This window comes from Pongo abelii, chromosome 1, assembly GCF_028885655.2.
Source record: "Pongo abelii isolate AG06213 chromosome 1, NHGRI_mPonAbe1-v2.0_pri, whole genome shotgun sequence".
In the NCBI taxonomy this organism is placed as follows: Eukaryota; Metazoa; Chordata; class Mammalia; order Primates; family Hominidae; genus Pongo; species Pongo abelii.
Genome location: NC_071985.2, coordinates 128,349,323 through 128,493,501, shown reverse-complemented (window position 1 = coordinate 128,493,501; position 144,179 = coordinate 128,349,323).

Below are 144,179 nucleotides of genomic sequence, written 5' to 3'. Positions count from 1 at the left end.
AGGGCTCACCACATCCACCAGGAATTCAGGCATCCATCAGATAATAGTCCAACAGTCGTCCTACTGTCTCTCTAAAATGATAATTGGTTGTAGCCAGCACCAGGTAGAGGCAGTTTCCTGATGGTCTGGCAGTTGTTACACTAAAATGATAATTGGCCACAGCTGGCACCAGGGAGCGGCAATTTCCCGATAGATAAAAACACTTGAAATTGGTGATTGACAACCTCCAATAAAAACTCAGGAATTAGGCCAGTGGGCTGGTGATGCTCATTAAGAGACAAAATGGCAGACTATGACCTTCTGGGAGCATTCTACCGGAAAAGGGAAGAAAGTCTCAGGTGAGCTTACATACAACTTCTTAAACACACTGCAGTCTCACCTGCCAAGCACAAGGAGGGCACTTCACATGCGGGCAGCTCACCCTAAGGGAAGAACGAAGGGAAAGGGGGCAAGATGCCGGAAGTGGACCAGTATATAAGGTCCTTGGTTCAAGATTAAATGGGGCATTTAATTTCGAGGGTACCCACTTGGGTGTCTTCCAAGCGTACCTTCCTTTCTTTCCTGCTGTAAAGTTTTTTAATAAACTTCCACACTTGTTCTTAAACTTGCCTTAGTCTCTTTTTCTGCCTTATGCCCCTCATGCCAACTGTTTCTTGTAAAGAGGCAAGAATTGAGGTTGCTGGACACCTGTACAGATTCGCCACTGGTAACTCAGATATTAGCTGCCCCTGACAGTATTGTTATTGAAATATACAATAAAAGGTATCTTATGGGAATGAAGAAATTGTTTTATAACACGAGTTTTTCCATGAATAAAACTTGTGAAACATGAGAAACATTTTGTTTGTAGGCAGTGGTGAGTGAACAAAAGCAGGTTGAAACTGAAGAGGATCCAACCTATTAAAAACAAACAAACAAAAAAACAAAAACATACTGGGCGATATTCCCCTTTATGTAGCTTTCTTCCTGAGGGCCCAGTTCAGTCTGCAAGCAATGGGTAGCTAGAACTCAAGTAAAGCACAATACTTTTGACCGAAATCAAAGATTAGCATTGGGGTTGTCTGGTGGGCTAGAAATTGAAGGATAAGGAATGATGCAAGGAGGAAACCAAAGAGATAGAGAGCACCAGCATCTGCGTGTAAATTCATCTTAAATGCTTTAGTAACCCTGGGCTACACATGAATGTGGAAGACTGAGGAAACTGATGGAAAAAAATATTTGGAAAGCAGAAAATCCTTAGAAGAAATTTCGGTTCTCTCCATCAAAGGAGGCAGTTTGGAATTTGAGTTCTCTGATTAAAATACCTTGGTTAAAATATTGGGCTTTCCCCAAACTGACACAATCAAAAGTTAAAAGTGATCATTCATTAATGTAATTGATTATAATATCTTCAGAAAGATATATTATAACCTAGAATTTTAAAGCATTTTATTCACAATATGTAATATGTAATAAAATTATTTAAAATAAAAGACACTAAATTTTCATATGTAAAAGAAAAGCAATCGAAAGATACATAGCTATATCTGACTCAGATATTGAAATAGCAGATAAAGAACTTTAAGGTGGCTAAATTAATTATGTTCAAGGCTAAAATTAAAAGATGGACACATTAAGGAAACCAATGGAGAATCTTGGAATAAAACTGGGATCTACTAAAACAAACAAACAAAAATAAATAGAATTTCTACAATTTAAGAGTACACAGTCTGAAATGAAAAATATACTTAGTGTGCTTTATAGAATACTAGAGATGACAGAATACAGGGACAGTGAACTTGAAGAGATCAAATAACTTCTGGGAAAATATCAAGTGGTCTAACATCTGTATAATTCCAGTCCCAGAAAGACAAAATAGAAAGAATAGGAAACAATAATAATATATATATATACACAGATGAGGAAGGAAGACTAAAAATGTGCCCAATTCAGCCTGGCCAACATGGCGAAATCCTGTCTCTCTTAAAAACACAAAAATTAGCCAGGCATGGTGAAGGGTGCCTGTAATCCCAGCTATTCAGGAGGCTGAGGCAGGAGAATCACTTGAACCTGGAAGGCGGAGGTTGCAGTGAGCTGAGATTACACCACTGCACTCCAGCCTGGGTGACAGAGTGGGACTCCGTCTCAAAAAGAAAAAATAAAAAAGAAACCCAATTTAGTGAAAAGCATGGCTTTATAAGGCCAAGAAGCTTGGCAAATCCTGAATAAATAGAAAGAAAACCACACATAGGCATATCATAGTCTAGATGTTTACAGATGAAGAGAAAAACCTTGAAGGATATCAGGAAAACAGAATATATTTAAACTTGGGAACAATGACACAAATGACAGTGGATGATTTCAATGAAAGTCATAAGACAGTAAATCTTTAAAGTGTTGAAAAATAAACAAACAAACCAGTTTCAACCTAATTCCTAACATCCAGCAAAACTATCTTTCAAAAAATAAAGGTTGAATAGAGACATTTTCAGGTAAGTTATAGTTGAAAGAATTCAGGACCAGGAAATCTGTCCCTAAAGAAAGACAAAAATAGTTTTGTTTTGTTTTGTTTTGTTTTGTTTTTTTCTTTTTATTCGGAGACAGTCTCACTCTGCTGCCCAGGCTGCAGTGCAGTGCCACGATCTCAGCTCACTGCAACCTCTGCCTCCCGGTTTCAAGCAATTCTCATGCCTCAGCCTCCCAAGTAGCTGGGACTACATCCGACTAATTGTCTGTATTTTAGTAGAGATGAAGCTTCATTATGTTTCCCAGGATGGTCTCAAACTCCTGAGCTCAGGCAATCCACCCGCCTCGGCCTCTCAAAGTGCCGGGATTATGGGTGTGAGCCACAATGCCTGGCCTAAAAATATGTTTTTTAAACAGAAAGGACATGGCCATGAAGGTAATTTTCAGGAACAAAGAAAGGAGTAAAAAGTACCAAAAAAGGAAAATGTATTAGTAAATACTTTTACATGATTTTAAAACAAGAGAACTGACAATTTAAAACAAAAATTAGGGCTGGCCGCTGTGGCTTATGCCTGCAATCCCAGCACATTGGGAGGCCCAGGCAGGCCAATGGCTCGATCTGAAGAGTTTGGAACCAGCCTGGGCAACATGGTGAAACTATGTATTTTTCTATAGAAAAATACAAAAATTAGTTGAGTGCAGTGGTACGCTCCTGTAGTCCCAGCTACTTGGGAGGCAGAGGCAGGAGAATCACTTGACCCCAGGAGGCAGAGGTTGCAGTGAGCAGAGAACGTGAAACTGCACTCCAGCCTGTGCGACCAGAGTGAAGCATTGACCTTAAAAAAAAAAAAAAATTGTATTGTATTGTTGATCTTTTATTATTTGCAAATATGAAATATGTCATAATAATAGCGTAAAATGCTGGGTTAATAGAAATATACTGCCATAAGGTTATTATATTTTAATTAAAAAGAGAAAATATTTATAAAAATACTATACAAGATGAGTGGATATTTTAATCCTTAGAAGAACTATAAAAGATTATAAAAAGATTTACTGGAAAATTACTAGAGCACTTACAATGAAATGATAAAAATATTTAATTCATTCGTAATTCTGCTTATCAAAAGTCATTGTTATTAAAGTGAAAATGCAATTCAAAAGCTGAGAAAAATATTTATAATACATAATGACAATTTTTATTCTCATTTTTACCACTTGGATCTAAAATATATAAAGCTCTCAAACAAATAAATTATAAAGAGACTGACACTTTCTTAAAAGTTCAGTCTATACTTACCTCGTGAACTAGCAATTCCACTCCTAAGTACCTAGTCAAGAGAAATGAAAGCATATGGCTACAAAATGTCTGGCACAATAATGTTTATAATACCTTTATTCATAATAGTTAGACATTTAAAAATAACTCAAATTTCATCATAAGAAGATAATAAACAATTGTGGCACATTCAGTCAATAGAGTATTATTACAAAAAATAGTGCTAATGCTACAACAATATGAATAAATTGAAAAGATATGATGAGCAAAAAAAGATAGTCACAGAAGAGTTTATACTATTTGACTCCATTTATTTGAAGTTCAAGAAAAGGCAAAAGAAATCTTAGTGATGGAATTTGAGAAGTGGTTGCCTACTGGGAATGTGAATTAACTGTAATGGGACTAATATAGGGTGATGTAAAAATTATCCCTTTTGATAATGATTTTGGCTACAAAGGGCTGTATATTTACTTAGACTTATCAATTAATGAAATTCAAATTTATGATTTTACTATTTGCAAGTATTGCCTAGATCAAAAAATTAAATAAATGATGCAATTTTGTTTGACTCCTTGAGGTTCTATATAAAGCATTTTTTTTCTTGCTAATATTCCTGTTGGGTCAAACAATTTTTAAAGTTACTTTTTATCAACCTAAAAGTAAATAGTCTCATAAATATTTATTTCATTATTATTGCTTTTATTTATTATTTATAAAATGTCAGTAATGAATGTGATCGTCTACAAATAAAGTTTACACATCTAAGACTTTACAATTCAAATATAAGAGATACTGACACTAAGAAATGCCATGTTGCTAATGTGAGCAAACATAAGATTAGTTTATGTCTGTTTTATTGCTTCTGTGTCTTTTGTATTTCTCCCTATTTTTTTTCTATTATATTTGGAAAAGACATTACAGGAACTCCTATTTAAAGAGCTTTATAAAAAACTTCACGGATGACTTAAGAGATCATATGCTCCTGAAACCTGGGGGCTTTCATCATGGGTAGCTATTCAAGTCTATTTCAGTAGATAACTGAAATATGGATTTAAGTTGAGGAAGTCTTTGTATTAAATACACTAAAAGATAGATAGGGAATGCATTGTAACATTTGGTCTTGTATTTCTTTAGAAAGTCTATGTGTGTTTATCTGTAGATTTATCTACATTTTAATGTATACATGTATATATATTTAGATATATGTGTGTCTCACACACATATACATATACTTATATACAGTCTGACACTGTATCCATGGGTTCCACATCTGTAGATTCAACCAACTTTGTATCGAAAATATTTGGGAAAAGGGCAGAGCAGGATGGTGGAATAGAAGCATACATTGTTTCTCTCCCCTGCTGGAACACGAAATCTTAACAATTATCTGCACACAGAAAAGCACCATCACAAGAACCAAAAATCAGGTAAACAATCACAGTACCTATTTTTAACTTCATTTCTCTGAATGAGGAATTGAGGAGAGCAGGAGAGACAGTCTGGATGGTGATGCCACCCCTCCCCCATCCCCCAGCAGTGACACGGAGAGACAATCTGGGCATTTCGGGGAGGGAGGGTGCAGTGACTGAAGGACTTTATATTGAACTCAGTCCTGCCCTGTCACAGCTGAGAATAAAGTCATATTGATCTCGGCTGTCACTCGAGTATGGAGGGAGCATTTGTGTGTGCTCTAACTAGAGGGGACTTGCCCATCCCAGTGGTCACCGTGGGTTGAAATGCAGTTTGGTCCTAGGTAAACATGAAAAGCAGTCTAGAACACAAGGACTGCAATTCCTCGCCAACTCCTACTGCTAGGGTGGACCTAGAGCCAGTAGATTACAGTGGTACATGACTTAAGGACTAGCAGCTGACCCGCTAAGGTAGTTTGTACCATGCCTCCCCCAACCCCAAGCAGTGCAGCTTGCAGAAACAAAAGTGACACTTTCCTTCTGCTTCAGGAGAGAAGAGTGAAGATTAAAGATGACTTTGTCTTGCATCTTGGATACCAGCTCAGCTACAGTAGGATAGGGCACCAGGCAGAGTCATGAGTCCTCCATTCCAGGCCCTAGCTTCTCAACAACATTTCTAGGCACACTCTGGGCCAAAAGGGAACCAGCTGCCTTGAAGGGAAGGAAACAGACCTGGCATAATTCATCACTTTCTGACTAAAGGGCCCAAGCCAGCAGCAATACCCAGGTATTATGCCATGAGTCTAGGGCTCTGAGATGTGTGGCTTCAGGAGTGACCCAGCACATTTCCATCTGTGGTGGCAATGATGAAAGATTCCCTTGGTTTAAGGGAAAAGTAAAAGGGATTTTGTCTTGCACCTTAGGTACCAGCTTGGCCACAATGAGGTATAGAAGCAAACAGGATCTTGGTGGTCCCTGAGTCCAGGCCTAGGCTCTTGGAGAGCACTTCTGGATCTGTCGTACACCCAAAGGGGAGCAGCCTCCCCTGAACTGAGTCCCAGGCCTGGCAGCATTCACCACAAGCTGAAAAAAGAACCTTTGGGCTTTAAGTGAACATCGGTGGTGACCTGGCAGAACCCTCCAAGGACTGGTGGTGGTGGAGGCCACAGGAAGAGGACCCTCTGCTTGTGGAAAAGAGAGAAAAAAGCAGGAAAAATTTTGTATTGTCATTTGAGTGCCAGCTTAGCCGCAGTGGAATAGGACATCAGGTAAACTGCTAAGGTTTTTGACGCCAATCGCTGGATCCCAGAAAACATCTCTGGACATGCCTGGGGCCTGGGTAAACTCACCACCCTGGAGGGAAAGGTCTTGGGCAGGACTCCTTACCATGCCAGCTTCTGTTCTGACCTAGTTGCAGTCCCAGTGGTGATGGCCACAGAGGTGCTTGCGTCAACACACCCCCAGTTCCAGGTGGCTCAGCACGCACACACACACATACACACACACACACACACTTCATTTGTTTAGGAGAAAGTAAGGGAAAAGAACAAGAGTGCCGGCCTGGTAATCCAAAGAATTCTTCTGAATGTCGTACAAAACCACCAAGTAATACCTCTAGAGCTTGCAAAAACCACAGTGTTATTGGACTTTAGGCCCAAGTCCCTTTGAATACCTGGAAAGTTATTCTAAGAAATACAGGCATAAACAAGCCAAGACTGTGAAGACTACAACAAACATCTAACTCTTCAATGCCTAGACACAAACAAATATCTACAAGCATCAACACCATCCAGGAAAAGACCTTACCAAATGACCTAAATAAGGCACCTGCAACCAATCCCGGAGAAACAGAGATAGGTGAACATTCAGACACAGAATTTTATATAGCTGTTTTGAGGAAACTAAAAAAAAAATTAAGATACACAGAAAAGGCATGAAGAATTCTATCAGAAAAAATTTATCAAAGAGATTAAAATAATGTTAAAGAATCAAGCAGAAATCCTAGAGCTTAAAAATGCAATTGACATGCTGAAAAATGTATGAGTCTCTTAATAGCAGAATTGATCAAGCAGAAGAAAGAATTAATGAGCTTGAAGACAGGCTATCTGAAAATACAATTAGAAGAGACAAAAGCAAAACGAATTTTTTAAAAAAAGCATACCTACAGGATCTAGAAAATAGCCCTTTCAAAAGGGCAAATCTAAGAGTTGACCTTAAAGAGAAGGTAGAGAAAGATGGGAGAAAAAGGCTTATTCAAAGGGATAATATCAGAGAACTTTCAAAGCCTAGAGGAAGATATCATTGTTGAAGTACAAGAAGTTTATAGAACACAAAGCAGATTTAAACCAAATAAGACTATTTTAAGGCATTTAATAATTAAACTCTCAATGGTCAATGAAGAAATCCTAAGAGCAGCAAGAAGAAAGAAACAAACAGCATGCAACAGATCTCCAATACATTTGGAAGCAGCCTTTTCAGTTAAAATCTAAAAGGCCAGAATATAGTGGCATGACATATTTAAAGAAACTAATGGAAAAAACCTTTTACCCTAGGGTAGTAAATCACTTGAAAATATCATTTAAATGTGAAGGAGAAATAAAGACTTTACCAGACAAACAAAAGCTGAAGGATTTCATCAACATGAGACCTGTGCTATATAAAATGCTAAAGGGAGTTCTTTAATCTGAAAGAAAATAATGTTAATGAGCAAAAATAAATTATCTAAAAGTAAAAAGCTCACTGGTAATAGTCAGCACACACAAAAAAACAGTAGTATAATATTGTGATTGTGGTTCATAAACTGCTCTTGTCTTAAGTAGAAAGACTAAATGATGAACCAATCAAAAATAATAACTATGACAACTTTCCAAGATTTAGACTGTACAATAACACATAAAGAGAAGCAAAAAATTTATAAAGGTCGGGGGATGAAATTAAAGTGAAATTTTATTAGTTTGCCTTTTGCATGTCTATTTATGCAATCAGTGTTAAGTTATCCTCAGTTTGAAATAATGAGTTATATAACAGTATTTATAAACCTTATGGTAACTTCAAATTGGAAGAACATACAACTGACACAAAAAAGCATACAACCGATACAAATTAAAGCTTACCAACAGAGAAAAGCACCTTCTCTAAAAGGAAGACAAGAAGAAAGAAAAGAAGGAAGAGGAGACTATAAAACAACCAGAAAACAAATAACAAAATGTCAGGAGTAAATCCCTATTTATCCAATTACGTTGGATTTAAATGGACTCAAGTATTCAGTCGAAAGACATACAGTGACTGAATGGATGAAAAGAAACAAGACCGAATAATCTGTTGCCTACAAGAAACATGCTTCACTTATGAAGATACTGTATTAGTCTGTCCTTGCATTGCTATGAAGAACTATCTGAGACTGAAAGAAAGGAAGTTTAACTTACTTACAGTTCTATTGGCTGTAAGGAAGGGCTGGGGAGGCTTTAGAAACTTACAATCATGACAGACGGTGAAGAGGAAGCAGGCACAAATTATATGGCCTGAGAAGGAGAAGAGGAAGGTGAAAGAGAAAGTGCAGTACACTTTTATACAACTAAATCTGGTAAGAACTCACTGTCATGAGAACAGCAAATGGAAAATCCTTCCCCATGATCCAATCACTTCCCACTAGGCCGCTCCCCCAGCATTGGGGAATACAATTCCACATGAGCTTTGGACGGGGGGCACAAATCCAAATCATATCAGAAACATATAAACTGAAAATTAAAAGATACTCTATGCCAGTGAAAAGCAAAAAAGAGAAAAAGTTTAGCTATATTTAGATCAGATAAAATTAATTTTAAGACAAAAAGTGTAAGAAGAGACGAAGAAGCTTATTATATAATGAAAAGGGGGTCAATTCAGCAAGAGGATATATTCATTGTAAATGAATATGCACCCAACACTGGAGCACCCAGATATAGAAAGCAAATATTATCAGAGCTGTTAAACAGAGAGATAGCCTTCAATACAATAATAGCTGGAAACTTCGACACCCCCCTTTCAGCCTTAGACAGATCTTCCAGACCAGAAAAAAAAAAAAAAAAAAAAGAACAAGGAAGCATTAGACTTAATCTGTACTCTAGAACAAATGAACCTAATAGTTATTTACATAACATTTCACCCAAAGGCTGCAGAATACACATTATTATCCTCAGTACACAGATTATTCTTAAGGATAGACTGTATGTTAGGTCACAAAACAAATCTTATGAAATAATATCAATTATCTTCTCTGACCATAATGGAATACAACTAAAAATTAATAAGAAGAGGCATTTTGGAAACTCAACAAATGTGTAGAACTTAAACAATATGCTCCTTGAATGACCAGTGTGTCAGTAAAGAAATTAAGAAAATTGAAAAATTTTTTGAACAAATGATAATGGAAACATATCACATGAAAACCTATGGAATATGGTGAAAGCAGTATTAACAGGAAAATTTATAGATGTAAGTGCTTATATAAAAATTCACATAAGTAACCTAATGATGTATCGGAAACTACTAGAAAAGCAAAAGCAAACCAAACCCAAAATTATGAGAAGAAAAGAAATAATACAGATTAGAGCAGAAATAAATGAAATTAAAAAGAAGAAAACAATAAAAACAATTAATATAACAAAAAAGTTGTTTTTTTGAAAAGAAAAACAAAAGTGATAAACCTTTTGCCAGACTAAGAAAAAAGAGAAAGGACCCAAATAAATAAAATCAGAAATGAAAAAGGAGACATTACAACTGATAGGGTGAAAATTCAAAGGATATATGACTACTATGAAAAAGTGTAAGCCAATAAATTGGAAAATCTATGATAAATTTTTAGACACATAAAACTGATCAAGATTGAACCAGGAAAACTGAAAACCTAAACAGACCAATAACAACTAATAAGATCAAGGCCATAATAAAAACTCTCCCAGTAAAGGAAATCCCACAATCAGATGGTTTCACTGCTGAATTCTACTAAATATTTAAGAACTAATATCAATCATACTAAAGCTGTACCAAAAAAAAAAAAAAATAGAGGAAGAGGGAATACTTCCAACTCATTTAACTTGGCCAGTAGTACCCTGATATAAAAAAAGAACAAAGACACATCAAAAAAAAAAATACAGGCCAATGTCACTAATAAGTACTAGTGCAGAAATCCTTAATGAAATACTAACAAACCTTATTCAAGAATACCTTAAAGAAATTCATCATGATCAAGTGGGACTTGTCCTAGTGATGCAAGGATGGTTCAATATATGCAAATCAATGACATATTACTGGAAGTTCTAGCTAGAGTAATCAGGCAAAAGAAATAAACAAAAGGACATCCAAATTGGAAAGAAGAAGTCAAATTACCCTTGTCTGCAGATGATATGATTGTGTATTTGGAAAAACCTAAAGTTCTCCCCAAAAGCTGTTAAAACTGATAAAGAAATTCAGTAAATTTGTGGGATACAAAATACATGCAAAAATCAGTAGCATTTGTATATAATGACAGTGAACCATCTGAAAAAACAAAAAACAAAAAATAATCTCATTTAAAATAGCCACAAATAAAATTAAATACCTAGGAAATAACCAAAAAAGTGAAAGATTCCTGCAATGACATCTGTAAAATGCTGATGAAAAAAATTGAAGGACACACAAAAAATAGAAAGATATTCTATGTTCATGGTTTGGAACAATCAATATTATTAAAACATTCATAGTATCCAAAGCAATCTACAGATTTAATGCAATCCCTATCAAAATACCAGTGATATTCTTAACGGAAATAGAAAAAAATTCTAAAATTTATGAGAAATTACAACTACCCAGAATAGCCAAAGCTATTCTGAGCAAAATGTTGAAAACTAGAGGAATCTGTTACCTGATTTCAAATTATACTACAGAGCTATAATAACCAAAAGTGCACAAACAGAATTTAAACAGATGCCTAAACCAATGGAACAAAATTGAGAACTCAGAAATAAATCCATACACTCACAGTGAACACATTATCCACAAAGGTGACAAGAACATATACTGGGGAATCAACAGCCTCCTCAATAAATGTGCCGAGAAAACTGAATATCGATATGCAGAAGAATGAAACTAGATCCCTATCTCTCACCATATACAAAAACCAAATGAAAATAGATTGAAGACTTAAATCTTAAAGCTAAGACCTCAAACTATAAAACTACTGAAAGAAAACATTAGGAAACCTCTCCAGGACATTGTTCTGGGCAAAGATTTCTTGAGTATTACCCTACAAGCCCAGGTAACCAAAGAAAAAATAGACAAATGGGATCACATCAAGTTAAAAGCTTTCCACACAACAAGGGAAACAATCAATAAAGAGAAGAGCCAGCCCACAGAATGGGAGAAAATATTTGCAAACTCCACAGAATGGGAGAAAATATGAAGCATTAATAACCATAATATATAAGAAGCTCAAACAATTCTATAGGAAAAACGTTTAATAATCTGGTTAAAAAGTGGGCAGAAGATTTGAATAGACATTTCTCAAAAGGATAAATACAAGTGACATACATGCATATGAGAAGCTCCTAACATCATTCATCATCAGAGAAATGCAAATCAAAAGTACAATGACATGTCATCTTATCCCAGTTAAAATCACTTTTATTCAAATGTCAGGCAAAAACAAATATTGGGGAAGTTGTGGAGAAAGGAGAACCCTTGTGCCCTGTTGATGGGAATGTAAATTAATACAACCACAGCGGGGAAAAGTTTGGAGGTAAAAATAGAGCTACCATACTATCCAGAAATCCCACTGCTGGTTATCTACCCAATGAAAGGCAATCAATGTATCAAAGAGATATCTATACTTTCAAGTTTGTTGCAACACTATTCACAATAGCCAATATTTGAAAGCAACCTAAGTGTCCATTCATAGGGGAATGAGTAAAGAAAATGTGGCACATATACCCAATTTAGCCATAAAAAAGAATGGAATTCTGTCACTTGCAAATCATGGATGGAACTGGAGGTCATTAATTTAAGTAAAATAACCCAGGAACAGAAAGACAAACATTGTCTGTTCTCTTTTATTTGTGGGATCTGAAAATAAAAACTATTGAAATCATGGAGATGGAGTGTAGTAGAATGATTATCAGAAGCTGGGAAAGGTAGTGGGAAAATAGGAGACAGATGGAGATGGTTAATGTGTACCAAAAATGGTTTGAAAGAATGAATTAGATAGCACAATAGGGGTACTACAGTCAATAATAATTTAATTGTACGTTTAAAAATAACTTAAAAAATTGAATTATTCATAGCACAAAAGATAAATGCTCTAAGGGATGAATACCCAATTTTCAATGTCATGATTATTATGCATTATATGCATTCCTGTACCAAAATGTCTCATGCACCTCATAAAGTACCTATTATATACTAACAAAAATTAAAAATTAAAATTAAAAATTAAAATTAAAAATTAAAAAGAAATTATTAAAAGTGGATGGTTGTGTCTGTACTGAACATGTGCAAACTTTTTTCTTGTTATTCCCTAAGCAATACAGCATAACAAGTATTTTCATAACATTTACATTGCATTAGATATTATAAGTAACACAGAGATAATTTAAAGCATACAGGAGGATGTGCATATGTTATATGCAAATACTGCACCATTTTCTATAACAGAGTTGAGCAGTTGTGCATTTTGGTACCTGTGCAGGGTCCAGGAACCAATCCCCCATGCAGAAAGTGGGATAACTACATTCATAGGTTTAATTCAACACTGTCTTAATTAATATTTTGTTAGGTATATTCCATCTCTGCAGTTTTAACTTTGAGTGAATTTGAATTTGTAAATTTACTTAATATTTGCAAAGTAAAAATTCTTTAAATCTTTTTTCTCAGTTTTTCTATTTATAAAATAGATATAGTAGTAGCAGATAATCATCTTATAATGTTGGCATTTATAAATTGCTAGAAGAGGGTCTGACATATTACTCTATACAAACTTTCTATTTTCTTCAAATAATTAAATTTACCTTTTTTCAAAAATACTTATTTTTTTCAATTAATCTTGTGTGTGTGAACAGTTTCTATGTTTTCTCACTGTTTGCTGTCTCAATTCTTAAAATAAAGTCTTTGTAAATCAAATTTATGTTTATAGCTACAGGAGTTATTCAATCCCTATCTAACTATAAACTTAAAAATAAACAGTAGATCAAAAAAGATCTGCTTTTTCTCGTAGTTTGTTCTTAATTCAAGAAGGAATGTTTTCTCTTTCTGTTATAACTTCAGGATAAGAAAGAATAGGATGAGAAATCATAACTGAAAGCTTCAATAATTTATCATGTAAATTATTAAAAAACAAGTGTTTTAGTCAACATATATTTATAGAGGATTAGATCTAAGTTAGACACTGATGGAGGTGCATAAAATAAGTACAAGAGCTTATTTCTTTTCCTTTTCGTTTATTTAATTATCTTGATCTCACTTATTTTTACAAAGAGATAAAACAGCCTCTGGAAAATTTAGTCCAAAAGACATATTCTATAAATCATAAAGCCTCCTCTGCAGGACCAGGCTCTTTGATTACTTGAGTCTCTAAGCTAGTTCTGACATCAAAGCTGGTTTACATTATATTTGAACACCTTGAGGCTGGATAATTCTCTTCATGATTTACATAATTGTAAGCATGGTCATCATCGTAATTATTCCTAATGAGGATAACTTTTTATTTTCCTTTTGTCTCTCTACTAATAATAGCATTTTGTGCAAGTTTTTACTTACTCTACCTACAAATACTTTTAAAGTATCCTCAGGCACTGATCTGGGCATTAGGGATACATGGATGAAAGACATGGTGTCTTCCTTTACAAACTTCACATTTCTGGGGAGTAGCAGATAGTAGAGAGGCAAACAAATACAGTGTAATATGCACTAATAAAAATGTACGCACCAAGTGCTATGGGGATACATAGCAAGTTCACATGAAACCTCCTGGGAGATTAAATAAGGTATAATTCAAGAAATATTTATTGAGGTTTTTTTTTTTCACACACAGGGTAAGTAAGTGAGTTGATTATTGGAAAACATATAACTTTGTCAGATGAAGAGGCACAATTGACATTGAATAGAAAAGAAACACTATGTGCTGCAGTCAAGAGAATGTAATTTATGCTTTGCAAATTGTGTGCAAATCATTTAGTATGTCTAAAACAATATCAGCAGGTTAAAATAGAAAGATAGAGGCCATAAAGTAAAATGTCTTAAATGTCATTCTACAGAGTTTAGAAAGACAAATGGAGACTGATTGTAATCAAGGCGTGACAAGATCAGTAGAAAGTCTCCTCTGGAAAATAATTTGTGGTTATCTGAGGCAAGTTAGACTACAAGTGGAATGATCCCCAGTATTATAGATAGTAAATTTTTAGTTATTAGGTTAAAAAAGAGAAAGTAGTGGGGAGATATGAGGAGAATTCAGAAGGTAAAATTGACAAAGGTTTGTGATTAATTGAAAGCGTGAGATCAGATAGAGGCAACAATTTTCTGACATAAGTGACTGCCACATAGAATCTCCATTTACCAATATAAGACACTAACAAGGAGGAGCGTATATGGAGATAACATGGTGATTTCGTTTAGTTTATTTATTTGGCAGAAATGTATTGAGCCTTTACTATGACAGAAACCCTATCCTTTAAGAGGATACTTTCTAATGGGAGACAAAGGCAATGTAGAAATTGTGTGTGTGTGGCAGGGGGGCAGGGGGTGGTTAACGGTAATAAGTGCAATAGCTACAGTTAGGATTTTAGGGCGCAAAAGAATGTGAAATAGAATGTCATTTTATGTGATGCAGCCAGGAGACCTCATTAAAAAACACAATATTTGAGGAAAAACCCAAGATAGCTAAAGGAATAAGTTTGAGGCTATTTGAGATGGAAGTGGGAGGCAAAGCTCTAGGTTAAGGGAGCAGCCATTTAGAGGCCCTGCCATGAGAACATGCCCAGCATGTTTGCGGATTATCAAGGAAGCTACTATGACTGCAGCCAAGTGAGCAAGACATACAGTAGCAGCAAAAGAGAATGTTTGAGAGGGTGGAGTTAATGGATCACCTAGTATTTTGTGGACCAACATAAAGATGTTGGCTTTTGAATGAGATGAGATGCCATCAGAATTTTGAATAGAAGAATGATATAATTTTTTAAAAAATATTGTTGGGAAGCAAAAGGGCACATGGTAGAAGCAAAGAGATAAATTTTTAGACATTTACAATCATTTACTCAAGAGATTATTGTAGTTTGGGCTATACTGATAGAAGTAAAGATAATAGGAAGTTGCTAGTTGTTGAAACGATTTCAAAACCACAGGCAAAATAATTTGAAATGTGAAGTAAAGAAAGAGATAACATATGTGGGTAAAATTTTGCTTGAAGATTTAGAAAAATGGAATATCTATCAACTGAGTTGGGTAAAACTGTAAAAGGAGTCTTCTGCATAGAGTTGAGTTGTGAAGAGTCAGTTTTGAACAAGCTAATTTTTAGATACTCTCAAGACATCTAAGTGATGATGTAAAGGGGAGGCAACTACATATGTCAGTTAAGAGTCCACTGAATGTACCTGACTTGAATAAATTGTGGAGACACCAATATACCGAACATATTCAAATCCATGAGACTCAGTGAGTTCACTTAGAAGTAGGCACAAAGAGAAGAGGTTCAAGAACTAAGCTTTATGTAACTATAATGTTGTTAAGTCTGGAAAATGAGGAAAAACAGGAAAGGATCTGAGGAATAGTTATGAGGGTAGAAGAAGAAACAGTAGTGTGTGATGTCCTGAAAATCAAAGGAAGAAAGTGATTTAGAGAGAAGGGAGTAAGTGAGTAAAATACTGACAGTAACTAATGTAAGATGAGACTGAACATTGACCAGTTTTAGTTATGTGGCATTTGATATGCCTTAAATTTCAGCGAACCATTAGTCTGTATTCCAGAAGAAAATTCTGTATGTATACATATTTAGGAAGTATCAGCGGCATTTGAAGCCACTTGTTGATAAAATCTTCCAATTAAAAATAGCTAATCATGGCTGGGCGTGGTAGCTCACACCTGGAATCCTAGCACTTTGGTAAGCTGAGGGGGGGGTGGATCCTTTGAGGTCAGGAGTTGGAGACCAGCCTGACCAACATGGTGAAACCTTGTCTCTACCAAAAATACAAAAGTATTAGCTGAGTGTGATGGCATATGCCTGTAATCCCAGCTACGTGGGAGGCTGAGTCAGGAGAATTGCTTGAACCTGGGAGGCAGAGGTTGCTGTGAGCAGTGATTGTGCCACTGCACTCCAGCCTGGGCATCAGAGTAAGACTCCATCTCAAACAAACAAACAAACAAAAAAAGTAGCTAATCATGGTGTGAAACCAAGAAAATGAATAAATTGAGTTGATGCAGGAAGAAGGCCAGAGAGTCAAGTAGAAAATATAATGGAATTGTTCTTTTAAGATTTTTTTTAATTTGTTTTTCTTGAGTTTTTTTTCCCTCATTTTTCACAATTGGACTTGCAATGTTCAGTACTTTTATTTTTATTTTCAATGACCTAACTTTGTATTTTATAATTCAAGCCTTTTTAAATTTTTTTTCTATTCATTAACTTCTATTTGTTTATTCACTAATGAATTCCTTTATTAACTTTGGTCTTATACGTTGTCACATATGTAATTTATTCTTATTTTACTTTTTTTTATTTGATGATTTCTGGTTACAGTGCATGGTTACCAGCTAGTATATCTAGAATCTGGGTCCTGAGTCTAAATTAAATGTGTACTCAAGAAGTAAAAGACACTTGAAACCCTAATTGTTGGCCAAGATATATTTATCCGCTTATATTCTATATATATAACAATTAGATATTTTTCACAATTTAATTATTGAATCATATATTCAAACAATTTTGACTACCTGTCATAAATATGGCAAAAATACATTACCTTTTCCTTTGAAGATCATACTGTTTAGTGGAGAAGACTGATTTATAGCAAGGAAAACATGATGCATGGGTCCCTAGTAGGAATTTTGACAAGATGTTACAAAATGGTGAATTAATACTTTGCATAAAGAGTAGCATTTGTCCTTGAGAAAAGGGGTTGAGTATTTTGGCACAGGCACGGAGAATTTTGAGGTAAAAACAAATTCAATGAGGCTGGTGTAAACGGTGAATGCAAGTAGGAAAGATGGGTGATGAAGTTATATCTTAGTGAAAAGTGATTCATTTGACAAATGCGGATCTGGCAGGAAAAAGAAATGCAAGGGAGGTGAAAGCACTTACAGAGAGCACGACTTTCTTAAAATAAGGGGTGCAGCACTGAATATATTGTATATTTTTGACTCCTGAAGAACTTAGCACAATTATGTATTCAAGATTTAGTAGCTGTTACAGTTCTCACACCCTAGGAAATCACAGTGATAATAAAACCATTATGATTAAGGAAGGCTTCTACACATTGGAAAAGTTAGTAATATGCAAAGCTAAAGTAGGGAAAATATATCAGGGTCTTGACAGACCAGGCTGCTTCTAAAGTCTAAACTTTTTCATAATTAACTGGGATTTTCTTCTTCCCTAAAACAAGTCTCAGTGTCTCAAAATCTCTCTCTCTCTCAAGCTCTCTCCATGGATTTCACTGACAAAGCCTCATATTTGTGGTCTGAGATCTCATTTTCAGTTCTTTCAACCTCATCATTGTGATGACATTCCTTTTGGTAATTAAACAATAGTTCCTTTTCCTAAAATTTAGAATTCTCTGTGCTGGAAAATTCTGACTAGTTTTTTTTTTTCTTATGAGCAAAAGAAAAACAAATATATTAGTTACTTTCCCAGATGATTGAAAATTAATTTATGACATATTAATAAATTCAGCAAGAGGATCTCAAATTATTTCCATTATTAAAATCAGCAACTTGCTATGGGCCTTTACTGATTTCACATAACACCAATCACTATATTTATCACTGAGTTAACATTCAGTCATGTGCGTTAGGGCATCCATTGTAAATATTCTTAAAATATCAAGAAACTTACATGAAATTGTGTATAAATATTGATAAATATTGCAAAAGAAATATGTATATTTTCATGAAAATCGCAAAAAAAATTTACATAAAGGCACTTTTCTCTCCTTGAATTTAAGGAGAGTCCTTTACCTATTAAAATTCAGACTCCCCTTATCATAGGTTTTTACTGTGAAATGAAAAATATTTATTTAAATGCATATTTATTGAGTGTTTCCCCTACTCTGTGCAAAATATTTGGCTGACTATGTTTGGAATTATTAATTGTACTATTCCTATTCTGAAGAAATGTGTTGCCTAGAGGAATAGTTAGATATTTTAAAACGTATATTGGAATACTCCTTAAATTCAAGGATTGGGTGAAGTCCATGAGTAGATATAACCGTAAAATGAGACATAGAAAATGAATGAGGCCTCATTTTGTACTAGACACTGGGCTGGGCATTCCAGATTGAATGAGGTGTATTTCCTGCAGAGTTGTGTGTACGTGAGAAGGGATTATAGAGAAATGTGTCAATAAATGTATGGTTGGAGACATCAGTAGAGATTTCAGAAAGGGTTTGCTATTTAACATTTTCTAAAAGAAAAGTAAGGATTATATTTTCCATATAAATAGTAGTACTTATAAAGAATAGTGGCATTGGTGTGACTTTGATTATTTAAAATAGTAAGTTTTATGATTTACTTTTTTGGATACTTCTGTTTCTTTATCCTGGATATACTTAAATGAGTCATTTGATCTTGAAGGGCTTTAAGTTTTCAATCTGTAAATTTGAGATCTAAACAAGGAAATAGCTAAATTCTTTTTCATCTTTACAGTTTGATTACACCTTTGAATTTTTTCTATGTGCTACCTACTGCTAGGTGACCTTAATGTCCTATTTTAAGGATTGATTTCCATTGAAAATATGATTATTCAGTTTGGCTCATAAATTAAAGATATCATAACCCTAAGCTCTTTTTATCTTTTTTTTTTACCATCAACCAAAATTTAATTCACTGTTATAGAAGTAAATTTAGGTGGTAACAAAATAAGTAATCTTCTGATAATCCCACATATTTTGTGTTAATTTTTTTCTGTGATCTCAATAGTATTAACATTTCCTAAAGAAGGAAAAACAGTCAAGATTTTTTTCTGCCACCAATCCACTCTGCAATGTTGCAGAATGCTTTCAGAAGGTAGGGTTTTATTTCATTCTTCTCTCCAAGCTTACCAATCCTTTCACCAAACATCTGAGAGCTCCATCAATGGTTTATTTTTCCTCTGTACCATTGATCACTTATCCATTGGTATCTTATAAGCACTTGCTATCCAGTAGCTAGAATCTACTCTAACAGCAGAGCAGCAAAAGGCCCAAAATATAGCAAGAAGTAGTCTGAAAGGTAATGTAACACATTTCCTGTTATAATCTAAGACAGGGTTTCTCAAACTGAGTATTGTTGATATTTAGACTAGAAAATGGAGACTATTATCCATTTGTCTCTGTTGTAGAAGACTGCGTTGTTCATTGCAGAATGTTTGAAAGTATCCCTGGCTTCTACCCACTAGGTGCCAGTAGCACCACCACCTTTTTTTGTCAAAATAAAAAATGTATCAAGGCATTGCGACATGTTCCCTATGGTTCAAAGCATTGCCAGAAAAAATGCAGACTATCCCCTCAATTTGAATTTCAGAAAAGCAACACATATGAGTGTGTGTGTACACATTTATAATCCCAAATATTGTATGGGTCAGTTATACTAAATAAATTGTTCATTAGAAATTAAAATTTAACAAGGTCTTCTATATTTCTATGTTAAACCTGGCAATTCTACTTGAATTGCAGGCATGGAGCACAGTTTCTCTAAATTGAGCACTACTAATTTAGGATCATTTTAGAAGGTAAAATAAAACGTTTTAGGTATAATTTTGACATAGTCAGGCGTTAAAGAATTTAGCTAAATGGATTATTGTTACCATCAATATAGTTATTTTGGTAAGTTCAAACATCTGTAACAGTGGAAAATAAAGCAAAATATACCACTTAGTTTCATTATGTGGATTCAATTCCTGAGTAATTTAGTACTTTGATAGCTGGGAAGACAAGTGGCTCCACTGACTTCTGTTTTCTGCAGCACTCATTAGGCTACAGGCAGGCTTTCTTCAGACATAAAAATGATGGATGAAATTCAGAACCTGATAGTTATTCTCATGATAGCACAGACATCAGGAATATGTGTTTGCCCTCTGAATGAAGCCTACACCCTCTGCCATGAGAACCCCCAAGTGCATAGACATTGAACCATTTAATCTGCTCTGAGACTACGTCGCCTAATCCTGTAGTTGATATAATCATTTTCAGACACTCACAGGTCTCCAGACGACACAGCTAAGGAAGATAAAAAGACAAGGTGAACTTGTGTTTGCCCTCTCATTAAATTTTGCAAGCTGCTATGTTTAAGTTTCTGTTTTATGGACCACTTAGGCAACTATTAACCTTTAAAAATACATTAGCATTTTTATTTCAGACTTTTCAGAAGACACAGACTAAAATAGAAATAAAGGATAATGGGAAGTTCTGACTTACAAATTGGTATTAAAAATGTTCAAAATATGTTTTCTTTCTAACATATTAAAGGAATATTCCAAATAATTCATGTATTCCAGGTTTCTTTTAAAACTGCTTGTGTCTGTTGTTGATACAAATTATAGTATAATGGTAATAATCACAATGAAGTATCTTGAAAGAGAATGTTAGAGAAGAATTACTGATGATAATTACTCATAAATTGAAAGATTATGAAGACTTAAATGAGCAGAGAGAGACTTATTTAAGAGCAGTAAAATTGAATCTACTTGCCTTATAAGTTCATAATTAAATATAATTTTATTAGAGCATCTAAAATTTTATTTTCAAGTTTGCATTGGCTAGAAATTATATTCTATATCATGGATACATTTTGCATGTAATCATTGCAAAAATATAAAATACTATGTATTTTTGTTTTAATATCATTTAACAAGTGATAAAAATGTTCTTGCTTTTGTGCTAACATAAATGAGAAAATATATTTTTACTGTTCATCTTAGAACATTTTACAACATTTTTTGAAAATATGTTATTCTTTTTTGCAGTTTAATATTTAATAAAACTAGATTAAATAATGATTTGTATTATAACAGTTATTCATTTATACATTGCCAAAGCAACCCTTTTTTGCCTATTAATGTCTGGCTAAACTGTTCTGATGTTGTTTCTTAATTCATTAAACATGAAACTAGGTTTTAAAGACTAAATTATATAAACTTAAGACAGAAGTCTAAAAATGGTAAAAGAAAATTCCTTTCTTGAAAAACAACAAATTAATATGATGTTATTCAAATATCTAGCAATTAAAGAATCATAAGAAAAACAGAATAGCATATTGGACGTAACAGTTTAAAATTGATTGCAAATAAATGTCAAACTTACTTTTAAATAAAAAATATTTATTATCACCTCATTTCTACCAATAATTTCAAAAGTTTAATGGTACTATTTCATTAGAATTTACTGTAAACTCAGTTTTCCAACAAAAGCCTTTGTAAAGGTAAGAAAAAATAGAAATGAAAATTTCTCTCACCATTAATACTGTGAATACTACCTGGAGGGTCCCCGATCAGACATTTCAATATCAAACTTAAGAACTGATGTGGAGCCTTTGATTATATTTAGTTTATATACAGGATCTGAATATTCACACACGTAGCACACTATAGCAACCTCTTGTAAAAAATGTGAAGAAAATGCAACAGTGTATATTCTATTAAAAAGTAAATTGGCTGGGTGTGGTGGCTTAGGCGTGTGAGTTTGGGACCAGCCTAGGCGACAAAGTGAGACCCCGTCTCTACAAAAATATTAAAAAATTAGCCAGGTGTGGTGGCATGCGCCTGTGGTCCCAGCTACACAGGAATTTGAGGCAGGAGAATCACTTGAGCCCAAGAGTTTGAGGCTGCAATTGAGCCAAGATTGCACCATTGCACTCCAGCCTGGGTGACAGAGCGAGACTCTGTCTCAAAAAATAAAGGAAATTGACTTTGACTGTGAAGAACAGCCATTTTCAACCTTTTCTTAAAACCTCTTCAGGGAATATTGGAATATTATTTTTGTCAGGCAAAAATAATCCAGAGCTTGAGCATTGCTGTAGAACATGTTATCTGTTCAACACTTAGCAGAGCACACATGCGTTGTCATCAATATTTAAGAGCTGGACCAGTGGTTTTTGATGGATGCTGTAACAGAAGATCTATGAAGCAGATGGTGGTTTGCACCTGTCCCTGAAGTCAGAAACTGGAAAAAGTTGCAGGTATTTCAATTTTCTCAACATTTTGCACAAATGCATTAATATTTTGAGTATTAATAGATCTAAAGCTGTAGGAAGGCATCATGCTTTACAGTGATATGTAGAGAATACTGCTCTTACACTGCTCTTTATCTTAAAATGTTTTGGTATAATGTGAATATTTTCCTCCAAGCATTTTGTGTATTTTGACAGTTATTAAAGGAGAATATAAAATAATAGATTTTGGTCTAAGCTAAGAACAATGGAAAGTTGCTTTGTTTTGCCTTAGAGGAGTTTTCAGTTTATCCTCTTCTTGAGAAACTATGTGTTGCTGTTACTAAATAAACATCTCAATAAATGTTTTATTTCCTCAAATGATGTGTCTGGATTATTTTAGCAATCAAAAACAATTGTAGAATCTTTGGGATTGAGGTGCTTGAGAACCAGGAGTCTGGGTGGAGGCAGTTCCTGGATTGGCTAATTCAGCAGCTGAACAGTGTCATCAAAACTTGGATGCCTTCTGCCTTTCATTACCATTCTGACCAAGTGAGTCTGATGTCTCTCCTTATGGCTCCAAAGTGACCACAAAGTTTCCAGGTGGTGGATGACAAGAGGCTGAAATATATCTTTTTTTTTTCCTTTTTTGTAAGAGGAAGGTTTCGCCTGCCCCCATTCACTTGCCCTCATGGCCATAGCAATGTGTATTATCTGTAAAGCAATTACTTTTCAAAGGGAATAAAGCTCCTACGATTGGCTCAGACCATGAAGATATTCCCTTGAAATACAAATAACCTCCCCTTGATGAATGGCTGCTCAGACAAAGGGGAACAACTTCCAGGTTCTGGATGAAGTTGGTGGGGTAGGAGTGTGTAGGGAGTTTGGAAGATAGCTGTTCAGTGGGCAACAGACTGTCACATGTTGTTTTACAGACCCAAGTATTTCCTCTAATTTTCAGGCTGATCAAATTTCAGATCTGAAGAGCACCCTTTTCTGTGGCAGGAATTAGTTTTGCTTTTAAAGTCTCTGTAAGGCCAGGCAATGTGGTTCACACCTGTAATCCCAGGACTTTGAGAGATTTGAGATGGGAGGGTCGCTTGAGCCCTGGAGTTCCAGAACAGCCTGGGCATCATAGTGAGACCTCCCCTCTGTACAAAAAATATAAAAATTAGCCCAGTGTGGTGGCACATGCCTGTAGTCCCAGCTACTTGGGAGATTGAGGCAGGAGAATCGCTTGAACCCAGGAGGCAGAGGTTGCAGTGAGCCGAGATCATGCCACTGCATTCCAACCTGGGCTACAGAGCCAGACCCTGTATCAAAAAAAAAAAAAAAAAATTAATTTAGATGAGAATCATGTGTGCTAAAGAAAATTTAAAAATAAAAACTAACTCTCTTCACATGTGTGAAGTTATCTAATAGTTTTCAGCTTTGTATATTTTAATTTTTATACAATTTTTTTGTCCCAATCTATGAAGGGTTTTAAAAGATTGTGCAGGTGATGATGGCTTCTGAGGAGACTTTAAAAGTTCCTTTAAATTTGTGATAAAATATGTATTTATTGGCAATCTTTGTCATTGTCATGTTTTTAATTAAATTTTTTAATTAAAAAAGTCCTAATTGAAACAAAAATAAGGAAGAGTTAAAGGTATGTGACATGAATGTTATTCTTAAGGACACATTTTAGTTTGATGACCATTTACTTTATTTTTGGATATTAAGTGTCTGTCTATTAAACTTTGGACACTAAGATGGTAATTCATGGATTTCAAAAGTTTCATAGAGATTTTAAAATTCAGCATTAAGAATATAAACCAGGCTAAGTAGTATTCAATGGGACATATGTCTCCAAAGAGTAGATAAAGACAATGTTGTGTATATATGTTGTGGGCATTTGGGCTGGTTCCACATTTTCGCAATTGCGAATTGTGCTGCTATAAACATTCATGTGCGATATCTTTTTCGTATAAGGACTTCTTTTTCCTCTGGGGAGATACTCGGTAGTGGGATTTCTGGATCAAATGGTAGATACACTTTTAGTTCTTCAAGGAATCTCCACACTGTTTTTCATAGTGGTTGTACTAGTTTACATTGCCACCAGCAGGGTAAAAGTGTTCCCTTTTCACCACATCATGCCAACATCTATTATTTTCTGATTTCTTGGTTATGTCTATTCTTGTAGGAGTAAGGTGGTATCACACTGTGGTTTTGATTTGCATTTCCATGATCATTAGAGATGCTGAGCATTTTTTTCCTATGTTTGTCGGTTGTTTGTATATCTTTTTTGAGAATTGTCTAGTCATGTCCTTAGTCCACTTTTTGATGAGATTTTTTTTTTCTTGATGATATGTTTGAGTTCCCTGTAGATTCTGGATATTAGCCATTTGTCAGGTGAAGATTTTCTCCAATTCTGTGGTTTGTTTGTTTACTCTGCTGATTGTATCTATTGCTATGCAGAAGCTTTTTAGCTTAATTGAGTCCCACTTATGTATCTTTGTTTTAGTTGCATTTGCTTTTGGGTTCTTGGTCATGAAATCTTCGCCTAATTCAATGTCTAAAGTTTTTATGGTTTCAGTTCTTAGATTTAAGACTTTGATACATCTTAAGTTGATTTTCATTTAAGGTGAAAGTTGAGGATTCAGTTTCATTCTTTTACATGTGGCTTGCCAGTTACCCTAGCACCATTTGTTGAATAGGGTTTTTTTCTCCCCACTTTATGTTTTGGTTTGCTTTGTAAATGCTCAGTTTGCTTTAAGCATTTGGATTTATTTCTGTTCTCTATTCTGTTCCATTGGTCTATGTACCTATTTTTATACCAGTACCATACTGTTTCGGTGACTATGGCCTTATAGTATAGTTTGAAGTTGGGTAATGTGATGCCTCCAGATTTGTTCCTTTTGCTTAGTCTTGCTTTGGCTATGTGGGTTCCTTTTCGGTTTCATACGAGTTTTAGGATTTTTTTTTATTTAGTTATGTGAAGAATGATGGTGGTATTTTGACGGGAATTGCAATTGAATTTGTAGATTGCTTTTGGCAGTATGGTCATTTTCACAATATTGATTCTACCCATCTTTGAGTGTAAGATGTGTTTCCATTTGTTTGTGTCATCTGTTTCTTTCAGTGGTGTTTTGTATTTTTCCTGGTAGAGGTCTTTCACCTCCTTGGTTAGGCACTACCATAAAAAGGAATAAAATAGTGGCGTTTGCAGCATCCTGGATAGAATTGGAGACTATTTTTCTAAGTGAAGTAACTCCGGAATGGAAAACTAAACATAATATATTTTCACTCATAAGTAGGAGATAAGCTATAAGGATGGAAAGGCATAAGAATGATACAATGGTTTTGAGGGACTTGAGGGAAAGGGTGGGTTGGAGGTGAGGAATAAGAGACTACACATTGGGTACAGTGTACACTGCTCAGGTGATGGGTGCACCAAAATCTCAGAAATTGCCACTAAATAACTTATTCATGTAACCAAACACCACCTGTTTCTCAAAACCTATTGAAATAAAAAAAAAAATGCTACAAACACCATTTAGTTGCTGTCAACAAGAAATTCACTTGTTTTTAAAAAAATCCAGGGACATGTGTGGTAGCTCACACCTGTAATCCCAGCGCTTTGGGCAGCTCATGAAGAGGATGGCTTGAGCCCAGGAGTTTGAGACTGCAGTGAGCATATATATATATATATATATATATATATATATATATATATATATGCGCACACACAGGCTAATTGCAATTGCAAATGTACACAGGCTAACTGCACATGTAGCTGGAATTAAATCTGTTGTATTGTGTGCCCTCCTTACCCACCACTTTCATGCAGGTTATAATGAGCATCAAGCACAACTTCAAATTTGTATATAAAATTTCTATACATGTCTGATTGCCTGCAATGAACATGATCTATTCTATGTGCTTAAGATACAAAGATGACTAAAACAGGATCCCTGCAGCCTGAAAGGTTCACATGAGAGAGACAAAATTTGAAATCTTTCTTTTCTTTCTTTCTATGTGTTTGGAGCTGATAAGCAAAGAATGAAAAAGGAGACAGAGAAAGGAAAAAAGGACTAACAAAGGGTAATTAATTGCATGCTTGTGGTTACGTATTGTTTTCATAAGCAATAAATAAAAGACCCATGATCTTTTTCTCTTCAATCAATTTTGCCATTAGGAAACTTGTTGGCAAAACTTGAGACATTGTCCAACTCACGGTTAAAGCAAGAGGAGATGAGTAAGGGATAACTTCCAAAACATATGTAGTTGATCCTTGAGCAACAAAGGTTTGAACTGTGCAGGCCCAGTTATTTGCAGAATTTTTCAGCCAAATGCAGATCAAAAATACAGTATTTGCAGGATTCAACATCCATATATTTGGAGGGCCAGCCTTTCATGACTGCATATACCAAGGGACAAGTAGAGTGTACCTCACCTTGACCATCTTTCTTTGCACCGTACCCGAGCTAAATAGTTGCAAGAGATGAATTGAAACATGGTTTAAACCACTCCAGGCTTAAGTTTCAAATGAAACTGTGGTGCCTTGGGCAATAATTAATGAAGTTTGGAGATTTACAGAATAAATGGAAAAAAACAAGGTAGAAAAGTATGGTCATGATGTTTTGGATCAACATGTGAAACACTCTCTTTCTTAAACCAAAACCAGAAGAATGAATTAGTTAAATTATGTAATTTAACTTAGGGGACTAATAACAAATTCTAGCTGTGATATTATTATTTTATACTCTGTACCTATAGATATTAACAATTTGTCTCATTATTTTACTTAGTTTAGATGATATCTGGAAATCTGCTTTGCTGCAACTGAAGAGTACTAAATTTAATTTATGTATTTTTTTCTAAAAAGTTCATACAATACCAACTTACTAAATGAGTCCAAAAGGCAGATAAAATAACTACCTGCCTGTTTATATTTAGCCAAAATTCAGCTCTTTTAAATTTAGAAAATCTTTCACAAAAATTGGAAAATTTATTTTTTAATATTTTAAATTTCTGATTTTATTTCCTCAGTGTTTTTCTTAGTGTGCTTATTGCTGCCACATTAGAAAGAAAGGCTAGAACAGGGTATTTTTTAATGAGATAAAACATTTTATCCATGGAGACTTTTAAACCTTGAACACATAAACACTGAAAATTCATCATTGTTTAGTTTTGGGACAAACCATTCAATATGGTTTAATTAGCTTTCAAAGTTTCCAGTACAAAATATAGTGGTAGCAGAAAGAAATTGTTTAAAGGAAAAGTACAGACTGTGCTAAAATGCAAAGCCTAATCTTCAAGAAATGCTTTATTCTAAACACAACATAGTATTGTCTTCATATGGCCTTTGTCTCATCTTGATTTAAAAATGTGTTTCTTTCATTTTCCATAGAATATAAACAGCTTTAGAAATTTGGTTAACTTTGAAAGTTGTAGCCAACAGTGCTTTTTCTGCAAGAGTTCAAATTTGTTATTTAAAGGAAAAGAGAGCTCATAAAAGTTTCTTTATCACTCATCAAAATCTTTGATGTGGTGTTTATTCACAAGTTATTGAAAATAGGGTATAAGGATGTGAATCTCAAATGAAAAAACAGTGCTATCAAGAGGACTGTTGGTCATCTCCACATTGGATCTAAGGTGATGTCCATCTCTAAATATCTATGTTGAAAGGGGCAAATAACATTTGGATGGGAGCTTTGATTAAGAAAAAAATGAAACAGGTGCTTGAAGAGTATTTGAAATATGCTTTAGAAAATCATAGGTTTTGCTTTGTAGATTTGTATGAGACTATCTATCTGATTCTCTTGCATTGTTCCTAAGTTTATGAAGAGACAAACATGCCAAAAAACCCAGATGGACTGGGGAACTTTGTGGCCATAAGAATATTAGGTAGCCAGGTGAATGGGACAGGTTAATACAGGAACACCCTTCAACTAAGATCTGTAGTAATTGAAAACTCAATTATTTAATTCACTTCTGAAAAATGTTTTTGTGACTATTATGACTTAAGCTTGTCCTCAAGCTATATAACTGTCCTCTGAGACACAGAAAAACTGTATTCCCCTTCTTCCCCTATTCCCTATTAGTTTAGTTATATATCTCAGCAGTCATACTGTCATATTATAAATTACACATTTTAATATTTCAGTAAAAATTTGACATGTTGCACAATTTGAAAGCCTCTGCACTAGCACTATTCAGTCCTGATTTTTTAAAGTCTGATAAATGTTACTATATATTGGTGAAATTATACTGCAGTGGGCTTACTCCCTTCCATATCAAGTTGTCTATGATCATGACTAAGAAAATTATTGTGTGAATTTTCTATATTGACTTCACTTATATCTACTTCAAATCTAGGATAAAATCTTACTATCTCATTGGAAGAATATTTCATCTCATCTAAAACACAAGGGACAAAAGATACTCTATTACAACTGGGAAGCAGAAAGTTAAAGCTTCTTCAGTATCATCTCCTGAATTAAAACAGAAAAATAGCTTCAATAATTTGGCATTTTTCACTATTTTTAAAGCAAAATAAGGTCGTGATGCTAGAAAATTACATTTGAAAGTCTATTTACATAGCATATGCTAAGCATATATTTTGAGTTATATGAATTTACTTTATTTAGAATTCCTGTTTGGGAATTATTATTAGACTATCAGAGTGTTCAGTTACTTTTGCCTACCTTGCTAATTGATGGGTCCTATAAATATTGAACCACGTGAATTGTACTGATTATAGACTCTGTGCTCAGAATTTTTACTCTTAATGAAGTGATGAGGATCATAAATTTTGGACCACAAATTGTCCAGGAAGACAAAGTTTAGAATATTTATCAACAATCACATCTTTTAATTTATTTTCTTGTTTTATGAAATGAAATGTGGTTTCTGTATGACTTTAAATGTGATCAATACAGAGAGTTTGTTAGTTTGGCCTTCTTTGTTTTTGTAAGCACTAATATTTTGAAAGATGAATAGTACTTGATGCTTCATTTACTTTGATTGTTTTTAATCTCAAGATACTTTGGAAAATTTATTGTGCTATAAAGCCTGAGTTAGCTACAGCTTTCCTATTCTGATCCAAATAAGCAACAATCATCAAAACTTCTGTAATTCGGAAACACGGTGTCATGGTTATAGCAACAAAACCATTTCTGATGAAACTAATTATTGATTATCCCTAGGGCTTCTGAGATCAAGTATACCTCAGTATAGTTAATTATGCCCTCAGCCCTGCAGTTTTTGCAATGGCAGGTTCAATTTACTTAGTAAAAGTATTGCTTTGTAAGATTTGCACATGAGTCAATTAGACAGTCATTAATTAGGTGGCCATGGGAAATGTGGTGTTACCCAGTTGGGAAATGGTCTACTCCAATGACTAATGTATATTAATGCCAGCATTAATGACCTTTGAGTCCTTCCCCATGTATCTATGGGAAAACAAATTAAAGAACCATTCAAGGAAACATAGATTTTGCTGAACTGCTATATTTTCCAGGAGAAAGATTAAAATTGCTCATTAAGTGTACTAAAACCACAAGTTTTCAGAGTAACATAAACAGATATCTTTAACTGAATAAAACTAAATTCTAGAAATGCCATAATAAATTTTCATAGTGTTGTATTTTAAATATTTTTAGAGCAAGTTTTTTTTTTTGCTAATAACCTTAAAATCATTAAAAACAGAATGATAGCATTTCCCAGTTTTAAACAAATTATATAAATAGTATTAAGGAGCTTGCCGAAATAAAACATCTAACTTCTTATGGGTTAATTGAAAAATTAGAGAATGTTTACTTTTCTTCTTGCAGCAAATAATAATTAAACTAACAGAATTATGCCATGTCCTTATTTATGAAATTATCCCAAGTTGCTAATACACTTTGTTGAGTAAATTGTAATCTCTATATTACCACTATTAATTTAAATTAGCGTGGAAGTAGCATTACCTCATTTTCAAGAAAAATCTATGTATTTAGTAAGTTTAATACAAATAATTTTTTCAAGAAAAACCTCTGTATTAGTAAATCTATGTATTTAGTTTTGATTATGTGGTTTGGATAAAAGAATCATATAAAAAAAGATTTAGAAGAAAACACATCTAGATAAAAATTTGGCAGCCCAAAATACAGTAAAAATTGACTTAAAAAAATCCACCCTGTGTGTCTTGCAATCTGTGTTAGTCCCTTCTTACATTGGTATAAAAAATACCGGAGACTGGGTAATTTATAAAGAAAAGATATTTAATTGACTCACTGTTCTGCAGACTGTACAGGAGGTGTAATGCTAGCATCTGTTTAACTTCTGGGGAGGCCTCAGGAAACTTACAACCATGGTGGAAGACAAAGCAGGAGCAGACACATCACACGGCCAGAATGGAAGCAAAAGAATGAAGTGGGGAGGTGCTACACACTTTTAAACTACCAGCTTTCACGAGAACTCACTCACTATTGCAAGAACAGTCCCAAAGGGATGGTGCTAAACAGTTTATGAGAAATAACCCCCATGATCCAATCAACTTCCAGCAGGCCCCACTTCCTTCAACATTGGGGATTACATTTCAATGTGAGATTTGGGCAGGGACACACATCAGGATCCTTATTCCTATTTCTTTGTGGGACGTAAAAGAAATAATTTTCATATATGTGATCCAGCAATCTTATATAAATCTAATATATGTTATGCCCTCACATGGGTAAAAAAAATAGAAAATTTAGAGCACAATACATGATTGAGTAAGTATTAATGTCCCATGAATATACATTTATGCTGAACGGACAGAGAATCGAGACACAATCTCCCTGCATAAAGCAAGGTCTACCTAATTGGTCTGGAAGATTGTTCCTAACATCGTTCATAATTTCTTTAAGATTTTATTTTTTCCTCATAGATTCCAATCTATCAGATTTATAGCAACTCTGGTAAATTTTGCAGCAATGTTTCCTGAAGTATGCTCTATTGAATGCTAGTTCCAAGAATAAGCGATGGAAGAAAATGATGTAGTCAAATAAGTCTGATACTATTACTGTAAAATAATCAAACAAATTTATGTACAGAAGGGCTTATTCAGTCCTATGCAGATGTGTATTCAGAATAATCAACAAGGAGATATGTTGGATAGTCTATCACAAAATGATTTGGTCCTGTAACTTTTTGTATTTATCATGTACATTTCTTTATAAAAGTGTTCCAGGGAAGATATTTTGAAGACAACATGAGGTTAATTTTGAAGGCCTATTTTAACTGAATGCATAGAACTCAGCTCATGACATTAACCCATGTCTCTAGAATCTCTAAAAGTTTAAATTGTGGGTAATTTATAGAATGTTTGTTACATAGTAAATATTAAAAACAAAGCATATTGTGAGTTTTGAAATGTAATAGTAAAATGAACTTTTGTGAATTCACCAGTCAGATTTAGAATGCAAATACTGCCAATATACTATATCTAACAGTATGCTCCATCCTTATCGTATTCCCTGCTTAATCCTGGAGATGAATCTCCTGACTCTAATGCCACTTTTTTCTTTTCAAATTATTTTTTACTATACATGCAAATAAATTCTCAGATGATATATTATTTTCATTGTTTTTTTTTTGCTTTACTAAAAATATATGTGGACATTTAAGACATAATCCTTGATCATTATTTTTAAGATATATAAATGTTTCTGTTGTGTATCTATAATTTATTCCTTTTCCTTGTTATATAGATTCCATTGTGAGAATAATTATTCTTATTTATCAATCTTCATATCTTCAAATCTTGAGCTATCCACATCTCTTTTAAGACTATTAAAGGCAGGATTATGTTTAATTACTTTATATTTCTTACTGTTTATAAATGGCTTTATTGAGAGTACAATATCAGATGGAATAACAAATATATCCTTCCTGAAGGATCCTATAATTTTGTAGACAATACTGTCATGCTGATAATTGGCATGATATAATGGAATTTCTTTCTTACCTGCAGTACCATGATGGAAGAGTGATTTATTCTAATTTAAGAAAAAATAAATAACAACATGGCAGGTGAGCTCAATCTTAAAGAGAAGTTGCATTATACCAGATGGAAAAGGAAGAAGTAAAAAGATGATAGGAAGAAATGCAATTAGTTCTGTAGAGCGGATAGCTAGACAAATTGTGAAAGATAAATTGGAGTGGAGATAACTCAAAAGGAAATTGTACTCATGAGAGAAAGCATATGTAAAACAACATTGAAGCCTTTAAAGCACTATAGAAACTAATTTTTGTTGTGATTTTAATATAAAATAATTTTACTAATCTTTAAATTTAAGTTTATCTTAGTCCAGTGTTTCAGCCTTGGCACTATCAACAATTTGGGTCTGACTTTTTTTTTTTTTTTGCAGGGGGGCGGCGTACAAAAACCTATCTTGTTGATTATTCTGTTTTACAGAATGCTTTGCCTCTATCCACTGTATACCAGAAGCACCCTTTTTCCTCAGTTGTGATAAGCAAATGTATCCACATCTTGCTAAATATATACCATTCTTGGAAAGACATAATTGCCTCAGTTGATAACTGAGAAATATTTGAGCATAGCCTTGAAGGAAGGATAGAACTGACCAATTCATATACGTAAATAGAGGGGTATTCCAGACAGAGCCAAAACCAAAGCCAGCACAATCTAGAGCTAAAGTGTACCTGACATATACTTGAGTCATTCAGGCCTGTGAGACAGCAAGGGTGTGAAGAGGATAGTAGTTAAGACCACTGATGTCATGAGCGAAAACCACATAGAGCGTTCAGGTCATTGCAGTGACTGGCTTTTACTCTGTAAGCAAGGAAATGCATTTGGAAGTTTTGAACAGAACAATGTGATGAGCTGACATATTTTAATAGAAATTTAGCGATTGCTGTATCGAGAATACTATGGGATAGAAAAGAGTAACAACATGGATATAAAAACTTGTGGTAGTCTAGGCGAGAGCTGTTGATGAATCAAGCCTAGGTAGTAGCAGGGGAATAAATAAGGGATAGTTAAATTCTGAATAGATTTTTATCATTCAGAAACTATCATTCCATTTTACACTTTAATTAGCTGACTGGTTATACGTTTTAAATTATTTTTAATAATTTCAGTAGAGATTACAATATACATCTTTAGTTTATTAAAGTCTGCTATTAATTAGCAGTGTTGTCACTTCTCAGACTTAGAACAAGGACTTAGAACTATTTAATTCCATATATTACCTCTTATTATTTGTCTAATGTATTTATGTATTTTATTTTACATATATTTTAAACTTTCATAACATTATTATTGTTTTAATCAATGTTCTTTTTTTTTTTTTGGACGCAGTTTCACTCTGTCTCCCAGGCTGCAGTGCAGTAGCATGATCTTGGTGCACTGCAACCTCCACTGCTGGGGTTCAAGCCGTTCTTGAGCCTCAGCCTCCTGAGTAGCTGGGATTACAGATGCCTGACACCACGCCCAGTGAATTTTTGTATTATCAGTAGAAACAGGGTTTTGCCATATTGGCCAAGCTGATCTCGAACTCCTGACCTTAAATGATCTGCCCACCTCAGCCTCTCAAACTGTTGGGATACAGGCGTGAGCCACCGCGTCCGAGCAATGTTACTTATTTGTGTCTTCTTTCCAGTACTCTTCCTCCTTTCCTGCATTGCCATATTTTCACCTGGGATAATATTCCTTTTGTTTAAGAATTCCCTTAGATATTTCTATTAAGTCTGTTGTCAAAATAGCCTTTTGGGTTTTATAAATCTACAAATATCTTTACATAGTTACCACTTTTGAGGAATAATTTTCAAGAAATTTAGAATCTAAGTTGGCAGGTATTTTCTTTCAGTACTCACTCTACTTTCTTTTGATTTCCATTGTTTCTATTAAACAGCCTCTAGTTTTACTCTTCTTATTAAACAGTATTATTCCTTGATTTTTCTTCGGCTGCTTTTAATTTTTAACTTTGTCGTTTTTAGCAGTTTTACTGATATATCCAGGAGTGGAAATCTCTTTATATCCATTTCTTGTTTTTATAGAGCTTTCTTAATTTGTAGTTTTATCTTTTTATGAAGTTTTGTCATTTGTGACAATTCCTAGTTTCTTTTCTAATGTTGCTCCTGCCTTTCTCTTATCCTATTCAAAGACTGAAATTACACATACATATGTTACAACATTTGCCCTTATCCCACATATTACTTGTTTCTCATACTTCTTTTTCTTACTGTGTTTCACATTACATATTTATACTGAACTAAAGACCAGTTGACAAATGCTAAATTTTACTGTGTCATATGTATGGATACATCTATTTTTTTTAGTTGCTTACTGCAATTATTGTATTTTTTGTTCCAGAATATTGCATTTTATTTTTCAGTACAGTTTTTATTCTCTGGCGAGTTTCTCTATCCTGTCATCTACTTTATTGAAGACAAAGTCACAATCATAAACATTTTAAACTCTAATTGTGATAATTCAAATACTCGAATCACCTGAAAACCTATTCGATTCATTTGGATTTTGTCATTTGTTTCTGTTTTTGGTTGGTTCATTGTCATTTTTCTTCTGTGTGTTTGTATGTGTATGTTTCATGACTGGGAAGTTTTTACTACATGCCAGACATTGTGGTGGAAAAATTTAAATTTAACATAATGTTATCTTCCTCCAGAAATAACATAATTTTTGTTGATTTGTTTCTGTTATGCAGTTGGAGAAGAGCAGATCATCTTCATCCAGTCAGGATTTAATATGACTGGAGACTGAATTTCAGACATCCGGGGATTTGTCTGTTTTCATTGTGACTTTCCTCTTAGAGTACTTTAGGATTCTCAGATAAAAATCAGTGGTGTTTCCAAATGTCTCTTATTGGTAGGCCTTAAACACATTTTTGCTTCCTTTCCTTAAACTGATGAAATTCCCCCAAATTCTGAACTGCTGTTTTCTGTTTGTTTCCTCAGCCCCTTGAAAGAGATGTAGACCTAAGCCATCCATGTGGATGGAGGACTAATATTCCAGGTAAAGCCAAAGCCAGTGCCAAGACAGTAAAGCTAAAGTGTGCCTGGATTCTATCTAACTATGTTTTGTACCCAATAAACAATCCCTCTTTACTACCCACTTTCCACTACACTTCCCCCCTTCTGGTAACCACCATTTTATTTACTACCTCCATGAGATCAAGTGTTTTAGCTCCCATATATGAATGAATACTTGCAAAATTTATCTTTCTGTGCTTTTTATTTATTCATTCATTTATTTATTTTTTATTATACTTTAAGTTCTAGGGTACATGTGCACAATGTGCAGGTTTGTTACCTATGTATATATGTGCCATGTTGGTGTTCTGCACCTATTAACTCATCATTTACATTAGGTATTTCTCCTAATGCTATCCCTCCCCGCTCCTCCCATCCCATGATAGGCCTCGGTGTGTGATGTTCCCCACCCTGTGTCCAAGTGTTCTCATTGTTCAGTCCCCACCTATGAGTGAGAACATGTGGTGTTTGGTTTTCTGTCCTTATGATAGTTTGCTCAGAATGATGGTTTCCAGCTTCATCCATGTCCCTACAAAAGATATGAACTCATCATTTTTTATGGCTGTGTAGTATTCCATGGTGTATATGTGACACATTTTCTTAATCCAGTCTATCATTGATGGATATTTGGGTTGGTTCCAAGTCTTTGCTATTGTGAATAGTGCTGCAGTAAACACATGTGTGCATGTGTCTTTTTAGTAGCATGATTTATAATCCTTCGGATATATACCCAGTAATGGGATCGCTGGGTCCAATGGTATTTCTAGTTCTAGATCCTTGAGGAATCACCACACTGTCTCCCACAATGGTTGAACTAGTTTACACCTTCACCAACAGTGTAAAAGTGTTCCTATTTCTCCACATCTTCTCCAGCATCTGTTGTTTCCTGACTTTTTAATGATCACCATTCTAACTGATTTGAGATTGTATCTCATTGTGGTTTTGATTTGCATTTCTCTGATGGCCAGTGATGATGAGCATTTTTCTCATGTGTCTGTTGGCTGCATAAATGTCTTCTTTTGAGAAGTTTCTGTTCATATCCTTTGCCCACTTCTTGATTTTTTTTTAATTTTTTCTTGTAAATTTGATTAAGTTCATTGTAGATTCTGGATATTAGCCCTTTGTCAGATGGGTAGGTTGCAAAAATTTTCTCCCATTCTGTAGGTTGCCTGTTCACTCTGATGGTAGTTTCTTTTGCTGTGCAGAAGCTCTTTAGTTAATTAGATCCCATTTGTCAATTTTGGCTTTTGTTGCCATTGCTTTTGGTGTTTTAGACATGAAGTCCTTGCCCATGTCTATGTCCTGAATGGAATTGCTTAGGTTTTCTTCTAGGTTTTTTTACGGTTTTAGGTCTAACATTTAAGTCTTTAATCCATCTTGAATTAATTTTTGTATAAGGTGTAAGGAAGGGATCCAGTTTCAGCTTTCTACACATGGCTAGCCAGTTTTCCCAGCACCATTTATTAAATAGGGAATCCTTTCCCTATTGCTTGTTTTTGTCAGGTTTGTCAAAGATCAGATGGTTGTAGATGTGTGGTATTATTTCTGAGGGCTCTATTCTGTTCCATTGGTCTATATCTCTGTTTTGGTACCAGTATCATGCTGTTTTGGTTACTGTAGCCTTGCAGTATAGTTTGAAGTCAGGTAGTGTGATGCCTCCAGCTTTGTTCTTTTGGCTGAGGATTGTCTTGGCAATGCAGGCTCTTTTTTGGTTCCATATGAACTTTAAAGTAGTTTTTTCCAATTCTGTGAAGAAAGTCATTGGTAGCTTGATGGGGATGGCATTGAATCTATAAATTATCTTGGGCAGTATGGCCATTTTCACGATGTTAATTCTTCCTATCCATGAGCATGGAATGTTCTTCCATTTGTTTGTGTCCTCTTTTATTTCATTGAGCAGTGGTTTGTAGGTCTCCTTGAAGAGGTCCTTCACATCCCTCGTAAGTTGGATTCCTAGGTATTTCATTATTTTGGAAGCAATTGTGAAGGGGAGTTCACTCATGATATGGCTCTCTGTTTGTCTGTTATTGGTGTATAGGAATGCTTTTGATTTTTGAACATTGATTTTGTACCCTGAGAGTTTGCTGAATTTGTTTATCAGCTTAAGGAGTTTTTGGGCTGAGAGGATGGGATTTTCTAAATATACAATCATGTCATCTGCAAACAGTGACAATTTGACTTCCTGTTTTCCTAATTGAATGCCCTTTATTTCTTTCTCCTGCCTGATTGCTGTGGCCAGAACTTCCAACACTATGTTGAATAGGAGTGGTGAGAGAGGGCATCCCTGTCTTGTGCCAGTTTTCGAAGGGAATTCTTCCAGTTTTTTTTTCCCATTCAGTATGATGTTGGCTGTGGATTTTTCATAAATAGCTCTTATTATTTTGGGATATGCCCCACCAATACGTAGTTTATTGAGAATTTTTAGCACGAAGGCTGTTGAATTTTGTCAAAGGCCTTCTCTGCATCTATTGAGATAATCATGTGGTTTTTGTCTTTGGTTTTGTTTATATGCTGGATTACATTTATTGATTTGCGTATGTTGAACCAGCCTTGCATCCCAGGGATGAAGCCAGCTTGATTGTGGTGGATAAGCTTTTTGATGTGCTATTGGATTCAGTTTGCCAGTATTTTATTGAGGATTTTCACACTGATGTTCTTCAGGGATATTGGTCTAAAATTCTTTTCTTTTGCTGTGTCTCTGCCAGGGTTTGATATCAGAATGATATTGTCCTCATAAAATGAGTTAGGGAGGATTCCCTCTTTTTCTATTGATTAAAATAGTTTCAGAGGGAATGGTACCAGCTCCTCTTTGTACCTCTGGTAGAATTTGGCTGTGAATCTGTCTGGTCCTGGGCTTTTCTTGGTTGGTAGGCTATTAATTATTGCCTCAATTTCAGAGCCTGTTATTGGTCTATTCAGAGATTCAACTTCTTCCTGGTTTAGTCTCAGGAGGGTGTATGTGTCCAGGAATTTATCCATTTCTTCTAGATTTTCTGTTTTATTTGCATAGAGGTGTTTATAGTATCTCCTGTTGGTAGTTTGTATTTCTGTGGGATCGGTGGTGATATCCCCTTTATCATTTTTTATTGTGTCTATTTGATTCTTCCCTCTTTTCTTCTTTATTAGTGTTGCTAGTGGTCTATCAATTTTGTTGATCTTTTCAAAAAACCAGCTCCTGGATTCGTTAATTTTTTGAAGGTTTTTTTGTGTCTCTATTTCCTTCAGTTCTGCTCTGATCTTAGTTGTTTCTTGCCTTCTGCTAGATTTTGAAGGTGTTTGCTCTTGTTTCTCTAGTTCTTTTAAATATTATGTTAGGGTGTTGATTTTAGATCTTTCCTGCTTTCTCTTGTGGGAATTTAGTGCTATAAATTTCCCTCTACACACTGCTTTGAATGTGTCCCAGAGTTTCTGGTACATTGTGTCTTTGTTCTCTTTGGTTTCAAAGAACATCTTTATTTCTGCCTTTATTTCGTTATGTACCCAGTAGTCATTCCGGAGCAGGTTGTTCAGTTTCCATGTAGTTGTGCAGTTTTGAGTAAGTTTCTTACTCTTGAGTTCCGATTTGATTACATTGTGATCTGAGAGACAGTTTGTTATAATTGATGTTCTTTTACATTTGCTGAGGAGTGCTTTACTTCCAACTATGTTGTCAATTTTGGAATAAGTGCAATGTGGTGCTGAGGAGAATGTATGTTCTGTTGATTTGGAGTGGAGAATTCTGTGGATGTCTATTAGGTCTGCTTGGTGCAGAGCTGAGTTCAAGTCCTGGATATCTTTGTTAACTTTCTATCTCGTTGATCTGTCTAATGTTGACAGTGGGGTGTTAAAGTCTCCCATTATTATTGTGTGGGAGTTTAAGTCTCTTTGTAGGTCTCTAAGGACTTGCTTTATGAATCTGTGTGCTCCTGTATTGGGTGCATATATATTTAGCGTAGTTAGCTCTTCTTGTTGAATTGATCCCTTTACCATTATGTAATGGCCTTCTTTGTCTCTTTTGGTCTTTGTTGGTTTAAAGTCTGTTTTATCAGAGACTAGGATTGCCAGCCTTGCTTTTTTGTTTTGTTTTGTTTTGCATTTGGTTGGTAGATCTTCCTCCATCCCTTTATTTTGAGCCTATGTGTGTTTCTGCGTGTGAGATGGGTTTCCTGAATACAGAACACTGATGAGTCTTGACTCTTTATCCAATTTGCCAGTCTACGTCTTTTAATTGGGGCATTTAGCCCTTTTACATTTATGGTTAATATTGTTATGTGTGAATTTGATCCTGCCATTATGATGTTAGCTGGTTATTTTGCGCGTTAGTTGATGCAGTTCCTTCCTAGCATCGATAGTCTTTACAATTTGGCATATTTTTGCAGTGGCTTGTACCGGTTGTTCCTTTCCATGTTTAGTGCTTCCTTCAGGAACTCTTGTAAGGCAGGCCTGGTGGTGACAAAATGTCTCAGCATTTTCTTTTCTGGAAAGGATTTTGTTTCTCCTCCACTTACGAAGCTTAGTTTGGCTGGATATGAAATTCTGGGTTGAAAATTCTTTTCTGTAAGAATGTTGAATATTGGCCCCCACTCTCTTCTGGCTTGTAGAGTTTCTGCTGAGAGATCAGCTGTTAGTCTGATAAGCTTCCCTTTGTGGTTAACCCGACCTTTCTCTCTGGCTGTCCTTAACATTTTTTCCTTCATTTCAACCTTGGTGAATCTGACAATTATGTGTCTTGGGGTTGCTCTTCTCAAGGAGTATCTTTGTGGTGTTCTCTGTATGTCCTGAATTTGAATGTTTGCCTGTCTTGCTAGGTTGGGGAAGTTTTCTTGAATAATATCCTGAAGAGTGTTGTCCAACTTGGTTCCATTTTCCCCGTCACTTTCAAGTACACCAATCAAACGTAGATTTGGTCTTTTCACATAATCCCATATTTCTTGGAGGCCTTGTTCATTTCTTTTTACCCCTTTTTCTCTAAACTTCTCTTCTCACTTCATTTCATTCATTTGATTTTTCAATCACTGATACCCTTTCTTCCAGTTGATCGAATCGGCTACTGAAGCTTGTGCCTGCATCACATAGTTCTTGTGCCATGGTTTTCAGCTCCATCAGGTCATTTAAGGTATTCTCAACACTGTTTATTCTAGTTAGCCATTTTGCTAATCTTTTTTCAAGGTTTTTAGCTTCCTTGCGATGGGTTCAAACATCCTCCTTTAGCTCGGAGAAGTTTGTTATTACCAATCTTCTGAAGCCTACTTCTGTCAACTCATCAAAGTCATTCTCTGTCCAGCTTTGTTCCACTGCTGTTGGGGAGCTGCCATCCTTTGGAGGAGAAGAGACGCTCAGATTTTTAGAATTTTCAGTTTTCTGCTCTGTTTTCTCCCCATCTTTGTGGTTTTATCTACCTTTGGTCTTTGATGATGGTGACCTACAGATGGGGTTTTGGTGTGGATGTTCTTTTTGTTGATGTTGATGCTATTTCTTTCTGTTTGTTAGTTTTCCTTCTAACAGTCAGGACCTTCAGCTGCAGGGCTGTTGCAGTTTGCTGGAGGTCCACTCCAGACCCTGTTTGCCTTGGTATCACCAGCGGAGGCTACAGAACAGCAAATATTGCAGAACAGAAAATGTTGCTGCCTGATCCTTCCTCTGGAAACTTTGTCTCAGAGGGGCACCCAGCTGTATGAGGTGTCAGTCAGCCCCTATGGCGAGTTGCCTCCCAGTTAGGTTACTTGGTGGTCAGGGATCCACTTGAGGAGGCAGTCTGTCCATTCTCAGATCTCAAACTCCATGCTGGGAGAACCACTGCTCTATTCAAAGCTGGCAGACAGGGATGTTTAAGTCTGTAGAACTTTCTGCTGCCTTTTGTTTGGCCATGCCCTGCCCCCAGAGGTGGAGTCTATAGAGGCAGGCAGGCCTCCTTGAGCTGCAGTGGGCTCTACCCAGTTTGAGCTTCCCAGCCACTATGTTTACCTAGTCAAGCCTCAGCAATGGCGGACACCCCTCCCCCAGCCTTGCTGCCTCGAGGTTAGATCTCCGACTGCTGTGCTAGCAGTGAGCAAGGCTCCTTGGGCATGGGACCCACCAAGCCAGAGGCAGGATATAATCTCCTGGTGTGCCATTTACTAAGACTGTTGGAAAAGTGCAGTATTACGGTGGAAGTGTCCCAATTTTCCAGGTACCGTCTGTCACGGCTTCCCTTGGCTAAGAAAGGGAATTCCCTGACCCCTTGCACTTCCCAGGTGAGGTGATGCCCCACCCTGCTTCAGCTCACATTCCGTGGGCTTCATCCACTGTCCAACCAGTCCCAGTGGGATGAACCCAGTACCTCAGTTGGAAATGCAGAAATCACATGTCTTCTGCGTCGCTCACACTGGGAGCTGTAGACTGGAGCTGTTCCTACTCAGCCATCTTGGAACCGCCCTGGACTGTCTTATTTCATTTAATGTAATGTCCTCCATTTCCATCTGGCAAATGACAGGATTTTATTCTTTTTTATGGCTAGATAATATTTCATTATATATAAACACATAACACATTTTCTTTATCCATTAATTCACTGATGAACACTTAGGTTGATTTTATATCTTGGCTATTGTGAATAGTGATACAGTAAACATGACAGTGCAGATACCTCTCCAATATCCTAATTTTCTTTCTTTTGGATATATGATTAGTGGAATTGCCTGATCCTAAGGTAGTTCTATTCCTAATTTTTTGAGGGACAGCAATACTGTTTTCCATAGTCGCTATACCAATTAGCATTTGCAACAAAAATGTCTGAGTGTTCCTCTTTTTTTGCATTCTCACCATTATTTATTAGTTTCTGTCCTTTTGATTGTAGCCATTTTAACTGGGGTGGAGTGATAATGTCAATATGGTTTTGAATTGCGTTTCCCAGATGATTAATGATGGTGAGGATATTTTCATATGCCCATTGGCCATTTGTATGTCATCTTTTGAGAAATGTCTATTCAGATGTTTTGCTCATCAATATTTAATTAGAATTTAGATAGATAGGCAGATAGATGATAGATAGATAGATTGCTGTTGAGTTTCCTATTGTTATTCATCTCTTGTCAGTTGAATACTTTGCAAATATTATCTACTATTCTGGGTTTTATAGATGTCCTCTTTTCTTGTTTGATTGTTTCCTTTGCTATGCAGAAGCTGTTTAGTGTGATGTGATTCCATTTGTCCATTTTAATTTGTTTTCCCATGCTTTTGAGGTCTTACTCAAGAAATCTTTCTCAAACGAATGTCTTAAAGCACTTCCCTAATGTTCGTTTCTAGTATTTTCAAAGGTTTTACATCTTAAATTTAAGACTTTAATCCACTTTGATTTGATTTTTGTATATGAGTCTGGTGATCTAGATGGTAAAATTGGGCAATTGTGGTTATCAATAATTTATTATAAATTTCAAAATAAGTAGAAGAGTAGATATGGAATATTCCCAAGACAACAAAATAATCATTATTGTGAATATCCCAAGTACCCAAATTTGATAATTACATAGTGTATGCTTGTATGAAAATATCACATGCACCTCAAAGATATGTACAACTATTATGTATCTGTTAAATTAAAAACAGAAAATTAAAGTATGCATGATTTGTACATGTGTCAGTCAGGACTATAAGGCAAGAAAATGTAAAAAAGAATAGTAGATAAGACAATTATGGCAATGAGTGAAGATCACCTAGGAATCACAAATTGACTTTTTATGTTTACAAACTTGCATATTCCTCAAGATAAATAATGCAATATATTGTTTCCTTTTTGGGGGGATCTTAGCTTCTCTCTCAGATTCCAGCTGACTTAGTTTGCTCTGATGCTTACTTGTGTATGTTTGTTTGTGTGTACATTCTGTTTTTTTAATTATGTTTTTAGTTGTTATTATAGGAAGCCATCATCTATTAAGTTGTTGTTATTGGAAAGGTTATTTTATGATATAAGCTACTTTTTCATAGCTGGGAGAAGCCAGTTTGGGGAATATTTATAATGTAAATCCAACAAGGCTTGATATTGGTTTGGAGATAGAGTGTCAGAAAGTAAAGGAATCAAAGATCATTTTAAGACTTTTGGCCTCAGCCACTTAAAGAATGGATTTATGATTAAGTGAGATGGGGGAAAACAGCAGATGCTGAAAGTTTTGAGAAGAGAATTTATTATATAAATTCCAAATCAATATTGGGAAATGGAAAAGAGGCATAAATAGAAGAGTCATTAACCTATACAAATATTTTAAAACATGTGGCTAGTCAAAGATCAGATGGGTGTAGATGTGTGGCATTATTTCTGAGGCCTCAGTTCTGTTCCATTGTCCTATATGTCTATTTTGGTACCAGTACCATGATGTTTTGGTTACTGTAGCCTTGTAGCATAGTTTGAAGTCAGGTAGCATGATGACTCCAGCTTTGTTCTTTTCGATAAGGATTGTCTTGGCTATATGGGCTCTTTTTGGTTCCATATGAAATTTAAAGTAGTTTTTTTCTATTTCTGTGAAGAAAGTTAATGTTAGCTTGATGGGGATAGCATTTAATCTACAAATTACTTTGGGCAGTATGGCCATTTTTGTGATATTGATTCTTCCTATCCGTGAGCATGGAATGTTTTTCCATTTGTTTGTGTCCTCTCTTATTTCCTTGTTCAGTGGTTTGTAGTTCTCCTTGAAGAGGTCCTTCACATCTCTTGTAAGTTGTATTCCTAGGTGTTTTATTCTCTTTGTACCAATTGTGAATGGGAGTTAACTCATGATAAATACAAGCAATGGGAAAAGGATTCCCTATTTAATAAATGGTGTTGGGAAAACTGGCTAGCCATATGTAGAAAACTGAAACTGGACCCCTTCCTTACACTTTATACAAAAATTAACTCAAGATCAATTAAAAACTTAAACGTAAGACCTAAAACCATAAAAACTCTGGAAGAAAACCTCACAATATCATTCAGGACATAGGCATGGGTAAAGTCTTCACAACTGAAACACCAAAAGCAATAGCAACAAAAGTCAAAATTGACAAATGGGATATAATTAAACTAAAGAGCTTCTGCACAGCAAAAGTAACTATCATCAGAGTGAACAGGCAACCTACAGAATGGGAGAAAATTTTTTGCAATCTAGCCATCTGACAAAGGGCTGATATCCAGAATCTACAAGGAACTTAAACAAATTTACAAGAAAAAAACAATCCAACAAAAAGTGGGCAGAGGGTATGAATAGATACTTCTCAAAAGAAGACATTTATGTTGCCAAAAAACTTATGAAAAAAGCTCATCATCACTGGTTATTAGAGAAATGCAAATCAAAACCACAATGAGATACCATCTCACAACAGTTAGAATGGTGATCATTAAAACGTCAGGAAACAACAGAGGCTGAAGAGGATATGGAGAAATAGGAACGTTCTTACACTGTTGGTGGGAGTGTAAATTAGTTCAATCATTGTGGAAGATGGTGTGGCAATTCCTCAAGGATCTAGAATCAGAAATACCATTTGACCCAGCAATCCCATTACTGGGTATATACCCACAGGATTATAAATCATTCTACTATAAAGACACATGCACATGTATGTTTATTGCAGCAGTATTCACAATAGCAAAAGCTTGGAATCAACCCAAATACCCATCAGTGATAGACTGGATAAAGAAAATGTAGCTCATATACACCATGGAATACTATGCAGCCATTAAAAAGGATGAGTCCATGTGCTTTGCAGGGACATGGATGAAACTGGAAACCACTATTCTCAGCTAACTAACACAGGAACAGAAAACCAAGTACCACATATTCTCACTCATAAGTGGGAATTGAACAATGAGAACACATGGACATAGGGAAGGGAACATCTCACACTGGGGCCTGTCATGGGGTGGCAGCTGGGGGAGGGATAGCATTAGGAGAAATACCTAATGCAGATGATGGGTTGATGGGTGCAGAAAACCACCATGGCACGTATATATCTATGTAACAAACCTGCACGTTCTGCACATGTATCTCAGAACTTAAAGTATAATAAATAAATAAATAAATAAATAAAACATGTGGCCAGAACAGATCACAAATGATGTAAGTATAAATAGGGAAGGGAAGAGGAACACAGGCTGAATTCTGGGGCACCCCAATATTTATAGGTTAAGGAGTAAAGATCATGAGAATGAGCACCAAAATGAGGAGAAGATAAATAGAATGTGTTGTCTAAGACACCAAATGTGAAAATATTTCAAGAAGAAGAGAATGAACAGGATTAAGGATTAATGAGCAGAATTAAGTGCTCTTTCTAGGTAACAATGATGAAAACTTTGTCATTGATTTAGAAACAAAGAATATTGATGACCTTGACAAAAGCAGTTTCAAGGGGAAAAAAACTTTATTTGAAGAGGGTTTTAGAAAGAAAAGACAAATTATTTGGAGACAATAAATATAGATGATCTGCTAGGAATTTTGCCTCAAAAAGAAACGAAAGTAATCTAAGCTATGAAAAACAAATACAGATGGACTAGAAATAAAAATAATGGTAAAGTCGTATGTGGGCCAAAGGGGAACAGTTTGCTTTTTAAATAGGAGAAATAAAAACATGTATTGAAGCTAATAGTAGTGTAGGAAAAAAATAATGTTAGACAAGAGAGAACTGCTGAAATAATTCCTTATGGAGCTTTTTACATACATAATGTTTACTTATTTAATACTCAAATGAGGTCTTAGTATCATTATTATTTTCTAATTAATAATGATATTATTTATTATTACTATTACTATATGGGAAAAGAGAACTTTTAGTAATTTATTCAAATTCTGCAGGTTCATCTGGAAACTACATTTGAGCTTTGAGAGCCCAGCCTGCCTCCGGAGTCCACCATTTTAAACACCAAGTCCACATTGAGCTCACTTTCACTCTTGTTTACATTTATTCCTGTCATAATTCCTGGAGGTTTTATGGCCACTTAATTAGTGCCTCCATGATCTTTTATTTTCTTGACCTCCTTTTCTGTAATGATCTTTTTCTAAACAACATTTTAGTGACTTACTCCAATGGTCATGATCTAGACATCAATATTCTCAATCACTCTCCAGTCCATAATCTTATATTCAAGCTTTCTAGCCTCTGACAACCCCTCTTATCTCTCCAGCTCTCATTCTTAGAACTTTAACTACCACAATTATCTGATATAAAAGCGACTTACTCTTATGTTCTTAACCAACCATTTTTTTAAACTCTGTCAATCTTCATGTTCTTCCTTCCCTCACTCCCCATCTTAGATTCAATGGTCCACTATTTCAATTATTCCCACACATGCAACCTCTATTTCCTTACATTTTTCAACTCAGTAAGAAAAATCACATCCATGATTAAATCCAGCTTTACAACCTTTCATTTGCACCCTCATACCTATGTATGGCTATAGAAAAAATGCAACCATAAAGATTAACCACACTTTAAATTACTGAAACTTAAACTTAAGTGGAATCTCAAGTTAGTCCAGTAATACTGTTACAGTTTTCTATGACATTTTCCCCTTCATTCTCTGAGACAACCATTTCTTACTTTGCTTTTCCCCTCAAATATTAAGCATGCCATTCTTTCTCCTCATTTTTAGTTAATGATCTAATTTCCTATTTCACTGGGAAAAGTAACAGAAATCAAATAAAAACTTCCACACTTTCCTACCAACAATTATTTCCTGTTTGTTTCTGTACTCATGCAATCCACAATCCCTTATTTTCCAACTAATGGATTACACATGCCTTGAAATACAAAGGACTCTATTTGTGCACTGAATTCCAGCACTTCTAGTCTTTCCAAGAATATTCCTATAGAATTGTCACTGTAATATCTCTATATCATCAGGGTTATATTTTCTCTCTCTTGTGTCTCATTTATCCTCACCATTATTCAAGTAATATGATATTCCTTATCTTAAAAATTATCTCAACTCACACACTCCAGCAACTATCGTTCAATGTGTTATGTCCTTTCTTCTTTATAACAAAATACCTTGAAAGAGCCCTCTACATTCATTGTCTATATTTCTCCTCCTATTCTTTCCTAAATGCTTTCTATCCTTCAACATTTCATCAGAAGTTTTTTTGAGAAGATCAGTAATAACTTGGATATTGTGAAATTCAAAGATTAATTCTCAGTGTCTGTGTTATTTGGCCTATCTGGAAAGCAGGTCTCAACTTTTTGAAGTCCATTTTTTACCTGGCCTTTGGAATCTCATTCTGTCTTCATTATCCTCCACCTTCACTGATTAGTGTTAGTGCTTTCAGTTTCTTTTGCTGGCTCTTCATTTCTAATCAAATGGTCTGGTCTTACTATTCAACCTTCTTCTCTTCTATTCTCTCATTTAAATCACTGCATACACTTAGGTGTAGGGAGCAGAATACTTCATTTAAACTCCTTCATGGAATGCCAATGACACTGTTGAACTTGCTACTCGTGATGGCTGACTCAGCACAGTGCCACTATAATCTTGGTAGGTCTTTTGTCCACAGCCTGACTGGATATGACGCTTTCTTCCTTTGGGTAGAAGTTGCATTTCCCATGGTTCCCAATGACTTCTTTGAAAAAGATTTTAATTGACAACAAGGAACTTTTTTAAGAATGCAAAGAAGACAATAAGTTAATTTCCTCTCTGTCTACATTTTATTTTACTAAACTATGAAAATGGATATAGGAAAGAAATGTAAATTGGGAAGGTGAATTGAAGGCACTACTTAAGTTTCTTAATTATGGAATTTTTCTTTGAAGGTGCAGAAGCATGAGCTTTCTGATTGCACTTTTTTGAAGGGAGGATGATATGTGTATAGTCTATGAGGGATTGTGAAATAGCTTTGAGTAAATCTTCTAGGGGTGTTATAATTTTTATACCTCATTGCTCACAGTGGTTGGTGCAATAGTTTATTTTTTATGGCATTGCATTTATGGTGGCCCAGAATAAAATTTTCAAACTTATCTTTTCTCCTAGTGGATTTTTTCTTTATAGCTTAGATTCTTAAATACAACGCTCAACATTACAGTCATTTACCATGCTTTTTTTTCTGACATATGAAAAGTCTGGTATTGTAATCATATTTAACAGTTATGTTTTCAGTTATTAACATGCTCCTTATTTAACCATGTATAATGTAACAAATGGTTGGATGAAATTTGTGTGGTTTTAATATGTAGCTGTTTTCTTAACAATGTATTTACCTTTTTATTTTGACTATGTCTTTACCTGGTTTTATAATAGGTACAGCTGAACAAGCATGCCCGAATGAACACACATACCAATTGATGAAAAACCTTTTCACAGCACACATGCCTGAACTATGCTTGTTTCAGTTAGATAGACTTGGCTATTCATGCAACAGGTCACTGTGCAATTTAGAAGCAATTAAAAGGTAACGAATGTGCTGAACTGAACACTCTGCCTAGAAGGTTTTTTCTGTGTATACTGAGAAAGTAGATTTGTGTGTCTCTATTGTCCCCTGCAGTAATATTTTCAGCAAAATTTCAAATGTCAAGCGTCTACAGACACTTGCCTAAAATAAGTCAAGGGCAATCTTGATTTTTTTCTGCAATGATTATTACACAGAGAGTTGCAAATATTTCATTGGTGCAATAGCATGAATCATCCTACAAATAGTTATTGGGCATAAGCTAATGTAAAAGTCAAATTTCCATTGTGCATATATATATATTTTTGTTCTTAGAAATGTTAGGACATTTATTCATTTACTGAGAAAACTTATCAACTTTGCCTGTTAGAAAGTGTATCTTTGGACACATTAATTTTCACACAGTGATGAATACAGAGTAATATTTTTCTTGCTTTTGATGAAATAAAAACAGTATAATGCAATGCTTGAGAGCATTAACATTAATGATCTTGACAGAAATTAATTTATATACCAAGTGTTTTAACCTCCCCAAATTGAATTTCTTCATATGAAAGATAGAGACAATAATATTTATAACTCATAGGGGTGTTAGAAGATTAAAGGAGAAGTTAATAAGTTACACACCTTGTTCCTGATAACTTTTATTGTTCCTTTGGTGTTATTATTTTCATCTGGAAATAAGTGGCAGCTGGGCGTGTTGTTGTTGTTGTTGTTTTTGACGGAGTCTCCCTCTGTGGCCAGGCTGGAGTGCGGTGGTGCCATCTCGGCTCACTGCAACCTCCGCCTCCCGGGTTCAAGCGATTCCCTTGCCTCAGACTCCCGAGTAGCTGGGACTATAGGCGCGCGCCACCAATTAGTAGAGGTGGGGTTTCACCATGTTGGCCAGGATGGTCTCAATCTCCTGACCTCGTGATCTGCCCGCCTCGGGCTGCCTTTCTCTTTTAATATTACATGCTGCACACCTCCTGCTGTGCATATTATTTCATCAGAAAAGGTACTATCCAATTGTCATAGATATACTTTTGAATGCAATTGGTCAGTGAGTTAATTTCCCCATACCTCACCTGCTCATCTATTTTGTAATGTACAAATCTTCAAAATTATTCTACGAATTCCTGTATAATATGGTTTGGGAAGAAGACATCTTCACCAGGGTGCTTAGTCAAAATACAGATCCTTATCCAACTAAATCTGAAAAATTCTGAAGTTTATTCCTGCTTTAGAATGTCACAAAATGAAGTAGCATAAAAAATATTTGAAAAGTCCAGAAGTAAAGAAAGCTTTTTTTACACTTTATTAAACTTTTTGATAACTAGAAATGAGCTGGTTTGGGGATTATTGACCTAGATTGAATCATCGAAGTGTGCTTAACTTCTCTTGTCCTCAACATCAAATATTACTTAGCTGATGTCCTTTACTGAAATCCCCAGAATTATGTATCTCTAAATTAAGATATTATATTTCTTAAGAATATTAGTTAAAATGCAAATATTTACTTGAAATATTTCCTTTAGTAAGCATTTTTATTGTTATTATTTTTTAGAAAGCAGCAAAGCCATTAAATATTAACACATTTGGTTTCTGAACATGGAAATCTGGGATTTATATACAATTTTTTTCTATCAACACTGTATTCCATCAACCTCCACATTTTATTGATTGCAACTCAGAAATGTCTAGTGGTGCTCTGGAGTTGGTTAGTATGAGCTCAGGAGAGCTGACTGTGCACATCTCTTCCCAGTTCTGCATTCAGTGATAAAACATCGGCAGTTTGAAATTGGCCGTGGTAGGAGCGTTCATATACCACAGATCTAGCAAATGGTACACATCAGGTACTGTTTGTTTTGAACTAGTTGTGAAATATTTACCAGCATATCACTATAAATACCTTTGCACGTTGATCCCCTTTATATTCTTCTAGCTCAGTGTTAGTTCTGGCCACCTGATTTCTTACCTGGAATATTGCAACTTGGACCTCATCACTTAAGTATATTCTCTACATAAGTGTCATATGTTGCTTCACAAGAATGTAATAAATGAATGAATAAATAAATACATAAATAAAACATGTCTTAATATTTTTATATTCTGTTTAAAGTCCTCAATCTCCCTGTTGTCTACAGATAGTATGTAACTTGCTTTATAGGTCTTTAGAAGACCCTTTATATTCTGTTAATTCATTCGTTTCCAGTTTTGTAATTTTCTTTATTGACTTTGAAATTCTCATCATTCCTGAAATGGCCTTGCTTGCTTTACATATTTCTCCAACAGCAGGAATTTTATTTTTCTAAAGGCTTGAAATATCACTTTTCTGTGAAATATTTTCTAAATAGCCTGATTGCCTTAGTTAAAATCGCCTTTCTGTCTCTACAAATTTATATATAAATTTTAACTCTCATATAAGATTGATTACACTGAATTGGACTTACCTATTAATATAACTGCCCTTTACACTAGTTTCTGGGTTTATTGGCATCTTGATAGGTGTTTGCTTTTAAATTGATGATTTCAAAAACAAGCTGAGGGTAGTAAACTGAAGACGCAGAGAGGAAGTGCAGAGGACAAACCTGAGGGCGCTCTCTACAGTTTCATCCAGTACTCTTTACACCACATGATGAAACACAGAAAATGTGGACCATCAAACATTCCTTCATAAAATAAGCAATCTCATTTAAAAGCATAGGCATTTAAACATAGTTTATGAGAGATTGTGAAGTGAGAGTTATTAATGCAGAACCAAATTACTTTAGAGCAGGCAAAACAGTGGATGCTTACAATGGATTCTTCCACTCATCTGTCATTTGAAAAACTCATATTTTCAAGAGGAGAAGGGAAAGTGGGCTGGAGGGAAAATTAGGAATGGATTTCTCTTTTTAATCCAGAATTAATCCCATTGTATGGCTAAGATGTATATTATAGCACACGGATATTGATTCATAACCCCATTTAATGTGATATGACACACATGTTTTTAAAAGCCATTTATTTAAGCTGCTTCCACAAGCTGCCTGAAATCCTACTAAGAAAGAGAGCTCTAAAGAAATATGTCTTACTTGTTGTTAAGGGCTTACAAATACAGATATCTCAAAGTAATCCTGCCTTTACAACAAACGTTATCTATAATGCAATGTTATGCTAAGTAGTGATAACCTTTTTTACCTTCAATTCTACAGAAGATATATTAAAAGAAATGCAGTATACCTGTGTCTGTGATACTTTTGACTAAATACAAAATTGTGTATGAAGAGAAGAAAGATCATTATCTACAGTTATGCTCATTCATCCACTAAATGTTTACTTGACACTCTTGTTAAGCCTGATAATGTTTCAGGCCCTTAGGATAAAATGGTGACTATAAAGAGACAGAATTCTTACTCTCTCTGGGAGACAGATATTAAATAATAATGATAAAGATGCACTAGGAGGAAAATAAGGATTCTTTGAAGGCAAAAATAGACTTAGGTGTTATAGGCCTGAAACTATTGTATTAATTATTTGACAGCAGTTTTAAGAAAAAAAAATACAAAGTACAGATACAAATAAAACCCAAGGTAAAGGAAATTAGAAGGCGTGCCAGGAAGTGAGGGATCTCAAATCTTACATTTCATCCACATCACTATCCACTGCTGTTTGAGTGTTTCTTTGAGGCCCTCCATATCGGATTCAACCAACCAGATAGAAAATACAATTGACCCTTGAAAAGCACAGGTTTGAAGTGGACAGATTCACTTATACTTTGATTTTCTTCCACCTCTGCCACCCCTGAGACAGCAAGACAAACTCCTCTTCTTCCTTCTTCTCCTTAGCCTACTGAACCTGAGACATGATGAGGATGAAGACCTTTATGATAAACCAATTCCATCTAATGAATAGTAAATGTATTTTCCCTTCCTCATGATTTTATTAATAACATTTTCCAGCTTTCTTTATTGTAAGAATATCATATTTAATACATATAACATACAAAATGTGTGTTAATTCACTGCTTATTTTATTAGTAAACCTTTCAGACAACAGTAAGATATTTCTAGTTATGTTTTGGGGGAGATAAAAGTTGTATGCAATTTGTGACTGGGCCCCTAAGTCCTGCCTTGTTCAAGGGTCAATTGTCTTCTGAAAATACAGTAATAATAATATTAATAATACAATACAAATTACACAAATTTTAAAATATAGGATAGCAACTATTTACATATCTTTTGCATTGCATTATGTATTATAAGCAATATAGAATTTATTTAAAGTATATGGGAGAATGTGTGTAGGTTATTATACAAATACTATGCCATTTTATATTAGGAACTTGAGTGTCCACATTTTAGGATATGTAGGGGTTGGAGAAGAGATGTACAGGAAGCAAACCCATGTGGATACCAAGGGACAACTGTATGTAACAAAGCAATTTGAATTAGAGAGTATCACCGTATGGTAACAGGGACAGTATCAGGAAAAGTATCCCTGAGAAGGTGACTCATGATCTGAAACCAAAGACATATATTATGTTTAGTAGTTAAGTAGTTAGCCTGAAAGAGAGAAAAGGGTTGAACATTCTAGAACATGCAGCTTAGGCAAAGGCACTATGATATTTGAGACCATGGTGTTTTCTGATAACTAATTATTGGACAATTTGACCAGGCCAGAGAGAGTAAAGGAATGGTACTGCCCAGGGAGCTGGAATACAGACAGTGGTCGAAACAGGGCATCCTAAATTATGGCATCATTTCTAACTCTTCACCCTACTCTTAATAACGTTTGTTTAAAATATAACTGGTTTAGGCATAAGCAGGCAAGGTGGTTCATGCTTGTAATTCCAGCACTTTGGGAGGCCAAGGCAAGAAGATTTGTTGAGCCCAGGAGTTTGAGACCAGCCTGGGCAGCATAGGGAGACCCTGTCTCTACAAAAGAATTTAAAAATTAGCAGGTTGTGGTGGCACCCGTCTGTATTCCCAGCTATTCCCTGCTGTATTCCCAGCTGTATTCCCAGCTGTATTCCCAGCTGTATTCCCAGCTATTCAGGGGGCTGAGGTGGGAGGATCACTTAAGCCTTAGAGGTCCAGGCTGTAGTGAGCCATGTTCCCGCCTATGCACTCCACCCTGGGCAAAAAAAGAAGAAAAAAAGTGGTTTAAGTCTCTACTTCTCTGTGTCCCTTTCTTTAATCCCCAGGTATGTAGACGTTTTGAATTGCATTTTTTCTTTTTATTGAGACTCAGTTTTTTGCTCTGTCACCCAGGCTGGAGTGCAGTGGCGCTATCTCAGCTCACTGAAACCTCTGCCTCTTGGGTTCAAGTGTTTCCCCTGCCTTAGCTCCCCTGCTTCCCCCACCACTCCGGCCTTGAGTAACTGGGATTACAGGCGCCTGCCACCATGCCTGAATATTGAATTGCATTTTTCTTTTTTATTGTTTCATTCCTATTTTCATTTAAGTGATTATGTGTGTGTGTGTATGTGTGTGTGTGCACCCTTTGTACAAATTTGGCTTGTACTGTTTGAAGAATATTTTATCTTGATATCAGTGGTTTTGATGCTTATATTTTCTGATCATTTTCTGACTTAGTAAAGTGTCATTTATTTTCATTCTGTATATTTCAGAAAAATGAACTTCACCTTCCTTGACAGAACAAAGCATTATGACTTATCCATTTAATTCCCTAACTACTACTGTTTGAAAAAATAGGCATCGATTTAGTCTCTCCCTATAGTAGTGAATTTAAAGTTAAATGATTTTATTTTCATGTATCCAGGAAATATCCTCTAACTGTAATAGTTACCAGGACTATTTAAACTGCACAGTTTTTTTTAACTTAACTCTTAAATATGAGCTTTTCTTTTTTCTTTCTTTTTTTTTTTTTTTTTTTTTTTTGCTTTATTATTATTATCTTTTTAACTCCCAGGCTGGAGTGCAGTGGCATGATCTTGGCTTACTGCAACCTACGCCTCCCAGGCTCAAGCCATCCTCCCACCTCAGCCTCTCAAGTAGCTGGGATTACAGGTGTGTGCCACCACGCCTGGCTAATTTTTCTATTTATGGTAGAGACAGGGCTTTGCCATGTTGCCCAGGTTTGTCTGGAACTGCTAGACTCAAGCGATACACCCACCTTGGCCTCCCAAAGTGCTGGGATTACAGATGTGAGTCACCACACCCTGCCCTAATATGAGAATTCATAGCTTCCAAACACTAAAAGGGTTTTGAAGAGGTTCAATAAAACTAATCCATTCATTCATTTACTATTAGTGAAAAGTTACACATTTTCTTTTTACTATATTATATTGAATTGAATACATATACTCTAAAAATTATTGTGTTGTATGCCAGTAATTTGTTTAATTGCTTGCAATTATAATTTTAAGATTTCACTAAATGCAAAAGGCAACCATATTTCAGAGATGTTAGAATGTGAAAATAATATAGCATACAGTAGATGTAATAGTATACTATTGGTTTCTGGGATATAAAAAACAATGCCTTACATTTTTGATACATGCATAGCAACATCCTAGATTCAATTTGAGCCAGTAATTGTCCTCAAAGCCAGAGATTAAAATGAAGAGATTTAAAATAAACAAAAAATGCAAATTTATTTAAAACCCCTTTTTAAAAAAGCTAACAAATTTATGTACTCTATATGTATATGACTAATAACTAAATACAGCAGAATCAACAGCAAAAACTGAAGAGGTAAAGGACATTTGGTGGGAATGGTCAGGGAAAGTATAAGACAGATCTTAGAAATTATATCAAATATTCACATCCAGAAGGAGATGGCCCAACACTGAATGAAAACTGGTATGAAACTAATAGAGTACAGGTAGAGTAGTAGGCAGAATAAAGATATGATTGGGCTAGAGATGGAGATGGGGAGCAGGTCCCTAGGGAGCATGGACATGGTAAATTAAGAAACTACCACTTATTAAAGAGAAGGTCCATCCTTTGAAAGTGGTGAGAGTATCCCTTACTGTCCCTTCAGTGGTCAATCATGAACAACTCAGACAATTTCCAGGCCCTGAGTAGAAGCTATCATTAGTTGTATTCTGTCCTGAGAGAATCAGAGGTGGCTTGGCCACACAGAAGCACCATTTGCAAAGAACCTGTTCCTTATTTTAGCTACACAAAGAGCCCATTTGATAGCCAAGAGATGGCACAAACTGCACTGTTCCTTTACTCACTTCTCAGGACTTGCCATTGCTTAATAGGAAGATCCATCTTAAATATAAGTGACAAAAAAGCCTAAGGAATATTTCAATCAAATATACTGTTGTAATATCCAGAGGAAAAGGGGGGATAACTAAGTAAAGGCAGTAAAATATCTCTGACGATGACAAATTCACCTAAGAAAAAGGTGACATAGGAAATTTATGAGCCAAATATACGCCACTTTTTATTATCTTAACATTTCAATAAAAAATAAAGAAAATCAGAAAACAGGAAGAAATTCCACAAGCATACAGCAAAATATGGCCAGATAACACAGATAACATAAGACTGTGGCCAAATGTTGAACCTGGTAGAACTGGTTAAATTTTGAAACAAATAGAAGAAAATACAAAGTAATTGAAAAGTAAAGGCTAAGCTACAAAGAACAAAATGAAAAATAGGTGTTAAAAATGTGCAAAAAGAATGTAAACTTTATAATAAAAATTATGATCAGAATGAATCACAAAGAGATACAAACAAATTTTTAAAGCAATAGCTAGGTAAGACTTCAGAGAAGTGGCAACATATTCATATTAAAATCCCTGCAAAAGATAACCAAAAGTAAATGTTCAAAAATAAAATTCAAAAAGCACTTTATAAAATAATAGAGAATATCACTGTACATGCTTTAAAAATAAAATGCATTGCATTCCAGGAAAAATTAACCCAGAATGAAAATATTTTAGTAAACTGGTTGGATTATAAATTAAAAAGAAAAAAAAAATTCTTTGGCAGTCTAAGTAAAAGATCAGTTTACTTTAAGGAGAATAACTCCTCATTTTGGTTGTCCTGGGCCTTTGCTGATTTATGCTTTGAGTGTTGTGCAAATTTTTTCTTATTTTTTTTCTCTCAAAAGAGTTTCCCCTTGGAAATAAATTGTAAAATCACATTTCTCACAACTTCTAATGTCTGTAGAGAGTAGAAATCTAATTCTAAGACGTCATTAAAAGAGTGGGCCAAGTGTTTTATATTCAGTAAAGCTCTTCTAGTATGAAGCTTACAAACACCTCATTTTGAAGTTCCAGGAAGTCAGAGAATATATTTATTATAATGACTTCCTGATTGGTTTCCAAGATTATGATCAGCAACATGTGACCTGCAAGCTAATTCAGGTCTCTTTTCTATTTTTGTAAATAGTTTTATTGGAACATACATTTACATATTGTCTATGGTTTCCTTTGCAATACAACACCAGAGTTAAATACTTACCTCAGACATTATATAGTTGTTAAAATCTAAAAGATTTACTATCTAACCGTTACCAAAAAAAATTTTCCAGCTGCTACAGAATAGGACAACTATTCTACAGTATTCTATACTGATAGCTTCACACTAGCATTCGGGAATCCTTGAAGTGAGTTGAAAGTAATCTTTTAAAATATTATGTTAATCAAATAATTGTATTATTCATAATCTTGAATAATGAAAATGTTAACTACCAAGCCATACAAAAATTATACTTTATTAGCTTGTAAGGCTGTGCACAATATAGTAATATTTTCTCTTTTTAATTTGGTATACTTAAACTCATTTAATTGTATTAAAACATTGAAATGCATATTTTACCACAATCTGATACAATGGAAGATTCCTTAAAGTTAAGCCTCTTTCCAAAGGTTATCGATTGGCTGAACAGCTGCTGTTAAATGATGAAAAGCAATTTTTGTTTGCACTCCCACCAATTGCGAGACCAAAAATAAAGCTTCAAAAATCAAAATCAAAATAAAGCAAAACAAAAATAAAGCTTCAGCAGCAGCAGCATTATCACCTGCTAGCTCAGGAGTAGAAAATAGGTTTTAATAAATATCTCCCATCTAAGCTACTTTATGCTAGGACCAGCCTGCTGAATCAGCTTCAAGAATACATGTTTTATATAACCCTTAAGTTTTATGTTTCAGCAATAGTGTATGCATAGTAACTTAACTTTCCAAAATAAATATCTTGAGCATAACAAAGTGCTACATTTTCTTATTATTTTTCTTTTATGTTTATGATATAACTACATAAAACTAAGGTAGCACCTCTGTATTAGTCTGTTCTCATACTGCTAATAAATACATACCTGAGACTGGGTAATTTATAAAGTAAAGAGGTTTAATGGATTCACAGTTCCACATGGCTGGAGAGGCCTCACAATCATGGTGGAAGGTGAAGGAGAATCAAAGGAATGTCTTACATGCTGGCAGGCAAGACAGCATGTGCAGGAATACTCTTCTTTATAAAACCATCAGAGCTCATGAAACTTATTCACTATCATAAGAACGGCATGGGAAAATATCTGTCCTAATGATTCAATTACCTCACAACAGGTTCCTCCCACAACATGTGGAGATTATGGGAGCTACAATTCAAGATGAGATTTGGGTAAGAAGACAGCCAAACCATATCAACCTCCTATTCAAAACTGAGTCAGCATTTTAAAGTAGTCTTCTACATTTGATTGTAATACAGGGAACACAGAAAGTGTCAGTTATCAAGCCTTGGAATAACAAACTTTGAGCTATCAGATGAGAGGCAAAGAGAACCAAAGTTTTTAATTTAATAAGATAATTTTAAACTTCTTCAAAAAATTAGAATTTCTAGATAAAATCTAGAAAAATTCTTTTTCCCTAATTCCCATCAATATGAGCTTTATTTTTTCTTTATGGTGGCCTTTGTTTTTAATAAACATATATGTGGCTACTTGTATCTTGGAATTATTATTCAACTTGTAAGTGTTTTATATATAAAACATTAAGAGTATATTTCTATTAGTTTTTGAGTCTATCTTACAAAAAATTATACTATTCTGTTTGGAAATGTAAACCTTAAATAATTATTTAAGTTAATTAAATTTTGTTATATATTAAACTACATTAAATAGTTAAGGACATATATTGTTTGTCTAAAAATTAAATTTTCCAAAATATGACTTCTTTAAATTGGATATATTAAATTATAAATGTGAAAAATACTTTTCTTTAAATTTTCAATATTGTTTCATACATAAATTAGAAATTAAAAAGATAAATTAAAGTTAAGAAACTAATCAATTAGATATTCTAACATGCCAAATTATTTTTTTAAATCATCCTCAGTTAAAATAAATATGTAACATGAATGTCCTCCTTAGAATATCTCCATAGTTAACATCTCCTTGACAGCACAGTCCAACTCTTTTGAGTTCATGTGAAACACTTACCTAATATTTTGTGTGTAATAGCCACATTTCATAGAATATAACTCTCTCAAGATAACATCTTAAGCCAGATCAGAAAAAAATATATAATTCCATTTCCAAATCTCAATATGAGTTGTATAACAAAATAAATGTTACATACAAATGTAACTTGTAGAAATTGGAATCACGTGCCTTGAAAAACAGCTTTCAAGTATCAATAGATATCCTCTCAGCTGTTGAGCTGACAATATTAACTTACTACTAACCACAATGTTAGCACTAATGACAATATAGCTAACTACAATATTAGCACTTTGATTATCAAGAAGCAATATTTTCAGTGATCAACAAAATTTTCCCCATTTTATCCTACTATGACAGTTTATTATTTATACCTACGTATGTCCTGTGGTTTAATCAAGTTTTAAGAAATTTTCAGACAGCATTGGGTTAATAGGCAATACACTACAATAGGGTCTTATTAAAAATAATAGGGCATACATTCTCAGTTATTCTTTTTATGTAGGACATGGGATTTCAGGAACAGATCATTTGAGTTTAAATGAAAGAGCCTGTGTTCATTTCTTTCATCATTTATACCTAATTACAAGCATTCTCATGGTGAAGGCATTTTTTTCATAAGAATAATATTATACTTTCCAAGATAATTGGGTTTTCCATGCTAAGCAAATTTGAATTTATTTTCACAGTTGATTGAGGTTGCTTATTAAAAAAAAATTGGTCAAAGAATGAATTCTAGAGACACAAGGGTAATTATAACATTCAGCCCCTTTAAAAGGCTGTAAATGAGGTTGGCAGCACAGTCCAAGTCTCTAGAGTTCAAGTGACGTCCTTACCTAATTCCTGGGTAACTTCCTTCAAATTCATGTTCTGTATTAACCTGAGAAAACTGTTATTGTTAACTAATAAGAAAGACATAGTACTGAAGCTGTTTTATCAAATTATAGACAGATAGAAATTTGTTTAAAGTAAAATGAGTAAGAATGGAGTATCATACAGTTACATGGAGGATCTGAACCACTTTGACAGAGAAAAGCCCTCAATTTCTAGACCATGTTTAGAGCTTCAGAAAAGGAGTTTCTAAACCCAATACTCTATAGCTAGCTTACTTTGTAATTTCTTAATGAGTATACTTCTCAGCCAAGGTCTGATGTGCTACGTTTTCACACAGCCCAGTCACGCATCGCACCTACCAAAATACTGCTTTGTTTAGATTTTACCCGAACTCCACCCTTCCCCTTAACACTATGAGGTGATATCTTTATTTGTGAAGTAGAAGACATTCTAGATTAATGCCAAAGAGTTTTAGAAGATGAAATTCTGTGATATCTTTACTGATTACTTCACCACTTGATTGAGCTCAACTATATTTAAATTTGATTATGTTCTGCATTTTTTACATGTTTTTTTGAAAACACTACAGTGTTTACCAATATTTAAATTACACTCAATTGAATTATTCATATTCGCTAAGTTAATTGGTTTTAGAATAAAATATATTTATGGTCATTCTAAGAGTTCTCTGTAATGAATTTAACAAATTATTGTAGCAAAGGTCATTTAACGTATATTGAACATATGGAAGGCACAGCTTCATATATTTCACCTACATTTAAAAGAGTGATTATTTTCAACAAATAAATAAATTTTAATTTGTGAATATAGATGCAATCTGATGAAAAATTAAGATGAAGTTCTTTGAATAATTTTAATGTTGTTCTTTGAAATAACAAAGTAATAGTAAGTTTAAGAATTAAAGAAAAGAACACATTTAAATCCAAATTACTATTAAATCATGGAACTTACCTATAGCAGAAAAACTGGCACACAGATATACAGCATTCTCGTTAATTAATTCATTTATTTACTCTGAATAACTCACAGCTAAGTTTTAATTCTTAACATAAATATTTTCAGAAAAACTAGCCCTTTTTTGTCTTGCATATTGCAAAGAACTAGTAAGATTATTGCAATAATAAATTATAATTTATGTTCAATTTTATTTACTGTAATCATCAATTATTTAGTTTTAAAGTGACTTTTTATTAAAAAATAATATTACTACCTCATAATGATTAGAAAATCATAAACAGAGTATGGCTTATATTGTTTTCAATACAGAAATACTATTACTATGAAAATTACTAAAATATGAGATAAAATTGTCATCAATACATATGTTACATAACATTGAGAGATACCTGAATGGCTGTGATTTTTATGCTGTTATGGACATTGCAATGTCCAAAAGCCTTAATCTGTTATAGTCACAAGAGTTGACCTGGTACTGCTTCTGTCACAGGTTGACTCAAGTAGAAGAGTCTGGTCTGCCAGCTCTTTTGCTTGTTCGAATTGGAACATATCAGAGGATGAATGGTGAATTCTTCATCCATCAAATGTGTCTCTCCATCCCTGTATATATAACTGTGAGTGTGCATTTTAATGTATTCTCTACAGTGTACTGTAAACTGTAGACATATTTTATAACATGCTAGGAGCCTAGAAGGGAATATAGTTGCTGAAGTGAGAATTTTTTGTGGAAAATTATGCTTAGTTCTCTGTATTACCATTTCCATCAACCTTAGGGAAAGAAGTAAATTGTATTTAAGCCTCTTGAGTCATTCAGTATTAATCTTACAACAACATGATCCTCCTAAGAGAGAAAGGAACACACAGCTTATAAAACAAAAGCCTTTGTCTCTCTTTCCTTTAAATTTATGCTCAAAGCATTTTTATTAAAAGTAGAAAAATATTAATAGGCATCATTGTAAAAATATCATGTTATGCCAAATGCCTGAACTTCTATTCAGATTATTTTGTGGAACGTGACTCATTTTTTTTCTAAGATTTCAACTTGATTCTTCTTTCAAAATACGTCTGTACAAGACAAAGTTGTTATTCAAACACGTAGCTTTGTAAGGGTCATCATTTCCTTTTTCAGTTGAATCTCAATTATCATGCAGCTCTCAGAGAGGACTGTGTCTAGCACATTACTTTCCTAGAACAAGACAATCTTATAATATCACCACTTAACCATCAGTTAGATCTGTAAGAGAGTCTGATAGGGCATTAATGGCTTTAGACATTTTACTTAGATACTTTGTATGTACAAGAACTTTAAAATTTTTTCTAGTAGAAATTAACTTAGAAAATCATAGAAGATTTTTATATCTGAACACATTTTTAAAAAATATTAAGACACGGTAAGAAAATGATGTGACTGAAATTTCTATTCTTGGTTAATGTTTTGAATTGCACATGCCTAACCTGTTTCATTTAGAATTTCCATAAAAATTATATCCTCATGCAGTGTGCTTAGAATAATTCATTTAGTGCAGTTAGTGGTAACTCTGAAAAAAATGAAGACGACTAAAATTTAAATAGGAATAATGGAAGCTTCAAGGTGAATGAATGCATTTATGAGCTGGGAGGTTGTTATGCCCCAACTCCATGGGAAAATAAGCTTCTGTGCTAGAGATTCTCCCAGATCTTATTCCACATAACTCTCCATCTGGCTATGTGACAGATGACAATATGTGACACAGTAGTGGACCTGGAAAAGAAAATATATGATATTTTAAAAATTTTGTTAAAAAGAAAATATTAAAATGTTAGTGCTATTAAGAAAAGAAGGAGATTGGCATAAAGAATTATAAATTTGTGGATCCCTGCATATGCTTTCCTACATGTATATAAACAGTTACTAACTTCTTAGAAGTGCCACTGAAAAATGTTTGCTTGAAGTGACATCAGCAACATGGCACATGATAAGTTGCAGCCGTCATCCCCTTGAGGAAACACTAATGAAACAATCTCAGAATACCTGTATGTGAACTCCAGAATCCATTTTAAAAGTTACAACACTTCAGACAAGCACAAAACCAAGAAAAATGACTTTGAAAATGCATGTAAAGAACAGTTTAATTTTATTTATGTTAGTGCCTCTTTTAAGCTGACATAGCTTAGCACCTACTGGGATCCAGGCTTGGGATTTCTCTCTTGGGAGAAAGAGTGAGGGCAGCATGCCTCTTATATCCCTCAGCATTTCAGGGCATTATCCACCAGTTCTACTTTTGTCTCACCTCACTCAGAACACTGAGGCCAGCAGCATATGATAAACACCATGGGGCAGCTAAGAATGAAGGGAAGAGTCAGTGACCCTCAGCAGCCTGCACAGTGCTGCAGGATTGAGAGAAGGTGTACAACTCTAAGACTTCTATTTTAAGAAGAAGGGAGAAAACTGTAGCTTGGATTTAGCCTTTCAGCATTCTGGTACACCTTCCTAAGGAAAAGGGGAAGGGGGATGAATCTGCTTGATTGAAAGAAGGTACACAATCCTGAGAGTTCTCCTTCAGGAGGAAGAAAGAGAAGTAGAGCTTGTGCCCAGTGTCTCATAATTTTGGCACACTTTCACAAAGTAAATGAAATGGAGTTTTATGGTGGTTCACATAGCTCTGCATGATTGGAAAAAAGGCACACAACCCAGACATTTTCCTCCAGGAACAAGGCAAAGCAATGGAATGTATATGCAGTACCCAAGCCTATCAGTGCACTGCATTTGGGTAAAGATGAGGGCAGCATGGCTCTCTGATATTGGGAAAAGCCATATGACTATGAAACTTCTCTCCCATGAGGGAGAGAGAGAAGTGGAACAGAAAGCTTATCTAAAGAAATAACATTCAAAACATCATAAAAATGGGTACCAAGATTATTGAAGCTTTATTTTTTTTGAAACAGGGTCTTGCTGTGTTGCCCAGGCTGGAGTACAGTCACACAGTCACAACTCATTGCAGTCTTCACCTGCCAGGCTCAAGTGCTCCTCCCACCTTAGCCTTCTGAGTAGCTAGAGTCACAGGCACACACCCCAACACTTAGCTAATTTTTCTATTTTTTGTAGGATGGGATTTTACCATGTTGCCCAGGATGGTCTCAAACTCCTGGGCTCAAGTGATCTCCTGCCTCAGCCTCCCAAAGTGCTGAGATTACAGGTGTGAAGCACTGCACCTGGCCTTTTGAAGATTTAAAGACCCAGATAAGAACCTAATGAAATCCACATGGAGACCTATTATATCAAATTGTCAAAAGTCAAAAATGAAAAAGATAATTTTGAAAACAGCAAGAGAAAAATGACTTATACTGTAGAAGAGAGCCTCTCTAAGGTAATCAGTAGATGTATCAGCAGAAACCTTGTAGACCAGAAGAGAGTTGAATGATGTAGTCGAAGCACTAAATGAAAACATCTGCCAACCAAGATATTATATTTGGCAAAACTGTCCCTCAAAAATGAAGGAGAGAGAAAAACTTTCCAAGATAAACAACAGCTAAAAGAGCTCATCAACACTAGATCTGCTTTACAAGAAATGCCGAAGTGAATTATTCAATTAAAAATGAAGGACAACTAACAGCAAGTCAAAACATTTCAAAGTATAAAACTCATTAGTAAAGGTAAATTTATCAACAAATACAGAATAATGTAATACAGTAATGGTGGTATGTAAATCACTTAAAAATTTTTAGAATAAAATTTATAAAACAAAAAATTTGGGAATAACTATAAATACAAACATTTTCTAATGGATTCACTAATTAAATGATGCAAATTGTGACGTCAATAACATGAAGCATGTGTTGGGGGAGACGTAATAGTGTAGAGTTTTCATAAGCAATTGAAGTCGTCAGCTTAAAATAAACCATCATAATTATAAGATGTTTAATATATGCCTCTTGATAACCACAAGAAAAAGAATACAAAATACAAATAAACAAACAAAAAGAGACAGAAATCAAAGAATACTATTACAAAAAAAAAATCTAAGAAACATAAAGACAGACAGGAGAAGAGGGGGAAAGAATTTCAAAAAAGACAAAAAAAATTAAAAATGGCAATGGTAAGTCATTTATACCAGACAAAACAGATTTTAAGCCAAAAATAGTCACAAGGGACAAAGAAAGGCATTATATAATGATAAAAAGTTAATTCATTAGGAAGCTATAACAATTGTAAATACATATGTACCAAACATCAGAGCATCTAAATAAGCAAATATTCACAGAATTAAAGAGAGAAATATACAACAATACAAAAATGGTAAGAGACATCAATAACCCACTTTCACAAATAGAACATCCAGACAGAAAATTAATAGGGAAACAATGAACAACCTAATAGACCAAATAGACCCAAAAGACATATAAAGAATATTTCACCCGAAGCAGAATATGCATTCTTCTGAAGTGCATTGGAACATTCTCCAATATAGATCACATGATAAAACAAGTCATAAAAAATTTTAAGATTGAAATAATACCACATATTATTTCCAATGAAAAATGTATGAAATTAGAAATCAATAATGAGAAGAAAATTGAAAATCTTATATATGGGGAAATTAAACAATACAACCCTAAACAACCAATTGATCAAAGAAGTGACAAAGAAAGTCAGAAAATGTTTTGAAACAAATGAAATTACAACACATCAAAATGTATGAGATACAACAAAAGCCTACTAAGAAGGATGTTTACAGCAATAACACAAACATTTTTAAAATGACTTCACATAAAGGCCGGGCGTTGTGGCTCATGCCTATAATCTCAACACTTTTGGGGGCCAAGGTAGTTGAATCACCTGAAGTCGGGAGTTTGAGACCAGCCTGGCCAACATGGCGAAACCCCGTCTCTACTAAAATACAAAAAATAGCTAAGTGTGGTGGCAGGCGCCTGTAATCCCCGCTGAGGAGGCTGAGGCATGAGAATCGCTTGAACCTGGGAGGAGGAGGTTGCAGTGAGCAAGATCGCACCACTGCACTCCAGCTTGGGCGACAAGGTGAGACTCTGTCTTGAAAAAAAAATGACTCCACATAAACAACCTAACTTTACACCTCAAGCCAGGAAAAGAAGAGAAACTAAACTCAAAGCAGAATAAAGAAGATAATAAAGATCAGAACACAAATACATGAAATAGAGACTACAAAAACAATAGGGGAAAAAAGAATGAAACCAAGAGTTTGTTTTTTTGGAAAGATATACAAAATGAACAAAACTTCAGCTGCACACACACACACAAAAATGGGAAAACGCACATAAGTAAATAAGTTCAGAAATGGAAGAGTAGAAATTATAACTGATGCCACAGAAATGCAAAGGATCATAAGAGACTACTCTGAACAATTTATACCAAGAAATTGAATAATCTAGAATAAATGGATACATTTATAGATACATACAACATATCAAGACTGAATCATGAAGAAGTAGATAAATTTGAAGGGATCAATAATGACTAACTGATTAAATCAGCTTTCAAAAACTTCTCAACAAATGAAAGCCCAAGACTAGACGACTTCACTAGTGAATTGTTTGAAGCATTTAAATAATTAACAACAATGCTTCTCAAATCCTTCCAAAAATTTAAGAGAATACTTTTAAATTCATTTTATAAGGCCAGCATTATTCTGATACTATAGCCAGAAAAAGACATTACAATAAAAATTATAGTCTAATATCCCTGATCAACATAGATGCAAAACAACCCCATCAAAATATTAGCAAACCAAATTCAACAGCACATTAAAAATATTATTCACCATGATGAGTGGCATTTATCCCTGGGATGCAAAGATGGCTCAATACATGCAAATCAATAAATGCAATACATCATATTAACAGAATCTACATTTATATAGCATGATCATCTGAGGAGCTGTGAAAAATGCACATGACAAAATCCAATATTAATTTATGATAAAATTTCTCAACAAATTAAGTATAGAAGGAATGCACCTCAACATAATAAAGGTAATATATGACAAACCCTCTGCCAATATCTTCTTCAATGGTGAAAATTTCAAAGCTTTTCCTCTTAGAGCAGTGAAATTCTAGCCAGAGCAACTAGTCGAGAAAAATAAATAAAAGAAATCCAAATCAGAAGGAAATAAATAAAATCATTTCTGTTTATAGATGACATATTCTATATGTAGAAAACTTTGAAGACACCATAAAACCTTGTTAGTAGTGAAAAAAATCAGTAAAGTTATACTATACAAAATCAAGATATAAAAATTAAGTGTTTTTATACACCAACAATAAATCATCCAAAAAGGCAATTAAAAAAAAATCATTTAAAACTTAAAAAAGGAATAAATTAAAACAAGGACATGAAAGACTTATACACTGAAAACTACAAAGCCAAACCAAAGCATTGATAAAGTATGTATAAAAAGAAATAAAAGAAAACAAAAATAAATGAAAAGACACAGTGTGTTCATGGATTAGAAGACAATATTGTTAAAATATTACCAAGTTGATCTACAGATTCAATGCTATCTCCATAAAATGCCAATGAGATTTTTTAACAGAAATTAAAACAAAACCATTTTTAAATTGATGTGGAGCCACAAAGAAAAAAGAACAAAGCAGAAGGCATCACATTTTCTGATTTCAAAATGTATTACCAAGTTACAGAAAATACTCAGCATGTACCAGCTTAAAGAAGATGTGTACGCCAATGCAACATAATAAAAGTCCCAGAAATAAAACCATGCATATAAAGTCACCTAATTTCCAACAAAGCCGCCAAGAATACAGAATAGAAAATGGATAATGTCTTCAACAAATAGTTTTTGGAAAACTCTATATCAGCATGCAAAGCCATAAAACTGGACCTCCGTATTAAACCATACACAATATTAACTAAAAATAGATTAAAGACTTAAATGTAAGAATTTAAACTGTAAAATTCCTAGCAGAAGGATAAAAACCCCTAGTTGAAAAGAAGGAAACAACTTATTGACATTAGTTGAAGCAATGAATTTTGGATATGACCTCAGAAGCAGTTAACCAAAGCAAAAATGTGCAAGTGTAACTACATCAAACTACAAAGCTTCTCAGCAGCAAAATAAATGATAAACAGAATGAAAAGGAAACCTTTGGAATGGGAGAAAATATTCGCAAACCATATACCTCATAAGGGGTTAATTTCCAAAACATAAAAGAAACTCTTACAACTCAACACCACGACACCCTCCCCCCCCAAAAAAAAATTGGCAAAAGACTTGAACAGCTATATCAAAGAAGACATACAAATGGCTACCAGATATATGAAGTGATACTCAATATCATTAATTATGAAAGAAAGTCAAATCAAAACTACAATGAGATATCTCCTCACACCTGTTCACAATGGTTATTATCAAAAATCAAACAAAATAAAATAAATCAAGTGTTGTCAAGGATGTGGAGAAATTGAAACTCTTGTACACTGTTGGTGGGAATGTAAAATGGCACAACGGATATATAGAACAGTACTGAGGTTCTTCGAAAAATTGAAAATAGAGGCCAGGCACAGAGGCTCATGCTTGTAATACCAGCACTTTGAGAGGCCAAGGCACGTGGATTACAAGGTCAGGAGATCGAAGCTGTCCTGGCTAACACGGTGAAACCCCGTCTCTACTAAAAATACAAAAAATTAGCCAGGCGTGGCGGCACGTGCCTGTAGTCCCAGCTACTCGGGAGGCTGAGGTAGGAGAATTGCTTGAACCTGGGAGGCAGAGGTTGCAGTGAGCCGAGATCGCACCACTGCACTCCAGCATGGGCGACAGAGCGAGACTCCATTTAAAAAAAAAAATACGTATATATAGAACTATCATATAATCCAGTAATTTCACATATGGATATATATCCAAAATAATTGAAAAATAACTGAAATTAGTATTTCAAAGATATATCTGTATTTCCTCGTTTATTGCAACGTTATTCACAATATCAAAGAAATGGAAGTAACCCAAATTTCCTTTAACAGATGAACAGATAAGAAAATGTGGTATAGAGAGACAAGAAATTATTGCTCAATCTCAAGAAGGGAAGAAATCCTGTCATATGCACAAAATGGATGAACATAAAGGACATTTTGTAACACAAAATAAGCCTATCACAGAAGAACAAATAGTGCATGAGTCCAGTTATCTGAGGTATATAAAATAGCTAAACTCTTAGAAGTATAACATATAATGGTGGTTGTCGGGGGCTGACAGTAAGGGAAATGGGGGGTTATTCAATGGATTTGAAGTTTTAGTTATGAAAGGTAAGTTCTAGAGGTCTGCTTTACAACATAGTGTCTAAAGTTATATTATATATTGTGCACTTCAAAATTTAAGAAGGTAGATCTCAAGTTAAGTGTTCTCAACACAGAAGATAAACAAAAAGGCACAAGGAAGTTTGAGAGGTGTTGGATATGCCTTTTACCTCAATTGTAATGACAGTGCCATTGATATTTATATATGTCCAAATTTAGCAAATTTCATATATTAAATGCACGCAGTTCTTTGTAAGCCAATTATACCTCAATTCAGTGGCTACAAATAAATAATAGATAAAAAAGAAAGTGGAGCATGGTTTCATTCAAAATATTAATACTGACAGTTTCCCAAAGCAACAACTGTATTACACATCTTACTGTTTCTCTTCCTTTATCATCATCTATAAATTATTTCATATCCCAAAGCTGATTTTTGATTCAGCTCACAAATCATTTCCTAGAAGACCCTGACCATACCATATGCATATTACGGGAAAAAAAATTAATATATACTGGTGGCTTCTGCCAACAATTACTATGCTAGGTGTTTTATATACATTTTCCTGTAGAAATGTTACAACCTTCTAGCCATCCTATGAAGTTGTTTGTATCTATTCTTTGTTTACAATGAGTCAACAGAGTCACTGGTGGTTTAAGTGACTAGTCCATGATTTTGTTTAGTAACTGATCTAAATCATAAAAATATGTCTAATTTCAGAGGTACGCTCTTTATATTGTTCTCAGTGCTGAGCACATACTAAGATGATGGAGACATTGTACACATATGTCCAAAACAAGCCTTTTCTTTTTCAGTTAATCTGTGCATTATGTAGAGTAAATGAGTAAATAAATTAACGGCAATTCTGTACATAATGAGAATATTCTTTTCTTTTTCAATTGATCTTTACAGGTATCTGTTTTTGTTAATTCCCAGTGTCTTTCTAACTCTGGGATGCTACCTGGCCCTTTACAGGCACTTTTCTTGCAAGATGAAATCTTGCTAGGCAACTGTGTTTCCCATAGTTTTGGATTGTTAAATGCCTGAGTTCATAAAGTTCACTTAAATCTCCCACTTCTACATTGCCCCATTGGTTGAGTTATTCTATTACTTATTGTATTTAGACTGGCCTTTGCTTGGGTAATTTCTGAAACAGATCATTTATCTTTAACCCCAAGAACTTCAGAAAAATTCTCCTTTTTGTTTATATAAACACATCTGTGAAGACTACAGATTTCTCTGAGTTGTCTGCTCCTAATTATCATTGCGTTTCCATGTTACTAACTACCAAGCTTTGGTTGTAAATGGTTCATGCTATCATTATTGTTTATTCTGCATAGTCTTTTTGGCATTTCAACAATTGAAAACCCTTTAATTTGGGGATAGTTTGACATCATTGTTTGAAATCCTGCTGTATCATTTAACTTGTTAAAACAGTGAAAGTATCTTTGACATCTTTTTTTGCTTTAATTGAATGGTTCAAAATATCATGGCACAATAAGTTTTACTATTTTACTGACCATTGTCTGAATATCTAACTTACGTGTTATGTGTTATCTTAACTTTGATCAAAATAAGTTAATAGGTACTGAAAGCTAACAAAATTGGATGCAAACAAAGACTATTTTTAAAGCTAAACATTCCTGCCAGAGAATGGAAAAACAAAGGGACTCTCATAAAATATAGGTGAATCATTTCTTGAACATGCATCTCAGTCCTCACTGTATACTTGTATGCCTTTACTATGGTGGCTTATTTCATTTAATGAAAAAGAATTAAGGCCCATGGGCTTTGAGCTCACTGAGTTTATATTGAAGACAGAGAGATACACAGTAGACAGAGAAATTACACATTCGTGTGTGTGCGTGTGTGTGTGTTCAGTTATATTTGTGATGATTATTGTGAAGTTAAATAAAAATAAGCTAGAGAGTTTCTGATAGTTAATGATAATGCCTAATAATAGTCTAGCTACTCTTTAGATAGATGATATAACTAATTTGTCATATCACAAATTGCTATAATTACTTTTCATAGAACCTTGAGGAAAGTTTGTTAGAGATGGCATTGTTACTAAGACTATTGGTAAAAACATAAACATAAATTTCAACAAGAGCAAAAACAAGGTCACTAATATTTTTTCAATAATTTTCTCTAGTTCTATAACTTACTGCAAACATAATAAAAGACATCTTAGCAATACGAATGGGTATTTCAACTTGCTAAACTAGCATATGAATTCCACCTCTGCAGCTGAAAGATGGAAGAATAATCTGTTATGAAAGCTAAAATTCATTCATTAACTTTTAAGATTTATGCCTAGATAATTGTGGAAAATATTTTAATAACACAAAATTAGAGGTTCATTTTTTGAACTTATTTAAGGACTGAATATATCAAAAAATAATCACCGTTGATTTTCCTTTCCAAGAAATTGAACACTCTAAAAGTCATATCTATTATTCTTATCATTTTGAGGGCTATCACTGTTTGGATCTAATTCAACATTCTTTTTTTGTTGGTTTGTTTGTTTGCTATGGTGTCAGGCACTGTGCTCATGGTAGCAACACATGACTCCTGTCCTTTTTGAGTTCAGTGGAAGACAATATGTAAGCTAATAATTATAACATGATGTGAAAAACAATAATAGAAATGCCTGTAACCTGCTGCTTCCTTTCTCATCTGCTTCCAAAATCATATAAAATTTATTACAGAAGCAGAACTTTCTGATGATTACTTTTAATGGCATATTCATTACAAATGGAATCTACATCCTAGAAAAATTATGGTCTTCTGAATTCTGTTACTCAATAACAGAAAACCTCCAAATCAATCATAACCAAGTCACACTCTTTCTATCCCTTATGAGCCTTTCAGTTCCCATGCTTATGAGGCAACAGTGGCACAATTTCAATCCCCCATTGTGTTCCGGAATGTAACAAATACATAGAAAATAGGAACAGTGTGTTAGTAGTTTTAAGCATTGACAGTGATCTGGGAAAAACTTGTATGTCCACTTGTATAAAATCTGAAATGCATTATATTGTATTAACATGTTGATATAAATGTGTATTATATTGGGCATGATGAAATCACCCAAAGGTGTTTATACTCTCATAACAAAACCAGGGACATAGCAGATGCTAATTACATTCTCCTGGAAGAAAATGTCATTTCTTTCTGCATTGATTTAACTGGATCTTGTCCTGACACCATGCCTTCTAAAATGGTTGTATACACACACACACAAACACACACACACACGCAACATATACAAAGAGAGAGAGAGAAATTGATTCCTACAGAATCTTTGAACAGAATAAAATTATATGGTTGGAGAAAATAAACTCCTACCTCATAATTTGTTTTCTATTTTGTAATAGATCATGCTATTTTCTCCCATGGCAAAAATAAAATCTCCAGAGGAGATTTATATATAATAAAGGAATTTTATGCCTTATTCAAGAAGTCATAACAACCTTTTACTAACATATCTAATTTTCTGTTCTGCGTCCTGAGTTTAAATACATTTTTTAACTCAAATAATGTTTGTTCAACAACTCTTTCTTTGATTCTTTCATGAAAATAAGATGTTTACTTATGGGACTCTACAGTGAGCAGATAACCAAAACCACAAAAAAAACTGAATAATAAATTGACCTATGGAATTGAATAGAGCACTAGTTATTTTACTGTGGATATAACTGCATAATAAAAGTAAAATGCCAGGGAGGCTTTGGAGAACAACTTTGTTATTGAACATAGGAGAGAAAATTCAAGCTTAGTAGTTGAGAATTATTTTCAGAGCTGCAGATAGCCACCATGCAGCAATGTCAGTCATTTTTATTATGTTTACACATTCCTTTAAAGATTTCCCTGAAGCCTCATTAATTATTTCTATGACCAATATTTAATTCATTTTTATACTTAATAATATTTTGTATTTATTGATTTGATTTTGCCTTAAAATTGTATATATATATACATATAAACACAAGATAATATAAATATGCATCTACACATATATGTCAGATTTCTGACTTCTATTTTGTTGGTTTTATTTTCCTTCTTGGAGAACAGACTTAATCAGGGTTAGCAGACATTTGGTGTTTCATCAAAGGATGTTTATGTGCTTTTTCTCTTTTGACAGAGATGAACTCTTATCTTCTTCATCCAGAGTTCCGTGTACACTGCACAAAAGAGGTGAGAAGCTGAATGTTGTCATTGCTGTGTATCTCTGCCTTTGTATTTTGTCACTTTTACAATCATGTTATCAAATCAATATAATCTTATCAAAATGTATTGCTAGTTTGATCATAGCTATAGATAAATTGGCACTGTGTACCACCAGATAGCAAGTGTTATTTATTCTTGAATAATGAAGATTATAGTATATGTCTGTCTAATGTTCTTTATAAGTCTGCAGATTTGATGTGTTTATATAAAGGAATTAGTGAAGAAGACTATGTTCTCCAAAGTTAAAAAGAAATATTTTATGCCCTGAGTATATGAAGGCTGTTTCTTGGCTTCCCATAATTCATAATAAAACCTTGTTATACTTACTACTGTAAATAAAAAGTAATTCATTTCCTTAAAGTCACTAATTATGTTAACAGTAAGTATAGCCTAAAATACCTGGTTCACTATTATATGGTTGTTTTCTAAGCCAAATCAATTTTTTGCGAAATATTTATTTTATAATAAGATTTTATACTGTTTGATTTTAGGTAAGAGGTTAAAAAACACAATCACAAGAAAGAAATCATACCTGTCCCTGTAATTTTTTTCATTTTGATATTTTTAATTCTATATGTTATTGATATCTATAATGTATACACACAAATTTTTTCTACCTTAAAAGCATCAAACTATACAAATGTTCTAAAAATTGCTTGTGTGATTAATAATATATACACTTTTATGTCAATAAATATTTTTTACATTATTTTAAAAGCAAAAGAAACATTCTCCAAAGACATGGGCTATATTAGTTTCTTCCTTCTGTGGTGTTTCTCTTTGCCTTTATTCCTTCCTTCCTTCCTCCTCCTTTTCTTCCTTCTGCTCACCTTCTTCCCTTCCTTTCTTTCTTTTTTTCTATTTTATTTATTTATAAAAACGTGAACATAATATAAATATCAAAAGAAAAACAGAGGAAAACTTAAAAACCTCTGTTTCACATCCCTTTTCCTTAGCCCCACCTGTGGGAACCACTCTTCCAACTTACTGCAAATCCTTATAGAGATATTATTAGCATTTACATATATTTATGTATATTAAAGACAATTGCACTTATTTGGGTAGAATAGTATATGAATTAACAGCATGGACTCTAGAACAAGACTGACATTAATATCCCATTTTCAACAATGGACAGATCATCTAGGCATAAAATATATGAGGAAATAATGGAATCAAATAGTACTTCAGACAAAATAGACCAAAAGTGCAACTTTCCATTCAACAGCAGCAGAATACACATTCTTTTCTTGTGCACAGAGAACATTGTCCAGGATTGACCACCTAGTACAGTACAAAATTAGTCTTAACAAAATTAAAAAAAAAAAAAACCCTGAAGTTATATCAACTGTTGTTTTCAAACACAATGGCATGAAACTGGAAATCAATCACAAGAGGATCTCTGGAAACTGTACAAATATATGGAAAGTAAATCCTTGAAAGACAAATGGATCAATTTAGAAATTAAAATTCCTTTGTAAATAATCTTCTAAAGACAAATGTAAATCACATCACAACATACAAACACCCACAGGATACAGTCAAAGCAGTAGTCAGAAGGAAATAAACACCTACGCCAAAAAAGAAGAAAGATCTCAAACAACCTAATGTTGCACCTCAATAAATTAAAAGAACAGGAACAAGATAAACAAAAAATAATATAAGGAAACAAACAATGAAGACCAAAGCAGAAATAAATCAAATGGAGCCCCTCTCCAAAAATAATAAGACAATAGCACTAGAATAAGACAAAAATGCCCACTTTCACCACTTCTATTCAACATAGTACTGGAAGTTCTAGCCAGAGCAATCAGACAAAAGAAAGAAAGAAATAACACCCACATTGGAAAAGAGGAAGCCAAATTGTTGCTGTTCATTGATGATATGATTGTATACCTAGAAAACCCTAAATTGATCCAAAAAGCTCCTAGACCTGGAAAATGAATTCAGTAAAATCTCAGTATACAAATCAATGTACACAAATAAATCAGTGGCACTGCTATACAACAAAAAGGACTAAGCTGAGAATCAAATCAAGTACTCAATGACATTTACAACAGCTGCAGAATATAAATAAGTAAATAATTTTCAGAAAAGCAAATTCTGAGAGATTTTTGTCACCACCAGGCCTGCCCTAAAAGAACTCCTGAAGGAAGCACTAAACATAGAAAGGAACAACCGGTTAGACGCCCACACAATAATAATGGGAGACTTTAACACCCCACTGTCCCTATATCAACGAGACAGAAAGTTAACAAGGATATCCAGGAACTGAACTCAGCTCTGCACCAAGCAGACCTAATAGAAATCTACAGAACTCTCCACCCCAAATTAGCAGAATATACATTCTTTTCAGCACCACACCACACCTATGCTGAAATCGACCACATAGTTGGAAGTAAAGCACTCCTCAGCAAATGGAAAAGAACAGAAATTATAACAAACTGTCTCTCAGACCACAATGCAATCAAACTAGAACTCAGATTAAGAAACTCACTCAAAACCGCTCAAATACATGGAAACTGAGCAACCTGCTCCTGAATGACTTCTAGGTATATAACGAAATGAAGGCAGAAATAAATGTTCTTTGAAACCAATGAGAACAAAGATGCAATATACCAGAATCTCTGGGACACATTCAAAGCAGTGTGTAGAGGGAAATTTATAGCACTAAATGCCCACAAGAGAAAGCAGGAAAGATCTAAAATTGACACCCTAACATCACAATTAAAAGAACTAGAAAAGCAAGAGCAAACACATTCAAAAGCTAGCAGAAGGCAAGAAATAACTAAAATCAGAGCAGAACTGAAGGAAATAGAAGCACAAAAAAACCTTCAAAAAAAATCAATGAATCCAGGAGCTGGTGTTTTGAAAAGATCAACAAAATTGATAGACCACTAGCAAGACTAATAAAGAAGAAAAGAGAGAAGAATCAAATAGACACAATAAAAAATGATAAAGGGGATATCACCACCAATCCCACAGAAATACAAACTACCATCAGAGAATACTATAAACACCTCTATGCAAATAAACTAGAAAATCTAGGAGAAATGGATAAATTCCTCGACACATATACCCTCCCGAGACTAAACCAGAAAGAAGATGAATCTCTGAACAGACCAATAACAGGCTCTGAAATTGAGGCAATAATTAATAGCCTATGAACCAAAAAAAGTCCAGGACCAGATGGATTCACAGCCGAATTCTACCAGAGGTACAAGGAGGAGCTGGTACCATTCCTTCGGAAACTATTCCAATCAATAGAAAAAGAGGGAATCCTCCCTAACACATTTTATGAGGCCAGCATTGTCCAGATACCAGAGCCTGGCAAAGACACAACAAAAAAAGAGAATTTTAGACCAATATCCCTGATGAACATTGATGCAAAAATCCTCAATAAAATACTGGCAAACAGAATCCAGCAACACATCAAAAAGCTTATCCACCATGATCAAGGGGGCTTCATCTCTGGGATGCAAGGCTGGTTCAACATATGCCAATCAATAAACATAATCCATCATATAAACAGAACCAATGACAAAAACCACATGATTATCTCAATAGATGCAGAAAAGACCTTTGACAAAATTCAACAACCTTCACGCTAAAAACTCTCAATAAATTAGGTATTGATGGGACGTATCTCAAAATAATAAGAGCTATCTCTGGCAAAACCACAGTCAATATCATACTGAATGGGAAAAACTGCAAGCATTCCCTTTGAAAACTGGCACAAGACAGGGATGCCCTCTCTCACAATTCCTATTCAACATAGTGTTGGAAGTTCTGGCCAGGGCAATTAGGCAGGAGAAGGAAATAAAGGGCATTCAGTTAGGAAAAGAGGAAGTCAAATTGTTCCTGTTTGCAGATGACATGATTGTATATCTAGAAAACCCCATAGTCTCAGCCCAAAATCTCCTTAAGCTGATAAGCAACTTCAGCAAAGTCTCAGGATACAAAATCAATATGCAAAAATCACAAGCATTCTTATACACCAATAACAGGCAAACAAAGAGCCAAATCATGAATGAACTCCCATTCACAATTGCTTCAAAAAGAATAAAATACCTGGGAATCCAATTACAAGGGACGTGAAAGACCTCTTCAAGGAGTACTACAAACCACTGCTCAATGAAATAAAAGAGGATACAAAGAAATGAAAGAACATTCCATGCTCATGGGTAGGAAGAATCAATATCATGAAAATGGCCGTACTGCCCAAGGTAATTTATAGATTCAATGACATCCCTATCAAGCTACCAATGACTTTCTTCACAGAATTGGAAAAAACTACTTTAAAGTTCATGTGGAACCAAAAAAGAGCCCACATTGCCAAGTCAATCCTTACCCAAAAGAACAAAGCTGGAGACATCACACTACCTGACTTCAAACTATACTACAAGGTTACAGTAACCAAAACAGCATGGTACTGGTACCAAAATAGAGATATAGAAAAATGGAACAGAACAGAGCCCTCAGAAATAAGCTGCATATCTACAACTATCTGATCTTTGACAAACCTGACAAAAACAAGCAATGGGGAAAGGATTCCCTATTTAATAAATGTTGCTGGCAAAACTGGTTAGCCATATGTAGAAAGCTGAAATGATCCCTTCCTTACATCTTATACAAAAATTAATTCAAGATGAATTAAAGACTTAATAGACCTAAAACCATAAAAACCCTGGAAGAAAACCTAGGCAATACCGTTCAGGACATAGGCATGGAGAAGGACTTCATGTCTAAAATACCAAAAGCAATGGCAACAAAAGCCAAAATTGACAAATGGGATCTCATTAAACTAAAGAGCTTCTGCACAGCAAAAGAAACTACCATCAGAGTGAACAGGCAACCTACAGAATGGGAGAAAATTTTTGCAATCTACTCATCTGACAAAGGGCTAATATCCAGAATCTACAATGAACTCAAACAAATTTACAAGAAAAAAAACAAACAACCCCATCAACAAGTGGGCAAAGATATGAACAGACACTTCTCAAAAGAAGACATTTATGCAGCCAAAAGACCCATGAAAAAATGCTCATCATCACTGGACATCAGAGAAATGCAAATCAAAACCACAATGAGATACCATCTCACACCAGTTAGAATGGCCATCATTAAAAAGTCAGGAAACAACAGGTGCTGGAGAGGATGTGGAGAAATAGGAACACTTTTACACTGTTGGTGGGACTGTAAACTAGTTCAATCATTGTGGAAGTCAGTGTGGTGATTCCTCAGGGATCTGGAACTAGAAATACCATTTGAGCCAGCCATCCCATCACTGGGTATATACCCAAAGGATTATAAAACATGCTTCTATAAAGACACATGCACACGTATGTTTATTGTGGCACTATTCACAATGGCAAAGACTTGGAACCAACCCAAATGTCCAACAATGATAGACCGGGTTAAGAAAATGTGGCACATATACACCATGGACTACTATGCAGCCATCAAAAATGATGAGTTCATGTCCTTTGTAGGGACAAGGATGAAGTTGGAAACTATCATTCTCAGCAAACTATTGCAAGGACAAAAACACCGCATGTTCTCACTCATAGGTGGGAATTGAACAATGAGAACACATGGACACAGGAAGGGGAACATCACACCCTGGGGCCTGTTGTGGGGTGCGGGGAGGGGGGAGAGATAGCATTAGGAGATATACCTAATGTTAAATGAAGAGTTAATGAGTGCAGCACACCAACATGGCACATGTATACATATGTAATAAACCTGCACGTAGTGCACATGTACCCTAAAACTTAAAGTATAATAATAAATAAATAAATAAATAAGTAAATAAAAATACTTATGAATATACTTGCCCAAGGATGTGAAATATCTCTACATGAAAAACTACAAAACACTGTTGAAGGAAATCATAGATGATACAAACAAATGGAAACACATCCCATGCTTATGGATGTGTAGAATCAATATTGTGAAAATGACCATACAGCCTAAAGCAAACTACAGATTCAATGCAATTCCCATGAAAATGTCATCATCATTCTTGACAGAACTAGAAAAATAAATTTTAAATTTATATGGAACCAAAAAAAAGCCCACATGGACAAAGCAAGACTAAGCAAAAAGAAAAAATCTGGAGGCATTCATTACCTGACTTTATTACTATGAGGTAATAGTTACCAAAAAAACATGATACTGGTATAAAAATAGGCATGTAGATCAATGGAACAGATTAGATAACCCAGATATAAAGCCAAATACATACAGCAAACTGATCTTCTGCAAAGCATAAAAAAACATAAAGTGGTAAAAGTACACTTTATTCAATAAATCATGCTGAGAAAACTGGCAAGCCACATGTGGAATGAAACCTAATCCTCATCTCTCACCTTATGCAAAAATGAACTCAAAGAGGATCAAAGACTTGAATCTAAGACTGAAACCACAAAATTTCTAGAAGATAACATTCAAAAAACTTTTCTAGACATTGACCTAGGCAAAAAAAAAAAAAAAAAAAAAAAAAAAAAACAAAACTGTGACTAAGAACAAAGAAACAAATGCAATAAACACAAAAATAAATGGAACTTAATTAAACTAATAAGCTTCTACACAGCAAAAGAAATAATTAGCAGAGTAAACAGACAATGCACAGAGTGGGAGAAAATTTTTGCAAACCATGGATCTGACAAAGGAATCTATCCAGAATCTGCCAGGAACTCAAATAAATCAGAAAAAGCAAAGAAACAATCTCATCAAAAAGTGGGCAAAATAGGCGAATAGACAATTCTCAAAGGAAATATACAAATGGTCAACAAACATGAAAAAAAATGCTCGGCATAACGAATTGTTAGGGAAATGCAAATTAAAACCACAATAAAATACCACCTTACTCTGGCAAAATTGGCCATAATTAAAAGGTCAAAATATAATAGATGTTAGTGTGGATGTAGTGAAATGGGAACACCTTTACAATTCTGATGGGAATGTAAACTAGTACTACCATTATGGAAAACAGTATTGAGATCCTTATAGAACTAAAAGTAGAATTACCTTTCAATCCAGCAATCCCACTACTGGTACTGGGTATCCATCCAGATGAAAAGAAGTCATCATATGAAAAAGAAACCTGTACATACGTCTTTATAGCAGCTCAATTCAAAATTGTAAAAATATGAAACCAAACTAAATGCCCATCAACCAATGAGTGGTTTTAAAAAAAAAAATGTGGTATATATATGCATCACAATCTATTCAGCCATAAAATGAAATAAAACAATGGCATTTGCAGCAACTTGGATAGAGCTGGATGCCATTATTCTAAGTGAAGTATGATAGGAATGAAAACCAAATATTGTAGCAGCTTATAAGTAGCAGCTAAGGTAAGAGAATACAAAGGCATAAGAACAATGTAATGAACTTTGCGGACTCGGGGGGAAGGATCAGAGGGAGGTGAGAAATAAAAGACTACATATTGGGTACAATGCACACTGCTCAGAAAATGGGTGCACCAAAATCTCAGAAATCACTGCTAAATAACTTACCCATGTAACCAAAAACTACCTAAAAACTATTGAAATTAAAAAAAATAATAAAAAATGTTGAGGTGGCACATATGCTAATTACCTTGTGTGAAAAGAAAATAAATTTGGGGGCACCCAAATCACTAAGCTAAAGGAAAATGTCAAGCTGGGAACTGCTTATGGCAAACCTCCATTCCATTCTATTCAAAGTCACCTCTCTGTTCACTCAGATAAATGCAGATCTGAATGCCTCCTTTGGACAGGCTAATCAGAAACGCAAAGTAATGCAACCACTTCTCTCACCTATCTGTGACCTGAAAGCCCCCTACTTGCTTTGAATTGTCCCACCTTTCTGGATGGAACCAATAACATCTCACATGTATTGATTGATGTCTCAAGTCCCCCTAAAATGTATAAAACCAATCTGGGTCCCAACCACCATGTGCCTATGTCATCAGGCCCTCTGAGGCTGTGTCAAGAATGCACTTTCTCCACCTTGGCAACATAAACTTTCTAAATTAACTGAGTCTGTGTCAGATATTCAGGTTTCACACTTGATTTGATCATTATATATTGTATACAGGCATTGAAATGTCACTCTCTGTCCCATGAATATGTACAATTATTATGTGTCAATTAAGATAATTATATAGGTAAAAAAATCTATAAAATGAATAGTTGGATTTTTGAGAAGATAAACAAAAATGACAAGCTTTAGGACAGCCTTACTAAGGAAAAAGAAGAGAAAATTCAAATAAAATCAGAGATGAAATAGGAGACAGTAATGATTCAGGAAAACCAAAGGATTATAAGAGATTATTATGAATGACCATATGCCAACACATTGAAAACCTATAAGAAAAACAAATTCCTGGACACATACTGCCTACAAATTCTGAATCAAAAAAGGAAATATAAACAGAATAATAATAAGTAATAAGATTAAATCTGTAATAAAAAATCTCCATCAAAGAAAAGCCCAACACCTAAAATATTAATTGTAGAATTCTACCAAACATTTAAAGAAGAGCTAACATATTTTTTCTCAAACCATTCCAGAAAATTAAAAGGAGGAAAACCCTTCAAACTTATTCTATGAGGCCAACATTATTCCAATACCAAAACCAGACAAGAAAAAAAGAAATTTATAGGCCAAAATATCTGATAAACATTGATGCAAACATCAACAAAATATTAGCAAACTAAATTTATTTAACAAAATGTTAAAAATAACATTTACCATGATCAAGTGAGATTTATCTCAACAGTGCAAAGATGGATCAACCTATGCAAATCAGTAAGTGCAAGAGTCATTACTTTAATAGAATGAAGGGCAAAAACTATATTATTTCAATAGATACAGAAAAAGTATTTGATATCATTCAACATCCTTCATAATTAAAGCTCTTAAAAAGTTAGACATAGAAGTTACATACCTCAACACAATTAAAGCCATATGTGCCAACCCCACAGTTTGGGGAAAAGTTGAAAGCTTTTCCTCCAGTATCTGGAATGAGACAAAGATTCCCATTTGCATAACTTTTATTCCACAATACTGGAGTTCCTAACTAGGTCAATTAGGCAAGAAAGAGAAATAAAATCTTCTGAATTGAAAAAGAGGAAATCAAATTATTCATGTTTGCAGATTACATAATTTTATATATAGAAAACCTTAAAGACTCCATCATAAACAGTTAGAATCAATAAACTTGTTTTATTTACAGTATACGAAGTAACATGCCAAAATCAGTAGTGTCAGGCCTCTGAGCCCAAGCCTGCAAGTGTACTTCCAGATGGCCTGAGGCAACCAAAACCTACAAAGGAAGTGAAACAGTCAGCTCCTGTCTTAAATGACTGACCAACCTTAGGACCTTCCATTATGACTTGTTCCTGCGCTGCCCCAACTGATCGATCGACCTTGTGACATTCTTATTCTGGAAACTGAGCCTTATGATCTCCCCATCATGCACTTTGTTACCCCCTCCTCTTCTGACAATAGATAACCACTTTTAACTGTAACTTTCTACTGCTTACCCCAGTCTTATAAAACTACCCCACCCCTACCTCCCTTGGCTGACTCTCTTTTTGGACTCAGCCCACTTGCACCCAAGTGAAATAAATAGCCTTGTTGCTCACACAAAGCCTGTTGGTGGTCTCTTTACATGGATGTGCTTGACATTAGGTGTCATGACTTGGATCAGGGGGCCTCCCTTGGGAGATCAATCCCTTGTCTTCCTGTACTTTGCTCCATGACAAAATCCACCTATGACCTAGGGTCCTCAGATTGGCCCAAAAAACACCTCATCAATTTTAAATCGGGTAAGTGGCCTCTTTTTACTTTCTTCTCCAACCTCTCTCACTATTCCTCAACCTCTTTCTCCTTTCAATTTCAGCACCACCCTTCAATCTCTCCCTTCCCTTAATTTCAGTTCCTTTCCTTTTCTGGTAGAGACAGAGGAGACACATTTTATCCATTGGCCCAAAACCCCGGTGCTTGTCACGGACTCAGGAAGACAGTCTTCTTTTGGTGTTTAAGCACTGCAAGGACACCTACCTGATTATTCACCCACATTTCAGAGGTGTTTGATCACTGTGGGGACTCCTGCCTTGATCCTTCAACTTGGTGGCAAGTACCACCTCCTCTGGGTGGCAAATACCACCCCCTCTCTCTGTGTCTCTACCCCTCTTTTTTCTAAACTTACCTATTTACCATGGGCAACCTTCCACCCTCCGTTGCTCTTTCTTCTCCCTTAGCCCATGTTCTAAAAAACCTATAACCTCTTCAACTCTTGCCTGACCTAAACCCCAAGCATCTTATTTTCTTCTGCAACACTGCTTGGCCCCAATACGAACTTGATAATGGCTCCAAATAGCCAGAAAATGGCACTTATGATTTCTCCATCCTAGAAGATCTAGATAATTTTTGTCAAAAAATGAGCAAATGGTCTAAGGTGCCTGATATCCAGACATTCTTTTACACATTGGTTCCTCCCTAGCCTCTGCTCCCAATGTGACTAGTCCCAAATCTTCCTTCTTTCCCTCCCACCTGTCCCTTCAGTCCCAACCCCAAGTGCCACTGAGTCTTCTGAATCATCCATTTTTGAAGACCCCTCTGACCTCTCTCCCCCTCCCCAGGTCAATCCTTGGCAGGCTGAATCAAGTCCCAATTCTTCCTCAGCCTCTGCTGCCCTACCCTATAACCCTTCTGTCACCTCCCCTCCCCACACTCAGTCCAGCTTACAATTTTGTTCTGCAGCAAATATTCCCCCACCTGCCCAACAATTTCCTCTTTGAGAAGTGGCTGGAGCTGAGGGTATTGTCAGAGTGCATGTACCATTTTCTCTATCAGACCTTTCCCAATTAATCAATGCTTAGGCTCCTTCTCATCAGACCCCACTAAATATATTCAGGAATTCCAGTATTTAACCCAGTCCTACAATTTAACCTGGGGGATAGAGTTTATACCCTGGCCCAGTCTCATGCTGACACCCACTGGTGTCATAAGCCAGACCTTCAAGATATCAGGGCAGTTTCCCGTAAACATCCCCAATAGGAATATCAGACAGGCTCCCCAGGTATAGCTAGGTGAGATTATATAATTTCCTGCCTAGTTGAAGGGCTTAAAAAGGCAGCTTACAAAGCTGTTCATTATAAGAAACTTAAAGAAACTACCCAAGGTAAAGACAAAAACCCAGGCCAGTTCATGGCTCATTTGGCAGCAACCCTGAGATGCTTCACTGCCCTAGACCCAGAAGGGCCGGAAGGTCGTCTTATTCTCAATATGCATTTTATTACCCAATCTGCTCCCAACATTACAAAAAGCCCCCAAAATTAGATTCCTCCCCTCAAACCCCACAACAGGACTTAATTAACCTCACCTTCAAGGTGTACAATAATAGAGAAATAACAGCCAAGTGGCAACGTATTTCTGAGTTGCAATTACTTGCCTCCTCTGTGAAAGAAACCCCAGCCACATCTCCAGCACACAAGAACTTCAAAATGCCTAAACTGCAGTGGCCAGGCATTCCTCCAGGACCTCCTCCCCCAGGATCTTGCTTCAAGTGCTGGAAATCTGGCAACTGGGGCAAGGAGTGCCCGCAGCCCAGGATTCTTCCTAAGCCATGTCTCATCTGTGCAGGACCCTACTGGAAATCGGACTGTCCAACTCACCTGACAGTCACTCCCAGAGCCCCTGGAACTCTGGCCCAAGGCTCTCTGACTGACCCCTTCCCAGATTTTCTCAGCTAAGCAGCTGAAGACTGACACTACCCAATCACCTTGGAAGCCTCCTGGACCATCACAGATGCTTTGGGTAACTCTTACAGTGGAGGGTAAGTCTGTCCCCTTCTTAATCAATACAGAGGCTACTCACTTAACATTATCTTCTTTTCAAGGGCCTGTTTCCCTTGCCTCCATAACTATTAGTGGGTATTGATGGCCAGGCTTCTAAACCAATTAAAACTCCCCCACTTTGGTGCCAACTTGGACAACATTCTTTTATGCACTCCTTTTTAGTTATCCCCTCCTGCGCAGTTCCCTTATTAGGCTGAGACATTTTAACCAGATTATCTGCTTCCCTGACTATTCCTGGACTACAGCCACATCTCATTGTCACCCTTATTCTCAACCCAAAGCCTCCTTCACGTCTTCCTCTTGTATCCCTGTGCCTTAATCCACAAGTATAGGACACTTCTACATCCTCCCTGGCAACCAATCACAAGCCCATTACTATACCATCAAAACCTAATCACCCTTATACCACTCAAAGCCAGTATCCTATCCCACAACAGGCTTTAAAGGGACTAAATCCTGTTATCACTTGCCTACTAGAGCATGGGCTTCTAAAGCCTATAAACTTTCCTTACTATTCCCCTATTTTACCTGTCCTAAAACTGGACAAGTCTTACAGGTTGGTTCAGGATCTGTGCCTTATCAACCAAATTGTTTTGCCTATCCACCCTGTGGTGCCCAACCCATACACTCTCTTGTCCTCAATACCTCCCTCCACAACTCACTATTCCATTCTTGATCTTAAAGATGCTTTTTTCACTATTCCCCTGCACCCCTCATCCAAGCCTCTCTTTGCTTTTACCTGGACTGACCCTGACACCTATCAGTCCCAGCAACTTACCTGGGCTGTACTGCCACAAGGCTTGCAGGGCAGCCCTCATTACTTCAGCCAAACTCTTTCTCATGATTTACTTTCTTTCCACCCCTCTGCTTCCCACCTTATTCAATTAAAAATTGATGACCTTCTACTCTGTAGTCCCTCCTCTGAGTCTTCTCAAGCAGATACCCTCCTATTCCTTCAACATTTATTCTCCAGAGGATATCGGGTATCCCCCTCTAAAGCTCAAATTTCTTCCCCATCCATTACTTACATTGGCATAATTCTTCATAAAAACACACATGCCCTCCCTGCTGATTGTGTTTGGCTAATTTCCCAAACCCCAACCTCTTCTACAAAGCAACGACTCCTTTCCTTCCTAGGCATAGTTAGGTACTTTCACCTCTGGATACCTGGTTTTGCCATGCTGACTAAACCATTACATAAACTCACAAAAGGAAACCTGGCTGACCCCATAGATCTTAAATACTTTCCCCACTCCTCTTTCCATTCTTTAATTACAGCCCTAGAAGCTGCTCCCACACTAGCTGTCCCAACTCATCCCAACCTTTTTTCATTATACTTAGCTGAAGTGCAGGGATATGGGGTCAGAATTCTTACACAAGAGCTGGGACCACACCCTGTAGCCTTTCTGCCCAAACAACTTGACCTTACTGTTGTAGGCTGGCCTCCACATTATTCTTGATACCACACCTGACCCCCATGACTGTATCTCTGTGATCCACCTGGCATTCACTCCATTTCCCCATATTTCCCTCTTTCCTGTTCCCTATCCAGACCACACTTAGTTTATTGATGGCAGTTCCACCAGGCCTAATCACCACTCACCAGCAAAGGCAGGCTATGCTATAGTATCTTCCACATTTATCATTGAGGCTACTGCTCTGCTCCACTCCACTACCTCTCAGCAAGCTGAACCCATTGCCTTAACTCAGGTCTTCAGTCTTGCAAAGGGACTATGTGTCAATATTTATACTGACTCTAAATATACCTTCCATATCCTGTACCACCATGATGTTATGTGGGCTGAAAGAGGTTTCCTCATGAGTCCTCCATCATTAATGCCTCTTTAATAAATGCATGAGTCCTCCATCATTAATGTCTCTTTAATAAAAACTCTTCTCAAGGCCACTTTACTTCCAAAGGAAGCTGGAGTCATTTACTGCCAAGGCCATTAAAAGGCATTAGATCCCATTGCTCAGGGCAACCCTTATGCTGATAGGGTAGCTAAAGAAGCAGCTAGTGTTCCAACTTCTGTCCCTCATGGCCAGTTTTTCTCCTTCTCATTGGTCACTCCCACCTACTGTCCCACTGAAACTTCCACCTATCAATCTCTTCCCACACAAGGCAAATGGTTCTTGGACCAAGGAAAATATCTTCTTCCAGCCTCACGGGCCCATTCTATTCTGTCACCATTGCATAACCTCTTCCATGTAGGTTATAAGTCACTAGCCCTCCTCTTAGAACCTCTCATTTCCTTTCCATTGTGGAAATCTATACTCAAGGAAATAACTTCTCAGTGTTCCATATGCTACTCTACTACTCCTCAGTGATTGTTCAGGCCTCCTCCCTTCCCTACACATCAGAATTTGCTCCTGCCAAGGACTGGCAAATTGACTTTATCCACATGCTCTGAGTCAAAAAACTAAAATGCCTTTTGGTCTGGGTAGACACTTTCACTGGATAGGTAGAGGCCTTTCCCTCAGAGTCTGAGAAGGCCACTGTGATCATCTCCTTGATATATGATATAATTCCTTGATATGGCTTTCCTAGCTCTATACTGTCAAACAATGGGCCAGCCTTCATTAATCAAGTCACTCAGGCAGTCTCCCAGGACCTGGGCATCCAATGGAAACTTCATGCTCCTTATCGCCCTTAATCCTCAGGAAAGGTAGAAAGAACTAATGGTCTTTTAAAGACACACCTCACCAAACACAGCCTCCAACTTAAAAAGGACTGGACAGTACTTTTACCACTTGCCCTTCTCAGAATTCAGGCCTGCCCTCAGGATGCTACAGGGTATAGCCCATTTGAGCTCCTGTATGGACGCTCCTTTTTATTAGGCCCCAGTCTCATTCCAGACACCTGCTCTCTAGGTGATTATCTTCCAGTCCTCCATCAAGCTAGACAAGAAATTTTCCAGGCTGCTAATCTTCTTTTGCCTACCCCAGATTTCTAGCCATATGAAGACACTCTAGTTTGACAGTCAGTTCTTGTTAAGAATCTGACCCCTCATACTCTACAACCTCAGTGGACCAGACCCCACTTAGTCATCTATAGTACCCCGATGGCTGTTCATCTGCAGGAACCAACCCCACACTGCACCCACACTGGATTCATCATTCCAGAGTAAAGCTGTGCCCATCAGAGAGCTAGCCTGATTTCTCTTCTTCCTCCTGGAAGTCGCAAGTACTCTCTCCTACTTCCCTTAAACTCACTCACATTTCTAAAGAACAGTAATAACCCTTATGAGCCTAATACATCCCTCCATTCTATTAGATTTATTCATCCTTTACCCTACTTTTTGCAACAGGACTTTATGCAGTCACCCCCACTACTTAGACTGTGCCCTGAAAACTTGTCATCCATACTATCTTCTGTCTAGTCATACTCCTATTCACCATTCTCAACTACTCATAAATGCCCTGCTCTTATTTACACTGCCAGTTTCCACTGTTTCTCCAAACCATCACAACTGATATCTTCTGGTGCTATCCCCAATCTGCCACTCTTGACTCCCTCTTGGAATGGATAGATGATCTTTGCTGGCAGGGCACCCTCCAATACTTTCACCCTGGTGAAGTCCTATTCTTTACTTTTATACTCATTCTTATTCTCATTCCCATCACATGCCGCCCTCTACCTCTCCCCAGCTATCTCCACCACACTATCAATCTCACTGACTCTCTCCTAGCCATTTCTAATCCCTCCTTAGTGGACAATTGCTGGCTTTGCATTTCTGTTTCTTCCTATGCTTACACAGCTCTCCCTGCCTTACATACAGATGGGGCAACATCTCCTGTCTCCCTTCACCTCTGAACTTCCTTTAACAGCCCTCACTTTACCCTCCTGAAGAACTTCTTTACTTTCTAGACAGGTCCAGCAAAACCTCCCTGACATTTCACATCAGCAAGCTGCCGCCCTTCTCCGCACTTACTGAAAAAGACTTTCTCCTTATATCAACTCTACTTCCCCCATATTTGGACCCCTCACAACACAAAATACTATTCCTGTGGCTGCTCCTTTATGCATCTCTTGGCAAAGACCCACTGGAATTCCACTGGGTAGGCTTTCCCCTTCTCAACCCTCCTTCACTCTTCATCTCCAAAGCTCAATTACACATATCACTGAAACAATTGGGGCTTTCCATTTCCATATTACAGATAAGCCCTCTATCAATACTTACAAACTTAAAAACATTAGCAGTAATTATTGCTTAGGAAAACATTTACCCTACACTTCACTCCATCCTCGGCTACCTTCCCCTTGCTCGTCAGATTCTCCTCCTACACCCTCTTCTTGTTTACTTATACCCAGCCCTTTAAATAACAGTGAAAGGTTGCTCGTAGATACTCAATGTTTTCTCATACACCATGAAAACTGAACCTCCCCCTCTCTATGCAGTTACCCCATCAGTTCCCATTACAACCTCTGATGGCTGTCGCCCTAGCTGGATCCTTAGGAGACTAAGGATCTCCTAAGGTACAAGACACGTTTTTTACTACTCCTTCTCATCTTTTCACTTTGCATTTCCAATTTTGCCTTGCACAAGGCCTTTTCTTCCTCTGTATTTCCTCCACCTACATGTGTCTACCTGCTAATTGGACAGGTACATGTACACTAGTTTTTCTGATTCCCAGAATTCAATTTGTAAATGGGACTGAACAACTTCTTGTCCCTCTCATGACACCAACCAGACAAAAAAGAGTTATTCCTCGAATCCCTCTATTTGTAGGGTTAGGAATTTCTGCTTCCACTATCGCCCCTGGAGCTGGAATAGCAGGCATTTCAACTTCTGTCACAACCTTCCACAGCCTTTCTAATGACTTTTCTACTAGCATTACAGATATATCACAAACTTTATCAGTCCGTCAGGCCCAGGTTGACTCCTTAGCCACAGTTGTCCTCAAAAATTGCTGAGGCCTTGACCTACTCACTGCTAAAAAAGGAGGACTCTGTATATTTTTAAATGAAGAGCGTTGTTTTTACCTAAATCAATCTTGCCTGTATATGACAACGTAAAAAAACTCAAGGATAGAGCCCCAAAACTCGCCAACCAGGCAAATAATTACATTGGACCCACCTGGACACTCTCTAACTGGGTCTCTTGTCTCCCCCCTATTCTTGGTTCCCTGGTCCCTGTGTTTCTCCTTCTCTTATTTAGGTCTTGTGTCTTCTGTTTGGTTTCTCAATTCATACAATACCACATTCAGACCATCACCAGTCATTCTATACGACAAATGCTACCTTTAACAACCCAACGATACCATCCTCTGCCCCAAGATCTCCCCACAGCCTAAATTCCTATTCCTTGTAACTCATTATAAAATTTTCTTTAAGGTGTCCACGCAGTCCTCAATCCCACTTGAAGCAGATCTGAGAAACATTACCCATTATTTCTCCATAACACCCCCCAAAATTTTTGCTGCCCCAACACTTCACCACTATTTTGTTTTATTTTTCTTATTAATATAAGAAGACAGAAATGTAAAGCCTCTGAGCCCAAGCCTGCAGGTATTCATCCAGATGGCCTGAGGCAACCAAAACTACAAAGGAAGTGAAACAGCCAGCTCCTGTCTTAACTGATTGGTCAGCCTTACAACATTCCATCATGACTTGTTCCTGCCCTGCCACAACTGATGGATCAGTCGACCTTGTGACATTCTTCTTCTGGACAATGAACTTTATGATCTCCCCACTATGCACCTTGTGATCATCCTCCTCTGCTGACAATAGGTAACCATCTTTAACTGTAACTTTCTACTGCTTATCCCAGTACTATAAAACTGCCCCACCCCTACCTCCCTTGGCTGACTCTCTTTTCGGACTCAGCCCACTTGCACCCAAGTGAAATAAACAGCCTTGTTGCTCACACAAAGACACAAGTTGGCGGCTCTCTTCACACGGATGTGCTTGACAAGTAGCACTTCTACATGCTAATAGTAAACTATCTGAATAAGAAATTAAGAAAATAATCCCATTTATGATAGCTATAAAAAATAAGATTTCTAGAAATATATTTGCCCAAGGAAGTGAAAGAGCACTACATGAAAATTATAAATCATAAATGAAAGAAATTAAAGAGGACATAACTATATTCCAAGTTGATGAATTGGAAGAATTAATATTTTTAAAAAGTTTATATTGCCAAGCAGTCTGCAGATTCAATGCAATCACTATAAAAATAACAATGGCACTCTTCACAGAAACAGAAAAATTCTATCCTAAAATCCCATGAAAGCACAAATGACTGTGAATTATGAAAGTAATTATGAAAGCAAAAAGAATGAAGCTAAATGCATCACACTACCTAAGATTTGGCCTTAGTCACAGGCTAAGACAAAGATTTGTATGACAGGCAAAGCTATAGTCATGCCAACAGCATAGTATTGTTATAAAAAGAGACACACAGACCAATGTAATAGAATAAATGCTTCAAAAAAATGCATCTACAGCCAACTAAGTTTTTCCAAAGATGTCAAAAACTCACACTGGAGAATGAATAGTCTCTTCAATAAATAGTATGAGGGAAATTTGATATCAACATGCAAGAATAATGAAACTAGACATCTATTGACTCAAAATAAAAACTAAAATGTGAGAATGAAAAGTATGAAACTACTAGAAGACAACATAGGGAACACACTTCATGACATTGCTCTGCACAAAGATTTTTTAGATAAAAATCTCAAACATAAAAGCAACGAAAGCAAAAATAGACACAGGATTTCATCAAATTAAAAAGCTTCTGCACAAAAAAAAGAAAACAATCAACAGGGTGAAGTAAAGCCTACATAACGAAACAAAATATTAACAAACTATACATCTGATTATCTGATAGTTTAATATCCAAAATATGCAAGAAACTCAAATAATTCAAATTATTATACTTCAATAAAAAATAGGCAAAAGACCTGAATAGACATTTCTTAAAAGAAGACATACAAATAGATTTTGCTGGCAGAACAAGATGGTGGAATAGAAAGCTCCACTGATCATCTTCCCTGTGAGGACACCAAGTTAACAACTATGTATACAGAAAACACACCTTTATAAGCATAGAAATCAGGTGTGCATTCATAGTACCTCACTTTAACTTTACATCACTGAAAGAAACACTGAAGAGATAGAAAACACAGTCCTGAATTGCTGACATTACCCCTCAGCAGAGGCAAGGTGTGAACAGTGTCTCTGGGTGCTGGGGGATGGAGAACACAGCAATTGTGAGACATTGAACTCAGTTTTGTCCTGTTACAGCAGAAAGAAAAACCAGACCAAACTCAGCTGACTCCCAGAGGGGAGCCCACTGCCCTAAGGTGTGAGTCTCAGGCCAGACTGCATTCACCACAAGCTGAAGTAAGAAACCTTAGGCCTTAAGGGAACATCAGCAGTAGTCTGGCTGTACTCCTCATGGCCTGGGTGGTAGTAGCTATGAGTTGAGGCTTCTCAGCCTTTGGAAAGGAGAGGGTAAGACTGTGTCTTGTGGTTTGAGTGCCAGCTCAGCCACAATAAAAGAGAACTCCAGATAAATTCCAGGTAGATTTTTGATTCTGGCCCCTGACTTCCTGCTGGCACTTGAGGACCCACCCGAGGCCTAGGGTACCTCACATCCCTAAAAGGAAAGACACAGACCTGGCTGGTTTTGCCATCTGCTGATTGGAGAGCCTCAGGCCATTGAGTGAGCATAGGCAGTCATCAGGAACTGGTTACAACAGGCCTTGGGAGAGACCCAGCACTGTGCTGGCTTCATGTTTGATCCAGTATAATCATAGTGGTGGTGGCCACAGCGGTGCTTGGGTTACTCTATTCCCAGCTTTAGGTGGCTTAGAACAGAGAGGCAGACTCTGTATGTTTGGGACAATGTAAGAGAAGAGAAAAAAGATCTATGTGGTAATACAGAAAGTTTTCCCAGATCTTGTCCAAGACCATCAAAGCAGTACCTCTATGAGTCTGCAAGAACCACAGCATTACTGGGCCTGTGGTGCCCCTAAAGTAGACACAGCTTAGAGGAAAACACCCAAGTCCTTTCAAATACCTGAAAAGCCTTCCAAGAAGGACAGCTGCAAATAAGTTGTGACAATAAAGACTACAATATATACATAAGTCTTCAATGCCAAGACACTGAAGAATATCTACTAGCATCAACAGCATCCAGGACAACATTTCACTGAAGGAAATGAATAAGGAATCAAGGACCATTCCTGGAGAAACAAAGATATGTGATCTTGCAGACAGAATTCAAAATAGATGTGTTGAAAAAATGCAAAGAAATTCAAGATAATACAGAGAAGAAATTCAGAAATCCATGAAATAAATTTAACAGAGAGATCAAAATAATTTTTAAAAATCAAACAGAAATTCCAGAGCTGAAAAATGCAATTGGCATACTGAAGAATGCATCAGCGTCCTTCAATAGTAGAATGGATTAAGCAGAAGAAAGATTAGTGAGCTTGAAGACAATGTATTTAAAAATACACAGTCAGAGGAGACAAAAACAAAACAAAACAATGAAGCATGCCTACAGGATCTAGAAAATAGCCTTAAAAGGACAAATTTAAGAGTTACTGGCCTTAAAGGGAAGGCGGAGAAAGAGATAAGGATAGACATTTAGTTAAAAGGGATAATACCAGAAAACTTCCCAAACCTGGAGAAAGATATCAATATTCAAATACAAGAAGGTTATAGAACACCAAGTAGATTTAACTCAAAGAAGACCCCTGAAGACATTTAACAATCAAGCTCCCAAAGGTCAAGAATAAAGAAATAATTCTAGAAGCAACAAGAGAAAAGAAACAAATAACATACAATTGAGCTCAAATATGTTTGGCAACAGACTTTGTGTAGAAATTTTATAGCTGAGAGAGGCATAACATAGAGTGCTGAAGAAAAAAAAATTCACACTACAATAGTATATCTGGTGAAAATATTCTTTAATCATAAAGGAGAAATTGACTTCCCCAGACAAACAAAAGCTGAGGAATTTCATCAATAAGAGACCTGTCCTTCATTAAATGCTAAAGGGAGTACTTCAATTAGAAAGAAACAGACATTAATGAGCAGTAAATAATCACCTGAAGGTATAAAACTCACTGGTAATTGTAAGTACACAGCAAAACACAGAATATTATAACACCATAACTGTGGTGTGTAAACTACTCTTATCCTCAGTAGAAAGACTAAATGATGAACCAATCAGAAATAATTATTACCACAATTTTTCAAGACTTAGTACAATAATATATGAATAAAAACAACAAAAAATAAAAAGTGGAGAAATAAGGTTAAAAAAGTTTTTATTAGTATTTTTTTGCTTGTTGGATTATTCAAATGCTGTTAGTTGTTATCAGGTTAAAATAATAGGTTATAAGATAGTATATGGAGGTCTCATGGAAACCTCAAACCAAAATAATAATAATAATAATACAATAGATACACGAAAAAATACAAAGTGAGAAACCAAATCATATCACCACAAAAAATTACCTTCACTAAAAGGAAAACAGGAAGAAAAGAAAGAAGGAAGACAAGACCATAAAGCGACAACTAAACAAATAACAAAATGGCAGGAGCAAGTCCTTACTTATCAATAATAACATTGAATGTAAATGGACTAAACTCTCCAATCAAAAGATATAGACTGGCTGAATGAATGAAATAACAAGACCGATTGACCTCTTGCCTACAAGAAACACACTTCACCTATAAAGACACACATAGACTGAATATGAAGTTATGGAAAAAGGTATTTCATGCCAATGGAAACCAAAAGAGAGCAAGAGTTACTATACTTATATCAGTATAGTAACTGGTATAAGTTACTATAGATTTTAAGACGTAAACTATAAGAAGAGACAAAGTCACTATATAATGATAAAAGGGCTAATTTAGCAAGAGGATATAACAATTTTAGATATATATGCACCCAACAGTGGAGCACAGAGAGCTATAAAGCAAATATTATTAGAGCTAAAGAGAGAGATAGGCTCCAATATAATAACAGCTGGAAACTTCAACACTGCACTTTCAGCACTGGACAGATCTTTCAGACAAAAATCAGCAAAGAAACATCAGCCTTAATCTTCACTATAGAGCAAATAAATCCAGTAGATATTTACAGAAAGTTTCATTCAACAGCTGCAAAATACACATTATTCTCCTCAGCACATGGATTATTCTCAAGGATAAACCATATGTTAAATCACATCAGTTTTTTTTGTTTGTTTTTGAAGTGCCTACATCATTTGAAGTGCATATATCATTTGAAGTGCCTACATCAAAAAATAAGAAAAGCTTCAAGTAAACAACCTAAGAATGTAACTGAAGTAACTATAAAAGCAAGGGAAAACCAACCCCAAAATTAATAGAAAAAAAATATAGCTCAGAGGAGAGACAAATGACATTGAAACAAATAAAGCAATACAAAAGATCAATGAAACAAAAAGTTTTTTTAAGTCAACAGAAGTGATGTGACAAACCTTTAGTCAGACTAATTAAGAAAAAAAAATTAAGAAAGAGAAAAAGAGGGAAGACACAAATAAATAAAATCAGAGACAAAAAAGAGACATTACAACTCATACTACAGAAATCCAAAGGATCATTAGTTGCAACTATGAGCAACTGTCTGCCAATAAATTGGGAAATATATAAAAAATGAATAAATCTCTAGACCCATACAACTAACCAAGATTGTACCATAAATACCATAAATCCAAAAACTGAACAGACTAATAACAAATAATGAGATTGAAGCCATAATAAAATGTCTCCCAGCAAAAAGAAGCCCAAGGACCCAGTGGCTTTACTGCTGAATTCTATCAAATAGTTAAAAAAGAACGGCATGATACTGGCATAAAAACAAACACATAGATCAGAGGAACAGAATAAGAACCCAGAAATAAATCCATATACTTACAGTGAACTCATCTTGGACAAAATTGCCAAGAATATACCCTGGGAAAAGGCCAGTCTCTTCAATAAATAATTCTAGGGAAACTTCATATTCATAGGCAAGAGATGAATGGATAAAGAAAAGGTGGTACATATATATATAACAGATAACTATTTGGTCATAAAAAAAGAATGAGATCCTGTCATTTGCAACAACATGGATAGAATTGGAGGTATTCATGTTAAGTTAAATAAGATAGGCACAGAAAGACAAACTTTGCATGTTCTCACTTATTTGTCAGGGCCAAAGGTTAAAACATTTGAACTTATGTAGATGGAGAGTAGAAGGATGGTTACCAGGGGCTGGGAAGGGTATTTGGGGGATAGGCAGGATGTGGGGATGGTTATTGAGTATAAGAAATAATTAGATAGAATGTATAAGACCTAGTATTTGCTAGTACAACAAGGTGATTACAGTCAAAAATAATTTAAATCTACATTTTTAAATTATTGAAAGGATATAATCGGATTGTTTGAAAACAAAGAATAAATGCTTGACATAATGGGTACCTCTTTTATCCTGATTTAATTATTATGCATGGCATACCTATATCAAAATATTTCATGTAATTCATAAATATATACATCTACTATGAACCCACAAAAATTAAAAGTAAATAATTAAAAATAAAAATAGGATCACCATATGATCCAGCAATCTCATTGCTGTATATATATTCGAAGGAAATTAAATCAGTATGTCAAGGATATCTGTACTCCCATATTTATTGTGGCACTAATCACAATAGCCAAAATATGGTACCAACCAAAGTGCCTATTAATGCATAACTGGATAAACAAAAGGCTTTATACATTGCGACACTATTCAGCCATTGAAAATAATTAGATACTGTCATTTGTGACAACACGGATGAAACTGGAATACATTACATAAGTATGATATGTGAAACGCAGAAGGACAAATGCCACATAATCTCACCCAAATGTAAAATCTAAAAAAGTTAATCTCATAGAAGTCGAGAGTAGAATGATGATTACCAGAGGCTGGGGAAGGTAGAAGAGAGGCGAGAAGGCGAGAGGCTGGTTAACAGGTACAAAGTTAGTTAGGATATATTAATTCAATTCTACAGTAGAGTGAGTATAGTTAACGATAATGTATTTCACATTTCAAAATAGCTAGAAGCAAGGATTTTGAATGTTCTCACCACAAAGACATAAATGTTTGAGATGGTGAATTTGCTAATTACCCTGATTTGATCATTACACAATGTATACATGTGTCAAAACATCACATTATACCCCATAAATTTGTGCAATTATTATGTGTCAATTAAAAACAAAATGAAACTTTTAAAAACACAGATATGTAGGAGAAATATAGAATTTTCTCTGACAGTCAGTGTAGAAATATATTTTTTATTTTCTAAATTTTGTGACCTTTTGTATTTATCAGCATTGTAATTTGTAAATTTTTAACTCATTCTAATAGAGTACTCACTGTTTAATCTAATTATGTACTTATAACTTTATATTATTGTTCTTCAAGAGAGCACTTTAAAGTACATAAATTTTTTGATTTATAATTATTGACCTATACCTGTCTATAGGGAGGGTTCAACCTCTTAACTCTATCCATTAAGCCCCAGTGCATAAATCCACATTTTTAACTTCTTCAGATAATTCACATTGACTTATATGTAGGAGAATTTCAGTCTTTCAGAGGAACAGAGCAGAAAAAGAATCTGGAAATCTGAATGCCTATCGAAACTATTTTCTCACATTCTTTTTTTTCTTTCTAAGAAGCCTGATTATCATGGTCACTAATTCTTTATGACTGCAGTAACAAACTTAATTTTCTTCCTTGTTTTAGCTTAATACCATGTACTTTATAGAAGGAAGTTATGGAATCTAAGTAGATAAATAACAGGCAAATTTTGACATGTAAACTAGGAAGAGCTCCAGAGGAAAATTTACTTTCTAAAAGTAAATATTTATGTTAAGATTGAAAACAGTCTAAAATTTGTAGGATTCACTAAAATATGTTTGTTTTTTGAGCAAGAGCTTGGCATCAGAAACAATGAAACTTTATGAAAATATTAACTCTGTAGCACATCCTGGCTTCCTTAATCTATTGAACCAGAATGGTTAGGGGTCCCCTCACTTTTTTTTTAAATTCTCAAAATGAGACAGGTACAACCTCTTCCAATATGTATTCTGTGAAAGCTAACCTAGTAGTCCCCTGTCTCTACAATGTGTTACTGAATCTCTGAATTAACCGCCTAGTTGGTGAGGTATGTCCTATAATCTGTATTAGTCATTATTGCAAGTATAAGCCTCTTGATTGACCAAAAGACTATTTGTTTTAAACTTTTTCTTCTCAATTTTTTTAATATTTATTAAGAAACTGTTACTAAATACTGTGCAAGAAAATTTAATCATATTTTTCCTGAGCCCTTATTTCAATTCTGTTGTGGATTGAATTGTCTCCCCAAAAAGAATATGTTGAATTTTTAACCCACAGTATCTCAGAGTGTGTTATTATTTGAAAATACAGTCATTGCAGATGTAATTACAGGTATGACTCAGACCACCATGATAAAGCAAATAACACAATAAAGCAAGCAACACCACTTTCTAGGTTTCCCAGTACATATAAAAGTTGCTTTTATACTATGTCTTAGTCTTTTAATTGTGCAGTAACACTATGTCTAAAAATGTACATATGTTAATGAAAAATTACATTATTGCTATAATGCTAGCTGTCATCAGGGCCCTTGGTGAGTTGTAATCTTTATTGCTGGGGGAGGTCTTTTCTCAAATGTACATAGCTGCTGACTGGTCAGTATGGTGGTAGCTATAGGCTGGTGTGGTTGTGGCAATTTCTTAAAATAAGACAACAATAAACTTTGTCACATTAATTGACATCAATTCTTTCCAATTCTGACACTGCTTCATCAACTAAGTTCATGGGATGTTCTAAATCATTTGTTATTTTAACTGTATTTACAACATCTTTACCAGTAGTAGTTTGCATCTCAAGAAACCAGTTTATTTGTTCATCCATAAAAAGCAAGTCCTCATTAATTCAAGATTTACCATGAGATTATAGCAACTCAGTTATATCTTTAGGTTCCAATTCTAGTTTTCTTACTATTTCCACCACATTTGCAGTGACTTTCTTCACTGAAGTTTTGCACCTTACAAAATCATCTATGACAGTTGAAATGAACATGTTCTAAACTCCTATTAATTTTGCTATTTTGACATCCTCTCATGAATCATGAATGTTTTAATGGAATCTAGAATGGTGAATGCTTTCTAAAGAGTTTTAAATTTACCTTACCAAGATCCACCAGAGGAATCACTATCTATGGCATTACAACTTTACAAAATGTGTTTTTAAATAAGATTTGAAAGTTAAAATTACTTTTCATCCATGATCTACAAAATAAATGTTGTGTTAGCAAGAACAAAACATTCATCTTCACGTACATCTCCATCAGAGCTCTTGGGTGATCAGGTGTATTGTTAATGAACAGTAATATTTTGGAGGGAGATTTTTTTTTTCTTAGGAGTAAATCTCAACAATGGGCTTTGATAAGGTTTGGCTCTGTGTCCCCATCCAAATCTCACCTTCAATTGTAATAATCTTCATGTGTCAAGAGGAGAACCTTGTGGGAGGTGATTAAATCATGGGGGTGGTCCCCCATGCTTTTCTCATGTTAGTGAGGGAGTTTTCAGGAGTCTGATGGTTTTATAAGGGGCTTCCCCCACTCTTCGCTCAGCAATCATTCTCTCACAGAGAACCCCCCTGCTTCTCTGTGAAGAAGTGACTTCCACTCTAATTGTAAGTTTCCTGAGGCCTCCCCAGCCAGGCAAAACTGTGAGTAAATTAAACCTCTTTTCTTTACAAATTAGCCAGTCTCAGGTATTTCTTCACAGCAGTGTGGGAGCAGACTGATACAGGTTTAAAACTCATTGAACATTGCTTAAATAGATGCACTACCATCCAGGCTGTGCTTAATTTACAGAGCACAAGCAGAGTAAATTTAGTATAAATACTAAGGGCCTTAGGATTTTTGGAATGTTGAATGAGCATTGGCTTCAACTTAAAGTCATCAGTTTCACTAGTTCCTAAAAAGGTAGTCAGCATGTCTTCGAAAGCCAAACATTGGCTTTTCCTCCTTAGCTATGAAAGTTCTAGATGACATCTACCAATAACAGAACGTTTTGTCTACATGAAAATCTCTTGTTTAGTGTAGCCACTCTTATCAATGATCTTAGGTACATCTTCTGGATAATGTGCTAAAGTGACTACTTCATGACTTGCTGCTTCATCTTACAATTTTATGTTATGGAGACAGCTTCTTTCCTTAAACATCATGAACCAACATTTGCTTGCTTGAAACTTTTCTTCTGCAGCTTCCTCACCCCTCTCAGCTTTCAAAAAATTGAAGAGATTTAGGGATTTGCTCTGGATTATGGTTTGACTTAAAGAAATATTGCGTCTGGCTTGTTCTTCTACCCAGACCACTCAAACTTTCTCTATATTAGTAATAAGGCTTTTTTCTTTTTTTTCTTTTTTTCATTTGTGTGTTCTGGAGTAGTACCTTATATTCCCTTTGAAAACTTTCTCTTTTCATTTACAACTTATCCAACTGGTGCAAAAGGTCCAGGTTTTAATCTGTCTAAGCTTTTGACCTGACTTCCTCAATAAGCTTAATAATTTCTAGCTTATGATTTAAAGTGAGTTCCTGTGATGCACCCTTTCACTTGAATACTTACAGGCCAATATGGGGTTATTAATTGGCTTAATTTCATTATCGTGTGTCTCAGGGAATAGGGAGGCCTGAGGATAGGGAGAGAAGCAGGGGAATGGTTGGTTAGTGGATCTGTTAGAACACACATTTATCAATTAAGTTTCCTGTGTTACATGGGTATAATTTGTGGTGCCCCAAAACAATTATAACAGTACCATAAAAGATCATTGATCACATATTACCATAATAGGTTTAATAATAAAAATATTTGAGATATTGTGAGAATTATGAAAATGTAACACAGAGAAACGAAGTGAGCACATGCTGTAAAAAAAGTCACTGATAGATTGGCTGGATATAGGATTGCACAAACTTTAAATTTTTAAAAAGTGCAGTATCTGGGCTGGGAGCCGTGGCTCACCCCTGTAATCCTAGTACTTTGGGAGGCAGAGGCTGGTGGATCACGAGGTCAGGAGATCGAGACTATCCTGGCTAATGTGGTAAAACCCCGTCTCTACTAAAACTACAAAAAATTAGCCAGGCATGGTGGCATGTGCCTGTAGTCCCAGCTACTCAGGAGGCTGAGACAAGAAAATAGCTTGAACCTGGGAGATAGAGGTTGCAGTGAGCCGAGATCGTGCCAGTGCACTCCAGCCTGGTGACAGAGCAAGACTCTGTCTCAAAAAAAAAAAAAAAAAAAAAAAGTGCAGTATCTATGAATCAAAACAAAGTAAAGCAAACTAAAAGAAAGGTATGCCTGTAGTTAAAATGAGGTAATTCTTGAACAGAGTGGACTCATATTCCAGTGTGACTGGTGTGCTTATCAAAAGAGAAGAGATACAGAGACAGAGACACAGGGAGAATGACATCTGCAACAGAGGCAGAGAGTCCAAATTAAAGAAGAAGCATTGCTGGCAAGCTTATAAAAGCTAGGAGAGAGGCAAGAAATGATTCTTTCATACAAGTTTTGGAAATAGTATGGCACTGCTAACACCTTGTTCTTGAACTTCTGGCCTCAACTGCTGTGAGATGATAAATGTTTATTGTTTTAAGCCACCCTGTTTTTGTTACTTTGTCGCAGCATACCTAGAAAACTAATATAAATTTTGTGAGAAAGATTGTCATTTCTATCAGGGGCTCAGAAAGGTTTAATAAATTATCCAAGTTTACCATATTGATGGTAAGTAATATTGTCTGTGTCAAACCCAGTGTTTTTTCACTGTGAGTATTTCTTGTCGTTTTAAAAATCACATAAAACTTATGTATAACTCATGAAATCTACTATGATAAAATATGATAAAAACAAATATTTCATAATGTCTTTGAGTGGAATCTAGTATGTATTCTCTCAAGAATAAATAGCAGTAGAGTGTTTCCTTTTTTATGAGTAAAAGAGCAAGTACTGATATTCTCTGGTGTCTCTAATTGGATGCCATATGTTGAACTCTGTCAACCCTTTTCATCCTTCTGCCCTCTGTGACACCCCTTGAAATCAATAAGAATGCTAAAATTAAATCAGACTATATGTGTTGAGAGAATCATAAAATCTGTATAATCCAGATATTCTGGTTAATGACTGAACACATGAAAAGAACAGTGGAACTCTATTTATAAAAAATCAACATTTGTCCTCATTTGTAGAAGCAACCTTTAATGTCTTTTCTGTTAACACCAGTTTTGAGGAAATGTTTTTTATATCCATCATTTTTAGAAACATTTCTCAGTTGCAGTTTGGAATAGAAATGAAAGCACTCATAGAATTGTTTTGCTATGTATGAATGCAGATACAAAATGATATTTAGAGAGAAAAAATGGGAGTATATAGTTTAGCAAAATAAACTTTTGAGAACACTTTATTTCAGTTGGTTTACGCAATGAAATACATTTACACAAAAGAGACCCTTAAAATGAGACTACTTTGGAGTTTCAATTACTATAAGCGAATACCAAAAATGTTATAATAAAATTCTCACCTATAAAAGGTGTGAGATACAATTATCAGTGATAATGTGAGATTTTATTTTAATTAATTTAATCTTTGGTGTATTTGATGGAGTAAATTGAACACACAATTTAGCAGTATTGGTAATCTACATATTCTGGACCTTCCCATTGAATATTGAGTTTCCTAAAATAACCTAAATATATTTAAGTTCTGGATCACATATCATCTTCTGAAAGAAAATGAAATCCCGTGGCTAATATAATCATCAAAAGAAAATTTGTGCTACAATTGCATCATTTTAATTTCATTTCCTGCTATGTCTCTAAGATTTTTGGTAAAAGTTTTGCATCTTTTAAAATGAATCTATTCAATTTTCAATATATTCTAAAATGAAAATGCCAAGTGATTAGACAAAACACAAACTAAGTCTGCAAGTTCATGTGGAAAGGTCAGCTGAACTGAGTGAAATTTTTAGAGGTTGACTGGCTTAGCGATATGCAAGTGTGAATATTTCTGAAGTTAAATTTTCAGCCTTAGCTTCCTGCCCTATTATTGGCTAGGAGAATGATAACACATTAAAACTAGTCCAGTTAATGTTAAAGTTAGAGAACAAATTTAATGAATATGCCCCCTTTTTGCAGAAGGGAAAAACCTGTAGCAATTAAAAGTTATAATCTCGTGAAATATGTAGATCTGCTTCATAGTATATTGCCTAATGAAACAAAGAGATAATTTTCCCTTGTGGTTTTTAAATACATACATACTCTTAGCTTCTCTGATTGAGGTTGATTCTAAATGTGAAGGGTGTCTTTGTACTCATAAATCAGCTGAAATCTCTTTATGTAGAACTGTAATATGTTAAATATGTATTTCTAAATTTTCATAAGATATTTTAGTATCTTCTTGGATGTTAGGAAATTATGTCAAATGTCTGAAGTCCATAACTTGAGCTGCAGGATTGCTAAAGAGAAAATATCTTGTCAGTACATTCCTTTTAAAAGATCCACATGTTTGGGATGTTTACATATAAATAGTTTGAAATAAGCTCTAGTTATTGTTTGTTATTGGGTTTAACTAAACTGGGAACAATGCCAAATTTGCCATGGCTGGAATCCTTTATTATCACATTCAATGGTGATTATGCTTGAAGGAGAGAATGAGAAGACATCTGCATCAGAAGTCTGCCCAGGGGCACCCTTATAGAGTAGGTCGAACGTCTACAAAAAATAGATTTGCACTAAGTTCTGTGTCATTTGATTCATTACCTAACAACAAACCAGGATAGGAAGGTGATGTTTTAGGAATGCTTCAAAAACAAATTTTTAATTATTTATTCTATTTTTAAATTTAAGAGTATTTTTCTGATATTTTATTTTTTCTTGTTTTTTGTGAATTATCATTTATGTTTTGTTTAAATTTACTTAGCTTCCCCTGTAAATCAACATAAGTAGCCTAGTGCAGTTTTGTCACAATATTGGCAATGAACTCGTGTGTTTCTGAGACTCAGGTTTTGTCTATATCAAGCTTCCTCAATAAAGTAACTATTTACTCACAAAAATTGGTCAATAAATTTCACCTCTCAAGAGACTCTGAATTTTAGTGGTAATAATGTTTATACACAATATATTCATAAGCTTTTCTCATGCCCCAATATTTAAATTCACACAAACATTCAAATTAAACATGATTTACATGTTGAATTATCTTTGACATGGGAATAATATCGACATAAAATATTTTTAAATGTTTCAGAACACTTTAAATTTTTCAAACTTACTCCTTATTTTTAACATTGATTAACTTATAGTTTATCCAGTCAAAGCATTCTAGGGACTATAACTACTGTTGTTAAGAACATAGACATTAAAGGCAAACTGCATGGCTTGATATTGAAGTTCTACTACTAGTTTGGTGACCTAGGAAATCACTTAACATAGTTGTATTTCAATTTTCTTGTGTATGAAATGAAGTTACTAGTACCTATTCGTTTTCTTATTTTTTTCTTTCTTGTTTTTCTTAGAGACCAGGGTCTGTCTCTGTCATCCAAGCTGGAGTACAATGGTGCCATCATAGCATATTGCAGCTTCAAACTCCTGGGCTCAGATGATCCTCCCACCTCAGCATCCTGAATAGCTGGGATTTAACAGGTGTGTGAGACCATGCCCAGCTAATTTGTTTATTTCTCATTATTATTGTTTTTTGTATTGATGTGATCTTGCTGTATTGCCCAGGCATGTCTCTCACTGATGACCTCAAGTGATCTTCTTGCCTTGGGCACCTATTTGTAAATAATGAATAAATGCTCGATGGGGAGGATGAAAAAAAAAACAACTAGTCTCTTTTTTCTACTTTTGTCAATTCCTGCTTCTTAAAAACAGGTATTTTTCATGCTTTTAGCTGTTTCCTTTGTTTCTTAATATTATAAAATTACATGTTAAATATGCTAAATATTATATGCTAAATATTATAAAATAATATGCTATTATATGCTAAATATAATTATATGCTAAATATATTAATTTAAATATAATTAGCATATCAAATTAAATATAATTAGCATATAAATATTATATGCTAAATATTATAAAACAAATACTCTAAATGTTATAAAATTACATGTTAAATATGCTAATATTACTAATTTTAGACTGACTTCCTATTGGGAAAAAGGAAGACCTATGCCCCTCATATTATCTCTCTAACAAACACACAGACACATATATTTCTTCTACAACATGCAAAACAACTTTATAATAGTTTTGTTTAGATCAACATTAATGTAATTATACAAGTATTATTCAAAGCTGAGTCAGCAAATAAAATAAAATTACATTTTCTTCTCAACACAATTTGCTTATTTTTCCTGAAGGAAATGACTATTTTTGTTTCTTTTGTTTTGTTTTCCATTTGCTTAGTTTCTTCTAAGTACTTATAATTAATTCATGCCAAAATTTTGCCAGAAAATTACATTCAATATGTTAACAAATACTCAACTTACCAACCAATTATAAATAGTGGTTCTCAGTAGATCTGATGTAGAAGTGATTCTCTTCTTACTATCAAATCAGGGTTTCTTTTGTTTTTCTTTCTTTTTTCCCCCCCTTTATCTCTTTCTTGCACTGATTTCCCTATTTTCTGGATGCTGTTTTTGTTTAAATTCTTTTTGATGAAATACTTCCAGTAGTTTCTGGGAAACTGTGAGCAAGAAGTGAGTTTTTGGAGAACACATGTCTGAAAATATTTTTACTTCAATATTACATTGATAAATGACAGATATAGAATTCAATGTAGAAAAAGAGAAGACTTAAAAACTAAAAAATGCTTTCCAGCTTCCAGTTTAGCTTTTTAGATTAAAAATTACTTTCATTTTTAAAATATTTTAAGAATGTCATAATTTGTATATGTTTGAAAACAAAATATTATCAAATTCACATTTTTATTTCATCCAATATTCTTTTTTTTTTTAACTGAAAGTTTTTTTTTCTTTTTATTATTATTATTATGATTATGATTATGATTATTATTATTATTATACTTTAGGCTCTATGGTACATGTGCGCAACGTGCAGGTAAGTTACATATGTATACATGTGCCATGCTGGTGCGCTGCACCCACCAACTCATCATCTAGCATTAGGTATATCTCCCAATGCTATCCCTCCCCCCTCCCCCCACCCCACAACAGTCCCCGAAGTGTGATGTTCCCCTTCCTGTGTCCATGTGTTCTCATTGTTCAATTCCCACCTATGAGTGAGAATATGCGGTGTTTGGTTTTTTGTTCTTGCGATAGTTTACTGAGAATGATGATTTCCAATTTCATCCATGTCCCTACAAAGGACGTGAACTCATCATTTTTTATGGCTGCATAGTATTCCATGGTGTATATGTGCCACATTTTCTTAATCCAGTCTATCATTGTTGGACATTTGGGTTGGTTCCAAGTCTTTGCTATTGTGAATAATGCCGCAATAAACATACATGTGCATGTGTCTTTACAGCAGCATGATTTATAGTCCTTTGGGTATATACCCAGTAATGGGATGGCTGGGTCAAATGGAATTTCTAGTTCTAGATCCCTGAGGAATCGCCACACTGACTTCCACAAGGTTTGAACTAGTTTACAGTCCCACCAACAGTGTAAAAGTGTTCCTATTTCTCTACATCTTCTCCAGCACCTGTTGTTTCCTGACTTTTTAATGATTGCCATTCTAACTGGTGTGAGATGGTATCTCATTGTGGTTTTGATTTGCATTTCTCTGATGGCCAGTGATGGTGAGCATTTTTTCATGTGTTTTTTGGCTGCATAAATGTCTTCTTTTGAGAAGTGTCTGTTCATGTCCTTTGCCCACTTTTTGATGGGGTTGTTTGCTTTTTTCTTGTAAATTTGTTGGAGTTCATTGTAGATTCTGGATATTAGCCCTTTGTCAGATGAGTAGGTTGCGAAAATTTTCTCCCATTTTGTAGGCTGCCTGTTCACTCTGATGGTAGTTTCCTTTGCTGTGCAGAAGCTCTTTAGTTTAATTAGATCCCATTTGTCAATTTTGGCTTTTGTTGCCATTGCTTTTGGTGTTTTAGACATGAAGTCCTTGCCCATGCCTATGTCCTGAATGGTATTGCCTAGGTTTTCTTCTAGGGTTTTTATGGTTTTAGGTCTAACATTTAAGTCTTTAATCCATCTTGAATTGATTTTTGTATAAGGTGTAAGGAAGGGATCCAGTTTCAGCTTTCTACATATGGCTAGCCAGTTTTCCCAGCACCATTTATTAAATAGGGAATCCTTTCCCCATTTCTTGTTTTTGTCAGGTTTGTCAAAGATCAGATAGTTGTAGATATGTGGCATTATTTCTGACGGCTCTGTTCTGTTCCATTGATCTATATCTCTGTTTTGGTACCAGTACCATGCTGTTTTGGTTACTGTAGCCTTGTAGTATAGTTTGAAGTCAGGTAGCGTGATGCCTCCAGCTTTGTTCTTTTGGCTTAGGATTGACTTGGTGATGCGGGCTCTTTTTTGGTTCCATATGAACTTTAAAGTAGTTTTTTCCAATTCTGTGAAGAAAGTCATTGGTAACTTGATGGGGATGGCATTGAATCTGTAAATTACCTTGGGAAGGATGGCCATTTTCATGATATTGATTCTTCCTACCCATGAGCATGGAATGTTCTTCCATTTGTTTGTATCCTCTTTTATTTCCTTGAGCAGTGGTTTGTAGTTCTCCTTGAAGAGGTCCTTCACATCCCTTGTAAGTTGGATTCCTAGGTATTTTATTCTCTTTGAAGCAATTGTGAATGGGAGTTCACTCATGATTTGGCTCTCTGTTTGTCTGTTATTGATGTATAAGAATGCTTGTGATTTTTGCACATTGATTTTGTATCCTGAGACTTTGCTGAAGTTGCTTATCAGCTTAAGGAGATTTTGGGCTGAGACAATGGGGTTTTCTAGATATACTATCATGTCATCTGCAAACAGGGACAATTTGACTTCCTCTTTTCCTAATTGAATACCCTTGATTTCCTTCTCTTGCCTAATTGCCCTGGCCAGAACTTCCAACCCTATGTTGAATAGAAGTGGTGAGAGAGGGCATCCCTGTCTTGTGCCAGTTTTCAAAGGGAATGCTTCCAGTTTTTGCCCATTCAGTATGATATTGGCTGTGGGTTTGTCATAAATAGCTCTTATTATTTTGAGATACGTCCCATCAATACCTAATTTATTGAGAGTTTTGAGCATGAAGGGTTGTTGAATTTTGTCAAAGGCCTTTTCTGCATCTATTGAGATAATCATGTGGTTTTTGTCTTTGGTTCTGTTTATATGCTGGATTACATTTATTGATTTGCGTATATTGAACCAGCCTTGCATCCCAGGGATGAAGCCCATTTGATCATGGTGGATAAGCTTTTTGATGTGCTGCTGGATTCTGTTTGCCAGTATTTTATTGAGGATTTTTGCATCAATGTTCATCAAGGATATTGGTCTAAAATTCTCTTTTTTTGTTGTGTCTCTACCAGGCTTTGGTATCAGGATGATGCTGGCCTCATAAAATGAGTTAGGGAGGATTCCCTCTTTTTCTATTGATTGGAATAGTTTCAGAAGGAATGGTACCAGCTCCTCCTTGTACCTCTGGTAGAATTCGGCTGTGAATCCATCTGGTCCTGGACTTTCTTTGGTTGGTAAACTATTGATTATTGCCACAATTTCAGCTCCTGTTATTGGTCTATTCAGAGATTCAACTTCTTCCTGGTTTAGTCTTGGGAGAGTGTATGTGTTGAGGAATTTATCCATTTCTTCTAGATTTTCTAGTTTATTTGCATAGAGGTGTTTGTAATATTCTCTGATGGTAGTTTATATTTCTGTGGGATCGGTGGTGATATCCCCTTTATCATTTTTTATTGCATCTATTTGATTCTTCTTTTTTTCTTTATTAATCTTGCTAGCGGTCTATCAATTTTGTTGATCCTTTCAAAAAACCAGCTCCTGGATTCATTTATTTTTTGAAGGGTTCTTTGTGTCTCTATTTCCTTCAGTTCTGCTCTGATTTTAGTTATTTCTTGCCTTCTGCTAGCTTTTGAATGTGTTTGCTCTTTCTTTTCTAGTTCTTTTAATTGTGATGTTAGGGTGTCAATTTTGGATCTTTCCTGCTTTCTCTTGTGGGCATTTAGTGCTATAAATTTCCCTCTACACACTGCTTTGAATGCATCCCAGAGATTCTGGTGTGTTGTGTCTTGGTTCTCATTGGTTTCAAAGAACATCTTTATTTCTGCCTTCATTTCGTTATGTACCCAGTCGTCATTCAGGAGCAGGTTGTTCAGTTTCCACGTAGTTGAGCGGTTTTGAGTGAGATTCTTAATCCTGAGTTCTAGCTTGATTGCACTGTGATCTGAGAGATAGTTTGTTATAATTTCTGTTCTTTTACATTTATTAAGGAGAGCTTTACTTCCAAGTATATGGTCAATTTTGGAATAGGTGTGGTGTGGTGCTGAAAAAAATGTATATTCTGTTGATTTGGGGTGGAGAGTTCTGTAGATGTCTATTAAGTCTGCTTGGTGCAGAGCTGAGTTCAATTCCTGGGTATCCTTGTTGATTTTCTGTTTCATTGATCTGTCTAATGTTGACAGTGGGGTATTAAAGTCTCCCATTATTAATGTGTGGGAGTCTAAGTCTCTTTGTAGGTCACTCAGGACTTGCTTTATGAATCTTGGTGCTCCTGTATTGGGTGCATATATATTTAGGATAGTTAGCTCTTCTTGTTGAATTAATCCCTTTACCATTATGTAATGGCCTTCTTTGTCTCTTTTGATCTTTGTTGGTTTAAAGTCTGTTTTATCAGAGACTAGGATTGCAACCCCTGCCTTTTTTTGTTTTCCATTTGCTTGGTAGATCTTCCTCCATCCTTTGATTTTGAGCCTATGTGTGTCTCTGCACGTGAGATGGGTTTCCTGAATACAGCACACTGATGGGTCTTGAGTCTTTATCCAATTTGCCAGTCTGTGTCTTTTAATTGGAGCATTTAGTCCATTTACATTTAAAGTTAATATTGTTATGTGTGAATCTGATCCTGTCATTATGATGTTAGCTGGTTATTTTGCTCGTTAGTTGATGCAGTCTCTTCCTAGTCTTGATGGTCTTTACATTTCGGTATGATTTTGCAGTGGCTGGTACCGGTTGTGCCTTTCCATGTTTAGCGCTTCCTTCAGGAGCTCTTTTAGGGCAGGCCTGGTGGTGACAAAATCTCTCAGCATTTGCTTGTCTGTAAAGTATTTTATTTCTCCTTCACTTATGAAGCTTAGTTTGGCAGGATATGAAATTCTGGGTTTAAAATTCTTTTCTGTAAGAATGTTGAATATTGGTCCCCACTCTCTTCTGGCTTGTAGAGTTTCTGCCGAGAGATCTGCTGTTAGTCTGATGGGCTTCCCTTTGATCGTAACCCGACCTTTCTCTCTGGCTGCCCTTAACATTTTTTCCTTCATTTCAACTTTGGTGAATAAACACTCTATGGTTAATAAAGTTTTGAGAAATTTTCTGTGTTATATTTTGTTGATTTTTCCCCATCCATATTATTATTCCAAGCTTTCTGGAATTTCTAGTTTGGATATTAACCTCCCTGAACTATATCTCAAATCTTAAAAATGTATCTCTGATAATTTTTGTAATTCATTTAATTTTTTTCATGCTCAGCTTACTGTGAGAATATTCTCAAATTTATATTCTAACTTTATGATTTGATTACTTCATACGCAAAGGCAGATACACCCAGACACAAGAATTTTTGTTCTCTTCATGTGACTTTTATATTGTATTCTGTTATTTCATGGATATAATATCTTTTTTTATTACATACATACTCTTTCATTATATGTTTAAGGCTTTACCATGGTCTTTTTTCTCTGATTTTCTGATTTATAACTGCTTTTGTTTAAAATTTTGATTTATAACTCTACTTCTGTTTTATCAGAGGTTTCATAAAAATTCCATCTTTAGACATTTAAAGCAATAAATCCTGTCAGAAATATCAATATAAGCATGCTCAAACTTTGAATGTTGGATTTTATAGTAAGAAGAGCTCATTTGTTTGATTAGTAGAGCTGAAAATTTCAGTGTCTGTTGATTTATGTTTTTGTATTTGCCATTATGCCATAGAGATATTTTAGCATTTTTTAATAGAGAAGATTCAAGTATTTTTACAGTATTAAAGACAGATAAAGAGCAAAATGGGTGTTTAAATTTTATTTTAATTCAAAATTTACTTTAATTATTTTTAGTGTGTTATTGTGGCTCCCTGTAGAAGTTTAGAGTCATTTTAGTTCAAATACTTTAACGATCATCTGCAAGAGTACTCTTTAAGTGCTTACCGAACGTACTGTGGTGCACATCCTTACTTTTTGACACTGAAAGACGACCCAAACTTATCTTGTAAACTTCCTGAACCCATCCTATAAATATATTTAGTGAACTCTGATTCTTTTAATTGGAGAATGGAAACTAAGATCCAGATCCTTTTTGGGTTACCACAGTGTCATTATTTCTAGACCCTCTCAAATAGTCCTCTAGGCCCAGACAAAACAAGGCATAGATACATACACAAATACAGGTGCGTATACTAGTATGTGTGCATATGCATTTCTGTAAATATTTTCTTTTGTTACCAATTTTTCTACATCAGATTAAGCACAAATTCAAACTAGTGTCTCTGACTCTAATCTACTATTATGTGAATTGTTCTGCCCATCTTCTCTTGCTTATCTGTAACTTCCAACTCACACAGTGAGAAATCTGACTTCTATCATTTGCCATCCATTTGCCTAATTGTTCAATTCCAGTATACACATAAGAGTATTCAAACTTTTTATCCAACCCCTGTGGTAAACTATTTTATTAACCAGAATATAGTAGTTATGTTCAGTTCTTTGACTTTAGTATTACAAACTCTATATTAGAGTTACTATTCCCTCAACCTTCTTCAGTAAGGTTGTTTCATACTTTTTTTTTCTTTGAGATGAAGTCTCACTCTGTTGCCCAGGCTGGAGTGCAATGGCGTGATCTCGGCTCACTGCAACCTCCACCTCCCGGGTTTGGGTTCAATAAATTATGCTGCCTCAGCCTCCCAAGTTGCTAGGATTATAGTCACCTGTCACCATGCCCAGCTAATTTTTGTATTTTTAGTAGAGACGGACTTTCACCATGTTGACCAGGCTGGTCTCAAACTCCTGACTTCAGGTGATCTGCCCACCTCGGCCTTCCAAAGTGCTGACATTACAGACTTGAGCCACCACGCCCAGCCAGTTTCATACATTTTGAACACAGTCACATTGTTTTGTCACATTCTTTATGCCACAATTGAATCATTACACTTCCTACATGATATTTTAAAAATTTGCATTCATTAAGGTTCATATTTTTGTGCCATATAATTCAATGGATTTTGACAAATGCAATGCCATGTATCCTGCTATAGTATGGATGTTTCCCTGAACCTCATGTTGAAATTTGATCTATGGTGTTGAAGGTGAGGCTTAATGGAAGGTGTCTGGGTTATAGGAGCAGAGTCTTTATGAATAAATTAATCACCTCCCTGTGGTGATGGGGGCCTGAGTGAGTTCTTGCACTTAGTTTCTATGAGAGCTGGTGGTTAAAAATAGTCTGCCTCCTCACCCCTACATGCTTCCTCTGTCACCATGTACTCTCTGCACATACTGGTTCCCCTTTGTTTTCTGCCATGAATAAAAGCAGCCTGAGGCTTTTACCAGAGGCCCAGTGTTCAAGCCAGCAGCACAGTGAGCCAAATAAATCTTTTTTTCTTTCTAAATTACCCAGCCTAAGGTCAACTTTTAAATAGGAAAAAAAAAAAAAATCCCTTGTGCTTCACCTATCCAACCCTGCCTGCCCAGTCCAAATCCCTGGCAACCGCTGATCATTTTATACTCACTACTGTTTTGTTTTTCCAGAATTTTATATTACTGGTATAATACAGTATGTAACCTTTCAGACTGCTTCCTTACACTTAGCAACATGTACTCAACAATATTCATGTTGTTTCCTTGTTTGGTAACTCAACCTTTTTAATGTATAATAACATTTAAGGGTATGGTTGTATTGCACTTCATTTATTAATTTGTTTATAGAAGGATATCTTCGTTGACTCCAGGTTTCAGTAACATGAATAAAATTTCTCTAAACATTTGAATTTTTGTGCTGACATTGTGTCCAGAATTGGTGGGTTCTTGGTCTTGCTGACTTCAAGAACGAAGCCGCAGACCCTCACAGTTAGTGTTACACTTCTTAAAGATGGTATGTCTGGAGTTTCTTGCTTCTGGTGGGTTCGTGGTCTCGCTGACTTCGGGAGTGAAGCTGCAGATCTTCGCAGTGAGTGTTACAGTTCATAAAGGTTGTGCGTCCGTAATTGTTCCTTCCTCCCATCCAGAGTTGTTCGTCCTTCTCAGAGGGCTCGTGGTCTTGCTGTCTCCAGGAGTGAAGCCACAGACCTTTCCCATAAGTGTTACAGCTCATAAACGCAGCACAGACCCAAACAACGAGCAGCAGCAAGATTTATTTTAAACAGCAAATGAACAAGGCTTCCACAGCAAGGAAGAGGACCCCCACAGGGTTACCGCCCTTGGCTTGGGCAGCCTGCTTTTATTCACTTATCTGACCCCACCCACATCCTGCTGATTGGTCCATTTTACAGAGAGCTGATTGGTCCATTTTACAAAGAGATGATTGGTCCATTTTTTACAGAGAGCTGATTGGTCCGTTTTGACAGGGTGCTGATAGGTGCATTTACAAACCTTTAGCTAGACACAGAGTGCTGATTGGTGTGTTTACAATCCTTTAGCTAGATACACAAGTTCTCCAAGTCCACACCCATCCCAGAAGCCCAGCTGGCTTCACCTCTCACTCACACTCACGGCTGACTTTGTGGCACCTAGCCCAGGCACTCGGGCAGCCCAGAGGGAGCTCATTCCCCCATCAAGCCCAGCAGGTGCCAGCTGGCCCTGCTGAGTGTGGGACCCGTGGAGCTCACATCCACCCAGAACCCCAGCTACCACGGGCGCCTCTCTCTCCATACCTCCCGTTGACCAGAGGGAGCCGGCTCCAGCCTCCGCCAGCCCCAGAGAGGGGCCCCCACAGTGCAGCTGACACAGAGGCAGAGGAGGTGCCAAGAGGGAGCGAGGGCTGCTAGCACTTCATCTCTCAACATCAGCTTTCCAAATTTTTAAGTCAATACGCCAGGAGCATGATTGGTGGATAATATGGTAGATAATGTTTAGCTTTTCAAGAAACTGTAAAGCTGTTTCCAAAGTGGCTGTACAATTTTGCAACCCACCAGCAATGAATAAGTGTTGCTATAGCTACACATTCTCAGTAATATTTAGTATTGACAGTTTTTTTCATGTTTACTATTCTAACAGGTGTGTAGGGTTTCACCTTGTTATTTTGATTTTCAATGCTCTAATATACAAGCAAACTAAAGCATATTTTCTTATGCTTATTTTCCATCTTTATAATTTTTAGTAAAGGGTCAATTCGTGTATTTGTCAATTTAAAAAATGTATTGTTTTTCTTATTGTTGAATTTTAAAAGTTATTTTTATATGTTGAATCCACATTTTTCATCAGATATGTGCTTTGCAAATATATTCTCCCAATCTATGGTATATCTATTTATTCTCTTAACAGTGTATTTCATGGAGGAGAAGTTTTCAATCTTAATAAAGTACAACTTATCAATTTTTTATATGTCATGCTTTGAATGTAATCTCAAGATCCATTGCCAAACTCAAGATCTCATAGCTTTTCTCCTATCTTTTCTTCTATAATTTTTATAGATTTGAATTTTACATTTAAATTTATTATCCATTTTGTATTAATCTTAGCAATAGCTGTAAGGTCAGTTTTTAATTTCTTTTTCCGTAACCACTTCTTGAAAAGACAATTATTTCTCCATTGATCATTTTTGCGTTTTTGTTTAAAAGCAGTTGACCATATGTGTGTGGGTCCATTTCTGGGCTTTTTTGTTCCAGTGATATACTTGTCTGTTCTCAGACCAGTACATCACTATTTCAATTACTGTAGTTTTATCGTGAAATCTGGACATCAGGTAATGCCTAGCCTTCGGTTTTGTTAATCAGCATTTTATTGGCAATACTGGGTCATTTTTCTACATAAACCTTAGAATCAGATCATTGATAGTCACAAAATAGCTTGCTAGTGTTTTGATTAGATTTTATTGAATCTATAAGTCAAGTTGGAATGAATTCATATCTTAGCAATATTAAGCTTTCCATTCAATGACCGAAAATAGCTAATTATTTCTTAGGTCTTTGATATATTTCTTCAGTTTTATAGTTTACATATACATTCTGTACACATTTTATTAGACTTATAATTAAGCATTTTATTTTTTGGTGCTATTGAAAATGATTGTGATTTAATTTTAAATTATAATTTTTCATTACTGTTACATAGGAAACCAATTAACGTTTTAATACAACTCTTGTAATATAAGTTAACATCTGTGTGCTACTTTGTATGCATCCCATGGCATCTGATTTAGGCAAAATGATTTGGGGTGTGATTCTTTGTACTTGCCTGTGTCTCCATTTGGGGGTTACAGTTTACCCTGTGACGTCAATTTTCTGAAGGATTCAACAAAAATAATTGTTTTTCAGTGTCAGAATTTTTTTTTTTTTTTGGTCATGGCAGAAGTGAGAGTTTCAAGATTATTACACGTTGATCTCCCTCTCAAGTTTTCTTATTACTTGTAATTTACACAAATCAATATCTGGTTTCTTTATAAATTTGGTTCATGTATAGTTGAATATTGTTGACAATCTTTGTATTATAATTGATGTGTTGAGTCCATCCACATTTAAAGTAATGTTTAAGATAGTTGAATTAATGCTTATTTTTATAAATGTTTTCTATTTGTTACACTTGTCATTTACTTGTTTATTTCCCCTACTTTTCTACCTTTTCTGATTTTCATTGAGCATTTTATATGATTAAATTTATTTGTATCCTAGCATCTCCATTAGACTTATTTTAAATATTTAGAGTTTGTAACATACAAATGATACAAGTGCACCTTCAAATAACACTATATTACTTTATGGATAACCACTAGCACGTTGTTACATATTATTTCCAATTCGACTATTACTTCTCTTATGAAAAGATTTTCAGTCGTTTTTCATGTCCTTGTGCAATAATCACCCAATATATTTTCACTTTTATTGTCTTCAAGTTATTTTTTAAATTAAGATTTTTTTAAAGCTTAATCTAAACCTCATTTTATGCCACCTCTGACACTTTTTCTTTTTTCATAGTGATCCTAGTTTTGAATCTATATAATTTATCTTGTCTCCGAAGAACTTTTTTTTAAAGTTCCTTGCCATTAATGTGTATTTGCAACGGATGCCCACAGGTTGTGTTTGTCTAAATAAGAATTCATTTCTCTTTTACTTTTGAACGCTAATTTCAGTGGATAAAGAATTTTTTGTTCATGGGTTTATTTTTTTCCTTCCAATATTTAAAATATCATTCCACTATCTTTTTGCTTGTATGGTTTCTCATGAGAAGTCTGCTGTAATTCTTATATAGCCAAGGTGTTTCCTACTCAACTCCTTCCGCAGTCTCTTTCGGGATATTTTCTTTGTGTTAGTTTGCCTGCAGTTTGAATATAATATGCCCAGGTGTTTTGTCTTGCCTTATTTTGTTTTCATATTTGTTTCCTTATTTTTTTATATCTGTTATGTGTTTTTAATTGGGAAAAATTCACAGCTATTATTAACCCTAATAGTTCTGCAGCTCTGTTCTGTCTTCTATTTTCTTCAGATATCACTAATATTAATGTGTGATACCTTTGGAAATTTTCCCAAATTTTGTGCATATTTTATTTCAAGATGTTTCCTCTGCATTTCAGTTTTGGAATATTCTATTGATCTATCTTTAAACTCAATGTTGCTTTTTCTTCTGCTGTGTCCAGTCTTCTGATGACACTGTCAGTGCTAGGCTTCATATATGTTATAGTATTTTTGAGATATTCTTTAGTCCTGTTACAATTTTTTTATTTCTAGCTTTTCCTTTAGAATCTTTCTTTGAGTTTCTATTGCTCTGCTAATGTAATCTATTTTCCTTACATGTTATCTATTTTTTCATTAGAGCCATGAAAATATTAATAATAATTATTTTAAATTCTCTGTCTAATAATTTCAATATCTGTGTCATATCTGAGTCTGGTATTGATGATTGCTTAGTTACTTCATATTGTATTTTTCTTGGCTTTTAGCATGGCTTATGATTTTTGTTGAAAATCAGAAATATTGTATTGAGTAATAACATCTGTGGTAAGTACACCTTTAGTGTGAGGGTTTATGTAAATCTGAATAGGAGTTGTGCTGTGTTTAATATTTTCTATAACTGTAGTTACCAGAGGTTTAACTTTTTTCTAATGTCCTTGTTTTTGTCTTCACTTTTGACTTTCTACTTTCCTATGTACCCTCCTCAGAAAAAATTTGCCTCTTTTCCCACTTTCAGATGCAATCTACTGTAATTACACTAAAGCACCTGTTGGCTTGATGTTAATATGTGAAGATGAGGAAGCAGCGTAAATCTTATGATTAAATCTCAGTCTTTTAGTAATCCTGTGTCTCTGAACTGTGACATTCCCAACTGTCTCCCCAGTGCTGTAAATTTTTTTCCCTCCTATGTGTGAGAGAAATGTTAAGAGGTGCTAGAGTGTGAAGAAATGTCTTCCTGCAACTAAAGACATATTCTGATAAAGTATTTCCCTCTGGAGAGTCAGTCTTTTTAATAGATAATGTTCTGAACATATTTCAGAATGCTTAATTTCCAGTCTCCCTGCCGTCTGTCAGTGATATTTCTTAGCTTTACAATATGAGAGCTGGTAGGATTCCAAGACATAACCACAAAAACCTGTTGGCACCCGTATACTAGAGCCCTTGGAGTTTCTTACTCTTTTTCCAGTCTGCATTTAAGCTCTAGCAATTTATTATAATGAACATTTTAGTATTCCTAACAATCTGTGGCTCCAGTAACTTCTGCTCCAGGGTATCAAATCATGGCTGAGACCCTCTGGACTTCTTATCTCCATATTTTCAGGATGGTGGTGGTTTGCACTACAAATTCAGTTTACTGATAGTCCAAAAAAAATCACTGATTTTTAGTTTACTCATTGGTTTATTTTTTCTAAGAACGGGAGAGATTTTCAAGGTTTCATATGTCACATTTGAAAAAGGTGGGTTTTTTGATATATTTTATTGTTTATGTGTTTTATGCTGGAATTACACATGTATTTCAGTCTTTGGTCTATAATTCTCTACTCTGATTTGTCTAATTTGCCATTAAAGTATACCTTTTATCTTAATTTTATCTTTTGTTTCCCAGTTGTAATATTTCTATTTGATTCCTTGTTATCTTTTTATTTTTTTGCTAAAATATTTCATCTTGTCACTTAAAATTTTTTAACATAACACATTTATTAAAAATATATATATACATATTAGCCCTAACATCTGAATAATGTTTGCTGTCATTATTATTGATATTTCATTTGTTTCTTGTAAATCTTGTCATTTTTACATAATTTAATTGAATGCTAAAAATTGAATTAAAAAATTAGCATGATTTGAAATTCTTAATCCTGTTACCTTTCTTCAGAAATAATATATTCTTGCTTTCCAGGGGTTGATTAATTAGGCACAGATAACCTTTAATCAAATGACTGGAAGATATACTTCACTCTTGGTGATCTCTAGATTTTGACAATTTCTTTTATCACTAAGGCCTATTCCTTTCTGTTCCCTAACAGTCATGCTTGACTTCTTTGTTGGACATTAAACTTCAATGCTTCGGCCACTATTTATGTGACTGTAAAAAGCTCTGCCAAATGTTTTGCCTCTCAGCACCTATTTTAAAATTGAATAATGCTTCAAAAGGCAAAACTTATCCAGGCTTCTACTTTTTGCGTGATCTTTGTCTCTCACATCCTTTTTTTTGCCTTCCAAAGATAGGTTTTTTACTTGTCTTCACTGAGACAGTTGTTTTCAGTTAAGCTGTTCCTCTATCGCTGGGAGCAGAAATCCTGTAGTAATTATTTATACAAACTGCATGTTAATTGTTTTACTCGTTAAAAATATACACAAAATAATATTAAAAATTGATGAGTGAAAATTTGTAAAATTGTAGTCAAATAATGAATATTAAAGAGTGAATTTATAAAACATAAATAACAATAAAGAATAAACTTTGTTTAAAATATATATTAAAATGTTTGAAAACTTTGTTAACAAGACCTGTCTTATTGATGTGAATCTATATAAAAACTAGAATACCATTATTTTTAGCACAGCACAAAATGTTTCCTGAAGGCTTTGGATACAGCTTTTGAAAGTGCCTCACTTTTTTTTTTCTAGTATACTCTCATTTTTCTAGGACATTATCATTTGTTTCAGAGGTACTATATTCCTTCTTATGAATTTCTCCTGAAAGTAATAATTCCAAGAAATATTGGGAATATCTATCTAAAGTGTTCAACAATGAGGGAAATTAGATCTTAATGTAAATGTTTGTATGGTATGTTTTTTATATTCAATGAAAATAATATAATTTAAGCCACTAGGCCTGCAGCAATATATCCTGAAGGATATAATCTAATCTCTAATTTTCAACCAATGTAAATGATGATAATTATAATGTGAATGATACAACAAACACTCACAAAAATGAGAATGGTCTTAATAACATTTAAATGCTTTTTTCTCCCCACTATCTAATGATGATGTGCATTTGTTTTTTGACAGCCTGGTAGATGCTTTCTTGGATAATGTTTATATATTAAGCTGTAAAATAAGTGTATATGCCTTGTTAGAACTGTCCTGTAGTATTATGTGAATAATTTTGTTATGTATAGAAAATGTTGGCCATAGCATTTATTTCTGTCATTTCCTCTATTTATTTATTTTTTTTGTTAAACCTACCCCTGGTCCAACAGCTCTTTGCCTGCCATTTTCCATGAGAGTAATTTGTATTTTGTTTTTTAGCATAGCATAAATTAGAATTATTCTTGTCTCTTCTCTTTGGACCATCCAACTGATGAAAGTCTTCATTTTAAAGAATTGATATCAAAATAACACCTCAGAAGAATTTTCATGATGTCATATGTACCTTTTTTCTAATCTTTAGTAATTTCTACTTGTTATAAAAATTAATCAATTTTTTTATTCATATCTATGTACATAACTTTTATCATCTTCTACCCATTTAAATTAACACATTAAACCTAAATTATACCTTGTTTTTTCTGCCCCTTTTATTGTCAGTCTTCCTCCTATCTTAACTACAGTTCACTGTGAAAATAGAAATATGAATGATCAGAATACTTTAAAATATATAGCCAATATAATTCTAAAGTATATTTTACCTAATTTATAAAAATATCATGGATATAATAAATCAAAAAAGCACTATAAAAAATAAAATCCATGAGCTAAATAAATTGAAAAGGGAGAAGGTGAATAAAAATGTAAATTTTCTTGAACATCTGTGATGATCAAGAAAGTCTGAGAACTTAACACTGGGTTACTTTGAAAAGAAGAAGAAAATAAAAATGCTATGAAGTTTTTATTATCTAATAAACAAAGCATACTTTTTTTAAACCATGGGCTTGTTTTACTTATAGCTCTAAATTCTGAAAAGAATATGATGAGCTGCTTTTTGTATTTGAGACTTTAAAGCATATATAAAAATGATTTATTTCTGTTGTCTTGAAGTTTTATGTACATTGACTGCAATTCTTAAGAAAATCTTCAATAAAACTTAAATGCAAAATTTTATCATAATCCTTTATGGGTAATAATGGGAATTAGAAGCTGATATATACTATCTAGGAGTGTAGCTTTATGGTATTAATAGTGAGAGATGATAGTCAACTCATGTCAAAGTACTGATTTATAACTATTTCTGTTAGTTTGATAGTGAAATTCATGTTGGATAATTCAAAACAGAAATACCAAAAGAGTCTTGATGGACAGATATTGTTTCTTTACATGAAAGAAGATACATGGTAAATATACGGGAAGATACCATTTTATAAATGTGCAACTTATGAATGTTGCATCAGCTGTCATTTTATTAATAAAAAGTAGAACCCTTACACAAAAAGTGAATTGCAGTAATACATGGAGACAAAAACAACTTTTTTTTTTCTTAAAAAGGTACTCTGGGGTTATAATATGCTTTACTATAGCCAAAATGTTCCAAATCTTTCATTAAATTTTGTACATTATATCATGGGTTCTCTCAGGCTTTTGGTATATCAGGCAGTCCTACCTTTCGTGAATTTCCCCCCTGAAGTACAACTGGCAGAAAACCAAACTGATTTTAAAGAAAGGGAACTTCTATATTTCTGTGAATGATAATTCTGTAAATTCTTAATGAGGGACTGTAGTGCTCTAATTTTTCAGCAATTTCTATTCTGCTTCCTTCAATAGAAGGCTTTTGGATTTGAGTTTAGAGCTCAGGAGAAATTCCCCAAGTAGCTACAGAGAAAGAAACAGGAACAGTTTCAGCAGCCAGAGGAGAAATATCTGAGTGTAGAAATCTGATAAATGCTGGTAAGAAGTTTCACCTAATTTACCCTTAGAGGCTCTTGCTACAATTTTGAAGACTGCGATCTATCTAAGAGTAGAATTTAGGGGCTGTTCTAGGTTGATTAACAATGCTAGAGATAGTAAAATTTAGTTACGTGAGAGGAGCTGAGGTTAATTTGAAGTAGGAGAGAAACCTGAACATGCTAATCAAAAGAGGGTTAAAATTTACAGTTAGGAATTGGCAGAGGCTCCTCATTAAAACAAATAAACAAAAAGGGCAAGGTGAGGTCATGAGCAGAAAATTAAACTGGACAGATTATAGAAGCCCTTTTCAAGCTGAGGTCAGAAACTGAGATTGGGAGACAAAGTTGAGGAAATAGCATTACATTTGAGTCCACTCTTCGAATTACTGCAACCATTTATCTTGCACCAGTGAGAGTTCCCCAAACATCTCTAACTTTGATGTTGGACTGCCAAGGTTCTGGGTTTCCTTTGCTGTTTCTCAGTCTTTTTGTTTTTGTTGTTTTTCTCTGGCAACACTGTCTTCTGGGCTGAGAAGTAATACTTATCTAGGTTTGGTTAGAAAGTATTAGTTTTTCAAATCTTTATTTAGATTCTTGCTTAAGGGTCTGTAAGTGTGGCAAATGAGGGTGGGTGGATTTTTCTGGCATTTGTTGTCAAGCCAAATCCACTTGATCTCTGAAACATTTGTTCTGTTTTCCTCATTTATCAATAACAATAAAATCTGTTTTCTATTTGAGGTTGATTTTAACCAGATTATTAAATTAATGAAGATAATCACTGTTATGATGTTTATGTCAACACAACAGCATCCAGGAGATCCACAGGGGAAGCATCTTTAGAAGAATGTTATTTTAGCTTCTGCCCTCCTCTGTTAGCCATTTTTACTATTAAGTAGTGAAAGAAACCTGTACTAAGCCTTTCCTCTTTTCTTTATATTCTGTCCATAGACCTTAGTAAAATTATGAAAATTTTTGCCTAGGAATTCAAAGTAAGATGACTCTATTAATCTGTTCTCACGATGCTAATAAAGACAAGCGCAAGACTGGGTAATTTATAAAGGTAAGGGGTTTAATGGACTCACAGTTCCACATGGCTAGGTGGCATCACAATCATGGTGGAAGGCCAAGGAGGAGCAAAGGCAAGTCTCACATGGCAGCAGGCAAGAAAACGTGTGCAGGGGAACTGCCCTTTATAAAACCATCAGATCTCATGAGATTTATTCACTCTTATGAAAATAACATGGGATAAAACCACCCCTATGTTTCAATTACCTCCCACTGGATCCCTCCCATGACATGTGAGGATTATGAGAGCTACAATTCAAGATAAGATGTGGGTGGGGACACAGCCAAACCATATCATTCTGCCCCTGGTCCGTCCCAAATCTCATGTCCTCACATTTCAAAACCAATCATGCCTTCCCAGCAGCCCTCCGATGTAGTAACTCATTTCATCACTAACTCAAAAGTCCAAGTCCAACGTCTCATCTGAGACAAGGCAAGTCCCTTCCACCTACAAGACTATAAAGTCAATAGCAAGTTAGTTACTTCCTAGATACGATGGGGGTACAGGCATTGGGTAAATACACCCATTCCAAATGAGAAAAATTGGCCAAAATATATGGGCTACAGGCCCCTTGCAAGTCCAAAATCCAGCAGGCCAGTCATTAAACCTTAAAGTTCCAAAATAATCTCCTTTGATTAAAATTGAGAACTTCAAAAACTAAATAAATTAAATTAAATATTATAGACAATTACAATTTTTCAGAATACAAATTTTAATATTCTTTGTCATTTACATCAATGATTATGCTTATTCTTCTTCATCAGTACAGAAAGATATGTTCACAATAGAGGCAAAATTACCATAATGCTAATGTTTCTGCATTTATAAATATATCAACAATATCTGCCAACCCTCATTTGTTGTATTGTGTTGATAATTATAAAGATATTGGTACTATTCTAGCATACTGTCAGTAGAATAGAGCCCTAGTGAAATTTTCTCATAGATATTTATAGAAACACTGCATGTTCTGTTTTACCAGCAATAACTGTATAATTGATAAATTCCTGCATTTTTAACTTATTGGAATATTTTTAATGTGAAGTGACCTTTGGCATTAATTTCCAATTGCTCTGGAGCTTGCTATGAAAGTCACTAAAAGAATTAATGACTTCTCATAGCTTTTACCAAGCAGGGTGTTGCTGGCTGTTTAGATCTTTTCAAGATGATTAAAACAAATTATGGTCCGACGGAAAGATAATGAAGAAAACACAAATGAAATAACAGATGGCTTTAAAAAGTCAACAGTTTCCTATTTGATGAGTATATTAGATCACAAGGAACAAACATCTGCTCTAATATTCTAGATATTTATTTAAATTTCATCAATTTACATGGAATATTTTACATGATAAATTTTGAGTAATGATGAATATAGCCTGTAACCATACATTACTATTTTATTTAGAACACTTTAATATTTTTCTTCACATTGCGTCTTCTATTTCAGACATCATTAACATCCCAACATAAGAAATGAGGCTATGGCACCTGAGTCACTTATTTTATTTATTTGAGCAAGAAAAACATACATTTTAAAAAGCACATTTTAACACTCTTCAGATTTGCAGTGCCATGTGAAACTAAAAGTATAGCTATAGCATTCTGAGGTTTTTGAGATTAATCTTGTAATTACTTACTGTTTTACAGTAGCATACCCAACAGTTCTGTAATTCCTTATTCTAATAATCTTTTGTTACTCTTTTAAAAAATAATGCACAAATGTTTACATTACTTTTTCAATTTATGCTGACTTTATTTCCTGAAACTTTCTACTGTATTTTGCTGTAACTAAAAGGCTTTCTTTCTTTTGTTTCCCATGGATATCTTCTTCTATTTTCTCTCTTTCTTTTTCTTTCTTTTCTCTCTCTCTCTCTCTCTCTCTCCCAGCTAATTTTTGTATTTGTTTTGTTTTGTTTAGTAGAGATGGGGCTTCACCATGTTGGCCAGGCTGGTCTTGAGCTCCTGACCTCAGGTGATCCACCCGCCTCAGCCTCCCAAAGTGCTTGGATTACAGGCATAAGCCACAGTGCCTAGCCTAAATTTGGCTTTCTTTAAAAAGTCTCAAGGATCTAATCATGAAATATCTTTAAAATACTTGTTTCCTGTTTATAAATGTTCATATTAAACCTTTAAAAATCAATTTATATGATAGTAGTTTTTTTTTTTTTTTTTTTTTGCAAATTTAGTATGTAATAAATCTTGCCATTTCCGTAGATGCTGTTTTAGGCAAAAACCTTGAAACATGCTAAAATCTAACTTCAAAATGTGGTTTTCTAGTTTATTATAGCCTTCCAAAATTTTTTGAGAATAGTACTTATGATTTTATCTGGTGACCGTCCTCACCGAGCAACATAAAAGAACGTGAGATCACAAATTCTCAGTATTTTTACTTAGTTCAGTACAATTATGCTAAACTAATTATGATATAAAAATAACTTTTGAGTTAATTAGTGCTTATTTCAAAGGAATATTAATCAACACAAGGTAACTGACACTAAATTTGTTCAAGATTTATGTACTGTGTTATAAAGTAAAAATTTATATTGAATATTTATAAATATATTAAGGTGCTTTAAATGACTTGAAGAATCAATAAGTATTGTAAACTTAAACTGCCACTTTATTATAATTTCCATTTGGTCACTTCTCAAGTATTTTTTTTAATTCTAAATTTTGAAGTATTTATGAGCACAATTAAGGGGAGAAAAAGATATGTTGACATTCGGGCTTTGTTATTTCATTTATAAAGCACAGGCAGAGTAAATTTAGTATAATTATTTAGGGTCTCAATATTTTCAGAAAGGAAACTGAGTATTGGCTTCAACTTAAAGTCAGCAGCTGCTTCATCCCAGAACAAGAGCATGAGCCTGTTCTTTGTTTGAAGCCAGGCACTAACTTCTCATCTCTAGCTATGAAAATCCTAGATGGCATCTTCATCCAATAGAAGGCTGTTTATTCTACACCCAATGTCTGTTGCTTAGCGTAACTATCTTTACCAGTTTCTTAGCTAAAGCCTCCAGATAACTTGCTAGAGTTTCTCTATCAACACCTGGTGCTTTACTTTGCAATTTTATGTTATGGAGGTGGCTTCTTTCCTTAAACCTTATGAACCAATCTCTGCTTGCCTAAAACTTTTCTTCTCCAGCTTCCTCACCTCTTTCAGCTTCCATAGAACTAAGGAGACTTAAGGCCTTGTTCTGGATTAGGCTTTAGCTTAAGAAAATGTAGCTGGTTTGATATTCTATTCAGATCACTCAGACTTTCTTCGTATCAGCAATAAAGCTGTTTTGCTTTTTTATCATTTGTATGTTCATTACAGTAGCATTTTTAATTTCCTTCAATAACTTTTCCTTTCCATTCAAAACCTGGCTAAGGGACCTAGCTTTCAGTCTATTTTAGCTTTCTCGGTGCCTTTTTCACTAAGCTTAATCATTTCTAGCTTTTGATTTAAAGAAAGAGATGTATAATTTGTTTCTTTCATCTGAGCACTTAGAGGCCATTGTAGGATGAATAGTTGACCTAATTTTAATAATGTTGTGTTTCAGGGAATAAGGAGGCCTAAGGAGAGCATGAGAGACAAGGGAACGGCTGGTTGAGGAAGCAGTCAGAGCACACTCATTTATGATTAAGTTGGTTGCCTCATATGGATGTGCTTTGTGGTGTCACCTAATGATTACAATGTAACATCAAAGATCACGTATCGCAAATTAACATAACAGATATAATAATAAAAATAAAAAATATAAATGTTAGAAATATTGTGAGAATTATCAAAATGCGATATGATACAGAGAAACCAAGTAGGATATGCTGTTGGAAAAATAGTGCCAACTGGCTTGCTGGATCAGGGTTGCCACAAATCTTCAATTTGTTAAAAGAACATAGTATCTGTAAAGTGCCATAAAACAATGTGTGCCTTTAGCCATTTTAAGTTTATTATTTTTCAATTGACAGTTGATGATGATTTGATTATACAGAATGTATCAAAGAGTTCATAATTTGTTGATCTAACAATATAGAGATACAAGAATAATTGACTGTGTTTAAACAAGGCCTTTCTGTTTATTAGTGTATTCATATTGTACAATCATATTGTACAAGTCTACTTAAATAATATCTAAAACTGACTTTCCTGATTAATCAACACCACATTTGCTTCATAAGGCACACTGCAAAACACAACATTCTTTGAAAGATAAATGCTTGTGAATATTTGACCAATCTCTTTTCTACCAAACGCATGTATATTTGATTCAACATTTCAGTTTTATGCTTAACTAGTTGTGTTTGTTTTAAGCTATTTATGACAGTTATTCTGTTTATGTAATTACATGAGGTATGTTATGTGTATCATATATAATTATATATTTATATATTTACATATTATTTATTAATACACATGATACTATTATATATAACATATAATAGTATGTTATATATGTCTCCACATATATAACATTATGTCTCTACATAATATAACAATACAATAACATTATGTCTCCACATAATACAAAATGAATATATTATTATATATACATTCTAAAAGCAAAGCATGTAAGTGGAGAAATAAATATGAATATCATGTTAATGAAAGTAGGTTGTCATATTTCTGAAAATGCGAACTAAGACAAGGTTACACTTTTCTGAAGCAAGCTGAGAGTATATTCTCAATCTTTTTATTTCTAGTCCAAACTTTGTCCCACCCAATTACTCTGCTACTCACTTATTGTAATGAGAGTGGAGGCGGCTGATCTACTTGTTTTTCATGCATTGCATATGGGAAAAAGTTTCCAAACTTTTAATGTTTTGGTTATTCTCAAAGCTTTTCTCGTGGTAGTTCTGTCGTTATTTTGCTAAAAAGACGTCTTGTATACTCAATCTGTATATTTTATGGTACTTGTCTAGTAGGAGGTGAATCAGTCTGTTTTATATAAAATACAGATCCATATATTTGTATATATGTGTAGATGTGTGTGTGTATATATCTTAATTCATTTTATATTGCTAAAACAAAATATATCAGGCTGGTAATTTATAATGAATTGAAGTTTATTGGCTTACTGTTCTGAAAGCTGGGAAATTCCAAGATTGAGGCACTGAGATCTAGAGAAGGCCTTTCTGCTGCATTATCCCATGATGTAAGAGCCAAGAGAGAGTAAGAGAAAGCAAGAGATCCAATTCCAAGCTCTTTAGGAACTGGCTTTAATCCATTCATGAAAGCAGAACCCTCATGATCTAATCATCTCTCTTTAGGCTTCACGTCCCAACACTGTTGCATTTGGAATTAAGTTTCCAAAGCACGTTTTTCGGAGGACACACTTAAACAAAATAATATGTGTGTAGATATAATCCATCTATGTATTAATGCAGTTTTATATAAAAACAGTTTTTCAATTCATGATATAGATAGTAATAGATACAATGAATATTGAAAAGGAAAATAGGTGTGATTTGCTAAAATTTAAAAAAATATTGCCTCATTTCAAGGTGAAGATGTACTTTACCTTTGGTCAAGTCTAGAGTTTAAATCTCACATATTATTGCAAATCAATATGGTGATTTAGTTGAAGATTTTAAATGTAATTTTATATACATTTTATGTACTTTCTATAAAACAGATTTTTGCTGGATGTTTGGGTTACAGTTGTACATGGCTTAAGATGCTTTAAAATTTAAGATTTAATCTTAATTTAATGCTCTAAGATTTAAAAAGATAAATGGTGTATACAGTTGTTAAGTTTATAATCAGCAAGTTAAGTTTACTGCATTTTCTGTTAAGAAAACAAACACTCAGCACTTTGGGAGGCCGAGGCGGGTGGATCACAAGATCAGGAGATCGAGACCATCCTGGCTAACATGGTGAAACCCCGTCTCTACTAAAAATACAAAAATTAGCCAGGGACGGTGGCGTGCACCTGTAGCCCCAGCTGCTGGGGAGGCTGAGGCAGGAGAATGGCTTGAACCCAGGAGGCGGAGCTTGCAGTGAGCCGAGATCGCACCACTGCACTCCAGCCTGGGCGACAGAGCCAGACTCTGTCTCAAAAAAAAAAAAAAAAAAAAGAAACAACAACACAAAAAAAACAAACAAACAAATAAAAAACTTTGTTCACCTGTATCTTTTTGGTTAGTTTTATTACAGAAGTGATAATATTTTAAGAGTTTTTAAAATGTTAACAGCTCAGAAAAAAGCTAAGGTAGATTTCATAGAACAAGTTATATCCCCTAACTTATATTTATAGCAGCACACGTATTATCATGAACTTTAAGTAAATAATCATACAATACCAACACTGTCACTTGGTTAACATATGCAATTTAATATTTTATTTTGTAATAGTAAACAATGTAGAGGTTAAAGAAATTTCACTAGGTGTTCGGTGATGTGTTTAATAAACCAAAAAAGCTAATACCAGATCAGATAGTCCAATGTGTTATTATTTTGTTGTGATTGTTAAAATGCATACTTCTGGCCAAAGTGGTTAACACTGAGCTAACAATACATTGCAGCAAATTTTGAATTAATAAGATAGTGTCTTTCTTTGTATAACCTTTTAAGCCTATTTGGCTATTCATCTCTTTACAATTCTTTGGATTGTGACATCTTCATTGATGATATTATATTATAGTGCTTGATTTATTATTAGCTTAAGCTTTTCAAAAAAAAGGAGACCCTGTTGAAAGATGATGCACTGTGTTAAACTAAATAAAGCTTTTACTGAAAAAGCATTAGGAATTTATAGAGCATTCAAACGAAATTATTTTGAGTATAAGCTTGCTTTTGCATTAAAGTCTTTAAAACAAAAACGCTTTCTTTTTTTTCTTATAAAGACATATTTCAACTGTCAGTTAAATAATTTTCCATTACACTATTTTATAATACACATTTTAATTTTGTGTGATTCAACCACTATTTCAAAGAAAGCTTCTGTAGTCCATGCTCATACCTGAAATCAGAACTGACCTAGAAAGTTTTGCAATAAATGATCCATTGTTAATTCATTTTGCTGTCTTCTCAGAATAGATTTTAAGAAGACCAGTTTGTCTAGAAATAGACCAGCTCATAAGGTGTCTGAAATGCAATGAAATGAGTTTAAAAACTAGATGATGCTCCATTTTATTTATATTTTCTTAATTATAATGATAATCATGTTACATATGCTTTTGAAATTAAATAAAATATTAAAATGTAGCAATATTATTCTTCATATCAGTTAGTAACTGTAGATTTAATTACAAACAAATCGATATATTATTATTCATTATACTTTCCTTTAAAAATGTACTGCATATTCTCTGTCCTTGGAAGTCTGCATTCATTTTCTCTATTGTTAACTTAATCTTATATTAATTTTTCCTTCTTTTTCTGTTGATATGCAATACACTTTCAATATTCACTGTAGATATCAGCCCATCCTGAAGTTTCCATTTACCTCCAATAGATTTTAATTTTTCCATTTGATTCAATTCCTCGAGTTTTTTTAAAATATATCTGTCACAGAATTTATTTGTATCTTGATTCTGTAGCCTGTTCTTACCATATTTAATTTTGAAGTCAGAATACTGCTACAGTGTACAACAGACACTGAAGAAATATTTGATATTATTAAATAAAAACAAAACCATTTGATTTTAAAGAAAAATGCTAAATTCTAAAGGCATGCTAAAGGTTTGTGACTTAGCTAGGAAAAGTAACAGAATTTATGGGTATTAGCCTAGTAGTCATCTTTTTCTTCTATACTAGGGAAGAAAAATGTGTTTGCTTTGCTCTTCATTCATCTTGTGTTTGAAAATTTAATATAAAAATTCTTTATTTTAAAAACTATTTAAAATTGAGATTCCATATCCAGAGACAATATTGTATCATACCCATAGGAATAAAGTAGGTTAGCAATATAATTAATAATTGATGGATGAAGAGAAAACATGACTTATGCTCAAATCAGATTATCTTATCTCCTTAATGGACAAAAGGTAATATAGTCTGATCTGAATTTTTTCAAAATACACCTTGAAATATTTTTTCAAAATGTCCTTTATTCCTTTCAAGCCTGCTTTATTGCACTACCACTTAACATTTCCGGTCATAGCTGTTTGGACCAACCAAGATGATTTATCAAATTCGGTTAAGTCAGCTTCTCTCTCTTAGTGAAAGAGAGATAGGTTAATTATGTTAGGTCAGGTTCTACAGCAGCAAGGGCTGAGGCAGAAATTCAGGTGTGCATAATTTATAGAGAATAATCCAAGGAATAAAAGAGTAAGGGAAGTAGAATAAAAACTAAATAAAATTATTATTTCAGTGGGAGTGAGTTCAGCTCCATTAAAATTTCATGGCAAACTCTGGGGGAAAAAATACCCCTTTGGACAAGAGGGCTGTTCTGTTTATACCTCCATCAGTCAGTCATTGGTTGTAGGTTTCCCCTGAATGGTGAATTTCACCTCCTGGGTGGGGAACCTACCATACAGTCAAGGAAAATTCTTCAGAAGAGAGAGCAGCTGTGAGCTGTTAGAGACTAACCCAAAGAAGTTAGACATGAGGGCAATGGCTGGCTAAAGGGGAACTATACAAAATGTTGTCAGTATTCACTCTTTTGTCTGCCTTTTGAGTTCCAAAAAAAAAAAAAAAATGCATCCTTGGTAACATATCATTGTATAAAGGAGAAAAATGCTCATAAGTAATGTTATTTCAGCTATATATTTATATTTTTCAAACTGTGCTTTTTAGTTCTGAGAAAAAAATATTTGTTGTTGTTTGCCAACTTGTAAAAAGATGTCACAATAGCTTAAGCCTAAAGAAATGTTGCATTGCAAATCTTTTGGTGATGTTTTCACTTTTTAAAAGATGCTGCATTTATATAGTTAGCTAACTAGCCATTCTATTATATTTTGTATTTAATTTACTTATTCTTTTATTCCTTTATAAAAATATTTCTACATTTTGTATATCTCTCAGTGGAAATAATTTGGTCTTCAGTCATTACTGGTGAGTTCTGAAAGGATAGAAATTATTTTTTATAGTTTAGATATATAAAGGAAAGTATACATTTTCTAGCCAAATACTTGATGTCATCTACATCCTAACGTGCATATCATTTTATAAGTTTTAGGTTTCTAATAGATTTACAATTAAACTTCATTTAATAAATAGATTCAGCTAGCTTAATTTGTTGAGGTGGTTATCCTAGTATCAGGATGTCTGATTTTGATCCTGATGGTTTAAATTATTTGGATCAATAGTTTTGCTTAAAGCAAATGAAAATTTAGAATGAAACTTAAGTCATAAGTGCATTGAAGAACTTATAGAGTTAATAGAGTAAGAAGTAACTAAATAAAAACTGAAGAAAAAGTGGAAGTCAGAAAGATGGAGAGTAGTGGAAATATTTGAATTGGAGAACTTTTATAGTATTGCCTCAGATCTCCAAAGGAATAAAAATAACTTATAAGTTCACAGTTTTTAAAAAAATAAGAATTGAATCCTATTTTCTTGCTCTCTATAACCTTTTTAGTGCTGCTTATAATGCAAGAGCAAGATTTATAATTTATCAAAACAAGTCACTAAAAACTATAGAACATAAATTAAAAAATTAAATAATACTTAAGAAAATGGAAAAATATTTTGTGTATATGAGTTGGAAGACTTAATAATGTCCATAAGGCAATAATTCCAAAATTTATCTACAGAGTCAACACAACCCCTATGATAATCCCAGTTGATATTTTCTGAAATTTGCAATATGAACCTAAAATTTATAAATATTCAAGGAACTCACAATAACCAAAACATCTTGAAAAAAAAATCATAGTTTGAGGATTCACAGTCCCAATTTCAAAATTTACTATGAAGCTACACTAACGAAACAGTATGGCACTGGTATAAGTACTGACAGGTAGAGAATATTAAAAAATAAGACTCAATTACATGTTGCCTCCAAGAAATTGACTTTAAATATAAAGACACATGTAAATTAAATGTATATGGGTAAGTATGATATACCATACTAATACATCAAAAAAGTAAGTGTGATGGTTAATATTAAGTGTCAACTTGATTGGATTGAAGCATGTGAAGTATTCACCCTGGGTGTGTCTGTGAGGGTGTTGCCCAAGGAGATTAACATCTGGGTCAGTGCACTGGGAGAGGCAGATCCACCCTCAATCTGGGTGAACACCATCTAATCAGCTGCCAGTGTGGCTAGAATAAAACAGGCAGAAGAAAGTGGAATGAGATTTGATTTGCCAGTCATCATCTTTCTTCCATGCTAGATGCTTCCTGCCCTCGAATATTAGACTCCAAATTTTTCAGCTTTTGGACTCTTGGACTTACACCAGTGATTTTCCAGAGACTCTTAGACTGATTGCCTTCCCTACTTTTGAGGTTTTGGGACTCAGACAGGCTTCCTTGCTCCTCAGCTTGCAGTCAGCCTATTGTGGGATTTCACTTTATGATCATGTGAGTCAATTCTTCTTAAAAAACTCCCCTTCATATATACATTTATCCTATTAGTTACATCCCTCTAGAGAACCCTGACTACTACAGTAAGAATTGCTATTTATTTCAGACAGAGAAGACTTCAGGTTAAGAAAGTTATCAGGGATAAACAGGAGGCATTACATAATAAGAAAGGGGTAAAATTGTTTATGAACACATAATATTTCTTAGTGTGTATGTACCTCACAACAAAATGTCAAAATACATTAGGCAAAAGAACTGACAGACTTACAAGGAGAAATAGAGTAATCCACTATTACAATTGAAGATTTTAGCACTTCTTTTTAGAAATATATCGATACAGCAGGTAGAAAATAAGTTAGGAAATATTTATACAAAAAAATTCATCAATCAGCTCTGAATATAATGAACATCTATAAACTATTTTTACTCTACAACAGTAGAAAACACATTTTTTTTCAAACTTAAATGGGAAATTTGATAAGATAGATCACTATCTGGGCCATAAAACATATCTTAACAAATTTAAAAGAATAGAAATTACATAATGTCTGCTCTCTGAAGACAACAGAATTAAACTAGAAATAAATAATAGAAAGAGAGCCAAAAATGTTCAACATATATGGAGAATACCCAACGTCTTTTTAAATAATACATGGGTCAAATAGGAAATATCAAAATAAATTAAAAGATATTTTAACTATATAAAAATAAAATACAACATCATATTTTGTGGGGATGTAGTGAAGTGCTTAGAAGAAAATTTATAGCATTGAGTACATACATCAACAAAGTAAAAAAGAGGAATAAATTAAATCCAAAGTGATAAAAATAAATAATAAAAGAGCTGAAATCAATAAAATTGGAAACAGCAAATCAATATAAAAAATAAAACTAAAAGATTGTTCTTTGAAAAAATCAATACATTTGATAAAACTCTACTCAGGCTAAAAGAAAAAGAGATAGGACATAAATTACTAATATGTATGTATTCTGTATATGTCTCTTCTGGCCACTGCTTTTCAACATCAGCATAATGTCAGAAGACAAGAAAAGTTTATACAATGTTTACAGATTAGGAAGGAAGAAAAAAAAAAAGAGTTGTGTCTGTTTGCAGATGACATGATTGCTTATGTAGAAATTCTAATGAAATCAACAAGAAAAACCCCTCCTGGAACTAATAAGTGATTATAGTGATTGCAAAATACAAAGTTAATATAAAAAGTCTAATGTTTTTCTATATATCAGCAATGAACTAGTGAAATTTTGAATTAAAAACACAATACTATTTACATTAACATACAATAAATGAAACACTTAGCTACATATGTCTAAAAAATATGTATAACAGCGATATGAGAAAAACTATAAAATTCTGATGAAAAAAATCAAATAAGAAGTAAATAATAAATCAATAACTAGTTTATGTTTATGGCTAGGAAAACTAAAAATTATCAAGATGTCAGTTCTTTTCAACTTGATCTGTAGATTCAATGCAATCTGAATAAAAATCCAAGAACATTTTCTGTGAATATCAAAAAACTGATTCTAAAGTTTATGTAGAAAACCCAGACACCCAGAATAACTGACAAGATATTAAATGAGAAGAACAAAGTTTTAGGAATGACACAATATTACTTCAAGACTTACTGTGAAACTATACTAATGGTATTGGCAAAGAACGGGCAAATCAATCAATGGAACAGAACCAAGAGCCCAAAATAGACCAACATAAATATAGTTAACTTATCTTTGACAAAGGAGTAAAGGAAATACAATGGAGCAATGGTAACATTTTTGACAAATGGTGTTATAACAAATAGATATCCACATGAGAAAAAGGAAATAAATAAATCAAAAGAAATATAGGCTTAGGCCTTGCAACCTTTACAAACTATTAAGTCAAAATGAATCACAGACTTAAATATAGATGCAAAACTGCAAAACTTATAGAACACAGCATAGGAGAAAATCCAGATGGTTCTGGGTTTGGCAATGATTTCTCAGATGCAACAGCAAGAGCACTATATATTTAAAAAGGCTTGATATGCTGGACTTCATTAAAATTAAATTTTCTTCTGCTCTGGGAAAGACACTGTCAGAGAATAAAAAGACAAGTGACAGATTAGGAGAACTTATTTACAAAAGACTTATCTAATATAAGACTGTTATCCAAAACACACAAATAACAATAAGAAAACAAACAATTTATTTAAATAATGGGCAAAAGATTTTAACAGACATCTCACTAAAGTATATATACAGATGACAAATGAAAAGCATATGAAAATGAAAAAGCATATAAAAAGATGCTACAAATCATATATTAGGGCAATACAAATTAAAACAAGAACAAGATAAAATTACACATTTACGAGAATGGCCAAAATCCAGAACACTGACAATACCAAATGCTGAATGAGGATGTGGAGCAACAGGACCACTTATTCATTGTTTGTAAAAATACAACTTGGTACAGTGACTTTGGAAGATGATTTGGTAGTTCTTACAAAACTAAAAATTATTTATCAAATGACCCAGAAATCACATTCCCTGGTATATTTACAAAGGGGTTGAAAACATGTTCACACAGAAACCTGCACTTGGATATTTGTAGCAGCTTTTTTTTTTTTTTTTTTTTTTTTTTTGACACGGAGTTTCCCTCTGTCGGCCAGGCTGGAGTGCAATTGTGCGATCTTGGCTCACTGCAACCTCCACCTCCCAGGTTCAAGTGATTCTCCTGCCTCAGCCTCCTTAGTAGCTGGGATTACAAGCCTGCGCCACCAGGCCCAGCTAATTTTTGTTATTTTTAGTAGAGACAGGGTTTCACCATGTTGATAAGGCTGGTCTTGAACTCCTGACCTCATGATCCACCCGCCTTGGCCTCTCAAAGTGCTGGGGTTACAAGCGTGAGCCACCGTGCCCAGCCAGCAGCTTTATTCTTAATTGCCACAACTTGAAGGCAACCAAGATACCCCTCAGTAGATGAATGAATAAATAAATTGTGGTACATTCAGCAAATAGAATATTACTTAGTACTAAAAGGAACTGCACTATTATGTCATAAAAAACACAAAGAGTTTAAGTGTATATTTAGTGAAAGAAGTCAATCTTTTGAGAAGTGTCTGTTCATATCCTTTACCCAATTTTTGATAGGTTGTTTGTTCTTTTCTTGTAAATATGTTTAATTTCCTTGTAAATTCTAGATGTTAGACCTTTGCCAGATGTGTAGATTGCAAAAAAGTTTCTCCCATACTGTAGGTTGTCTGTTCACTCTGATGGTGGTTTCTTTTGCTGTGCAGAAGCTCTTTAGTTTAATTAGATCCCATTTGTCAATTTTGACTTTTGTTGCAATTGCTTTTGGTGTTTTTGTCATGAAGTCTTTGCCCGTGCATATGTCCTGAATGGTATTTCCTAGGTTTTCTTCTAGGGTTTTTATGGTTTTGGATTTTACATTTAAGTCTTTAATCCATCTTGAGTTAACTTTTATATAAGGTATAAGGAAGGGGTCCAGTTTCACTTTTCTGCATATGGCTAGCCAGTTTTCCCAGCACCATTTGCTGAATAGGAGATCCTTTCCCCATTGCTTATTTTTAATCAGGTTTGTTGAAGATTAGATGGTTGTAGATGTGTGGTGTTATTTCTGAGGTCGCTGTTCTGCTCCATTGGTCTATACGTCTGTTTTGATACCAGTACCATAGTGTTTTGGTTACTGTAGCCTTGTAGTATAGTTTCAAGTCAGGTAGCATGATGCCTCCAGCTTTGCACAGCCAACAAACATGAAAAAAAGCTCAACATCACTGATCATCAGAGAAATGTAAATCAAAATCACAATGAGATACCATCTCATGCCAGTCAGAATGACTATTATTAAAAAGTCAGGAAACGATAGATGCTGGTGAGGCTGTAGAGAAACAGGAACACTTTTATACTGTGGGTGGGAATATAAATTAGTTCAACCATTGTGGAAGACAGTATGGAGATTTTTCAAGGATCTAGAACCAGAAATACCAGCAGTCCCATTACTGGGTATATGCCCAAAGGAATATAAATTATTCTACTATAAAGACATGTGCACACCTATATTTATTGCAGCGCTATTTACAATAGCAAAGACATGGAGCCAACCCAAATATCCATCAGTGATAGACTGGATAAAGAAAATGTGGCACATATACACCATGCAATACTATGTAACCATAAAAAGGAATGAGATCATGTCCTTTGCAGGGACATGGATGAAGCTGGAAGCAATCATCCTCAACAAACTGACACAGGAACAGAAAACAAACACCGCATGTTCTCACTCATAAGTGGAAGTTGAACATTGAGAACACATGGACATAGGGAGGGGAACAACATACACCATGGCCTGTGAGGGTGGGGGAGGAGGGGAGGAAACCTAGAAGACAGGTCAATAGGTGAAGCAAACCACCATGACACACATATACCTACGTAACAAACCTGCACATTCTCCACGTGTCGTTTTATTTTTTAAAAAGAATAAAGGAAAAAAAGAAATAGAAAAAAGTCATTCTGAAAAGGCTACATATGGTATGACTTCAACTATTCTGTAAAAATGAAAAAGAGTAAAAATACCCATGGTTTTCAGGAGCTAGAGGGAAGAGAGGGGTGAATAGGCAGAGCACAGATAATTTTTAGGTCAGTGAAATTACTTTGTCTGATAATATAATGGTGGATGACATAAATTTGTCCAAACTCATAGAATGTAAAACATCAAAAGTGAACCCTAATGTAATGTTGTGTCAGTGTAGATTCATAAATTGTAACAAATGTATTACTCTGATGAGGAATGCTGATAAGAAGGATGCTTTAAACATGTAGGGGGAACAGGTATGTGAGAAATCTCTGTACCTTCCACTTGGAGTTGCTATTTTTTAGAATCTAAAATTGTTTTAAAAAATAAAGTTTATTTAAAAAGTAAAGTACTTTCACATGCTATAACATGTGTGAACCTTAAAAACATTATGCTAAGTAAAAGAAGCCAGACACAAAGCACCGTATACTGTACAGTGATATTTACATTAACTCAAGATAGATTAAAGACTTACTATGTAAGAATTGAAACTATAAAAATACTAGAAGAAAAGCTAGGAAAAAGTCTCATGGATATTGACCTAGGCAAAATATTTGTGACAGATTTCAACAGCACAGGCAATAAAAACAAAAACGGAAAAATTCTACTTAAACTAAAAAGCTTCTTCATAGTAAAAGCAATAATCAGTAGAGTGAATAAACAACCTGCAGAATAGGAGAAAATATTTGCAAACTATTCATCCAACAGAGGACTAATATTCAGAATATACAACAAACTCAACAGGAAAAAAATCCCATTAAAAAATAGCCAAAAGATATGAGTACATATTCTCCAAAAGAAGACATACAATTGGTTAACAGGTATGTAAAAATTGCTCAACATCGCTAATCATCACAGAAATAAAAATTAAAATCACAATGAAATATTATCTTATCCCAGTGAGAAGAGCTATTATTAAAGAGACAAAAAAAAAAAAAATGTTGGCAGGGATGCAGAGAAATGGGAACACTTACAGACCATTGGTAGGAGTGTAAACTAACAAAGCCACTGTGCAAAACAATATGGCGATTTCTCAAAAAGTCAAAAATAGGATTACCATTCAATCTACCAATTTTGCTACTGTGTATTTATTTACCTAAAGGAAAATAAATCAGTGTATCAGAGGGATACCTGTACTCACATGCTTATTGCTGCCCTATTGACAATAGCAAAAATATAAAACAACCTAAGTATCCATCAATAGATGAATGAATGAATAAAGAAACTGTGGTATATATACACAATGGAATACTGTTTAGTCATAAAAAGATTAAACCATGCAATTTGCAGCAAACTGGATAGAATTGGAAGTCATTATCTTAAATGAAACAAGTCAGTCACAAAAAGATAAATATCAAATGTTTTCACTTACATGTAGGAGCTAGAAAAATTGAACACATAAAGGTAGAGAGTGGAAAAAATAGATTACAGAGACAGGAAAGGGTGAGTCAGGGGTAAAGGGGAGGATACAGAGAAGTAGGTTGAAAGGTACAAATAAACAATAAGATTAAAGTAATAAATTTAATGCTTAACAGCAGAATATGGTGACCATATTTGAAAAAAAAGGTTTGTACTCAAGTGATGGGCACTCTAAATGCTCTGATTGGATCACTATGCATAATACACACATGAGAAAATTTCTTATGTACCCTATAAATTTTCCCAAATTGAAATTTAGAAAATTATAAAGTTTAAAAAGAATATGGCACATACACACAAAAACCATTTTATACTTAAGAAAATTATAAGATAGATGACAGTTTCTACCACTTTTTATAACTTTAGTATACTCAACAAATACTTTTTCTTGAATTTTTGTATTATTAATTTTATTCTAGGTAAATGTATATAAAATAAAAATACTATGTAAATATTTATAAATGTGGAAGTAAACATCTGCACTTAACCGAGGCACTTGAATTTCTATTATTTCTGCCACTTGTTCACAGATAATCGAATTTGCTGCTACAGTAACTGTACAAAGCTTCAAAGCTTGAGATTTTTCTGCCTTGCATTTTTCTATATAGTGATAATAATATTTAAAAAGTTGCGATCATATTGTAAAATGTATAATATAATATTACAATATTGGAAGGTTCTAAAACTGAATTCTAGATTGTTATTTTGATTTTATTTATATATATACAGTAAAAATAAGTAAAAAACAAAATAGATAAAAATTGTTATAGCTTAACATAATCATTACATGGAACTTTTTTTGAATAACATTTTTCTTCCGTGGACTGCCATATATGAAATAAAAGCTGATTCTTACATAAATTGAGTGGAAGCCTTAAAGGAGAAAATTGTTGCTGAATTAAAATAGCCCATCATTGGCATGTTTCTTTAAAATTCCATTTTCTGTAGTTTTTTTTTTCTTTCATGAAAATAGTATCACATCAGGCTATGGCATTTCAAGCTATATATTGATAATTTTCACAATAAACTCTTTAATATAAATTACTTTTGGAGTTTAACAAATTGATATGTTTAAGAAAGAAATTCATTTTTTTCTATTTTTATATTTTTTATTCAACAAAGATGCATGTGAATATTGCAGATATGAAGTCTGAGTATTATTTTAAATAGGAAGTTTGTATGCCATAATTTTGAAACCTACATTTATTTAAACATAAAAGTACTCATGCGTACGTGCTAGAAAACTTAACAACTATAGGAAGCTATAATAATGAAAAAGACTCAGGAGCTCATTAGTCATCGAGGATTCAATAAACATAGTTGGTACCATCAAGCGCTATAACTAAGCCAATCGAGGATTCAATAAACATAGTTGATACCATCAAGCGCTATAACTAAGCCAATCGAGGATTCAATAAACATAGTTGGTTCCATCAAGCGCTATAACTAAGCCAGTGCAACCAGGATATGCCTGTGGTTAGATATATTTATCTCTCACTTCAGAGTTCAATTTAAAGATAAGGGTATTTTTTTACATTTGTATCAAAACATACCACTATTTTGGCCATACAGATATATACCTTCTATTGGCAATTTAAATGTTTAAAGATTTGTAGGCTTAGCTTAATGTTTTTAGTAAGTAAAAGACATTTAGGTTACAATTAACTAATTATTGTTCTATATAACAGAAAAACTATATCTCACTAAAAGGACAACACAGAATACATAGTTTTATTTCTAAGTAATGTGATTCTTCCTTATAATAACACGTTTATAACTTTAATTTTAACTTTGTACTTAATATAAAACAGTACTGAATAGTATCAAGAGAATTTGCAGGAATATGGTTTACTCTCATTATCGAAATTATTTAGAAATGATATGTATAAAATAGGCCAGTTATGAGAAAAAATATTAAGATCTCAGGAAACAATATTAATTCGCTATTTGTTTTAAAATATTTGGGTTTAGGTTCAATGAGTGATTTTGTAAGAGTAGACGTTAACAACAATCTTCCTGAAAGTGATTTATTCTTGCTTTATTTTATGACATTTTTTATTTCTAGAGTCTGGTTTGTGGGTAAAATACATAATAATTTGAGGAACTAGTATTATGATAACTTTCTAATTGTTAAAATTTAAAAGAAACATTATTGGTCACCTTTTTTGCTATGAAATGTTACAGGCATATCATTTAAACTCATTTTAAGAAATATAATGAATCTTCACAAACCCACAAAACAGCTTAAGCAAAAAGCACTTTCAATACAGTTGAAGTCTCTGTATACATTCTCAATTTTTCTTCTTTCTCATTTTCAGAATGAAACAGAATCCTAAATTCCTAGTTTATAACCTTTATTCATTTATCAACTTTTATTTATATATATTACCACCTTAACTTATTTCTATAACACTGAATTAAATTTTGATTGACAGTAGTAAAGAGATAAACAGTGTTTAGGGTAATAGAATTCTTATTTTATGAACAAAACTAAATAAGTAGAATGTCAATGAAAATAAATACTTCAAATAGAGAATTAGGATCACATGGCAGTAGGTAACAACTAGAAGAAATTCAAAGGATTTAATCTAACTGTAAAGATGAAAAAGAATTTAGCTATTCCCCTTGTTTAGGCCTCTAATTTCCAGACTGAAAACTTAAATCCCTTCAAGATCACATGACTCATTTAAGTGTACCAGGATAAGCACCCAGATGTATCTTGAAAACCAAATCTTAAAACTTACTATTTTAAATAAACCAACACCAATAGGACTATACAGTATCAGAAAAATTATTTACACATAAAATTTTTACTTATCTTTTATAAAATTATGAGAGTTGATTCTGTGATTTAATAGTTTATGAGCCACAACTAATTGTATTATGAAAAGATCAGCATGAAATCTGTGCTTGATTCCTACTTTGGTTTGCTTTGCATTCATTCGTTTCATAAGCACTTATTGATGTTTACCATGGGTCAGGTACTGTTTACTGCAAGGCATTTAATGATGAATGAACCTCAGTTCTAAAACAACTTACAGTCCAGAATTCAAATAAGAATTTGAATAAATATCATTTTAAAATATATAAATATCTTTATTTGAAGATTTTAAAAACTGTATATGGAAGAAAAAGATTTTGGTTTGTTTTGTTTTGTGTGTGTGTGTGTGTGTGTGTGTGTGTGTGTGTGTAATGAAAGTCTATAAAACTTTGGGCCTAAAGCTTCTCACACAGGTTAACTCACAGAGTCTGTCCTTCATAAGAACCCCAAAATGAAGCATGATATATTTATTTGGTGATGTCACAGAGGCTAGACCACTTTATTAAACAGTGTTTATAAAGTAGGAACCTGGTGTTTGTTATTATGCTAGCAATAATATAATGATGAAGATGAAATTATAAATAAGTAAAAATGTTAGCTAGCCTTCCCTGGGACAGTTTGATTGTCTTTTTCAGAAATGATTATGGCATCACAGTTGCTGAAACATTAAGCATTGATTTGCAGGTGTCCCTCTGAAAAGAAATGAATTATTCCTGCCATGAGGGGTTTTATGGTCTCTTTCTTCAGTGCTTTAGTTCATGAATTTGAAGCTCACTTTCCAGAGACAATGCAACCCATGTGGTAAGTTTAGAGAGAAAGAGAGCTTCAATATCTCAAAGTCATAGCTATGATCTTGCAGGGAATATTGGAGAAAGAAAAGCTTCTCATATAAATTAATTTATAGCCTTGATGTGCACACATTAAACTTTGAGCACATGAATGTACAAAGACTAAGATCCATTATCAATGTCCCTTAAGTAGGCAGCGGGTACCATGGCATAGTAAAAATAAGTAGAAAAAAGGAAGAGACACAAGAGGGTGTGTGTGTCAGTTTGCCTAGAGTTACATTTTAATCTTTACTATGAAGATTGTCACATTATAGCTCAGTGGGGAAACCAGAGTATTCTATTAGAGAAGAAGCCACATACTCTAAAATGTATAAATGTAGATTGAGTGCCTAATATAGATTTTATTTTAGAGTATAAGTTTAATTATGGGCAACATACTCTTTTATTTCTTTAGTAAGTCTCAAGTTTAAAAACCCCACTCTAAACATGGCCAGCAGATCCAGATTATTAAATTGATAGTGCTTTGAATAAACAAAATCAGGCAAATAATTTTTATTTTAGCAGAAATATTTTTAAGTATAGAAACTGGTGCTCTAAAAACACAAAGAAATAAAATACTTTGGAAGGTGTTCCAGAGAAGGGGACTCTAAATTGTTCTTACATCCACTTTATCATGATGTATGTATGTATTAGCATGATAAAAGTATTGTATGTTAAATGTTGATGCATGCCAAAGCATTTGTCAAAAATAAAAATAAAAGGCAGAGCTAAGTTGGTGGCATATTCTGGCTCATTTTCAAGACAAAGGCAATAAACAAGATATGTGAGCAATAATATCACCATCACTTTTTGTGTGGCAATACTGGAGATGTTTTAAGCGGGCCTTGACTTTTGACCAATTTTAATAGGCTCCCTCAGAGCTTT